The 144,179-nt window shown below is 39.9% G+C and overlaps 3 protein-coding genes and 1 long non-coding RNA gene across 7 annotated transcripts; 2 read left to right on the top strand and 2 right to left on the bottom strand.

The window, feature by feature from the left end:
• Window positions 1-35,098: 35,098 nt before the first annotated feature.
• Window positions 35,099-49,652, top strand: CLUL1 (clusterin like 1). Its single transcript, XM_063177771.1, has 8 exons — window positions 35,099-35,153; window positions 36,075-36,184; window positions 37,498-37,646; window positions 39,294-39,461; window positions 42,006-42,450; window positions 43,687-43,824; window positions 48,168-48,382; window positions 49,485-49,652. Exons 2-8 carry the CDS (start codon window positions 36,082-36,084, stop codon window positions 49,650-49,652), a joined length of 1,386 nt encoding a protein of 461 aa, XP_063033841.1. The 5' UTR covers window positions 35,099-35,153; window positions 36,075-36,081.
• LOC134430213 (uncharacterized) lies at window positions 35,352-71,734 on the bottom strand. 2 transcript variants are annotated; one of them, XR_010030770.1, is made up of 3 exons: window positions 71,579-71,734; window positions 69,520-69,561; window positions 35,352-36,335 (listed from the first exon to the last, which is right to left on the bottom strand). It is a non-coding gene; the product is annotated as an uncharacterized LOC134430213 (long non-coding RNA). The 2 variants fall into 2 exon arrangements; XR_010030771.1 differs by lacking the exon at window positions 35,352-36,335 and adding an exon at window positions 43,794-44,092.
• Window positions 53,761-62,230, top strand: TYMS (thymidylate synthetase). Its single transcript, XM_063177757.1, has 7 exons — window positions 53,761-53,947; window positions 54,240-54,313; window positions 55,569-55,743; window positions 57,868-57,969; window positions 59,189-59,364; window positions 60,714-60,785; window positions 61,671-62,230. The coding sequence occupies exons 1-7, from the start codon at window positions 53,776-53,778 to the stop codon at window positions 61,806-61,808; spliced, it is 909 nt and encodes a 302-aa protein (XP_063033827.1). The 5' UTR covers window positions 53,761-53,775; the 3' UTR covers window positions 61,809-62,230.
• A 10,953-nt stretch (window positions 71,735-82,687) lies between the features above and the next one.
• YES1 (YES proto-oncogene 1, Src family tyrosine kinase) lies at window positions 82,688-133,330 on the bottom strand. 3 transcript variants are annotated; one of them, XM_063167164.1, is made up of 13 exons: window positions 133,073-133,330; window positions 114,958-115,033; window positions 99,646-99,918; window positions 95,414-95,513; window positions 94,719-94,817; window positions 91,619-91,722; window positions 91,292-91,441; window positions 90,922-91,077; window positions 90,469-90,648; window positions 88,180-88,256; window positions 87,687-87,840; window positions 87,030-87,161; window positions 82,688-86,257 (listed from the first exon to the last, which is right to left on the bottom strand). In XM_063167164.1, the coding sequence occupies exons 3-13, from the start codon at window positions 99,908-99,910 to the stop codon at window positions 86,049-86,051; spliced, it is 1,626 nt and encodes a 541-aa protein (XP_063023234.1). In that variant the 5' UTR covers window positions 99,911-99,918; window positions 114,958-115,033; window positions 133,073-133,330; the 3' UTR covers window positions 82,688-86,048. The 3 variants fall into 3 exon arrangements, with proteins under 3 accessions (XP_063023234.1, XP_063023225.1, XP_063023242.1); XM_063167155.1 differs by lacking the exon at window positions 114,958-115,033; XM_063167172.1 differs by lacking the exons at window positions 114,958-115,033; window positions 133,073-133,330 and adding an exon at window positions 131,340-131,406.
• Window positions 133,331-144,179: the final 10,849 nt, after the last annotated feature.

Below are 144,179 nucleotides of genomic sequence, written 5' to 3'. Positions count from 1 at the left end.
AAAGCTCTGCACTATTCACCAGCTTTGTTGTTCCTGCAGGGGCACTTGGGATGGAGAGGAAAGAGTTCTGTCACACATTTATAAAATAACCCTTGAAGTGCAGAGTTTTCATGCTGTAACTTGTCATGCTGTTTTCTTCATGGAAAGAGACCAGACATGCCTGCTGACAGTCAAAATCTGTCAAAATCAGCATGAACTGCAGAACAATTATATACATACACCTGTTTGTTCAAACTGTTCCCCTAGGACCTGGAGATCTCTGGGGTTTCTTGGGCAATGGATGACTGCAAGGGCAGGGAGAGCTGTGAAGCATGGAGCAGCACTGTGTTCAGTCCATGTGCCACTTGCAATACAGGCAAAAAACATTTTCATGGGGAATGAAAATGGAGCAAGGCACCAGAGGCACCACCTGACCATTGTTCCTGGGGGATGTTCATAAGTTCAAGTAGGGAAGAGTTTGCTTCTTCTGTTACCATGTATTTTTCTGAGTTTTGGAGTGTTACTGGTTTTGCTTTGTATTAGATTTCAGAAAATAGACTTCAAAATTGGTAACAGGCAGCTAGTCTGCTCGTAATGTTCCTTTTTTTCCCCCCTTGAGATATTTGCCTGTGTAATAAATTCCTCCTTTTTTTAATTTATTAAATGAACATAGTTAAGGTACTTGCAAAGAAATGAATATCCAAATATATGCAGAAGTATCAGAGAACAAAATTCACTGGAATAGCAAAATTGCAACATGGAGTCATTTATACTGGAGGGAACCATGAGAAGGTGCCTGGTCCAGCCTCCTGTTCCAAGTAGGGTCAGCTGTGAGACCAGACCAGGTTGCTCAGTGCTTTTCCCCTTTGGATCTTGGAAGCTCCAAAGGCAGAGACTGCACAGCCTCTCTGGGCAGCCTGCACCCCTGCCTGGGTGGCACTGATCACTCAGGCTGAGCAAGTTTCTTCTTGTGTCTTGTCTGAACCTCCCTTGTGTCAATGCATGCTTGTCTCTCATCCTCCCAGCGTGGAGCGCTGTGTGGAGCCCAGCTCCATCTCGCCAGCCTCCCAGCAGGAAGCTGCTGTCACCTGCTGGGCTGCACCTCTGCTTCATGCTCAGCTTGCTGTCCTTCCTGTGGAGCTGCTCCCCATGCTCCCAGCTTTTCCCATTCCAGTAAGCTGGTCCATCCCAGGAGCAGAAAATTGAACTTGCTCTTCAATTCAAAACGTTTCTGTTGGCCCAGTCCTCCAGCCTGCCTAGATCCAGGCCTGCTTCCTAGCCCAGTGAATGCACTCCTCAATTTTGTTTCATCTGCAGATTTAATAAAGTGCACCCCATCCCCTCCTTCAAAGCAGGAATACAGGTATAAGACAGGACAGATCTCATTTGTAACTAGTCACCAGACAAGGTGGCAGGAATCATTAACCATTACTCTGACACCTCTGACTCCGTTCTTTTTTCCTTTTTTTTTTTTTTTAGTTTCTGTCTCCCTGACCATCGCTTCTAGGCAAAAAGCTCTGAGACACCTTGTTGCTGAAGACCAAGGCACAGAAGCCATTGCTCAGCCTTGCAGCTGCTGGTGCTGCTGCATTCACCAATGGAGAGTACAAGCTGCTCCTGGCAGTGGTCTTCTCTCCCTTGACCTTTCCAGACAAGTCCCAAGAAGAACCTGCTGGAGATATGGCCAGGAATGGGGTGTTTGTGGCAAGCAAGGATGCTTTGAGGCAGTTTGCTTTGGCCCAGCTTATAGGAGCAGTAGTGTATGTTGTCCTAAAGGCAGGACATCTGGAGCCACTTTCTGTCCACCCCTGCAAGCCTCCATAGACCCAACCAAGCAGCCTAACTTTATGTTATTATCTTTCATTTTACATACTGATAATATTTGTGCTTGCAATTAAAGAAACCTGAACTTGTAACCAATTTTCCTGTTCTTTTGGCCCAGATACTACTTTTTTCACAGAACTAAAATGCAGAGTGCAAAATTTTGCTGCTGGTTGATGCGGCCCCTCGGTCTCACAGGAAAAGGGAGGGAAAAGTTTTGAGTCATTCAGCAACAACCACAGGGAAATATAGTCCCATCCACATTCATTTCCAGAGAGGAATTTGAGGTTTGGATGACACAGAAGAGGAATTACTGTGGGGTAAGGACTTCTCAGGATTTGCTGGTAGAAGGACGTTCCAAAGCGCAGAGGATTTTTATAGTTTCTGTAATTCCTCTAACTCTGTGTTTCTCATTTTATGAGTGTGAGCTGTCTCCATTTCCCTGCCCTTTCCCGTTGGGCTCGTTCGCCTTTGTGCATCCCTGATTCAGCATCAGCAGCAGCTCGGTGCCTCGGGATGAGGGTGAGAACTGGCTGCCTTTGCTGGCTGCAGGAACAAGCATTACCTTGCCTCAGAGAGACTGGCTGAGCTGCTGCCAGAAACCAGACTCGGCTAGCAGAGCCTTGGCCGTGACTGCAGCCACCTCTCACTTCCCCCTCCTACAGGGAATGAGCTCCTTGTGACTAAGAGAGTTTTCTGGTAACTCTTCCTAACCTCTTTGCAGCCTTGGGGGTGAAGAAAAGGGATGTGAAAGTGCAGCCTCTAATTTCAGAAAAAGTGTTCAACATAGAGTTATAGAATCACAGAATGGTCTGGGTTGGAGGGGACATCAAAGATGATCCCATTCCAACCCTCCAGTCATGGGCAGGGACATCTTCCACTGGACCAGGCTGCCCAAAGCCCCATCCAACCTGGCCTTGAACACTTCCAGGGATGGGACATGCACAGCTTCTCTGGGCAAGCTGTTCCAGCACCTCACCACCCTCACAGTAAAGTATTTATTCCTAATATCTAATATAAACTTACCCTCTGTCAGTTTAAAAGCATTCCCTTTGTCCTATCACTACATGTGCATGTAGAAAGTCCCTCTCCATCTCTCCTGTAGCCCCCTTCAGGCACTGGAAGGCTGCCATAAGGTCTTCCCAGAGCCTTCTCTTCTCCAGGCTGAGCAACCCCAGCTCAGCTTGTCTTCATAGCAGAGGTGCTCCAGCTCTGTGGTCTTCCATATCACTCTCCTTTTGTGCCTGTGGTGAATTACTAGGGCTAAGATAAAGCACAAACAAGAATTTTACATAAGTTATTTGGGAAAATATGAAGTCTACAACCCTCATTATGTCTTCTCAAAATGTATTCCAGTCCCAATTCAACTTTGAATCCATGAAATATGAAAATCCTCCACTGATAGGAGGTACAATACATGGTCCTGTGTTAAATGGCATGGCCATGCTCAATCTTCTTTCATCCAGTTGGAAGCAGAGTGCTCCTGTGAGCCCTTCATTTGGAGCTTCTTCTCTGACTTTGGTAGTTGCCCCAGAAAAACAATTGCTGTAGAAGGTGATAAGGCAGGAGATTAATTCATCCACTGCCATAGCTATGTGGGAATCTTGTCACCAGAGAAGAAATCTTGAATTGCATTTCTTTTATGGTGGAGTTGAAATGTGAAGAATGAAAGCTTGGGACATGATCTGCTCTGCTAACTAAGTAGGCAGCAGCATTTTATACCACTGGAAGCTTTTTTCAGGGTGGTGGCAGTTGTTGTAATGGATTGCTCTTACCAAAACTTTGAATTTTAAAAGTCATGTGAAATAAGACTGCAACTAATAATTGCAAAGAATGAAGGGGAAAGCTGAAAGTTCATAACCTGTATGAGTCCAGGTGAGCCCTATTGAGTGGATTGTTTTGTCACATTTTCAACCCAGGGAATTGGTGGAATCTCCATCCCTGAAGGTATTCAAAAGTTGTGCTGATGTGGCTCTTGGGGACGTGGGTTAGTGGTGGACTTGGCAGTGCTGGGTTAATGGCTGGACTCGATGATCTTGGAGGTCTTTTCCAACCTAAGCGATTCTTTATAAAAGTAAAGTCTAAATTATACATTAGAGTCTCTGTTGCTTGTTTTATGGCAAGTTCATTCTGGTCAGGCAAAACACGGTTACAAAGATACATTCAGGTGTGGTCACTCAGTTGTAGACCCCTGTACCACCAAGTGTTGCAGGTGAAGAGCCTCGTGCATGGCCCGATGCTCTCAGCCTTCTGCAGGCATTAATTGTTCATGCAGAAAACACTTCTGTGAATGTTCTTTTCTTGGCAAGGATGAGCTGAAATGGTTTGAATATAATTGCACAGCTTTACTTGGACTTGTGCTTCCTGGTTATGCTGATGGGCAGCATTTTTGGCTAATAAGAAAACTATATATAATCTTACACTGTACGTGGTGATGATATATGGATTGATATTGGAACAATGACTGAATTCCTTTATGGTTTATGAATACCACTCCAAATTTAAACAGTTTTGATTAAATGCTCGCTCGGGCTCATGCTGTTCTATAACATGTGGCACTTTTTGGAAAGAGGAATTTTCTTTTAACTTGTCAGTCTAAGTATCAGTCCTGATCAAAACATGGGATGCATGTTCTCAGGAAATTTTGCTGTTGAAAATTTGTTTTCATTCTGAATTAAAGGAGAAATGACATTTGAACTTATTTTTCCTGCACTCCTCAGTGCAAAAAATTATTTTAACAAATTCTCTCTACTTAGAACACTGTAAATTAGGGGTTGGGTTTTGAAATTCTGGGTTAAAGAATTTTAAATGTTTGCTGTATTTATTTTTTTATGTTTTTACATTTTGATATTACTTTATGCCACTTTCATTGCTTTGAAATCAGTTTATGACTTCAGAACAGCTATATTTCATTATATTACTTTAAATAATTTTAAAGTCTGGCTTCTGTTTATTGCACATTAAAGCATTTTATCTTCTCGATGTAGCTGTCTCCAATTTCTGTTGTGTTGAAAGAATTTATCAGACTCTTTAGTTCCAAAACAAACAGGAAATACTTGGATAGGAGTGACATACCAGATCTTCGCAAAAAACAGGAGACACTGTGATCAAGGAAAGAAGTTTCATTCAGTGATAGAAAGCAGCACACAGTAATGATTTTAAAAGACAGTAAAACTCAGGAAGGGAATAAAATATTTCAGCTGTGATGATAGTTTTTATTGTATTGTGCTCTGTCATCTGCTAACTGCAATATTGTATAAATTGCCGTAAATTATAAAATTTATTTTAAAATTAACATAAGACAAATAGAAACATAATTTCAGAATGCTGAAATGAAGTTTCATAATGTATGCTGAAATCTACTTTCTTGAAATAGTGCTTTTCTTGAAACATTTGCACTGAAAGACTTTGGGGTGGAGTTGATTTGTATCAACATATTATAAAATTTTTCAAATTTTGATGAAGAGAGCACTACTGCATTGGCAAATATTTTGATGAAAAAGTCAGCCTGTGTTTTAGGTACTGTTCTAAGACAGGATGGTAGTTTATTAAAACCTGCATAGGAAGGAAATGAACACATTTGAAGGACATGTGCAGGCGTAGATGTAAATATTGCTGCTTGTTTCCTGAGGGATGGAGCAAGCTGACATTAACCTTAATGGGAAAGATGCTATTTACTTTTCATCTCATACAGAGATCTCATACATAGATTGTTTAGTTCTTTAAAAGCCATTAAATATCTGCTTGAACTTCAAATGATCATTGGATGTGCTCATTTTAGAGTAGTCCTACTGCTTTTGCTCTTTCTGATGGTGCTAGCTCTAGAGAGCCTGGTAAGGAGGAACCTTTACAGACGTCCTTTGCCTTCAGCTTTCACATTCAACAGCTTGGAAGACCAGAAGCCATCGCTGAAAACTTGGCCTTCCTGAAATCAACGGGATCCGTGCCACCGGCTTCAGCAGAGTCAGGATTTCACTGCATGTTGAGAAGATTACCATTTTAATTTATTTATTTTATTGGCAGAAAGGAAAGCTGTGCAAAACCAATCCAGTTAAACAAACTTCTGATGGGTTTGGATGTGTAACTCCTATTTTATGCTATTAGAGGCAAATTGTGCTAGAACCTGCCTGTGCTCTCACTGCAAGCAGGCAGCAGAACAATCGCTGATCATAACAACACACAAAGTTCTCTGAAAGCCAGAATTCCCCATACATCTGTAAGAAATAATGTTGCAACACTACACTACTTTGTTCTGTCAAAGATCACTTTAGAGAGGGGAAGGTATTTTATTGGTAAAATGGAGTAAATTTCATTCACACTCTTGTGCCCATATGCTGACAAGCACCAGGAGGGCTATATACCCAAATAAATGCATTCAGGCATCCAGATATGAGTACCCAGCCAGTCTGCCTGGGACTCCTTGGCAGGTAGGACAAGGGATGCCACCTGTAAAGTTCTCCCCACGTGTCCTGGTTTCTCCTTAGCTTGGTGGCAGTGATGTGGGTTTGTATGTGCCTTTCATACCATCTAGAAATCAGATCATCATTATCCAGCTTGGGCACCTCCGTGTCTCCCAGTCTGGGTGTCCTGGGAAGCTGCACGCTGTCCATGGGCTCTTCATGTGCCACCAATCCAGGTACTGTCAGCAGATATTGCACTCATAAACCTTCCCCTGCTGCTTCTTTGGGTGGATGCCCACCTTGGCTTTTCCACGCCTGCTCCACTCGTAACACTCCTAAGGTTTTTACTGCAGTTCTCTACATGTTGATGTAAAATTCAACAGACTTATTTTTTGTTTGCAATTTTCTCAAGGTCTGTACAAAACTGAACTTCTTGTGAACAGATACAACCCCCTTTCACTCATTTTACTTTGAAAGTGACTATGTTCTGATGCTAAGAATAACTTTCCCTTTCAGGGAAAAGATCCATCTTTTAATGGGTCGTTTGTCAAGATTGCAAAACCTCTCTGAATAATTCCTGTATTTATATATATTTTTTATATTACATCATATTGAGAGGTCTCAGCACGACATATTTTTGTGAGTTTATGCTAGAAAGAATCATCTCTCTGAGCCTAAATGCTTGGCTTTGTAATCAAGAGACACTCATTTGATGAGGCCCCTGGTGCTAAGCCCTCCAAGATGAGTAAAAGGCATTACTTTTAGTCAAACTGTAAACATCACATACTTTTAAAAAATATATTGGATAAAGAAACAAGACAGTAAAGAGGTATCCTATATCTGTTGCATGTGAAGAACTGTGTGAAGCTGACCAAATTAAAAACAAAACAGATAGCATTCTATTGCAGGAATGAATGAAGGCTTAAAAATGAAATATAAGAACAACCTTCCACCCACAGGACCCAGTCCAAAAGCAAGACTTTGATTTATTTGATTCTACACATATTTTTGTCATTAAGCTTTGTAGCATATTCTAAACTTTTGCCGTGCTGTTATGCATGCTAAAACACTGATTCCCACATGGTGAGCTAATGGCAAAGAAAACACTTGTGTCACCAGGAAAAAGAGAAAGTCTTCAGCATGGACACAGAAGATTTAAATACTCTCTCAGACACATTCTCCTATGTGAAGATGACACCACACAGGATTTCTGAACTCTTCTCCCCTGTCTTAGGACACCTAAATGAGCTCCTTTCCGTCATAACAGCAGAAAGGAGGACAGATTGTAATGAAACCACATTAAAAGAAGAAAGGAGGAAAAAAAAAAAAAGGAAAAGAAAGCTAAGATCTTTAATTTTAGATAGCTGGGCAGACTTAGCTGCACAGTTTTGCAATAAATGAGTCAAAACTACAGATGGGCATGAAGAAGAAGAAAAGCTGTTGATAGTATCAGCAGAGTTGCATTAGCTGAGCATGTGTGTGTGCATGCAAAGATCAGGACTTTGAGGAAGAGAGCCCATACCCTGCTGCAGAGCCCACTCACATCTGCTGGAGTCCCACCACTGCTGGTGCCTGCCCAAGCTCCTCTCTTGGAAGGCAAGAGGCTCCTTGGAATTCTTTTATTTTAGAAACAGAAAAAACATAATGCAATTTCCAATGAATATGCCAAACTTGTCATCTTTTGAGAGGCTCAAATGATAATTTTTGGGTGCTATATAAAAATTAGGAGTTAATTATATCAATATTTTATTTATTTATTTATTTATTTATTTATTTATTTATTTATTTATTTATTTATTTATTTATCTCACTTAAAGCTTGGCCATCCTATGGATTTGCTTACTCAGCTGTGCTTGTCCTGGGCCTGAAGAGGTGCAGAGATCAGGACAGCTGCCCTGCAGGAGCTCTTCTGAGTTTTCTTCTATCTGGCACCTGCAGATTCCGTCAGTGGTGGGAGAGGAGGGACAAAGGGATCTGCAGCAGCACAAGACCTTGGCCATTGCCCATATTTTCTGTGCCCCCAAGAGGGAGAGTTCCTTGTATAATATACCAGACAGGGACCAGCTTCTGGAGGAACAATCCAAGAGAGATGCAATTCCCTCTTAACTAAATAAGTTGCAGCAACAGAGACGTCCATCTTCATTTCCAAGCAGAGCTGTTTCATCAAATCTGTCCTACCTCCTTGTGGTGGAAGGGCCAGAGCTGTTGTGTTGGCCTATGGCTTTACAGAAAGGAGCATGAAAGTAAACGCTCCCAAACTGACAGGCTTGTCCATACAAACTCTGTGTCTATTGGTGAGGTTTTTACTGTGAAGTCCTTTTGTTTGTGTGAGCACAAACTCCATTCATTGGTGAAATTTGTGTCTTCACTAAAGGTGTTTGCCAGTGTTACCACTCCTCCTTACTGAAGTACCACCTAATGGGGTGGGGGGAGGAAAAAAATCCAAGGATCACCTTGCCAAGGTAGTTTTCATTATGGTCAAACACTAAGGCTAGACTCCATACAGGATTTTTACTTAGTTTTATATTTTTAGTTTTATTTTCTCCTGCTTTTCCTGCCTGCTTGTTTTAATCTGTGGAAATATGTGTGCGTGTGTGTTTTTTAATTTTTTTCGCAATCATTTCTCAGTGTCCCTTCTGATGTCTTGGAGACCACACATTAAGGAAGACTGGGTGTAGACTAATTGTAAGACTTTCCCAGTAGCATGAATCTAAGCTTGAAATCCCTTCTGCTCTTTTCTTTTTCTTCCCACAAGCAATATCAAAATGCCAACAAGCAGGGAGACATTTCTAATAGTTTCATTTTTCATATTTATCTTGCATCATCCAATACACTCACAAGCAAAAACCCATTATGGGACAAGCCAATGAGTTACTCTGAAGTGACTTAAGGGCTGAGTCCTGGTGATAACTGCAGTTGCCTTCTATTTTCCCTTTGTGTGGAGTAGTTAATCTGCAGTCCCAGCTGGACAAGCTGCCTTCTGCTGGGCTGCAAGGTAGGAGCCCACACCGAGTGGAACAGCAAGATCATGGCTTTGAGAATTTGTTTCTGATTTTTTAAGGTGCACCACAGTGGAGCCAAGATCACTGAAACACAGGCAAAGAAGTAATGAAATGTCACAGAAAAGAAAAAGGAAGATGTATGCTTGGTTTAATAAATGCATCTTTGTGTTGTGCTCCTTCAAAGTGCAGTAAATGAACACGGCACAGAAATAGTGCTTCTTGTTTCCTTTAGACGTGGGATATTTGTTAACATTGTTAGATGGACACAAAGCCCGATGGCTTCATTTTGAATTGTTATATGGTGTTCTTTTTCCACTGTGCCTAACAAAAAATCATTTATGAAGCAAAAGCAAAAAAAAAAAAATCCCTCCTTATATTACGTAACTGTTAATTCAGCCTCAAAAAGAAGAAAAGAAAAAAAAAAAAAAAAGAAGCCATTTGGGATCCCAGGGAAATATTATTGGATTGTTGCTGAAAATTTATTGCTTAAGACAAATATTGGATTAAATGACCACTGTTTTAATGGCACCTTCGTGGCCAGTACATGTATTCATGGGAAAGAGGTTAATATTCCCTACAAAGCTGCTGAACTTTTCAGAGAGACAAAAAAATGTACAGTTTTTTTTTTTTTTTTTTTTCCAGAGGCAGTCGATGTTTTCTGAAAATTCACACTGCTGTATGTGCCCAGGAGTCCTGTGAACATCTTCTGCTACCAGAGCTTCCCCAATGGTCCCCAGCACCAGGAGCCCAGAGTCCATCAGCCCAGAGTCCATCAGTACAGCACTGTTGTGTGGGAAATAATGAAAACAAAGCAGAGAGGAGCTGTGCATCATGTAATGTGATGGTGGCAGGGCCAGGAATAAACCTAGACCTCCTGGCTCCCTACCTTGTGATCTCCCTGCTAGACATCTTCCTGTTTTCCTTTGAAAATGTTGACAGCTTACTGGAGAGGAAAATCTACAAACATTACACATTCCACTGTCCAAAAGGGGCTTTGTTATTTGATATAGGAACTCTTTTAATTATTGAGGTAACTTCACAGCATGAGGTCACAAAGGGCAAATTTGTTGGCAGCATTTATGAGTGATCTGCCCATGAGCAGCACACAAGTCCAGAAGAACTGGCTTGACATGCTGGAGTTTTTTATGCAGTCCCATTCAAGAACATTTTAAGAACAAGTATCATAACTTCTTTGACTGGAAATAGTCAAATTGGTACTGATCCAGTAAGAAAACTGACCTGAATTCTCATGCACCACTTGAACCAACACCAAAAACTGTTCCAGCTCCTTATTCTTTGGATTTTAGTTTCAGACAGAAACAGATGCACACAAATCCAAAGAGACAGTTTTCCCTGTAGGAGCCAAAAATTTAAACAAAACTTTGTGCACTTCCATCATACTGACTACTTCAACATTTTAACTTTTCAGACAAATACAAACTTTTTATTAGCAGGACCTTTTAGACAACTGGATAGCTAATTTGAATGCTTTCATTAGTCACAGAACATTTTTGTTGCTTCTTATGAATATTTCTATTAAATTAGTTCACAATAAGCCAGTTTTGTCTCTTCATTATAATGGGAATATTGAAGGGGTTAGAACTAAAATATGTCACAGGCTAAAACTCTTCAATCCATATACACCAAACACACAGTAAAAAGAAAAAGTATTCAGCCATGTAAAAAATAGGATACGAAAAACTGATTGCTCTTGATCTGTCACCTTTTTGTCTCATAACACTTAATGGTACAAGGCACATTGAATTCAGCAGTGACAGACTGGGAGAACCTGGAAAGTGTTCTTCTTAAAAAAACCTCAAACATCAGCTTACACCTAACAAACCAAAGCGCACATCTTTGGGAATTCTGTGTCACGCTCAGAATTCGTTTGGGCCTCAATAAGGATCATGGGTTTAATGGGATATTGTGCTCTGGAATCACTGGAACTTGTAAGGAGCTCTGTACCCCTTTTCAAGCAGGTTAGACAGTGACTGTGATATTACAGTGGCTGTGCTAAAAAGGATGCATTTTTTCCATAGCTATATTAAACAAGAGCTACAATAAGCAGTGCTGATGCAAATGAAAATAGCAACTACAATGATGACATCATAAATATCAGCTCTTAAAGAATTCCACAAAGGGAGATTTAGATCTGTATCTTCATACTGGTGATGGAAAAGCCCCCAACACACCATGTGGCTTCTTATGCTCAGTCGAAGAATGAAAGATGGAAATTCAGTCCAGCATCCTTCCCATTTCTGGTCACAATATTCAATAGATGTGTGTGGGTATGTAATTCCTGGGGGTGATCCTGCACTTCAGATTCCCCTCATCATCTGCCTTGTCCTGGAAGTTTTTAGCTCTGGGCAAGGCTCTGAGCTGGCAGAGCAGGGGCTCCCGGGCACCTCAGGCCATGCATTCTGCTGTGCCCATGGTGCCGCTGTTGTGTCATCACCCAAGATCATGATGAGCTCTTCAGAGCTTGCTCATATGCCAGGTTGCCAGGTCCTGGCTTGTATGGATAGAGAAGGAGACTTGTGACATCTCAGCCAAGAAAACCCTTCTCTACAGGCACTTGTGGTAGTGCCACCACTACAGCTACCACTATGGCATTGCATTCGAGAGCAGTGGGGCATTGGTGCTCGAGTCCCTGTGCTATCCCAGCCTGCCCTGAAAGGGTCTCAGAAGAACAGTGGTGGGTTACACTCAAGCTGACCATTCCAGGCTTTTAGACTAGATTTCATGGCTTCATCTTCCCTTGAATACAGAGGATGCCAGGATTTGGCAGCCTCAGGTTGTAGGTGGTCCACAGGACTCGTGAGGCTCTTGAACTTTGACACCACAGTGGCACCAGCGTCCCCCTTTAGCCCTTCACAGCAGCTCTGAGCGTGGCCAGCATGTCCTTTCCTAGCAACATGATCTCTAAGGGTAGACCTTTAAAATCAACCTTAGACATTCCCCAAGAAGGTATGGGGGGCTGCACATGAGCCTAAGAGGCCGAGCTTGAAATACCTCACCCTTGTAAACTTTCACGGTGCTGGCGGATGTTTGTGCGAACACAATACTGCACCTTCAGGAGCAGGGCTTGTTTTCTGCCTTCACTGACCTGGACCTGTGAAATACTTTGGATCTTCTATATCATATAGCAGGGTCAAGCATTTTAATTTATAGAGGGTCACAGTTGCTACTCCCCTTAAACACCAATGGAATTTTTCAATATCCTTGAAGTAAATCCCTTTTGCAAAACAGTAAATGCTAGTATGTCAAACATGGATTTGTTCTGAGATTATTTACTTACAATTAGACAACTGTGCTGGCTCTCAGAGAGACTAGTCAGCAAAATCAACATTATTTGAAAGAGCAGCGGGATGGCCAGTGTTTTAGAATCCGAGGAATGTGGTTTTCATAAATTCCACAGCCTGGTGAGATGCCACAGAACCAGCTAATTTGTTCTTCAAAGTTTTTTTGGGGAGGCTTTTTTACACATATCTACATTTTAAAGGGTTTCCATTTTGTGAGTAAAAAAGCTCTCCATTTTAAACCTTGTGAGATGGATATTTTCCCGTTAAGAACAAAATATTTTTCATCCTTCTTTTTTTTCCTTTGAGATAAGTGTATGTATACACCCTCACAGCTCTTGGGCAGGGCAGGGAAGAACAGGGAATCAGCTGTAGCTGAAGCAGCTGCCAGGAGTTACTGAACATGAAGGGACAGTCTATTTGCAGCTCCAACCTGCTTCAGGTCTCCACCAGTAATTTTGCATCTCTCAGTTCAGACTCTTCTTTGAAACTGCTTTTTCTTAATAAGCATTCCTTGTAAATCCTAGCTGTGTGGTTTGTTCATTCCTGAGCTGAAAACAAAAAGGTAGAGCCTATAGTTACATGCAGGGAGGCAGCTTTCAAGCAGACATTCTTCCTGGTGTATGTTTTCAATAAAATTTTAATTATCTTCTTTGCTAAACTGGCATGTTTGTCTTTGTGGACACAGTGTAGTTCAGCACATACTTGTAAAGAAGGGCAGGGACAGCAGAGAAGCTGCATAACCCACTTGGGAGTTAAAAAATGGGTGTTTGGGCATCTTTTACACACACATTGAGGGGCTGGCTTTTGATTTAGCACAACCCAACAGAGCAAAGGCAAAGCAGACGTGGAGAGCTCTTTTCCAGGGCCAGGGAGAGCAGCAGACAGCAAATGGAGATCTACTGGGGCAGAGCATCTGCATGGGAAAATGACAGTGACCTGGGTGCCTCCCTTGCTTGGGTCACTGCTCAGGACACACAGACTCACTGCTGCTTCTGCTACAGCCACCAGAGCAGCAGTTTTGGCAGGGCCAACCCTCCCAGGGGTACCTGGCGAGACCTTTGTCCCTGCCCTCCTCTGCCCTGCTGTGCCCTTGCTCCCACAGCAGCCCTGCTTCTCCTGCCTCCTCTTTGAGACCATCCCTGGCCCCCGTTTTTTGTGGCCATCTTGCAAATCCCTCAGGGTCTCTGCTTATCTACCTATACCACTCTTTGATTTTCTCTGCAGAGTCAGGAGTCTGTATTTGTCTGTATGAGAGGCTCCATATATAAGCAATATTCTGGGCATTGCCACTGTTTTTCAGCTTCATTAAAAATACTCCTTGAAATTTCCCAAGATTAATTACAATATCCCAGTAAGTTTTACTTGGTCTTTTCAAAATGTGCCTGACATTTAAAATCTAACTTCAAGACAGCTTCAGTATTTCTCATTTACCTCTTAATGATGAATTCTGTGAGGAACCTTATTCCCTCCCTTTCTCTATCCATCACAATCAGTGAGGACTTGGCTCCAAATGGAGGACAGCAGATAAATGTATCAGAAAGCAATGTTTCACATCAGGTGTGTCAGGTAAGGAAGTACAAAAGGGAGAGGAAATCAGAATTTTTTCATGTATGTTACAAAGCTCTTTTCAAGTTGACCCTGAAGGGTAAAAGGGTGGGTGAAAAACACAGCAGATTTACTTACCCATTTACACATTTGTATTCACTTGATAAGCAAGGTACAGTCTTGCTGAAACATTAAAGACATTTTTTGCACTCTGTGTTCGCATAATGATGTAGAAATGCATGCCAGAAATAGTCTCAAGGGAGGAAAAAGAAACAGTGAACTAGGAAATCAGGCTCCTGTTAGGGCAGATAATTAGAATATCTGAAGAGTGACAAGATTCCAATGCCAAAACAGCTTCATTTCACATCATGGAGGAGGTTTCAGGAAGATGGACTATAATAAAAGCCTAAGACGTTTTCTCCTAGTTTCTAGCTTTTTGCAAAGAGCCCATGTGCCATGAACTTTGCTTCACCAGCATACTCCCTCCTTCCTAATCTTCCCCATTTGAGTGGTTGTGCCTCCACTACTTTATTGTCTATTCTTCAGAATTTGCAAGTAGACATTGTGTACCACCTTGAGCATGTGAAATTTCAGGTGCATGTACCAGAACCAAACCACACACAAGAACCAGACCCAGACCAGCACTAGAGCTGGCTGTAGATGAGAGGGGTTCAACACTGAGATCCATTCACACAAGCCAGCTCCATTTCACATGAGGAGATCCGGGGGTACAAAAACCATCAGGAGTTATTTTCCCTGCAGGAAAGGAGAATCCTGTTAGTGCAGATCTCTTCTTTACACTTGGTTGTGTGAGGGAAGGGGGAGAAGGAGCAGCAAGGATCTGAAAAGCAGGAAAGTACAGGGGATGTTCTTTGCTCTGCTCCATCAGATGGAGCAGACCAGCCCTGCCCTGGTCCATTTGTTGTGCAATTTAAAACTGCCTGTCAGCAACATTATTTATGGGACTGCACAGGCTGAGTCTCAGAATCAGGAAGCCAAATCCAGCTTCCCTGATATCATTCTCCACCCACGCTATTACATTGTTAGCCCTATTTCTTAAGAAAACGATTCCTACGTGACTTTTGCAGCCTGTTTGTACAAGAATCTGTGTGTCAACTCTCAAGACCAGTGTGTCATCTCTCCTTAGAACTTTGCCCTGCAATTCACCCATTTCAAAGATTTAGCTGAAAGACACGGGCTCAAAGTTGCTTGGCTCCCAAACTTTTGATTGAACCATTTGTCCACAAAGGAAAACAAGAGCCAGAGGAGCATCTGTTCCTGATGGGAATGCAGACAGAGCTCAGCCTTTGTTCAGGCTGGAAGTGGCCATCCAGCCCATGCCCATGTGCACATTAGGCTGGCCAGCTGGCATGCAGGCACGTCCCAGCCAGCCACAATTTCTGCTGCCCAGAAGATTTAGGGACACTGAAACACGCTGGAGGGGGTATCCATATTGCAGTGGTGGAAGTATGTGGGACGTGAGGGGAATGGAAACATCCTCTTCATGAAGACACAAAGAGGAATTGGGGTGATCCACCAAGAGGCATGGAGGCTATGGGGTGCAAATGTGAGTTGAGGCACTTCCAGAGTGTGCAGATCTGAGGTGAGGCTCCTGAGAGCACCTCAGTCATTCCATGGCTCCTGGGCTCAGCACGACCTGGCACACATCCAGCTCAAGTGTGAGACAAGTGGTGATCCCTCCAGAGCAGAACTGAGCACGTTTTTTGCTATTTTGTGCCAAAATGGCCTGGAAAGTGCACTGGAGATAAACCAGATGATGCACAAATTCACAGATCAAAGTTCAAGAAGATTTAGGAAACAGGACTTTTGATAAAACAAGGACCCAAAAGAACCTTCAGATTGGAAATAGTAATAGGAAGGGTCCAGAGACATGTTGATAGCAGTAAGGGCTGCATTCTTATAAAAAACCAAGGGGCTCTGATTTAATCTATGGAATGACCAGACACAAAAGGAATTCAAGAGAAATTTTCTGCCTGCAGAGCAGTGGACAGAGCATGCAGGAAAAACAGGGAAAGAAGAAAAAGGTGTAGTATGCAAGCATGGACTGAAAATGGTTGTGGAATTTATCTAGAGACTCAGAAAGGGGCACACTTAATTAGAAAGGACTCCTAGCTTCCTTCTGTCCCAAAACATCTCTCATTTGCCATTAGCAGCTCAGCAGGCGCTGCATGATACAATTACTCATTAAGTAAAGGAATTTCAAACCTTTGCCCTAAGAGGAGGCTAAACTTGTCACTCAAACTCAATCCTGCATCTTTTGATGAGCCTGAGGAATACTCAAACAAGCATCACAGAGTTGGGCTTTATTTTTGTTTTGCTGCAAGTGCTCAGGGATTGAAATGGAGAGTTTGCCCCTGGTAAGTCAGTGTTACTCTGCAGCTGTCCTGCACACACCATCCTCCTGCCTGCTCCGTGGGCTGAGACAGGCTACTCTTATCTGCCTAAACTCATTTCCCTCATGAAATGCATCAAATACAGCCTCCCCTTTCCTAACAAAATCATTAGCTCTGAGTATAGTAACCATATTTTATATTTGGGCAGAAGGGAGGATGTGGACAATGAGGTTACAGAGGTTTGTGGCCATGTCTGCATAAATGATTCATCTATTGTATTATCATACTGGTGTTGCTGTAACTTTTGTGGTTCAAGGGTACTGTTTTATTTTATAAGCCTGAAGGACCTTATTAGAAAAATGAGCAGAGGTTTTAGATTTCTCTCCCTTTTCTCCCACTCTGGCAGCTAGGCCAATAAAAGATACTTCCTCCCTCTACAAATCTAAGTTTTCTGATTAAATCTCTACAAGATAAATACTACACTGATTTACAGCACATTCAACATTATCCCTGTGTGCCACTCTTTTCATTCAATAACTAATAAATAAAAATACCAAGTTAATGTACAATCCAAGGCATTTAGAATAAAGTCTTGGGATTAAACAGGAACACATGTAGCTCGCATATCTTTATTTGAATAAAGTATATGGAAAAACTAACAAAGGTTACAATTTCAACGGATCTGTTTTCCTCAGGAAACTTTGCTGAGTAAGACACTGAAATGTTAAACTTTGTTTCTCTTTCCACTTCTGTTGCTTAAGGAATTTTCTACAATACTGTGGGGTGTGTGTGTGTTGGGAAAAAATGCTGCTTTAACATTTCTTTGTAAGTCACTCTGATTCTCTTTTGTTATGCCAGAGATTTACTGTTTCTTTTGACATCACAGTGGCTGTTTTTGCAAGGACTGCTTGGGACAGCAGCAAAGCAATCTTTCTCACTTCCATCCCCATGTACAGAACAAAAAGCTGAGAGACACCAAGTAGTTTTGACAATTGTTTGGTTGTTTGGTGAATAACGAGGAATTAGCAAAATTGTACAAAATTCTCAGGAAAGGATTAAAAAAAAAAAAAAAAAGAAGAAGAAGAAGCAAAGTTATCCAGGAAAAACACCATTTATTTTGTGACCAAACCTAAGAGCAGCATCTCAGGTTTCAGGTTTCTTTGGGAGGCCACTGCCTGGGATCAGGTGGTCCTACAGGATGTACTCTTCAAGCCAAGTTTTCTCCCCAAGGCTTGTCATTGGGACTGTTTGCTTTCCTCAGTGGAAATACCACCCAAATCATCCAAAGACAGACTGAACTTACCACATCCGATTTTTCCTAGGATCCCTTAGTGGGCAGAAGTACTATCTCCCCTAGCAAAGCAGGTTATCTGTCGGTAGGTGAGCCATCACTCTGCAAACACCTGCCCTTTTACAGCAGGGTTACTTTTGTGCAACTCCATGGTTTCAGACAAATCCCACAGAAATCTCCATCAGGAGATTCCCCAGACTCTGAACTAATAACGTTCATTGCTCAATATATTGAAATCCAAGCCTGAGCCTGGAGAATGGGTACTTCCCATCTCTAAATACTCCCTTTTGTACAACTGGTTACAGAGGATTAAAGTCCCTGAGACTTGCCTAAAAGACTGCAGCGTATAATGAGATATACGCTGAAAAGATGGAAAAGAAGATCCTAGTTTTTGGAAAAGCAGCCCAAAAGCTTTCAGAAAACATATATTAAACATATATTAAACATGATCTAAATAGATGGAAAGAAAGAACATTCAGAAAACATGATGAGGAAAGCAGTGAAGCAGGTGGCCTTAGACTTGGAGTTATGGAAAACGTAACAATGAGCAGAAATACCTTTATTTCTGGCATGTTAGGCAATGTAAATTTTCCTGTCCTGACTAACTAGGAAGAAGCTAATATTAGGTGTGATCTGGGTGTACCAAGCAGTTTTTGCTGTATTAGAGCCAATACCCCAGGGAAAGCACAGCAGGCCTACTCTCTGCAAATATCCTGGGTTACTTGAAGAAGAAATTAGAGAATACAGTGAATGGCTCTGTTCTTCTCCAGTTTAGGCTTGGTACATCATCAGATAGGAGGAGGCATTTACTTAGAACAGGCACTTGCAGGTGGGGTAAATTGCTCTAGTCCTTTCTCAGAATTGTTGTGCTAGGTGTTTTGATGGTGTGGGATTAAATAAAATTAAAATGCAAGATAATGCACCATATACCAAGTGCTCTCAAGGAATAAAAAGCACCTACCTTATTGTGATTGCATTGGTAATATGCAGATATTGACTGCAGTTTGCTATTATCAACACAAAAGAATTTAGAGACAGGATGGTGAACAAAACACACCGTTTTGTGAAAGAAACCTAAAGAGCTAGGCAAGAGGGATAGACTTACTTCTATGATGGCATGTGGTCAAAACTCTTTACTCTGCGTGAAAACAGAGTGCTCCTTCAGGGGTGGGAGCATGGCAGTGTCTCAGCAGTGGGTAATGTCACTATTGCAGCCCAATGCCATTCACTACCACGCTGCCCCCTTGACCCAAAGCATTCCAAAAGAGATAGAAAAGGTAGAAAATCCCATGAACACTTCTCCCAGCCCTAGGATTTCCCCAGGGAAGACTTCCTCCCTGGGCAGTTCCATCTTTGCCATACAGACAGGGCCAACACAGCTTCCTTTGGCATGGAGGGGTCAGCTGCAGGTCTTGGGGTGAATAATGCTGCGAGATGGTTTATAGAAAACATTTGTGAAAAGCTTTTGATTGGAGAGGCTCTGGGGATATCTTGGAAAACCTGGAGTGAAAAAAACAGCCACATAACTGGTTTCCTAATGTAAATGCCCTCAGCTGCATATGAAAATAGGGTTTTCATATAATCACAAAATGGGAGCTGTCTAGCGATAATTCTCTTTCATTTTACTTTCTTTCCTTTTACATTTAGTCAGTTTCTTGGCTACTTGGAACACAATTAATAAGAAATGGAAGAGCAAGACCTTGGAGGATCCAGTTACAAAGTAAAAAATAAAAAAATTATGTGCTAAGGATATAGACTTGGTATTTCTGACAAATGTCCTCATTTAAGTGGACTTTTCACATGATATGAATAAAAGTTGTGAGTTGTTGACAAAAGTAATTTTTTCTGTTCTATCCATGACATGAAAAATCCCTTTTCTATTTCCGCAGTAAGTCCAAACACCAAGGATTGCAGATGCTCTTTAAGCACAAAGAAACAATATAAACATTGAGTAAAGTATACTGCTTTGTTTGTTTGGGGTTTCTTTGTGCAAAGAGCAACTACCTTAAGTGCCCATAACAGAGTGAATACAACTCCTTGGTTGCTTCCACTTGGAAGACTGTTGCTATTTCTTTCTCTTTAATATTGACTAGTGCTGAAATAAGTAGATCCTAAGGCTTTTTTCTCTAAACTGCTTCCTGCTCTGACAACAGGTGTAAGTCAAGATGTATGAGGGATAAGAGAGCACTCTCCATGGCTATTTCAGTCCTTGATAATGTTTGCTGGATTGCCAGAAGAGGAGGCTTCTGATGAGGTTACACATGCGAAGATTCTTCCGGCAACCACTCATATTGGTTCCTCACAGCAGAAGTGAAAGCATTCCATTGAAAAAGTTTCAGCTGAATTGTACCTATACTCATGTCTCTGAACAAAAAAAGGAAATATCATGTTTCCTTCATGTTTCTGAAGCTAGAACAGGAAGGAAGCACATCCTTGAGCTGAAAGGAATGGAAAGAATACTTCCCCATGTGAAATTACAAGGAGGGAATAAAGACAGTAGCTATCAGCAAAACTAAGCACATATCGTTCATTTGCAAACCCACTTCCGTTCCTCAAGAAAACTGGAAGTGGGTTTTGGACACAATCTGACAATTAAAACAACCACTATTATCTATTGTTGCTGTGTCACAGAACAGGACTTTTTATCATCATTTCTTTGGAAACTGTTCCATTCTGAATTACATGGGAGTGTGTGCACTTCCCAAGTGATAAGAGGTCCTAAATCTGTTTGCATATGTGAGAACTGAAGCCTGACTTAGACACCACAATCCTTGTCATGTGTAGCAAGAACAGAGATTAGCTGTGATTGCAGCAGTGTAAGCCCTTTTTTAACACAATGACCTGTAAGAAAAGTAGGGACCCCTGCTACTTACATACATGAGAGCATCTTATTAATCTGCTGTGCCCTTTCACATGCAGCTCTTTTAACACACACATTTCAGGCAGATGGGGAGTTGCAGTGTATTTTTTTTCCCTCATTAATGCCCCCATAAATTATGGGACAGATCTAGTTTTCTCCAAGTCTCAAGCCAGGGCTATTTACACCTGTAAGAAACCATTGCAGTAGATTATACTTCTAACGAGAAAGTAGAGATGCCATGAGATGGCAAAAAAGGACTGTGGCAGCTCTATTAAATGATTTTATTGAAACAGTGAGATCTGACTGCTCTATAGCTCCATAGTATTATGACAATTGTGGAGGAAATATGGATCATTTGTCCATTTGCTGCTTCCACTTTCCTAACATGAGAAAAATTCTTCATTGATATTATTAATATTTCAGAGGTATGCAAGCTAAACCACAGGTTTTCCTTTTAGACCCTTGTACTCTGGGTGGCTCACACAGCTCTTATCTAAAATCCAGATACTTGGGACCTTGGGAATGCTTCTCTTAGTTGCTTATCTGTATGGTTCCAGCAGGATACAGATAGCAGCTTTCAGCTGCAGTTTGTTGCTTTGGCTGGTGGCTAAAAGCAATGTCTAAAATTAATGTTAGGTCTTTTCTCTTAGGTAAAGATTTTGTTGCATTTTTGTTTGTTGGGCTAAAAATTCAGAGATGGAAACAGTTTCTTAGGAGAGCTCGGAGGTTAAAACTTCTGCTAGGGAAGTTTTCATGAATAAGTGCCTGGATTTCTCAGTACTACTGACTATCACCAGGAGAAAATATATGCAGAAATATCTAAACTGACTCCCGCTTGGAGCCACTGATGCCTTGTCAAGGCTGACCTGGTACAGAGGCTAGATGGAGGTAAGGAATAAAGTAGGTATTTATTAGAAGGCCTCAATGGATACACCTTGGGCAGCACAAGAGCCCAGTCAGGGCTACACCCAAGGTGAACCCAAAGTGGTCACAAAATGGACAACCGGGCACAGGGTCTCTAGCTTTTATAAGTTCTGGCCCATTAGCATATTGGAGCTAATTGTCCAATTACAGCTTTAGCTTATGAAGTCCCATCCTTCTTATTTTTCTCTCTTCAGCCCACAATGTTTATGCTCTTTGGGCTGAAATTTGGGTCAGTTGTCCTTGGTCCCAAGCTAGAAAAGGAATTGTTTTGACTAGCTGCTCTGTGAAGAGAGCTTACTATCCCCTAATATGAAACTCAGAACTACACATTAAAGCAGCATAGAATTTGAAAAATATAAAAGCTGAAACTTCAGGCATCATCATAGACAAACATGCATTAGAGCTGAAGAGGAATCCATCACAGAAAAAGAAAATTAGATTCAAATGCTGTCAGTGGATGCCTTAAGTGGACTTAGCTTCTTTACACAAGGCACTGTAAGATTAAGAGACTCATGCTGTGGCTGTAGGAAATGGTGAATAATGGCAAAGTGTGAGCTCCCATCAGTCAGGGTTTGGATGAGGCTGATAAATTTGCATTTAGTTAACATATGTTAATGTAACACCTGATTGTACCTCTTTTGTAATTTTATATCCTACCACAGGACTGACAGAAATCAAAAATGCATCTGTGTTTCCCAGAAATCTTAATTGCATCAGATTGCATTTAATGTCTCCACTGGCAGAGAATTTAACTACATTTGTGGCCATATTCCATGAGAATGTCAACATCACTTCAAACTCCACCTAATCAATCCATAATGAAATTTTCTGAAAAAATCTCAATTTCATTGATCCTTACTTTTTTTAGCCAGGCACAATACTTCTTCCCAGACTGAAGAAATAGAGAGTAAATGACCATAACTGTATTTTCATTTTGGATAGATTAATCAGATTTAATATCTTCTGTATGGATATATGTACCTGCCCCCAATATTCCAGACAAAATTTAATGGAATAATGATGCCACCTTGGCTATTAATAGAATGAGTTCAGCTGATTAGTCAAGCTTAACCTACTTATTTTGACAAGGTCTTTGAGTTTACTTCTGTTTAAACAAGCATAGAAATCTTCTAACTGATGTTTATTAAGTATAAACCCATATTTTTTCTGTAATTGCTGTGAAAAGGAATAAATAGCTCAAAGGAGCAAAATAAACATTTTAAAGTATGCTTTGCAAAGCAGGTGACCCCTGTTTGGTTTGTTTCCTCAGATGTTGTGAAAATATTCAACACATTTAAGAACAGGAGACAATCCAGCATCAAATTCCTTTGTTGCAAGTGAGCAAGAAATACTATTTTATATATTTATAGGTAAAAGGATGGGGGTTATTTAGTCTTAAAAATGCAATTTAATGGAAGGAGCTGCATTTCTACTAGGAAACAATGAGTTACAACTCTATATAGTAAACTTAATTAAATTCTAGATTGATCTTGAAGAAACTGAAAGTCTAAATGTTAGCCCAGGTCAGACGCAGAGAAGACATTTAAGAGATTCAACTCTACTGAATTTACCTACTGAATTTACTTACTGAATTAAATGTGCTGGCTAGATACCTTGTTTTCCACCACTTTCCCTAGGACTGTTTCTCTGCTATATCCCCCTCCCTCGGACAGTGATGGCCAAGGGGACAATTAAGCCCTCAATGGAGGAATGTCACCGAGGCAGGAGAGTTCAGGAGCCCTTTTATTTGGTAATGCATAACAGTGGCTGGCAGAACAACAGTTCCCCTGGAGCTATGGCTCTTAAAAAGCTGCAGATGAGTTCCTGTACAGCTCCTACAGCTGTTCTTCATCTCTCTTGGTCTCATCACCCAATTAGTGAAAGATACATCGAGTCATGCTTCCCCTTGTGCGTTTGCACCTATGCCTGGATGCTCAGAGCCAGGACCGTGGCTGTGTAGGCTGAGTAGGTTGTGCAGGGTTGGGTGGACAGGGGAGATACCTGGCTGGTGCACATCAGTGCCTAACATCAATCTGGAAACAGAGCACAGCCTAGACACAGAATGTTTAAGTGAAGACAGCTCTGATGACTTACACATTGCCTAAGCATCCTCATCTACAATGAAACCATTAGTTATGAGTCTGAAAGACACACAGCTCCTTAATGATCCAGTTCTCTTCCAACCACAGCTCTGAACTGTCAGACTGAATCTTACCTGTCCTGGCTTATAGCGACAACCAGGCCTGTGAGGTGGCACAGAGGAGCAGGGGGTGGCACTGACCAGCTTTCAGGTCTGGTGGTACAGGGAGGAGGGCAGAGGAGGAGATGTCTGTGCAATCACCCACAGGCAGCCCAGCTCCTGGGAGAAGCTTGCTGGAGGCAGTTTCTAACATCTGGATCAAGAAACAGCTGCGATTTGCTGATCTACATAATTGAGATGTCTCCCTGGAACTCTCTCCAGAGGAAACTCAGCATCTAAGCAAGTAAGACAACCAGGAAGGATGTGGTATTGAGGTACATGGAAGTCAGGTCTCCCATCTCTGTCCATGTGCTAAACATCTTTCTCATCTTTCTTGGGTACTCTGCTTCTTCACAGGGGATTTATAGCAGGCAGTGTGAGTGCTGCAGCCTCGTGGTATCACCATGTGGAAGCTGCTCATGACCTGTCCTGTGTCTCTGGTTCTGGTGTTTGAGCTGATGGACATGCATCCATTTCTCTGTCAGTGCAGTGTTCTTGCCCAGGAGGCATTTCAGATTCGATGTCCAGTCTCTGTCTTCAAACACCAAGCTTGCCCTTTGGACTCTATTCCAGTCCAACAGTGTGAGGATATTATATTTAGGCTAATTTTTTTGTTATTTTGACCTCTTTTTGGTACCCCACACTGTTCTGTTCTCTCCTTGGCTCTCAGCCCCTATGGCGATGCTCCACAATTTCTCTCCACACTCCTGTATCAAATGCTCAATATCCCCTGCTGAGCCTGTTCTTGAAAAAACCTGTTCCCCCTTCCTCTAATCAATATCTATTTTCTGTGAAACTCCATGGGAATGCTTGTGAATTCCTGATAAATGTCTCTCCCCTCCCAAATATTACTTTGGGGGAAGGAGAGACAGAGGAGGCAGGGATAAGCAGAAAAATGAGAAATGATAATGGAAATATTTTACATTCCTCCAAATGCCTGAAGCTGTGCCTATCATTTCACAATTAAAAGTGAGATTCAGCTGTCTTTCCCCAGAGTGTTGTGAAATGACAGGCAGCATTTTTGTAGTTTAGAGAATTCTAAGACTTTTCTAAAATATACCATATAACAAAGGCAGCCTTCACTGGATTTTTTTTTTGCCAAGATAATTTTCATCTGTATGCGCCAAAGTCATAACTTTTCAGGAAAATGCAACAATTACAAATAATTGAATTGAAGACAAGTGCAAATAAAGCATAACTCACAAACAAGCAGAGGAAAAAAAATCCCTGTCTTATGAAAACAGGTTGTTTTATCAGCCACAAGTAAATTTTCCAGGTTAGTCATCTCTCTCAAATACACACAGTCCTGACCTGCTACCACATTTTTTGCTCACATGTACATAATTAGTGCTTCATGTTTTCTAATGCTTCTCTATCACACCCAGTGTCCAGGAATGTAGTCTCCTCTGCCTGACAGTGCTTGAGGCTGAGCCAGGCCTTGGGCTCTCACTTGTGCTCTGCAAGGGGTCTTTGTTATCATGCCTGGCTAACCATCTACCTCCCTAATTTAATATACCCACTTTGAGAAAACACACCCTAATCTTTATACTCTTTAAAATTTTTGGTCTCATGTGGGAATTTTGAATTGCCAAGTAGAACAGGGTTATGTCTCAAATTACCTTTGCCTCATAAAGTCCTGAGCTTTTATATTCCACAGATGGAAGGTGTAGAAGGCAAATCTACCCACAAAGAAACAAAGCTACCATACGCAAATCTCCCAAGCTACCATATGCAAATCTCCCTTACTGTGACTATACATAAAGATAATAAGAATGCCAAGCTGAAAAGGTGTGTTATTATAACTTGTACAAAGTGAAATATTCCTTATTACCCAACTAACATTCCTAAATATCTTATTTTATAAGTGAGGTTATTTTAATGGCACACAGATAACTGCTTTATAAACACCTCTCTTAAGACCATGATGACTTCCATTTATCTGCAAAGATGCATCTATCTCTCAATGGTATCCAAATATCACTGCATAAAGAAGAACAGGAAAATCACAGCTCAGTATTTAACAAAAAGCCCAACATTTAAACTGGGATCACCTCTCTGCCATGAGAGATGTAGGCATATTTAACTTTGGGATTTAGAGTAAAAGTGCACAGTTAATTTCTCCCAGCACTCTGCCATGTCTTAGGTCTAAAGCTAAGAGCTTTCACAGTGAAACCTGCAGAAACTCTGGCTTAAAACTGCAGAAAAATATTACTGCTATGAACTAGATCCTTAGGACTATACCAGATGTGCTTCTGGACTAAAGCATAAGTCTTTTCTCATTTAGAACACTTTAAATTATGTGGGCTGAAGTCGGTTTCATTTTGGGAAATGGACAAACAGTGGTGAAACAGCTTTTCTCCAGTGGCTGAATCCTGTAGGGTCCTATATTCCATCCTAAAGTTTTGCCCCATAAGTAACTATAAATACTTTTAACTTCAGCAGGCCTTTCATACAGAAAGCTGAGAGGACTATCTCCTGCTGATATCTGTAGCTAATTGAGCTTTCACACATTAAATTTCTGTGAGGATGCTGTTACTAGTCCTTTCTGAATAGCTCTGCTTGTGGTCATTTAGGTGTACGTATTTACTGCAAGCTGAGCCACATTCTTTTTGGACCCCTGTTGACTCAGGCATAGTCTGTACATTGAGTTGAAGTCTTGTTCATGCAGAGTGAAGTCAATACTAGTATTTCCAGGGGCTCAGATGGGCTTTGATGGGCTCTAGCCCAGGACAAGAGTTTACAGCATTTGGAGCCAGAAAAAACTGAGTGAGGTCATCTGGTCTGGTCTCTAGCTAACCACAGGATATGCAAGTTTAATCCAGATATGACAGTATTGAAATAACATTTTTTTTTGCCTTAGGAGATTAGAAAGCATGTGCCATGGAGCGGAGAAATGGAGGTGCCTCTGTCACAGTGTGGCACCTTGGCTGCTGGGACTTGCTCAGGAGAGAAGCTCCCAGATGACTCCAGCTCCATTGACAGCCACTGAGTCACACACAACTGTGCAGCACAGTACTCACTTCCTTCCCAAATCCTGAAGGAAGCCCAGAATTGTCAAACAGCACCAGGAGATTTAATCAATGCTGTTTCCTATCAAACTCATGAACAAAGGGGGGTAAGCACAATTCAGACTGACATACTATAGGGCTAGAAAAGACTGCAGATACCAGCCAGCTTAATCCTCTCATGATGTGTGTGTATGCACAGTGCAGTATTGAAAAGAAATATGGTTGTACTAGGTTAAATCAGAAATATGTCCAGCCAAGTAGTACTTCCAAAAGCAGCAGATGCTTGTAAGAGATACAAAAAGCAGAGCAATATAAAATCGTCTGTCTCATAATCAGTGGTTTAGGAATCTTTTGGGCTGGAGGCTGGATGTGGACCAGTATGCTGCAATAAACTGGTGGAGGTGTCTCTTCTCCAGGAACTGCGCAACTTAATTTTTTTTTTAGCTCCTTGAGTTTACTCTCAGAATCTGGATTAATCCCCTTCTTCTTTTAATATGTTTAACTCCACCGTAAAAACTCTATGTGAGGGTAAATCCATTCCCTTCTCATAAGCTGCCTCAATATTCTCCTCACAGCTACAAGGAAATGTCTTATTTCAAGGCTGGATTTTTCCAACTCTAACTTCCTAGTGCTAGATCTTATCATGCCTTTGTCAGGCATGAAAGTTGAAACTGAGGTTGGAAAAGAGATTTTTCTCCTTTCCTTCCTCTGTTGTACTGTATCCATTTTTAAGTAACAGCCATGCAGATTTTTAAAATCCCAATCTACTGGACCACTTAATCACATGATTTACTTAAGCACAGAAGTAATCCCATTGACTTCCATGGGACTGCTCTCATGGTTAAAAGTTAAATGCATGGTTAAGTGCTTTGCTTGAATAGTATTTAAGTTGTTTCTAATTTCTCCTTCACTTTCTTTCCTTGCTCATGATACTTGATCTGCACAGTGTTGGAAGCACAGTGTTTCCAGTAAATTATTCAGTATGGGATCACATAGGTTACAACACAGCAATTTCCATGGCAGCTTTTGTCTAGCACTGAAGGAATTCTGACTGATGGATACCAAGGGCTTCTCTTGATGTTATTTTCTCTGAGGATGTAATGCTCTTCATTCCTGCTAATTCCCTCTGCTGCCTAGTTTATTTGTTCAGCAGTGCCCTAAACAAGAAAGGTTTCCTTCAAACAATAGGCTGCTTTGCACTCTGCGTGTGTGTGGTTTACTGAATCCAGACCTACTGAAAATGGCACTGGTCTTCAGCTGGTATGAATCAGAGCTGTCTGCAGAGACAAGGGAGCTTTGCTTATTTACATCAGCTAACAATCTGACCTGTTGTCTACTGTTTTAATATATAAATGTGTCTATTTGTGCAGTTAAATATGCCCAGGCAGAGGAACAGGACTTCAAACATCTGCTCTTGGAATATGAGATACAATATTGGAGCACAAGGGCAAAGGCTGAAAGGAAAGTTTGTTTCTTCCTGAGGTCAGGTGTGGGAATGCATAATGTGGTATTGTCCCCCAGTACCAATAGCAAAATACTTCTGAATAATATTTGCAACATAACTATGCCTGTCCCATGGACATTTGAAAGTTTTCTAGCACCTAAGGTGTTTCAAATGCAACTGCATTATTGATGAATTTTTAGTAATAGTCACGACACACATTCTTGTGCCCTACATACACGTGACCAGGGGTTCTGTCTGCTTTTGCAAACATTGTGAAGCAGCCATTTCAGATCAGTCAGGCTTGGAAGGTAAGTATTACCCAGCTCATAGTTTCAATTATTTTCTGAAGATTTCTGTATCTGGTCTGTTGACGAGATTCAGGGCCAAACCCCTGCTACAATGTGAGAATACACAGTGAGATTACTCCTTAATATAGAGTACTACCCCAATACTCCAGATTTGCCTAGCCCAAATATCCTTCCAGCAGGTGAAATTTCATGGATTTCTTCATTTGGAGAGAACATTTTGTCCATTGTTCTAAATATTCACAATGAGCTTATCTTCTAGGATTTTTTAAAACATATTTTGCAGGAACAAAATAAAAACATAAGGAATAAGGAAGAAGGAATCCCTACAAACCACTGTCCACAAAATAGGATTTGTGATACTGCGCCGGACACTATAATGTACCTGACCCAAAACCTAAGTGAAAATCTAGCATGACTTTGAAGTGTTAAGAGCCTAAAGCTAAGTATATTACTGTGCTCTGCTGGAGTTTGCCTTCATCTTTTATGAGTTTAACACTTTGATTGAAGTTTTCAGAAAGATGATGATTTAAACGTGGTAGCTGCTGTCTCAGCCGACTGCAAGTTGTGCTAGAAAATTGCAGACTGGATTTTTTACAACTTGAAATAATTTCTGTATTTGTTGTGCCATAGGTATGAATGATCAGACCCTGCCAGCTTCCGTGCATGAGAGATGTTGCACAAATCCATATTCAGCAGGATATCCAAGTCTCCCATTGCGGCCTGTATCATACATGTCACAGAATCATATAATAACAGAATGGCTTGGGTTGGAAGGGACCCTAAAAAATCATCTAACTGAACCTCCCTGTCACAGGTAGGGGATATCTTCCTATAGATCAGGTTGCTTCCTACTAGCTGAGGTGCACACACTCACTGTGCACACACACATCTGGACTGGTGAATTCCACAATTCTTTCCTTGGTGTTTAGCATTTCACCGTACCTGAAAATGTACTGAAGTGTGGGCAAGTCCCCCCATCTTTCCCAGAACAGCTTCATACCAGAGCCAAAGGAAATATGAGGAGCAATAAAAGATTTCAAGAGTTATCTTGTTCTGCCACATGCATGTCTTCATGGGATTCCTACATTATTTTTGTGTGCAATAACGATTTGGCTGTTGGTAGAGGACATGGATATGAATTCATATACTTCCAATTGGAAGTATATTATTCTTGTCTGTCTCCCCTGATGTTTTGTACTTTGTAGTCTTTCCTATTTCATCTTCCTTTTCCTTTCTGCCTTTTTACTTCATTCATAATTCTCATTTGTTCTGAACTTAATTTTTCTTTTCTTTTTCTTTTTCTTTTTTTTTTTAAATTTTCCTCCCATTTCTCAGGTCTGTGTAACTATTGGGGTTTTTTTTCATAGTGCTTTAAAAAGCTTTGAGTATTGAGGCAGATGCACAGGGCAGGGTACTAGTTTATATAAAAGGACAGCTGTAAAAACATGTGCAACAGCAATTAAGCAAGAACTCTTAGAAGAATGAGGTCATTAATCGTAATTGCAATAAGAGTCTTCTTAGAAATTGTCCTTAATATTTGAAGTGGAGAAAATGTCAGCTTCAGGCAGCATTTCAGCTTTGCTGGAATCCACTTCTGTGCTACTGCAAGCAAGGGGACTGTGTGTGTCTGATTATCAACTACATGAGGAAGCTTTACATTCAGACATCCTTCTTTGGGCTTGCTGTCCCATAGGCACTGGAGCGTGGTCCACTTTAAATGCAGCAGAAAAAGCTACTAGGCAGAGGGTTATTCCCCAACAAAGCCATTTCCAGTTTCTTCATTGAATATTACCAAGGCCCTGTCCTGAGTGCCTCCAATCCCTTTCCAGCAGGTTAGGGCAGCCACCATCTTCAGGAGTTGTTCTGCACCTCACAAACTGGTAACTCAGTCCTCCCAATTTCAATAAATTCTGGAGTTGTTTTCAATAATCAGTCACTCTTTTAACTAGGTGATACAAGCTGAATGACAAAAATATGCTTAAGCAAACCAGATGAACACACAGAAGGAACCCTGTTCCTTTCAGTTGCAGGCTGAAAGCTGATATATTACATGTCTGCATGCAATAAAACCTTTTTGTTTTAATGTTCCTAGGGAAGCTTGAAACTAAACCCTTGCAAAACATCTGGTTCAAAACTTCAGAATTTTAATATTAAATGCTTCCTGAAATCTGTTTGTGTAACTGAGCTGTGCAGGTTTGCTTCATAGCTTTCTAATAAATTGTTTCTAGCTCATTTTGTTATCCTTGCACTGACTTTGATATCTCCTGCTGATAATATAACATCAGGAATGGTGCTTCTCCAAGTTTAATAGTTAGCTGACATCCTCAGCACAAATTCTGAAGACAACTGCAAAGTTTTTAGCTTTCACCTTCATATTGTCTTTCATTCAACCTAAGGTTTTAACTTTTTGCTTTGTAAAGTGAATTAAATTTTTGTTACAGTTTTGTCTTCCCACACATAGTCTCCAGTATCACCACAAATCCTTTCTGCAATGCCTCTGGACAAGGTGGGAAAAAACTTTGCATGGCCCTGTGAAACAACAGTTGTCATGTTACTGCTGGGATTGGTATTCAGAACTTTGTGTCAAAGCCCTGAAGGGCTTGGAAAACAAAAAATTTCAGCAGTGAAGTGGAAGATTTTTTTTTCCCCACCGAATTATCATCCTTATGATCCAAGGATAGGCAAGTGAAAGGAAATCAGAAAAGGCTCATGCACTTTAAAGCATGCTAAGCCTTGTGAAGTTGGTCTTGCTGACTCCAAAAGCTGTAGCTCAGTAATTCCAGCTAAAGCCACATTAACTCTCAGTGTGATGCTCCAAGTTTCACAGGCTGATTTCTGCCTTTTGCTGGTTTCACGTTTGTGCTGAGCACAGCGCAGCGTCCTGACCTGGCATTGCCTGACCCTGCTGCAGACAGGGTAACTGTGTCAGCCTGACTCTGAGCTTCAGGGCTCGGGAACTTTGGGATCCTGTCATGCTAACACAGCTGTGCTGCTCTGGGGGCCTGAGCTGGTATTTTTGCAGGATGTGTAGCTTAGACTGACTGTAGCTATTCAGTGTAATGCAGCCTCAGCTCCTCTGTCTGAAGCCTTCCAGCATGACTGAGAGCACCTCAGGAACGTGCCTCTCCCTCTGGGCTAAAGAGGGAGCCTTGGTTCCTAACTTCAGACAACCAGGTAGAGCTCAAAGACTGCATACAGAACCTCAGGAGGCCTTTGAGAGCCTTTGAAATACAGGAGAAAGCAGAAGCCACTCAGGGGCTCATGAAGCACTGGGAAGAATCAAAACAAAACAAAACAAAACAAAACAAACTTTTACAGCACAAAAGTTCGATTCTATACCCTTAAAACCCTTACCAACTTTTAGCAAAGCTTTGTGCATGCTTTAGATTAGCCATGTAATTACACCACAAACCCCCACAAGGATTTAATTTCAATTGAAAGCAGTAGAATTAATAGTGTGCTTACAAATAAAGCTAATTAAGATTTTGTAGAACTAGGGACTATTTCATGCAAATACCAAGAGATTTAATGTTAGTATATAGCACTTTCCATGACTCATAGAGTCTATAAATATGATCAGGTATTTTCAGCCTGATCATTATATGCCTGGCCTAGCTCAGAAAGAAATGCTTAGGAAATGTGTAGCATAGTAGGAAACAACTCTTACAAACAGAAAATAATTGTGTAAATATCTAACTGGAACATAATCCTATAGCTGATGTACAACACAGGAAATTCCATTTCAACATATTTCTTGATGCTTAATCCTGCCAGGTGGAATGGATCAACAAAAAGGGAGAAGTCACAGTGGTGAAAAAATGTTACACATTTGTGGAGGTCATCCAACGGGACCCAAGAAAAATCCACAAAGCAGCTACAACTCTCATTGCTCAAGTTCAGCTTGGTTCAAACTCAATGTCTATATATCTTGTTACAATTATTTACTTTTCAATTTATTAGTTTCTTGCAAAAAAAAATCTATTTTAACTGAAACTCCTTTTCAAGCTATTTGCCATTTCCTTTTCAATGGACAAATATTATTTCAATTAAAATAGAGTAGTAGTGGAATAACAGGGGTAGGAAGCTGGGGTAGGAAAAAAGACACTTTCTACAATTAGCTCCCAACAGCTTCTTCAGACTATCTCTAGTAGGATTCAATATTAGAAGAGTACCTTATTAATTTCAGCAGCATTGAATCATCTGCTTGTATAAGAGTGGAATAAATTGAAAAAGTCATCACAATGTCATGACATGACACACTATACTATAGCTGATCAAAGCACTCAAATTCAGAGGAAAATAAAATATTAAGAGGAAACTGTTGAACATGGCAGCTGAGATGAAAAATGGAGATCTCCATAATAGGTCACTGCAAATCAGATCTGGAAAGTTAAAAGAAAAGAGAATGGATGTTTCACATGAAACCTGAAGGTATTATTGATGAGATTTTTGTTTAATTAAATTCAAAACAGAAATGAGAGAGGAAAAACTTTCCAGAGTGAGCACAATTAAGAGCTGCCTTTCAAGAACAGGGCGCTGGTTTCTTAAGTGCACTTTTAAGGTTAAGTTTAAGCCTAAGATTAAATTTACCAGACATACTAGCTCCATCAATTTTGTCCTTGGGTTCCTTACACCTCCTCTTTCAGCCATTAGATATATATGAAATAACATGCGAGCAAAGACCTAGGATTTTGTGTTTTTGTAAAAAGATATACATAGATACAGTAGTGCCTATTTCCATGTGGTTACACAATGGTTGCAATAAAGTATGAGGAGTAGCACCTAAGATGATGCAAGACACTTTGCAATGTTCAAAATCAACTGAATTGAGAACAGGAGCTCAACATACACCAGGATTCTCTGTCTCAGCATCAGCTTGAGGACTGGCTTTGCAAGGTGCAAGTGTGTGCTTGACCAGAGACTCCCCAGGAGACCTTCAGAAAGCAGACAATTCTGGGAGTAAGCTTTTGATTTTATAGATGCATTTATAAATGCATTCTCCAGCCCCTTGCCCTGGGGCAGGAGTGCAGCTCTCCCTCCCCACAGGGCTGGGGCCGCCTGCTTTCTCACAAACTCCTGTGAACTATGAGTGATGTGTTGAAACCACCCTTTTTAATCTAGGCTGAGTGAAGCTTTCTCTATACAGAGTCAGACTGAGAAAGACCAGAAAATGAATGCTGCTAGTAAATTAATATTAGCAAAGAGAAACGTCAAAAATGACTGGAGAAACCCTTGCAGTGAAAGATTAAAGTCTTTGTTAGGATTCATTATACATGTAGGCTAGTAGCACGTGTTTCACAAGTGTCTGTAATAGATTGTCTTCCTTTGTGCCAATGTATTTTCCAGCTTCACTCTCTCCTGAGCTGAGTGTGAAGTTCAGAGGGGGAGAGAGATGGGAGAGAGCCCCTTCTGCTTCAGCCCAAGACCCAGGGATCCTTAACAATCAATCACCAGGGGATTGCAAGGTCTGCAGGGGTGCCTGCTTGGTTTTTCCACAGAAGAGAACTTGAAATGTTTTGGGTAGTGATGAGTCTTGGTCAAGGAGTAAGCAGAAACTCAATGAGACAGCAATTCATATAAATTACACCAAAATACACATCCCATTCCATCCATAATTTTCAGGGAAAAAAAGTGAAGTTGCCCTAATTTTTAATGCAAACTGGGGACTTGCAATTCCCATTAGAGCCAGTAGATTCTCCACTCTTTCTGATAATGTGTTTAAAGCTAAATCCCTGAAATCTCTTGCCCAAGCAGCATTAATCATGCTAGATCTTAGCCATCAATTGGCCTTTATGAATGATTAGGTAAACAAAATGGAACAGAATGTCTTAAAGTTGCTGTTACAGTCTGTGGGCTAAAAACACCCACTCTCCCCATCTCCTCTTTGGCTACAAGGGAGTAATATTGCTGAATATCACAAGGTGGGATATGACTGCTAACAGTACGTGTCCATATTTTATATTAAGCACCTGTTAGCATTTAAATATCTCATTTCAAAATATCCAAAAGTTTGTACGAGTCAGATCTCAGACATATTTCATAGACATGGAGAAACTGAAGGAAATAGCATTAAGTGGACAAACCCCCAAAACACTGGCAAATACAATGATGTATAAAATGCCAAAAAAATTGCTTATCTCGTTCCAGAATCTGCTCATATGCTAGCCTCCATCTGGGTTCCTGATTTTTTTTTCAACTCCCATACCTTCAGAAGGTGTACAAAGGAGGCCTTTACATAAGGAAGTGGTTTTTATAGCAAGCTAAAACCATGCTGAGGAGATTAAATGTTGAAAGCTATTTTTAGCCAAACTAATCAATTTCACTAATAACATAAGCTGCAGGTGTCTCCTAAAGTAAGAAGTAAGACCATGGAAGACCTAACGCGACAAAAGGCTACTGACTACAGAAAAATAGCGGTTCCAAATTACTTTAAATAAGGCAATTCTGCCCAACACTCCCCCTGGTGGTTTTGCCCACAGAGATGAGCATGAAGTGGCACGCATGCAAAATCCCCCAGTCTAGCGACTAAATGTCCCTTAATAGGATTAAGTCCCTTCTCATCAGATAAGTAGAACATGGCAAAATCCCTGGCACTCCCAGAAATAAGTCCAGAACGCAGCCCAGCCCCTTCCTGACACAAGGAGCAATTTTGCAGAAGAGGCACAAAATATTAATGGTAAATATACTTTTTTACTTTTCTTTGGTTGTGTGTTTGTATTTCTTTGCAGTTAATTGGTCTTTTGGTGTAAATGTGAAGGTGAAATATGCAAGTAACTGTAGAAGTAAATCTGAGCTATAAACAAATACAGGCTTTTAAGTTACATATGCTCTTGTGGCTGATAATTGCATCTCCAAGAAGGCTATATTGGCTAACTACAAGGCATCTGAATACTGTGTTCACTTAATCAGAAGAGAACCATAAAGTGAAGCTGCATGGTTTCTGAAAAATGAACCTTTTGGCTCTGCTCTTAGGAGGGAAATAAAGCAAATGGCATTTCTTTCCCTTGTTCAGGGATTTCTTTCATTTGCTGATCTGTTTGTTTACAAAATTGATCTAATTACTGATTTTTTGGCACACCTTTGTTGAGTCTCTTCTATTGAGTCTTATTCTGAAGGACACTGAAAGGAATTGCATGTTTACAAGAAAGGGAACAACATTCCAGAAACTTCCCTCTTTAAAACTGGCAATAATGTTTAGCATGAATGTATTTATAACATGAACTAAGGACACAATATGAGATCGGTAATTAGTGTGTTTCACAAAGAGGAAAAGGGACAGACTGAACAGCATAAGCTTCTGATTTTATATATACATGTCCTGATTCTGTTAACCACTGTGCAAACTCAGTGGAACTCATCTAATTAATCTAAATAGATAATTACAAAGGAGGTCAAGCTTCTTACTCATGTATTTTCACCAAGAGTAGCACCTAGGTGCATGCTATACGTATCAGAAACCATCGTCAGAGACAAAATTAACGGGATCTTGTAAGATTTGTAGTATTATAGTTAGCATTTATATTTACTTAGTATACCTAGACATCTGAGCTTCCTGCCAATGTTTACACGTAACTGCACCGAACTTTTCCTTGAACAGAAAGAACATGAGGTCCTCCTGGATATTTCTGATCCATGTGCTGTGTCTGAGTGGCCACCAGTGCGCACCGACGAAGCGGGAGGAGATGAATCTCCGGGACAACCTCAAGCGTACGTAAGCTTTTCCTGCCAGGGTGGGCTGGAAGCCCCTGGGCCCAGGTCTCCAGCTGGGCAGGGCATCTTGGCTTCCACACTCACTGCCATCAACAAGTGCCACTTGCATGTGTGGAGCTTAGAAAACATAACAAAGTCGATTTCATGCCTACACACACACAATAGGAAGATAAGAACAAGCAGGATGAGAAAGCAAAGGGATTAACAGATAAGCATCACCTGCCAAAAGAAAAAAGTACTTACAGGATTTTTATAGGTTATTTGGTTCCTTGTAGATCATCAGAATAGAAACCAAACCCAAAATGAGGTTCAACAGATTTTGAACAATTTTGTTTTTTCAAATAATCTTTGAAAATATTTCCTCTACACTTACATACTTCACTGAAAAAGGTGGCTTTTACAAACAACTGAAAAAAATTACTTAATTTAGAAAATACCAGCTATTCTGCACACACACACATACTTCTAAGCATGGATTTATTTTGTGGAGAGAAAGAGGATCAGCCATTAAACAATGCTGTGCTTCAGTCTATGTTGACAGGATTTTTGTAATAAACAAACAGAAAGTTAGAGATGAGGAAGAAAAACACAAAGGAAGAAGTGATCAATGTGTTTTTGGCAGTCTCAAGGTGAGATGGTTTTACTGTTTTCTAAAGTTTCAGTGATATTCGGGGTATTTCCACAAAGAAAACAAATGCAGATAAAGGATAGGCAATCATGCAGAGCTTCAAGGTGCAGTGCATGGGCCAGCCCAGGTTTTCACCAAAACTCTATGCTCATTACTTCACAGGAAGTCTACAAATTGTATTTTTATGAAAACAGGTTGAAGGCACTTGTAATCGACATTTTCAAAATGTAGAGGGAAGCTGTCACAGGCTTCTACCAGATCAAAGATAAATATAAAGGTTATGTCATTAGAAAACAGATGAGTGATCCTAGGAGATATTCAAAACCCAGGGTGATGATGTCCTGTGCAACCTGATGTAGTTGACCATGCTTTGAATGGAGGGGGCAGACTCAATGATCTCCAAAGGTACCAGCCCCAATTGCTCTGGGATTCAGTATTCAGCAGTGGGACAGCTGAATATATCTTTTGAGTAACATACAGCTGATCCTTGCAAAAGCTCTGGGCCAGATTCTTATCTGATGGAAATTGTCTTGGCTCAGTGTCATTCAGCGTTCGCTATCTCAGATTTGGCTCTGCCACTGTAGGGAAACACAGAGCTATTTCATTCTCCATCATCAGTGCATGACAATTTGCAATAGTGTTAAAATCTGATTAAGTCACTGGATAATTTGGCTTTTTTTAGAATTATCTGAAGTTGGAGAGAAGTATGTAGATGAAGAGGTAAAGAAAGCTTTGATTGGTATTAAGCAGATGAAAATTATGATGGAAAGAAACGAAGATAAGCACATAGATCTGATGAAAACCTTGAAGAAGAGCAGTGAAGAAAAACAGGTAACATAAATGCATCTGTGAGGGTTTTATGTTTATTCTGGGAAGAATGTAAACCAAACCAAAGCAGTGTACATATTTTCATGCAGTCATGGAATTGAGAGAAAACCTGCTTCTGGCCCTTTGTTTCACTAGCAGAGGAAAATTGCACATACTGCTTGTTTCTAAAAACCCCTGCCTCACTGAATTCACACCAAGGCAACTGCAGGCCACTGTAGAACAGTGTTCTGTGCAGAAGGTCCAGCAGCTCTGCCCTCCATGTCTCTATACTCCTGGGGCCACAAGATGTTCTCCAGCTTGCTTTGCAAACCTCAGACCTGCAGAACATCAAAGCCACAAATGATAATGTGCTCTAAAGAAAGTACAATGAATCAGGGAAATATCCAATGTCTTAGTGCAATGCCTAGGCTCAGAGCCATATGCTCAGATGAGCTGAAGAAACAGAGGTTTACTCTATATTTAAAAAAACGCAAATATGCTAACTTTGTTTCAACAAAGTTGAAGGAAAATTCCCTCCTGGCCCAACATCTGGTAGTGAGTTAAAACTAAAAAAGTACCTGATATCTTTCTAACATCTTAAGGAACACCAGTGCACTCCCACAGTCAACACTCTTGTTAGATCTTACTGGATGATTTCATTTACACAGGACTCACATCCACAGTGAGAGTTCATAAAACACTGAATAAATGTATTAGAAAGATCAGAAAATAACTGAGCACAGATTACGAAAACTGCAGTTACTGTCTCCACCAAGCACATTCTGACGGAAGTTTTCTTTTATGTGAGTCTCTTCCCTATCGGAATGCTGACAAAAAGGAATAAGCCCCATCAATTAAAAGGTTTCTGTCATACTTAGAGATAGCTTGGAACATTGTTTGGAAACAAAAACTATTGAAATATGTTGCAATTGGAGAGAGAAATTGATGATGTGTAACCTACTTCAATGGGAAGAACTTTCCTCTTTCCATTGTCAAGCCTATATCCAAAAATGCTGCTTCTTATCCACTCAGCTTTGTCCCCTAACTGATGAAGCAAATAGAAGCAGCGTTGTGAAATGCATCTTGTTACCCTTCAGTATGGAAGGAGTGCCTCACACTTCCACAAGAGCAGGAAAAATTCCCCTTTTGATTAGCATACTCACAAACAGCAGAGATGCTAAACTTTTATATATTTATGCATTAGACAGACTTTATGGCAAGGACCTACCCTCATGAAATATCAATCCCTTAAAGGTAGAGAAAGGCAACAGGAAAGGACTATTTGTGGGACAGATGAGTACTGTTCAGATGATATGGAGCAAAAATAACACGAGTTGAACACATGACCATGGGGGAGGCTGAATTCTTACACAGAGTGATGTGTGAGTTTTTTTCTTAACATCAAAAATCCTGGTAGTCTGTAGCAATCCATTTGTTTCTGTAGGCTGTGTCCCCCGAGAGAACAACATCAGAAAAATCCCATAAAGAAAAGGTTTTCAATTTTCAGTTCCTTCCATATGTAACTGCAGCTGAGAAGGCAACCTAGCCTAGTGGTTAGGGATTAGCAAAAAAAGGAGCCATAAATAGCCAAAATGAGTGATGAACACTGGGGTAAGTACTTAGAATGCTAATCTGAAAATTGCCCTCAACTGGATCTTCTTCCTTACTTAGCAAGCCTTGCGACTTATGGATGAAGTAAAGGCAAGACTGGAAGAAGAGGAAAGACAATGTCAAGTATCCTTGAAAAATCTATGGGATGAATGTGAATCTTGTTTAGAAAGTACCTGCATGAGATATTATACAACTTGCAAACGTGGTGTGTCAACCTTTAAGAGAAAGGTAGGAGGAAACTTTGCATCTGGAGAATACTCTTGAGTTCACCCAAAGAGACACACATCTTATTTCTCAATACCTAGGTCTGCCAGTTATATCAGCTTACTAAAATTAATGTCATTTGGAGAGTCTGGAAGTATGAAGTTATATGGTAGAGATTACATGTGATTATGGGTCATGGAATGCTGAGCCAAAATAAGTTCAGTTGCACCCTGGCAAGATTCCATGGAAACTGATGACTCCCCTAACTCCAACAGACTCATTCCAGATACAACATGTTTTCTCTCACAGTGGGACTTGCACTAAGATGCTTGAACACTGTTTGTGAAAAATACCACATATATTCTTTATGGTCTGTCTGAAAAATCAGCAAAGTTAAAAGCGTAGATGTAGTTAGCAAAATTACATGGCGTAAAAAAAAACCACCTAATTATTACACCATTCTTTCCTATATTTTTCTTAAATAAACTCTTTAAGTAACAAACAAAACTTTAAAATGCTTAACCTCTTGTAATAAAGGAACCTGTCAGCAAAGGAGATTCCCCTAATTCTACTAGAAAGAAAATATGGTTTCCTGTCCTATTATTACTACAAAATTTAACAATTGTAATCACATTTTTTGTTTGGGCATACACATTAGGCGCAACAAACTTCTGAAGCAGAACTGTAATTGCTGCTACTAAAATGTCAGCCAGATTCCCTATCTTTCACCCCTCCCGTGTACTGAAAAATACAATAACTTAAACATTAAATGTGGTGTTTCAGGCAGGGTTTACAGCAGAGGTGTTTAATATTTGTGCATATTCTTAAAATAATTCATGTTAAAATGTGGGAGATACTAAATTTAAAACTATTTGTGATATTTTTAGCTTTTTAGGTATCACTCATGGGTGGCTCATATAAATGTTTTGGGTTTTCAAGAGTCTGTAGATGCTGCAATTACTGCAGTAAAAGTTATACACTGCATTGTCCCCATCTTTGACCCTCTTGGACACATCCCTCATCAGTTATTTGGTTTACTTGAAGCATTCAAAGTAAGAGCTGTGTTATAACCAAAGTTATTAAAAAAAAAAAAAAAAAAAAAAAAAGAAAAGAAAAAATGATAGCTGTAGCTGAGGACACACAGACAGCAGGAGCAATACTTGCTTAGGCTGTTCCTGCAGTGCTGTTTCACACGTCACCTACCCTCTAAGCTGCACTAGTGGTCAGATCAAGCTGAAGATTTTTTTTTAGTTTTTTATTGCTGGAGTTCATAAAGTTAGAGGGTTTTTAGGAAATGGTTAAAAAAGAATAGGCCTCAGACAGAAGGTTTGATAGCATTGCAAATACAGCAAAAAAGTTTTCTAAACAGTAGAGCATACGTGACAAATAACAATAGGCCTCTGTAGAACTAGCTTAAGGATGGCAACAAGGTTATTTAATGTATATCTTTAGAAGGTTAGCATGAATAGAGCTCTGTTCTTTGTCTCTTATGAACCAGTCTTTGTTTAAACTACCATTACGTGTGTTTTATAAGATTGGATAGAATGCTTGTCAATATGTGTTGTTCTATGTATGATTGGCTGAAATCTAGGCTGAGATGGTTTTATGCTATGCTGTAATGCCCCACCTCCTTGGCATTCCCTGTGGATCAGCGAGCTGTTAACATCCTGTCTCTGTTGTTTAACAACGTCCTGAGACTGATGTGCTGAAAATAAAAAAAAGCTCATGTCCCTGGTCCAGTTTGTCCTGTGTTGTCCATAGCTGGATGTCGTTGCCACGGCCAATGGTTTCCTCGGTAAATGTGGGCATTTGACATAATTGGACACATTCCCACATTTATAATTAACATATTTAGATGTCTTTATGTATATCTGTCTATAGATATCTATCTATATCTATATATGTGTGTTTTAGCAAGGTGCTTCTTAACCCTTACCCATTTTCTAATGCCATGGAGTGTGGCTCAAAAAGCCACTCCATCGGCTCAGGCCAAAGTAGTGCCTCAGAGTGGGGAGCAGAGAATCAGTGGCTGAGAGCCAGGAGCTGGAACTCTGTGACAGCAGAATTGACACTTGGCCTCTTACACGATAAAACCATGGACTCACAGCCACTGCTTTATTGATTGTGCTGGTTTCCCTTCACACAAGGACATGAGGATTTGCCCAATGGTGAGAGAGGACAGGCTTTTTACAAATCAAGGTGAGAACCTTCTGCTCGCTACACTGCACATAAAGCAGACAGAAATGCATCTCACATCTTCATAACATAAAGCACAAGCTGTCTGTTGGAAGAAACCCAAATGCTGACAATAACTTTGAGCTCCCACAGATTAAAGGGTAACTGGCAGAAGTTTTACTCCAGATCTGATTTGAAATTATTGATTTAGATTGAATGCACTTCTCTTTGGGGTCTACTGTCTTAAATTATTTCAGAGAATATGCTGTGTTGGCAGTTATTAAGAGGGCATTGTTTCTTTGAGTATTTGAAAGAGAAAAATTAGAGACACTTATCTGAGAGATGAGAAACCAGTAACTTTTCTCTTCTGATCTATCTCTTTCTTACACACAGGTTGAAGATTTTTTGAGGAAAATACCTCCACTCATATTTACTTTTCATGAGGAGCAAGGAAGAGACATCCAATCTAATGAAAAGCCTGAGAAAGAGGACACCCAGCTAGTAAAGATGGAAGATTTATTTAGCCAGCTTTTATCGGATGTGGGCTCGATATTTGACAGAAGTTTCATTTTTTTCAAGCACATGCAAAAAGAATTTGACCAGTCTTTTCAGACTTATTTCATGTCTGACCTGGAGATGAGTGAGTCCCCCAGTATGCCAGCTTTACCTGAGGTCACCACCAGAATTGAAGGCTCCCAGAGAGGCTGGGGCATGCCTGGCTTCTTACAGACAGTTTTTGATTTCAGCAGGACAGTGTTCGAAGGTGTCAGCGAGGTGATCACTGATGTGTTTGATGAATACAGAGATTACAGAAGAGATGTGCCAGAACAAACCAAAGGCAAGTGTTAGAGGATGAAAATTGACTGCTCTGTCAATGACATCAACCCCTTTGGGTTGGCTAAACTACAGCAAATTACTCAGTTTCCAGTATGAGTGTGAGATACATAAGGAAACTCTGGAGGCTGTGGGTCAAGGGTAGCTATCAGTTAAATGAACAAATAGAAGTTGCCTAGAAATCTCAGAGAAATGTTGCAGGGGGGCTTAGGGGTCCTACACAGCCTGATTTTCATGGCAATTCTTTAAGTGCTCCTCAGGAGCACTTAAATTCAGGGTGGATGCAGTTTTTCATAAGGCTGACTGACAGATTTAATCTCAGCATTTGTCAGGATATGATTTTTATAATCTCTTACTGACATGGTCACCAATTCTAAAAAATTAGGGTAATGTTGTGAGATGTCAAGGCATATCCCTGCCCTTGCCAAATGATGCTAACTTCAGCTTGACAGCTGCAAGTGCTGTTTCAGGCTACAGCAGCAATGTAATCTGACAATCAAATACCAGCTAATCAAAGACCAGACATCAGGTTTTCCAGTGACCAGAAAATTCTGGGCATACCATTGGTGATGACACTCAGTGAAGGAAAATGACCATGGCTGACTTTTATAATACAAAAAAGCCTAATATTTGACTATTGCAAACAGGACAAATATATGCTGGTCCTTGTCTACAGGGAAATCACAGTGAGCACATGCCATAACTCTGAGTGGCAGGTGACATGAACATTACATGATCATCAGGAAATACAAAGTTAAGTGACTCTTGAACAGTGTTTTTAAATTTTTCTCTATATCATAAGCCCTGTTACCTCAGAAACAGACTTGGTACTGTGTTCTCATGTAACTGTATGGGATTATGAAACATCTTGACTTCTAAGGGTCAAAAAGATCTTACCAGAACTCACATGTTGTAGAAATAATGTGCAATAATATTAGCAATTTTTTGGTTATGTCTGGGGAATACACTCCTAAGTCTTTATAAAGGAATATACTACAGCAAGAATTCCTTGAAAGAAAATATTATTTGAATCTTCTCTTGACTTCTACTTTTTAATAATTTATTCCTTTTACTTTTTTGGAGTGGAGGGGAAGTGGAGAGGTAAGGAAGGGGATTTATGCAAAACACTTTGGATTAAGGACAAGAAATTATATTCTAGCACTCAGGCTCGGTAATGAATGCATACTTATAAAGACTCTAAGTTTAACAGCAGTCTAAAAATACTATGACTTCATTCTAGATCCTGAAAGAAGTGGCATGTTTTCAAAAATTGTGTCAGGGCGCCAGAGACTTCAGTGCAGGGAGCTCCGGGAGAACTCCTCCGGATGCCCGCAGTTCCATGAGAGATGCCAGAAATGTCAAGACAATCTCTTGCATGGTAAATAAATATTCTCCCTTTTTTTTTTTTTTTTTTCCTTTTTCTCTCTGTAATGAATTGATTACTGGTTTATAGATTTTGAGGTGTTAATTATCTACTGGAATTAACATTTAACACAGTCACTGAGTTTTTACTGTAACCACGGCTACAGTAACCATTCCTCCTCATTCCAGATGATTTCAATTAGCTTTCCCCGCTGTCTCCACAGAGTGTCAGTATAGCTCAGTTCTTAACACACCGCTGGCGCTCCAAAGAGACGTCCCACAGCCTGTAACAGAATATATAGGTGTTTTGTTAGAGCTGCAATCCTGCAGAGAAGCAAGATGTCAGGCAGCAGTCGATCCTGCCTGGGTGCAGCAGTGCTGAGCAGAAAGTGAGGAAAAGCTCAAACTCCCGACAGTCGCTTCTCCTGCTGACAAGCAGGTGTAACCTCAGGTATCATTCAGCTCCTTGCAATGAAAGCAAGCGCTGAAGAGCCTGTAATTACTTTTTGTTGAACCCTGTCTGCAGATAGAACTGACATGAAGGACAAAAAGGGGACTTCATGTCAGTAAATAAGGAGATGGCAGAACTCTGTCAGCACCGTCCATGGGCACCTGAAAAACCTTCAGACTGATCACCCAGAACTGCCAGTCAGGACTCCCACTGCAGCATAACATACCTGTCCTTCCAGAATTATTTTGATCTTAAAATCTAAGAGCATTTAAGCACTAAACCTAATGCTTAAATCTAAATGTCTTCAGAATATCTCCAGTGGGGCAAACATTAATGAACAATGAAACACTTTTAAAAGAATATCTGACCACTTATCTTTTTATCTACACCCATGTACTAAGGATAACAGTTTGTTACTGTACCATCAGCTGGAACCCCTTGATAATCCAATTTGACAGAATTACTCCTTGATAATCCAATTTGACAGAACAGAAAATTAATTTTTACAGAGAAATTATTGCATAGAAATTTTTCTTGCTTAAATCCATATTTTAGTAAAGAAAATACCAGCAATTTTCAGTTCTGAATTTGTGGCAGATGGTGCTAGTCTACAATAGCTAGTCTAGCTATTGTAAGATAAATATTAGGTCTTAACACTCAACAAGAATACAGGCTTTCTTGTTATAACCTCTGTCATAGAATCATATAATAATGTGGGGTTAAAGGGACCTTGGTCTAGACGACCAACCCCCTAGAAATCAGCAGGGACATCTTCATCTAGATCATGTTGCTCAGAGCCCCACACAATGTGACCTTGAATGTTTCCAGGGATCTACCTGCTCTCTGGGTGACTTGTTTCATTGTTTCACCACCCTTATTGAAAAAACTTCTTGCTTACATGTAATCTAAATCCACCCACTTTCAATTCAAAATCATTACCTCTTGTCCCCATCTTTCTTACAGGCACCCCTCAGTAGCTGATGGTCACAGATTATATTCAAAGGCCACAATAAGTGTCCCCAGGGTCTCCTCTTCTCCAGGCTGAATAACCCCAGCTCTCTCAGCCCATCCTAATAAATAGGAGAGGTGCTCCCAGCCTCTAACAGCTTTTGTGGCTCTCCTCTGGACTTGCTCCAACAGGTCCATGCATTCTGTGCTGAGAAGCTGCTGTGGTTTGACACTGGCCCAATGCCAGGCATCCATGAGAGTTGCTCGCTCACCCTCCCCTGCCACGGCTGGGCAAAGGAGGAAAAAGAAAAAAATTAATGAAGGCTTCATGAGTGAGATAAGGACTGGGAGAAAAAACTTCAAGGGCAAAAAAGGCTCAGATTTTGTTACAAAGTGAAATTCATTACCAACAGAACCAGAGGAGGGTAATGAGAAGTAAAATAAGCCCTTAAAACACCTTCTCCCCCCAGCCCCTCTTTCCTTCCCACCAACAGTGCAGGGCACGGGGGTTTGGTCAGTTCACCACCGGGATTTTCCTTCTTCTCTGGTAGAGAAGTCCTTCCCCTGTGAGGTTGTGAGGTCCCTCCCATGGCAGACAGTTTTTGGTGAACTTCTCTGGTGTGGGTCCACTCTCACAAGCAGCAGCCGTACTGCACCTGCTGCAACATGAACTCCCCTCATGAGCAGACAGTCCTCCCAAAACTTCATGGCTCTCTTCCCACGGGGTCCTCCAAGGACAGGCCGCTCCAGCCTCTCTCCACCGGATATCCCACTGGATCACAGCCTCCTCCAGGCATCCACCTGCTCTGCATGGGCACCTCCCCCACGAGCTGTGGGTGGATCTCTGCATCCCCCATGGATCCCCATGGGCTGAGGGTGGATCTCTGCATCCTCTGTGGATCCCCATGGGCTGTGGGTGGATCTCTGCATCCCCCATGGATCCCCATGGGCTGTGGGTGGATCTCTGCATCCCCCATGGATCCCCAGGGGCTGTGGGTGGATCTCTGCATCCCCCATGGATCCCCACGGGCTGTGGGTGGATCTCTGCATCCCCCATGGATCCCCAAGGGCTGTAGGAGCACAGCTGCCTCACCATGGTCTCACCACGGCCTGCAGAGGAATCTCAGCTCTGGTGCCTGGAGCAGCTCCTCCCCTCCTTCTCCATCCACATGATGTTTCCATGTTGTTTCCCTCATATATTCTCACCTCCTCCTCTTCTCTGACTAGAAGCAAAACCCCATGACTTTGTTTTTCTTCTTGAATATGTTATCACAGAGGTGTTAACAACCTCTCTCATTGGCCCAGTTTTGGCCATCTCCACAGCCATCAACTCTGGATCTGCCAGACCTGCTGGAAGCTTCCAGCAGCTTCCCACAGGAGCCATCTTTGTGGCCCCCCTGCTACCTAGTACCAGGATGTGCCAAACCAATACAGGGATCCACACCTGGATGAAGTACTTCAGAGGTCTTATGAGAGAAGAGTAGGGGGGCAAAATCACCTCCCTCCACCTGCTGGCCATGATTCTTTTGATGCAGCCCAGGATGTATTTGGCTTTCTGGGCTGTGAGCGCACATGGCCAGTTCATGTCCAGCTTCTCATCCACCAGCACCCCCAAGTCCTTCTTGGCAGGGCTGCTCTCAGTCTGTTCATCTTCCAGCCTGTGTTGATAGCAGGAGTTGCCACGACCCAGGTGCAGCGCCTTGCACTTGGCCTTGCTGAACCTCATGAGGTTCACCTGGGCCTACTTCATGAGCTTGTCCAGGTCCCTCTGCGTGGCATCCCATCCCATTCCCTGGGTGTGTCAACCACACCACTCAGCTTGGTGTCATCTGTGAACCTGCCAAGTTTGCAGGCTTCCCCTCGATCCCCCTGTCCCTGTCACTGATGAAGACCTTAAACAGTACTGGTCCCAGTAAGGGCTCCTAAGGGACACCAAACTGTCCATGATGTCTATCTGGGCATGAAGACATTGACCACCACCCTCTGGGTATGCCCATCCATATAATTCCTCATCCACCAAACATTCCACCCATCAAATCCTTATCTCTCCAGTTTAGGGAGAAAGAAGGATGTTGTGGGGGACTGTGTCAATGGCCTTACAGAAGTACAGATAAATGACTTTTCCAACCCTTTCCTTGTCCAGTGATGGAATCACTCCATCATAGGAGGCCACTGACTGGTCAGGCAGGACTTGCCCTTGGTGGAGCTCTGCTGGCTGTCCTGAATCACTTCCCTATCTTCCATGTGCCTAAGCAGAGCTTCTTGAAGGTCTTTTCCATGATTTTTCCAGGCATAGGCATGAGGCTGACAGAGTGGTAGTCCTTGGGGTCCTTCTTACAATCCTTTTTCAAAAAAATCAGTGAAATATTTCCATTTTCCTCATCACCAGAGACTCCCTTCTCTTCCATGACTTTTCAAATATCATGGAGAGTGGCTACATCAGCCAATTGCCTCTGAACTCATCAGGTGCCACAGACCTAGACAGGTTAAGGTTCCTCATGTGGATTTAAAACTTCTTTTACAGTGGAAGGAACTTGGCTTCCTCAGCCCCTGCCTTGGAGTCTATATACCTGGGATAGATTCATAATGGAATGTGAGCCAATAAAAGAACCCATAACCTATAAGAAGACTATGAAATTGCTATATGTAAAATTTACCAGATCTTATTTAGCATTAACAAAAAATCTATTGTCATGAAATATTATATAAACCTTATGTATTATATGATATAAACTTGCTAAATGACTTTGATACAATAAATGGCATAATGCCATTTCATTTAGTCATTGAATCTAAACTAAATCTACCATAATCAATAAGCAAAAATTATTATTCTCCTTTTTTTCAGCATTATTTAAAGACCCATCCAAACCATGCCCCCTTGCTAGGCTTTTTTACAGTTTTCATTTCTTCAGACAGAAAAGACAAAGAACAAGACATAACACTGTCTTTCCTAACAGATTGCCCAAACGTTCCAGAGCTGCACATAAAGTTTGATGAAGCCTTTAAGCTGGTTAATCTCTCAGGGGAGCAGTACGAGCAGATTCTCCAGGTCGTTCGGCATCACACGGAGGACACTTCCTACTTGCTGAACAAAATGAAAGAAAGGTTTGGGTGGGTGTCTGAGCTGTCCAACATGACCATTGGACCAGAAAACATTTTCAACGTAGTTAAGGTAAGGGTTGTCTTCTGAAGGGAGCTATTGCTGCCTTTAAATTGCCTTTTGCTCATGTTTACGTTCCTGAGGACTCTGGATGTTCATACATGTTTAATGTTTAGCTTTACAACATGACTTTCCTACTCATCTTGAATTTGTGTGTGCTTGGTAATCCCTCAATGAGCTGAAACTCCTGAGATTAGAAACTATTTTCCTCTAAATCCCTTTAGTGTGATGGATGGCTGACAGGCTAACCTGAATCACTGTCTGATAAGAGTAAATTGACACTAGCAGCTTTGACTGGCCTCAGATTACCTTCACAGATAAACTGCACTGCACCAGTCACTGACACATCCACATTAGATGGATGAACGTCTAGCTGTGTGTCTGTACCTACATAATCCAAAGTTCAAAGAAGGCAAATGTTATACAGATTTTTGCAGTGGAAGCTGCACATGATTGACAGCATTGGCCAATATTTCAGTAAATACATAATGATTAATTGTGTCTCACACACAAAGATACATCCAAGGTAAATTCAATCCATTTTCCTGGGCAAGGGACAAATCTTTTTCTCTCTTCTAACTCAGAAATCCACTTATATATAGTGAATTACTACTATTACTATCAGAACTTTATACAAAATAGTGGTACAATTCACCAAAAAAAGCACAAAATAGGAACAGGAGACAGGCACATTTTCCCAACTGAGTCTGAGATATCTGTTCTAGGAAAATAAAGCTACAGAACTAAGTCTGATTTAGAAAAACACACATGAATGAATAAATTCAATCACACAAATGTTGTATTGAACTTGGTGGGACAGCTCAGAAGTTTTCACTAGGAGAACAGAAGCTCTTTATAGATGTAGCTTATGATATAAATATTAACATGCCATTCTTTAATATGGTCTTGGCAGTGCCATGTCAGCTCTTTCCACCACCTACATGAATTCAGACACCCACTGTCTTTTGAGAAGAAAGCAATTTAAAGAAAGTAGGCAAGTCTAAAATATTCCCCTATTTAATTTTCCCCTGTTAAAGAGAGTGGGCACAACAGGTATAAACAAAACTGAAAGCACACAGCAGTTTGTGGTGTCTAAAGTACTGATCTCTTCTAGGTGGTACCTGGGGATCCCTCCAGTAAAGACGAAACTGTGGTAGATGTGAATGTTCTGACTTCACCTACTTTCACCATTAAAGTTCCTCCCAACTTAGATCCCAAGAGTCCTGAGTTCATCGAATACATAGCTGGGAAAGCACTCCAATTGTATAAGCAGAATTTTTAAGTGGTAAGTTCATTCTTTCTGCTTTCACAGAGAACACACTTCTTCGTAAGAGGTGTTTACATCGCAATAAACTTTAGTTGGAACAAGATTCATTCATGGTGTATACAAGACTGCCTTCTCAGAAAGGACACATTGAGAAAAACACAAGCATTATGGAAAACACAAACAAACACTCGATGTTCTTGCCTGCAAAACACAGACACGATGATATTAAATGATTTGACTTATATGTCTGTGAAACCCCCAATCTTTAAGTAACAGCTGGGATGAGGTAACGTGATAATAAATATTTCTTCACAAAAGAATTGCCTCACAACCACAGTCCAATGTCTTGGCATTGAAAACCATGTCTTTGTGCTCATTCATCATGAATGGACTGGAATTACCACTATTCATTATGTTTTTTGGATTTTTTTTTTTTTAATTTTCAGTAGTGTTTGAGAGCATGCTCATATTATTTTTGATGATAAAGGAGGGCAAAGTGAGAATCACCACCAGGACTTGGAAGAGCTGTCTTGCCATAATATTTCTGCATTAGCAGCACACTGCTCAGATTAAGTGTTTATTAATACAGGCTGCAGTTCATCTTGCAGGATCATGCACAGAAAGATCCTGCTCATGGGCTTCAACCATTTTTGTAAAAAGGACACACAAGAGGGCTCTCTTCTTGTTTATGACATTTCAAAAGAGGAAGAGGAAGGAAAAACCAGGCAGAGAGGCAGGGAGGACAAATGCTTCATATTCTCTAATCCCACAGGGAATTTCCCAAGAAAGAGGGGATGGTTTTAGGTTTTAGCATCACACTACTGTGAAACTTGTAAACCACCCTTCCCTGTGTTTCCCTTCCAAGGGGACTCTGGGATGCACAGCTTTAGTGGCCTCTGACTCTCAGAGTTGTCTCTTCTAGGTGAACAGAGCCACAAGACACATGAGACTTTCAGGCAAATCACTGTAGTGTCCCCAAATCTTCTGAGAAGGACCAGATTTGGACAGTTTCTCTTTAGGCCATAGCTGATTTCCTCAACTGAGCAACTGAAGCATGACCTGCACACAAGGAAAAGTCTCAGGAGGCAGGGAAAGAGCATTCAACGTTAACAAAGTAGATGTGGAAGATTTCAGCATTTTGTATTAAATCTGCTTATTCTTTTGAGGTCAGAGGCACACTTTTTGAGCAGATGAAAGCAATCACTCCCACCAGAGAGGCTGAGGTGGGCTGCAGAATTTACAGAATAAACCATGTACTTTGTTTAGGTAAATGTTGGTGAAATTACATGTTGATATTTATAAACATCTGGAATAAAATGCTCCAACACTTTCTCTACAATTTTTATTCAAAATTCTCTGTAATTTATATGCAGTTGTAAATATAAATGATAAATACTCTTTCAGATGATGGAATACTAATGTTCAGGGCCTGATGATGGCAATAATTATTTCTGTAATTTGATGATGATTTTTAGCCTGAATCTTAGTCTGATTTTCCTGTGGGCATATCTTGTATACCCATTTAATACCTGGGAAAAGTAAGCAGTGTTGATTTCAAAATCACACCACCATTCAGTTTGCCCAAGGCTTAGAGTACATGAAAATGTAATGGATAAAAAAAGAGTTAAAACTCTACAAGAAAACTGGGTAGATCTGTGAGAACAGAAAGGGAGAGAAAAAGAAAAGTTTCTGTCTGGTTTTTATGTTATGCATGTTTCTATAGCAGGACACTGCTACATTCCACATATACTTACTTTTCTAACATATTTTTCTCCATTCAAAACCAAAATGTATAATCTTTTTTTTTTTTTCTCCTAGGAAAGAAGTGTGAATTCTTTCTTCCTGAAATAAAGTATATGCTCCTTAGTTGAACTACCCCTATGCTCAACATAGCTAACTGTTAAATTTCTATGGTTAAAATAGTTGCATATAAATAAAATGTTGCTTAGTAAATACTGTGACATATAAGCTATCAACCAAAGACTGTAGAAATCTTTAAACTCAAACCCCAAACCAAATCCATTTCAGTATTGGTTTATTTAAATAAAATGTTATTTATGTTGTCAGTAAGGTAATCTTTGATAACAAGTCATGGCTCTGGTTATGCAAAGATTTAAGGACATAATCAGCTGTAAGCATAAAAGTAATTTCTGTTTGCATACTTACATTCAAGCACATTCTCAAGCCTTTTCAAGACTGATCCCTACAGATGTTGCACATTCAGCTAAGTCTGAATCAACCAGATTTCCATCTGCATGTAGCATATTATTTTGCAATGAAAATATTCAATTTTTCCTTCCAGTTGCTTTTGATGCTTATTGTGTACATTAAATGACTTATCTGAATATGCACTAATGAGTAAGTCTTCTGCCTTTGGCATTTCTTACAAACAGTAGTCTGCCTCTGGAGTTTATTTCTTAATTAATTAAAAGCCTTTATCAGTAAAGAAGCTTGTTTCTTCCTAAATTATACACATCAGCTTTCAATGGTATTTGTAAATTATAATAAAGTTCTAGAACTGATATATCTCTCAGCTAGAAGCAGAGCTCTAGGTGATTTGGTATCATTTGCCATGCAAAGCTTTTATAAGCGTGTTTTGCACACAGGTACACGCACCATTTCTAACTGTAGCTCTGCTAAATGAAGTATGCTAATTTCAAAGTGTACAAAAATATCTTTATCAGATATGAGCAGAGAAAAACATCCACACCCTACTTACACTTTATGTTTTCCTTTATTTCTTTACATACATGTTAAGTATAGAAATCTATACAAGAAAAAAGCTATTTCACTCTTTTAATTAGTGGAAAAGATTATTTTCTGCATGCTGCAAAGAAAAGTAGCATTTTCTAATCCACAGTCCTCTGTGGTCCTTAGCTTTCCTCATATAAACCTGTATTTCAGGCTCCTAATCATGAGAGATTATCAGTCATAACATAACATAAACATGTCACTTGTCAGAAAGCTGGGCTTTATCTCAGAGATAAGTGACTCTCAGGAAATTCTTGACTTCCAAGAGATACTAATGATTAAATATTCAGAGAAGAATCAGTATCTTCTGACTAGCAGAGATTATATGTAGAAAATTTTCAGAGGACACCATGTTGGGAACAGTTGCAATCAGACACGGGTTGGGATGCAAAATTACACTGGGACATGGGAGAAGCTGAGATGAACATGATGAGACACGATAAACCCAAGTGACGAGGACTACCCTTAGTGAGCAGCAAATGTACCAATAAAATGTGAAGCAGGAAGCTGATGGCATGGCATGGCATGGCATGAAAGGAACCTGCTTTTGGAAGCTCAGCTCAGGGTGACACTGCTGGATATGGAAGGTGAGCTGTGCAGGGGGCACGGCACTGCAGGGCCACCACAGCAGAGGAGACAAGGGAGGCTGCCACAGGGGCTTTTTTGGGATATCCCGGCTGGGGGGATGCAGTGCCAGATGTGTGCAGCCTGCCAGGCCCAGCTGAAGGCTTTGGTCTTGTTCAGCTCCGAAATGGGGTGCCTGAGGCTGCAGAGACAGGGAGAAAGATGACAAATGTCAACAGCACACTCCAGCATGGGATGAATCTTATGGCGCCACTAGAGCAGAACGAAGTCACAGAATCACACAGTCAATCAAGTACAAAAAGACTTAAGCTCCTCTGAGCTCACTGGGTGCAACCTTGGACGGAACACCACCCTGTCTGCTAGAACACGGCACTACATGCCACCACGTCTTTCCTCAAACACCTCCAGGGATGGTGGCTCCACCACCTCTCAGGGCAGCCCATTCTGATGTGAGATCAACCTTTCTGTGAAGAAACTCTTCCTAAAATCCAACCTAAAGGAGTCGGTATGGTTCGGGGCACTGCCTCGGGCCAGCCCTCCCTGAGGGGGAGCAGCTCCGTGCAGGCCCACAGTGGGCGGGCGGCTGCGGAAGCGGTGGCGCTGAGACCCCCGGGACTGGAAGAGGAAAGCGGGGGGAAAGGGAAGGGGCCGGGCAGGGGAGGAGGTGGCGGTGGTGCCGCTCCGCCCCGCCCGCCCCTCGGCACTGTTTGGCGGGAACTCCGGGCTTGCTTTGGCGGGAACTCGGCGCTTTGGCGGGCTCGGCAGAGGCGCGCAGCCGGAGCCCAGAAGCCGCTCGCCAGCCATGCCCGCCGACGGGGAGCTGCTGAGCGGCCCCGCCGCCTGCCCGGAGCCCGGCGAGCAGCAGTACCTGCAGCAGGTGCGGCACATCCTGCAGCACGGCCACCGGAGAGAGGATCGCACCGGCACCGGCACCATCTCCGTGTTCGGCATGCAGGCGCGGTACAGCCTCAGAGGTGGGCACCGCCGCGACCCCGGCCCCTGAGCTTGCTCCCTGTCCCTGCTCCTGCTCCTGCCCCTGCTCCCTGTCCCCGCCCTGAGCCGGGCTGAGTGTGGGGGTCTCACACCCCGGGCCTCGCTCCCTCCCACCCGAGGGGTCTGACCATGGGAGCTACACATCCTAACTCTTTGTTTCATATCCCACCCTCCCAATGTCAGGGGTGGCATTGCCCTCTGTGTGGGGAAAAGGCGAATCTGCTCACCCTGGCAATGGCTGGTCCCCGCTGACACTGTGGAACTCTTTTCCAGATCAGTTTCCGCTGCTGACAACGAAGAGGGTGTTCTGGAAGGGAGTGCTGGAGGAGCTGCTGTGGTTCATCAAGGTTCGGTATTTGGGTGCCCCTCTGGGTGGTGGGCCCAGAGTGGCATGAACAGAACCAACTGCTGGGCAGTGGATTAATGCATTTGGGTAACTGCAGATGCTGCTGTTCCTTTTACAGAAGAAATGCAACCCCCTAATACTGTGACCACACATGGAAGGTCGTTATCACCAAGACATTCTGCTGTTTAGTACAGACTATTGCTACCAGTGCAATCAGAACAGTTTCGCTTCTAGTTCTTCTTAAAGGAGAAAATTTGAAATAGTGAGGACTAATTTGAATATACTCCACAGCTACAACACCTAATGCAGTGTTTTTTCTATGTGTTTTAATCAGAAATAATAATATGAGACAGCTAGTAAGCATTTTAATGATCTGCTTTTTAATATTGAAGTAGCTTGACTTGAACAAACAAGCAGTGTGGAACCACGGGTGAAGTAAGACTGATGTAAATGCTAGACTTTTTAATAGCAAAAAAATGACATCTAATAGAGCAAATAGCTGTACCTAGTATAATAAAATTCAGCTATAGCTAGTTCGTTACAATGTAAGTGTTCCTTTCTATGTTGTGATATTGTGCAAGTGTGGGAGAATTTACATAAGCATTTGCTAGATAGCAGGACTCTAATACAAATTGATTTTTTGGTTTTGTTTTGGGTTTGGTTTTGGTTTTGCTTGTTTGTTTGTTTGGTTGGTTAGTTTTTGGTTTTTGTTTCTTTTTAATGGAAAAGACTAGACACTCCCCAAACCAGCATAATTTCTGTGTTGGATTTTTGAGTGTGCTGATTTGGACATCTTGCAGGATTCAGTGACATTTTTCTGGGTTATTTTCTCATTTTTTTCTCATTTTCACAAAAGGATTTTTAAGACCATAATTTTATTATAGGTAGCTTGGAAAAGACTGTGCCTAGGCCATACAGTTTTTGTTGGCCTATTTTCATCAATCTGTAAAGTAACATCTTGTTCTCTGCAAATACGAAATGATGTTCCACAGCTGACCTTGAGGCTGTTTGTGCATTCACAAAGTGTGAGAATCCTGAGCTAAACAGCAGCAGTGTGGCACTTCAAACTCCATCCCAATGTGTTGCTCACAAGTTTTGTTCCATCCGTGTGCAAGGACCTCATGCAGTACAATAATTACACTGTTCATCCTTTATGAGTAGAGAAATACTGTGGACTAGCAAAGCTTAATACAACTGTTCTAAATCATGCCCTCTGTGTTGGAATTAGGATGCAGACTTCTCACTGTGTTTTGTAGGGTTCTACAAATGCCAAAGAGCTCTCTGCAAAAGGTGTGAAGATTTGGGATGCCAATGGGTCCCGTGAGTTCCTGGATAAGCAGGGTTTCAGCACCAGAGAGGAGGGTGATTTGGGACCAGTGTATGGTTTCCAGTGGAGGCATTTTGGAGCAGAATACAAAGATATGCATACAGGTAATCACATCCAAATACAGTCTTGAGTGCTCAGTGAGACAGCTGTGACACATCACTTCCAGAAGCCTGTGTGGAATGGAATGTTCTTAACCATACAGAGCAAACTGATAGCCAGAATAAAGAGTGTTTGAGAGAGTTAATTGAACTTTCTTCCTTACTCAATCTTAATTATCCTGAAAGATGTAGCTTTGTATACTATAGTTCGGTATTTGTGGAACAGATGAGTCACAAGGCACACACTGTTACTCTGTTACCTAGGGCAGATGTGGCTGCTGATAGCTGGAAGGATGTGTGTGCTGAAGTCCAGAAACCTGAGCTAGCTCCATTTGGTAACAGAACACAGGCTGCCATCTCTGTATACCAGTGCAGGGTCCATGAAATTGTTGTGCTGGGAAGAACTGGCATCAGTACACTGCATTCACTGGAGGCAGTGAAGAGAAAGATTTTTCCATTCTCCATCTGAACAAAGTAGGGTGTTTCCACAGCTGATGATGCTGTGGGCAGAACAGCTGTGACAAGTTGTGATGTGATGCAGTACCTGTTGGTATTTTCAGTGGAACTGGTTTATTAAACTGACTCTCAAATGCATCGATTCCTCTTTTCCAAGTCTCTGCAGGAGAGGCTATAGGAAATGCTTAGAGGACTGCCATTAAGAAAAAGGTATCAAAAACCAGATTGTCACTATCTGGTGTGATTTTTTTTTTATGTGGATTAACAACATGGGTAATTATCTAGGTGAGGTTTCTTGGGTTTCTTTTTTTTGTGTGTGGTTTTTCATTTTGTTTTGTTTTATTTTCAGTACAGCCTCAAACTGCAGCTCACAATGAATTGCTGATATTACTCTTAGTATTGGCATGTTGGCCACTAGCAGAATACATTTTTATGGTAACACAAATGATGCAAATTGTGAACTGGCACATCTGAAAACTTACAGTTTCTCATCTTAAAAAGTCTTAAGGTACAGCATAGCATGAAGAAATGAACAAGATAAATTCCCATGGTTTTCCTTACAAACAGATTTCCTTAAGTTGCATTACTAATGGATGGGTAAGTAGCTTCAGGAACTAACATGACAAGGCTTCTGGCATGGTACTTCTGGTAAAGAGTTCCCTGAGATGCTAATTGTGTATTGCTACCTTGTTTTCCAGCTTGGGTCTCCCTGTAACTATAATTTGGTGTTGCTGCAAAAAGAGTTATTAGAAAAAAGTAGTTACCAGCCATGCTGATTGACTGGCATGAGTCAGAACAATGATTAACAACTAATGACTTTTTTATTCTGAAATCCATTCTATGGTCAGTTAATTTCAGAAAATTTCTTACACAACTGGTATTGAGCCTAAAATTCAGCCTGTGTCATTGGGTGAAATGTAATATCCTGTGCTTTCTGGAGCTAAATGCTATGTAAATTTAGTTTTCATACATGACCTTGAGAGTGCTGGATGGATGCATTTATTCATCTGTCAAAAACTCTTCTTTTGAGTGTGTAAAGAATGCTGGCACCTGGCACACTGGTCTGGGCATAATTTTTTTCTATATAAGAAGGAGCACTGTAGCATGCAAATTAAATGTTTAGAAAGGCATTTAATCCAGAAATGCAATAAGCAAATCAGTCTAAATACCATGACTGACTAGGTGATAATGTCTTGTCCATTTCAGTACAGCTCTTGTCCTATTTAGGTAACAAGTCATCATGAGTGATAAGATATCATGCTTTGTCCAGCTAGTTTTTTGTATTGCAACTTCTGTTTCTTGGGGTTTAGTGATTATACAGAATTTTAAGTTCGTCTTAAAATAAATCAAGTGGTTGAAAATGGAATAAATAGGAATGGTCATATTTCAGTGGGTGCTAAGGTACTCAAAGCACACAAAATATAGGGGGGGGGGCATACAGACATATCATCGTGAGAATTCTACAAGCTCTGGAGCATCCTAAGAAAGCATCCTAAGACCGAGAACAGCCTATGTTTGGATGGTGCCACCTTATAAATCAGTTTCAAAGTTGCAATAAAATTTTCAGAGGTTGTCATTTGGGTATCACTTTTCAGCGGGACATGGGCTGAGTGATAAAAAAATACCGTGACTTGAATCGTTCTGGTTTAGATCTTATTTGTTCTGTTTCTCCAGATTACTCCAACCAAGGAGTTGATCAGTTGCAAAAAGTGATTGAAACGATCAAAACCAATCCAGATGACAGAAGAATCATTATGTGTGCTTGGAATCCCAAAGGTATTGAACAGCTGGCATAAAGTGAATGGGGATGCACATTATATTGCTGTGTGCTAAATTACATTATATTGCTGTGTGCTAAATTATCTTCTGCTCCTGTGTCAACAGTCAATTCCATTAAGTGTCCTTGTTCATTCTTTATAAAACTACCAGGAGTGCAGTAAAACTGGTTAGTAGTTATAATCTTGATTCTCTTTCAACTTTATCCTCATGTTCAGACCTCAAAAATAATTTCTTCAAAGTTTTTCTCTCCAGGTTAAAATGAGGGATACACCAGTGTCTTTGACATACAGTCTATTCAAAGACAGTAGTTCTTATTCTAAAAAGGTAAAAAACCCAAACCATAAAAATTATATTAAAGCAATGTGTCTGGCTTTTAGCCATGTAATCTCTTGTAAACTTCACCCTTAAAACTAGAGAACAAAAATATTATTTGTGTTGTAATCTTCTCCTTGAACATGGGATCATATGATGAACCTGTATCACACAAATGATAGGGTCTATTTATACATAGATATCTATTCACTCTGTAGAGACTTCTAAACAAGAGCTACTACAAGTGAATGTTTAACTTTCACCAGTGATAGACTTGTGCTCCAAAAAAATCACACAGCATTTTCCACTGTTGTCTGAAAGGGTATGCCACATGCTATTGCTGTTATTTTCAAGGCTAAATATCCTCAGAAAATATCTGGTGAAAGTTTTCTTTGTCAAGCTGTAATTTTACTCTCTGCACTTTTTAAGCATAGAAAAACACACAGATCTTGTGGTTTCTGATTTTTTAAAAAAAATTATCATTACTTTTATATCTCAACAAACACATTGCAATTGGAAGAGAGTAAGATGAAGCAGTTGGAATTTGCTTTAGGGTATATACTTAATTTTAGTCTTAATGTCTTCCTTTAGGGAATTCAGCTGTCTCACCAAGGTGAGTAGAAAGAAACTGCTGTGCAGCATTATGGCATAAGTCTGTTCTGTGGAATATCTGTTTATGACTTTCTGGTCATACAGCCCAGGAGACAGCTTGTCATGACCTGGACTTAATTGCTTGGGCAGCAAGTGCTCATAAACAAGAGAAAAAGCAACAGAATGACAGTGCAGTTGGCTCTCTGCTGTATCTCATTACGTGCTTGTTTAAGTTTTGCATCTTCTACATTTATAACATACTAATGCTGTTACTGTTTTCTCCCCTCCCCACCTTCTGTATCTCAATTCCTAGATATCTCACTGATGGCTTTGCCTCCATGCCATGCCCTGTGCCAGTTCTATGTTCTAAATGGTGAATTGTCTTGCCAACTCTATCAGAGGTCTGGAGACATGGGACTAGGAGTGCCTTTTAATATTGCCAGCTATTCACTGCTCACGTACATGATTGCCCATGTCACAGGGCTGAAGGTAGGCTATTTAATAATTTCATTTACTCTTGTCTGAGAAAGGAGGGACTGAAAGATAAGGCTCTTCATGTCATGTCCAAGAAAAACTGGAATGAGCATACTGTTTGAAATCTTACTGATATATGTGTAAAAAAGGGCCCTGTGAATTTGATGTGAATTGCCTCTGGTTTGTATGGGCAGTTAGAATCAGCAAGGTAAGAATTTTAAAATTCAGTTTAAGCGGAAGATTCTTTCATGTCTTGAATCTGTCAAGACTGACCTGTTGTTCATTAGTCTTAGAAATCTGAACTGAGTGCTTGTCCTCATGAGGTAGTAATATACCAATGATGAGATTTTGTAGCATGTGTTTTTTACTTATTAGAAGTGAGCAATAGCTCAGCCGTTGCTGTCAGGGTTCTAATTTGGATAATCTGCCCATCTTAACTTCCAGCTATAATTTCAGCTGTGCATTTCTTTGATTTCTTACTGTAGATGCTTACATGTAGATGAGTGGTAGTATGTGCTCAAGTAGCTCCTGCCCTGACTACAGAGCCGTATTTTGTAATTCGGCAGAGAAACTTAAATGTGCGACAGTCTTGTACAAAGGAAGACCCCTTTTCTTTAGGGCATGTAAAAAATAATACTAGAAAGGCCTTCAGTGCCTAATCCTCCTGCCACCAGCAACATGAAGTGGAACTTCTTAAAACAGGGCAATACGGAAGAATCAGACTTGACAGCAACCACAGAAATTAGTCCAAGCTACTAAAAAAAGTGAAGTTTAACGTTGTGTCCAGCTGTTTCCTCTCAGCCACTTCCTCTCATGGCTTTGGTGGTTTTCAGTGTAACACATCTGGGGGCTGATCAACATTGGTCAGAGGCCAGTAAAAGAGCTGATGAAACTTCCCCAGGTGAAATTCCATTGCTCAGGGGCTGGTAAGTCACCGCCTGTAAGCTCTGGGCGCTTGCCTGTGCCTGGCACCTCCACTGCTGTTCAGTAGTGGCTGAGACAGCTGCTCTGAACCAGCTTTGGTGAGCTGTACTTACAAGAAGTGGAGTGCAAAAGCTGGATGTCACTGCTGCACCTGTTTCTCTGTCAGTGGGCAGATCAGTATTGCTCCATTCATTTACCAAAGCTACTGTCATAGCAGGATTTGAAAGATAAATTTTTTTGTAAGCTAGTGGAAATTTCATTATATTTCCCATTAATTATGCATTAGTCAGAGAAGATTGTGCCCTTCACAGCTTTCAGGGATACAATCCTGTACGGAAGTGGCAATTCCACACTAGCCAGATGCTGAGAATCAATACTGTAAGCATTGTAATGTTTTGCTTTCTTGGAACCTGACTACATGTATTCTTCATTCTTTTCAGCCTGGAGAGTTCATACACACCTTAGGAGATGCTCACATATATCTGAACCATGTGGAACCTCTAAAAGTCCAAGTAAGTACTCATTCTGTACTCTATCCTTTTGTCTTCCACAGTGCCTTGATTTAAAATATCAATTACCTTGATATTTTAAATATCCTTTTTGCAGATATTAATTTTTGTGGCTTTTTTTTCATTTCTATCCTAATAACTGTAATATCTTAACATCTGTTCAATTCAGGTTGCAAACAGAAATACAATACAAGCATGATTGAAATGTACACCTGTGTACTGCTCTAAAACCAAGTTAGAGAGCAGAATCTGCACTTTTAACTTCAAAAATTATTCCACCTAGTCCCAACAACACAAAATAAAATGTCTTTGTAATATATCAGAAAAGGATCACTTAAAATTCACAGAGTTAATCAGTAATACTGTTTGGCTGAGAAAGGCTACATTTTCTTCAGGAAGTAATTTGTTGCAATAGGATAAAATCAGTGTTTGATTTGATTAGACTAAGCTAATCAAATCAATTGGAATGAATGTCCTCATTATTAGTATGGTTCAAAACCATCCAGAGAAGTAGTTATCGCTTCAGACCCTAACGATGGGAAGTGAGAAGCTGTAGAATATTTGATGCATGTTTGGGTCAGATTTTCCAATTTAATTTCCCCTGGAAGGAATATAATCTGTAACCACCAGAACTGATTTGCCATCAGAAAGTACTTGCAGTGCATTTGGATGATCAGGGAATTCACCTGAAAATTATGCTACTACTCCCTGTGAAAATACTAAGGTAGATTCTATCTAGCAGCCTTGGGATTTTCTTCAATTTTGTTTTCTTATTGTAAGTCTTCTTGGTGGGAAAGGAAAGCCTACAGTGTAATCTGATTGAAGACTGAGAACAGAGTCTCTGCTTTCAAGTATTAGCTTTATACAGTAAGCTTGCTTTTATTTCAGCTTCAGAGGGAGCCAAGACCTTTCCCCAAACTTAGAATTCTTCATGAGATTAAAGACATCAGCGACTTCAAGGCAGAAGACTTCCAGATTGAAGATTATAATCCTCATCCACCTATTAAAATGGAGATGGCTGTCTGATGCTATAAACCAGAATTAAATATTAACCTGGAAATGTACCTAAGCTACTTAGATTCTCTGAAGTGGTGGGGCTTTTGTATACTTCAAAAGGTGTTTGCTTTATTGTTAAATAGTCACAGACCAGATTTGCTTCCAGTGCTGCTCCCTGTAGTTTTACAGGACAGGTGATTATTCCTGATATGCCATGCAGATGTTAACCCAGTTTTAAGTTGTTAGAGAGCTGCTTTTCTACATGTTGTTTCAGATGCCAGTGGCCATTTCTGTTACCATTCAGCTACTGTGTGTGAGTAGCACGGGTTTACATGCTTGATTTGGTGCTGAAAATAAGAATTTGTATGTGTGATTGAGGATTCCTTCAGGGTGGGAGAAATTGTTAAATATATTCTAAAGAGTGTATGTTTAATAAAGATTTTTTAAAAAAATCTTCTGGAAGGCATGATGCATATTTAATTCTGGTATGGTTTTTTAAAATAGTTAGCAGTAAAAAAGCGTTGGAAAGCAAAATGTCTTGGAGGGTAACATCTGGCCAGGAAAAACAAACTTCCCATAGCCTTCACAGATGAACCATCAGGAAGGCAAAAGATTTTAGTGGAACCTTGCTGGAACTGCAATCTCTACATCATGTCTCTGTAGCAGCAGTTTTTTTTTTTATTCCTCAACCCTACATAAATTACTAATTTGATATAAGTCAAAGATAGTTGCAGTTAAACAGAGGTTACCAGATAATATTAGTAATCAGCTGTCTGTCATCATTTAAAACAGATCCCACAAACATATGGACTAATTCTGCAGCCTGGAGCAGTAAAACCTAGAGATCATAGTATTTTTAGGAATGGAGTTCATGAATTAAATTCTAGCAGAATTCAGCTTTCAAGTCTCCTTATCCTTCTACCTTCTGCAGTAACACATTAAATTCCTCTTCAGCAATTTAATTGTGAGTAGATATGTGGTTAATATTCATAGGATTGGCAATACATATTTGAACGTGTAGGAAAATGCATAGTAATTTTTTTGAGTTAAATTTTAAAGTCAATAAACTGATAAATATTGGAAAAGTGTACAATTTCAGATAATTCTAAGAATTTAATAATCTGTGTGCTTTCATTCAGGGGCCTGCATAAGAGGACCATTGAACCTTTCTTAAACCAAACTCATTATAACTTTGAAAATTATACTTTTAATTAAAATTATTTGCATATGCCATTATACTCATTTTCCTTCTACTGATCACTGATACTGAGACCAATTTTTTTGTAGCACAAAAAGTGATTCTCATTTCCTGACATTTAGCCTAACACAAGAAGATTGCACAAAAAAAAAATCTTCCTGTTGTGAGCATACCAACTGTTAAAGAGACCACTGCTTATTGGAAAGGTTCTTAATATACAGTGTAGTGCATCATTTGTGAAGAGAGATGATCAGACTGAGCTCTTTCAGCTCAGATCCTGTGAGAAGCTTGGAATGGTCAAACCTCATCCTTTTCTGAGGCTGAATTGAATGCATGCTCAGTAGCCAACCTGCAGTAGAACACACACTTGGGTCTTCTCTTAAATTCCTGAACTCACAGGTAGTAGCAGCAGTTACCACACCTGAGAGCTTTGCCACATGCTCCTCCTAATAAACTTCATCTCAGCTCTACTAGTCTGATATTCTAAAGTCAGACTAGTCTGGACTTCTTCAGATGGTCCAGGTGTTACCTTTCCATTCATGCTATGTCCCAGCTGTAAGTTGTCAGCCACTTCTTACCATGTGCACACTTTTATAAATTAAAGATTCCTGAGTGTTCCTACAGCCCTCTAAAGTACAAGGAAACGGATTAAGCTGCACATTCACTTAGCAGTTCTGCCTACACTTAGCAAGTCAAGTTCCTTCTGCTGGAATTCGCTTTATGTAACACTGCAGATAAGGTGGATTCTGCAGGACATTTTAGCAAGTGTAGCCAGACAGGATGTGAAATAAAGCTGGCCTCAGGGCTTTACTAGTGGGAATTAGCAGTCTCAGTGGTTATCCAGGACAGGAATACCTAGGCAAGAGAAGAATTCAGAATGGGAATCATGTACTTCTCCTAATAAGTTACAGAGGAGTTAGGTGTATGGACATACATAGCCTACATAAGCAGAGCAGTCTCTATAGCTCTGGAAGAGTTTCTAGTTTTTAGTACAGGAATTAATTACAACTTCACTGTTTCCCATTATCAGCACAATTTACTACCAATAGCAGTTGGAGTGAAGCTTGTACCTTGAAGACCAAGAAGGTTTATGGTGCTCAAAAAATCAGAAAGATGTAAAAAACATCTCAACAGCACACTTTAATGTGAGTTAAAATAAAATTACATTTTAAAATTTGTAGGTATCAGAATTCTAGGGGCTTTCATGAAAAAATATGAATATTCAAATAATTTTAATATATAGAGCTAAACAGGAGGTACTCAAGGAATTTTGATTTGCAGAATATGGACACTGCTCATGCTGCAATGATGACTACTATGACCACAGGCCATATTCAGAGCAGTATTTTAGACAAAACATGGGACATTTCTTGATATTTTCAAGAGATGTATCCTTGTATCATTTCTCCACTTTCCAACGGCCATTCAACAACTCAGAGATAGCAATGAAATGTCTTACCACTTTGTTCAAATATCTACTGCATTCCACCTTCTTAGATGAGTTTTGTAACCCACTCTATTTCTGACATGTTATGTCAAAATTTGCCGTACAGCAGTACCACAAAGAATATTAGTTATCTGATTATGGTGGATGAAGGGTCAGAAAAGAAAGAACTGCTGAATTTATGAGACAAACATCCATCTGATCAGCCATCAAAAGCAAGTCTTCTAATGAGCCTGACTTGGTGAGTTTGTCACCATAGTGACTGGCACCTGTGAAGTGTCTGAATGTGGAATGCAGCCCAGGTTTCAAGTGCTTTTATTAAAACCACAAACAGTTCACATCCACCTGCTAGAAGTTTCACCCACCCTTCTAACTTCCCTTTGCAACCCAGAGGAAGGTGAGCTTGTGGGGTAACAACACCAATAAGTGCTGTGACCACCATGCAGCAAGATGTTTTTTAAGAAAAATATAAAAAGAGTGATCACCACAGTCAGCTGTTACTAGATTTTTTTATATAACTAACCTGTTTTCAAGCCTTTCAGGTACTTGGATATGATTAAATGTGATCAAGTGCTGGACTAATTGACAGAGGCCCCCAAATCCAAACTAGAGATGACTGCCACACTGAGACGTGCATAACATGATGCATAACATGAAACAACAAAAATTACAGCAGTGCACACAAGCTTATGCTCAGAAATCACAGTCATGACAGCTGAAGAAACTAATCAGACTGCTTTGAAGGATAGGGAGAGAAAGATTTTCTCATTGCTGCTGCATTTTGCAGAGCCTTTCTCTGGAACTTTTTGGCCATCAGCAGCACAGACAAGCTTTCATTCACACTTCCCAGCCTGCAGCTGTCAATTTGGAGACAACTCAAGGCCCTGGCTTGTAGAAGATATTTAAATATCACTCTGTTGTGGCGGTGGAAGGGAGAAAATGGAAAGTTAAGACCTGGAGACTCCCAAATTAACATATTATAAAAGCTGCTGGCAACTCATACAAAAGCATTTGTACAGTGTCCCTCCTGTGTGTGTCTCTATAAATCCAAATAATTTAAATTTAAATGAGAGATCACATGATAATTTGAATGAGCCTGAAGGATGTTGTCAGTATTAAAAATCAGCTTGTACTCGCAATGTCAAAAACACTACACTTGACACAATGAACTGAGGTACACTGAATAAAAATCAGTGTGTGCCAAAGGGCACAGTTGTACTGGACAGAGTTTGGAAATTACTGCCACTTAACTGGATGTTGAATCGTGTAAGTGAAAATGAAGTGAAAATGCCAAGTGAAAATGGCTGCTCCATTCCAGGCCATGGACATGGCACAAAGGCACACGGAGTTTGTAGTGAGACAAATACATTGTCTCAAATATTATGTAATGCTCACACAAACTGATTGGGCAGCTCTCCCAGATAATTGCTTCACACATTCCCTTAAAATCTTTTTAGCATTTAGGCTCCTTTGGGAGCCAACTCACACCCCTCTGGTCACCTAACTGTGTGCACAGGCAGGAACTAGGGGCACTCTGGGGACAGGATTCAGCATGCCTGGGACTGCACAGCTTTGGGATGTGCTTGCCTATGTGAATGAGCAGCTATTCCCACTTTGAGGCAGCTAAAGGGAAAACAGCAGTGATTCTGCTGTAGGAAATCATTCTTCCTCCTGGAGACCAGTCCAGCCAGATGAGCGATGGCCTTGTAGCTGAGATACACTTGGATAAGAGTCAGGATTCAATTTCTAGCTGTGTACAGATTTCCTGTCTGTAGCTGGACTAAGTTTTTATGTCATTTCAGGCCTCATATTAATTTCCCGTGTTTCTAGTACAGATAATTGCATTCCCCTTATTCACATGGGAATTCTCTGGATAAACACATTAAATGCTTATGTGGTTCTCAGATGTTATGGTGAAAAGAAGAGAAAGGCCATAGAAAACATCCAGTAAAGCCAAAATTCAGGACTGGCCTTTAATTTGTAAAGCAGGGCTATACTAATGGGTAATTCAAACTCATCCTACTAGATATTCATTATAAAACACCCCCCTCTGCAAACGAAGTGTCCTATCTACTGGTAGACAACAGCTGAGACTGAGAAGTAAGATTAAATATTTTTATAGCAGGGCTTGGCATGAGAAACTGGCAGCAGAGAAATTATGCTAATGTCATCACTGTTGTTTCCAGTTGCTGCAGAGAACCAAGAATTTGTTAATTCACATTGTTTGGCTCTGTAGATTTAGTGTCAATACTTGGCAAAAAGATGGGTGCAATAAAAAACAATTTACTTTAATCTGGAGACTGGTATTCTGAAAGGTATCAGCCTGCCTGCTGGCACCTTGCTATTTATGACATATCTGGCAGTTTGTTCTGGTCTTTGGACTCATTAAAAATATTTCATGCAAAAAGTATTTAAATATAGCCGACAGCAGTGACTTACCTCTAATGCTAGCAATGAGTTTCCTTGGGGGAAAGGACAGGTTTCACCTTTTAGCTATAAATGTACCAGACAAATTCCTCCTAAGGGCAGACAGGGCCCTGAGTGCACTGACTGACCTCACTGTGACCAGTCTCACCTGGGCTCACGCCTTCTGCCCATGTGCCTTAGCTTCTACCTGGGTGGCATGGCAGATGTACCTGCCTCCAGCTGTGCTACAGCTGTGGACATGTCTGGCTTTGGAACTACACCCCATCCTGGCTGGACACACCCTGGGCCGTGTCTGACCATGGTTCTCCTCGCTCCTGGCCTCTGCTCATCCCCATCCCCAGGGAGAGGAGGCTGGGGCCACCTCATTGTGCCCTGCCACCCCTGGAGGTGGGACAAGCTTGGCTGGGAGGACTCTGCCCTGCTGCCCCCATGGGGCTCCTGACAGCTCCCAGTCCTTGGGAGCAGCTGGCCCCTGTGGCATTCTGCCTGCCAGGCATCTCAGGCTGCCCCAAGCCCTAAGCCAGCAGTGCAGAGCCAGGCCTGCAGCTGCACAAGAGCTGGCCCTACAAACCTGGCCTGACTCTGGGCTCTGACCCTCTCTTGGGGTTTAACCCCAGCCGGCAACCCAGCCCCAAGCAGCCAATGGCTCATTCCCCACCATCAGGGCCAGGGTTGGGATTGGAGGGAAAAAGATGGAAAATTCATGGTTTGAGATATAGACAGTTTAATGGGGAAAGCAAAAGTTGTGCACACAAACAAAGCAAAACAAGGAATGAATGAATTCACTGCTTCCCATGGGCTGGCAGGTGTTCAGCCATCTCCAGGAGAGCAGGGCCCCATTGCACATAATGATTTCTTGGAAAGACAATCACCACCACTCCAAATATTCCCCTTCCTCCTTCTTCCACCCCTTTATACACTGGGCATGACACCACATGGTCTGGAATATCCCTTTGGCCAGTCTGGGTCATCAGTCCCAGCTGTGTCTCCTCCCAAACTCCCAGGTACGCCCAACTCCCTTGCCAGCATGGCAGTATGAAAAGCAAAAAAGACCTTGGCTTTGCACAAGCCCTGCTCAGCAATAACAAAAACATTGCTATATTATCAACCCTGTGTTCAGCACAAATCCAAAACACATCCCTTCCCTAGCCACTGTGAACAAATGAACTCTAGCCCAGCCAAAACCAGCACACCCTCCCAGCACAGGCCTTGCCCAAACACTCAGTCTGACTGACCCCCTCACAAGGGGGACTTGATGATCTTCAGGGGCCATCTGAGGATCTCCACTTTGATCCCCACTCATAAGTCTGCCAAGGCTCTGGGGCTATAGTCTGCCTGAGCCCTCCACTTGGCTCCAACAATCCTTGTCCCTTTCCCATTTTCATGTCCCTGCCCTGGCTTTGTGTCCCCTACACCCCACAGCAACTGAATTCCCCTTCAGAGGAATCCCATCAGAGCCCCCTTACTTCTCTGTTGGGTGAGAGGATACATCTGTCTGGGAGGGAGCTCCAGGCAGGAGCCGCCCTGCTGCCCTGCCCAGCCTCACTAAAAGCCATCCCCCACCAACCCTGCCCTCAGACCCATCTCAGCTCAGGACATGGCCCCACATAGTCCCTGCCTGAGCTACCCCAGCTGTGATGGCAGCTGTGCAGAGCCATGGGCCTCACTGCTCTGGGCCCTGAGCCACAGGCTGAGCCCTGCCTGAGCTGGGCCTGACCTCATCACCATGGACAGGCTGGCAGTCCCTGGGCTCTGTCTGACCCTGGTCCCTGTCACTGGGACAGAGCTTGCCCTCAGAGCTGTCTTGGCAGCATAGCCTTGTCTGGTAACCTTCCCAGTTCTGACTGTTCCCTCAGACCTGCCCTGCCCTGCCAGCCATGCTCCTGGCTCCCCAGCCCTCCTGCACCCCTGGCAGTGCCTCTGGTACCACCGAGAGTACGACAGCATGATTTCCTGGAATGCTGATATTTACAGCTGAATTAGGGCAGCACAAATAGAGCTGGTGCAGTTAGAGGAGCCTGGAACCTCCCCCCTCTAAACCCCGCTCTTTCATATAGTCACTGCAGAGTCGTGTCTACACATGTGCTGCTGTGCAGTGTTTTGCTTCAGCCAAACACTGGCTGCAGCACCAAAGCCACAGAGCTAAATGAAAATGGGAGCTGGGTAATCATCCTTGTGCTACAGGGGATATCAGCTTCATCAGCTCTACAGACCACACTGTCCAGCCTGCATTGCTCTGCACAGGTGTTATCCAGACTGTCTCATGGACCTGCAGTTTGCTCCACAGAGCAGCATGGACTTCATCTTTGTACCTTGCTTCTCTACCCTTCATATGGGCAATCATAATCACAGGATGTATTCCTTCATATTTCTCACTGATGTAGGAATATAAAATTTTAGCAATTACTTTCATAATAATAATGAAAAGCCCCCCCCCCCCCCCCCAGTTATTTCCAGGTTGTTCACAGAAATTGTGTGAGAAGAATGAACCAGGGAGATAAGGTGAAGACAATCTTGGTAGGAAATAGCTGAAATAGAGACCAAGTAATTTTCAGCTTTAGTGTTTAACTTCACACAAAGGAGTTTTGGCACCTACTCCAATAGTTATGCAGTAGATTCATTAAGCAAACAGTAATTAGGAAAAAGCCCAAAGCACTTACACATATACTCACATGTTCTCTGGTTGCTGCACCACTTCCTAGCACTGTTAATGCCTGCAAGGAAATAAACATTCAAGACTTGCTTCTGGTTTTCTGAATTTCCAGTGGAGTTGCTCAGTAGCACAAAGGATGGAATATCAGCACACTGTTTTCTATGTGTTTTATAGAAAATGCAATACATGTTATAAAACTTTTTATTGATTTTTTTTCTGCTTTCTCTTTTCCACAAGCAATGTTAAGAATTATATAACAGGGTGTGTGCAGCAGTAAAGAAATACACATACAGTAGATCTGGGGTTTTAACAGCGTTGCTAAGTATAGCATGTTGGGAACAAAAATTTTGAATCAAACTTCCAATTTCACTGGAAACCACACATTAAAAAAAAAAAGTCCATTCCCATTTCATACTAAATGTTGGCTGCCTTCCTTATGCGAGCATTGCAGTCCTTCAACATTTTTTTTAGAAAGGAGATATTTATTTAAACTTAAGGGAATACAGGTGCAGAATATGTATTAAGATCCTGTAGGAAACACAGTATTCTGAATCACTAGTTCAAAATGAACTCTGAATATGTGAAGGAACAGTATCAACATTACATCAGTACTGGAGTCACTGTATTATTATTGAAATAAAATATTAAACCTCGAGGCTTTGAAACAGTTGCATGTCCTATCTGGATATGTATATCCTCATTTGGAAAAGTTGGCTTCTTAATACATGAGGGTTTAAACCCAGCTGGTTCAGTGACCCACTGTATTGCTTCCTTTATTTCCCTGTTTTGCTTTGCATTCAGCATCTGGGATAAGAAAAATAATAATCAAATACAGTGAGGGTTTCTAGAGAGTTATTTTTTCCTGACAAACTGCAAAATTTTTATGAAGTGGTAGAAATTCAGGAAATAGAAAGCAAATGAAAAGTTGGAATTGCTGTTCTGTCTGTATTGTAGTTTTGGCTATACTTATGCAGTGTTGCAATGACTATGTCAGTATCCAGACTAGGTTCAAACTAAGCAGATCAGGACCTGTAGGAAGTCGAGCAGTCTTCTGTGGGAATGAGTATATCTTTGGCAGCATATATTTAAGAAAAGCACTCTAAAACATGGTCATGGCTGCCTGAAATTTTCAGCAGAAAAGCTTCCTGACAAAAAAAAAAAAAAAAAGTGCAATAGTTTAAATAAGATGAGTTTTTGAAGCAGCATTTCTCTCCCACACAAGGGAAATTTTTTTTCTATAAAAAATGAATCATCTGAAAATTACATCATAATTCCTCTGCCGGCTCTTCAGGTCCTTGCCATTCTATATTGACAGAGTTCGTGGTTCAGCATTCCATGATTTATGGCATCCCATGAAAGCTTTGTGCTGCACTGCAGCACCCAGAGTAGGTCAGCAGCTGTAGTGTCTCAGTGAACATATGGGGCAAAGAATCTGACCCACAGCAGTCAGCAAAGTAACCTTTCAAAGTAAAAATGAGTGACTTCCATCTACTTTTTCATTTTCACTCAAATATTTTAGTTTGAATAACTTCTTTTTCAGCTTATTTTTGGCCAAATATTCGTTAAAAATTATTAACAGGCTTTACTCTGGTAGCCTCTCTGGATATAAAAGCCACTTTACATATTTTAGAAGACAATCCTGATAGTGGGGCTCCCCCACAGACTCAAATTTCTGGCACAAAAATACAGGTTAAAATAGTAATACATCTATTTCAGTCATATCCAATATTGCTGTTCGTTGAAATATATCAACATTTGTTGATACCATTATTCAGGATTTGAAGAAGGAAAAACTCAATATTTGTCAATAAATGCATATAAGAGCTATTTAATTTAAAGGTTTTAAATAGAAAATAACATAGTATAGTAGCAAAAAGTGATATTCACAGTTTTTATTCTGGCCAATCATTTCTTGCATAGATCTCAATCTGTAAATATTGTCCTGTAATAATCACCCACTTTTACTTTGAACGTATACGCATACTTGGAACATGAAATAGATCACTCCTGAATGATTAATGGGGCCATAAACTGGAACCCATAAAGTAGATTTTACAATTATAGCATGAGTGTCTTACAGAAAGAACTTCCTGGTTACTTCGCCTCCCTTGTGAGTGAGCTTCATCCTGCTCTGGCCATAAAGCGCCGATGGTGTTTTGTAAGTCAGCGGGAGCGCGTTAATCTCCACTGGTGATCAGCCCTCAGCTTTCCCAAAAGCACCACTCCTGTTTTCCTGCAATGCAGCATTATGCAGCAGTGGAAGGGGGGAGTGTCTGGGAGAGATACAGAAGCAAAGTCATCACTGCCCATATCACAGACCTGCAAGAGTTAGACTAAGCCCAGTTTGTCCTTCCAAAGCATAAAACACAGAAGGAGAATACCCAATTCCAGCATTTACTGTATGTTATCCAGCCTTCTCTCAAGGCCTGTGTGTGCAACTGCAAGCAAAGTTAGGTCACTTGATTATGCATCTCCAAATAACTCCACCGCACTGCATCTAGAATAATATTAATTTACATGTAATTAGAATAAGCTTTTTATTTCTTCCTCACAAGTAGCTAGAAGAAACCATCAGAAAATTAGATCAGATATATCAGTAACATACAGCTGAACCAAACTCCTCATCCCAGCTAACTATAACAAATAATACATTTTTCTAATCCATAACTTGGCAACAGTATTTCTAGGTATACCAAGGTGTATATTTTATGAAGGAAAAATGCCCACTGTATTAACTTGATCTGACACCAATGAACTGAGACAGGGAGTCAAGCACATGCAGCTCTCTCTGGCAATAGGCATGCTGTTTATGAAGGAAGCCAAGGGAAGCCAAGGGCCCTCTGCTGCTGACAGTTCCAAAGTATCCCTCAAAGAGATGGCAACCAGAATTTCTAGATTGAACCAGCATTTATCAAATTTTGAGGTTCATGTTGATTCTGAAGAAGATATCCTCATTTCTCATCCATGAAGTTACTGTGCTTCTCAATGTATCCATCCAAGCACGGATTTTATATACTTTCATTAACAGTCCTAATGATCATACTTTTGTAGCACTCCCCTGAGAATCCCTATGTACACAAGCCCCTTGCATGAAGCAACAACAGCTGTAGCCATGCAAACTCACTGTTACACACAATATACCAACAAAGAAATGTCCATTTCTGTGTTAGTTCTGTGGATATATCTTCATTCATAAACACTCTGCCTAACTGGGAAAATCACTGAAATGCTATTAAGCCTACTTTTTTACCTCCCCAAATGGTAATGATAGATTTTCAGTCAGTCCAGCAAAACTTGTAAGTGTTTAGGAGCAAGCAGTGAGAATTGATCGTCATCTGTTAGCATTTCCCACTTCACATACTATTTAAAACCTTATGGCTGTAAAATTGAACATTCAAGCCTGTTTTAACTGCTGATCTGGTTCTAGCCAGGAATAGGATCCTGAATAAGACAGATATCCGTACTTTAACATTTTCTGGTCTGAAGCAGATAAGAATAATTATAAGTCAGGCTGTATTTTAGTCAACAGCATATTATTTTGTTAAATAATGCATCAAAGAACGTTATTTGTGAAAACTGAAGGATTGGAGATGTTTTTACTTCTTTATTTTTTCCCAAAACCTGGCATTTTAATCAAATAGATCATTTTGGCCAAATGAGCCCTTCCCTCTTCTCCCTAGCTATTTTATTGCAAAAGCACTGCAAAGCAGATAAATCCTTGGAAGAAGCTGAGATCAGCACAAGCTCCTTGCTAACCCAATGCAAAGAGTCACATGGCAAAACATCACCACTGTGGCACAAACCTGGTGTTTGACATTGCACTCCTGGGAAACACAAGAAGATGCCAGCAAACAACAGGCTTTGTCTCACACAGTCCCTTCCCACTCTCTGAGAGATGCAAAGAAACTGTTTCCATCAGGTACAGATGTATTTAAGATCATACCTTTCTTTTTTTTCCCAAGCAAACCATTTTGGAGTATTTCTGTAGGGGAACAAGAATGAATATCAAATTACACATTTGATCAAATTCTCCTCACACTCCAGCTTTCATCATTGCCATTGTTCCTCCAGCTTGTCAGTCTCACAGGCCGATGGTGTGTTCCTGACAGAGGTACTCCCATCAAAACTGATGAGACAAGTCCAAGACTGGGAAAATGGAGGGCACCAAAACTCCAGCTTTGAAGGAAAGATGACTTACCACAGGCTTCCTCCTCTGGTACCACACCAGTAATCTATCTGTGTTCCATGCAGAATAGCAAATGCTGGCAGCCTCCTTCAAGCATGACATATAAAATTTAAAAAAAGCCCATAGCATGATAAAACAGTATGATGAAGAAAAGATTGAGTAATGCTAGTCAGTTGGGTATTAGTTGTCAATCTTTCCCCCATTTTTCTGAAGCAAGCAGGGAGTGAAACAGCAGATATTCTAAACCTTCACACCCCCCTCCCTCATCAGCTTGTGTTGCACTGCCAAATGTGAGTTTGCCTAATTTCATGGCTGTGAGTAGTTGATAAAAAGCCCTTTTCAGCTTCTTTTTAAACTATATCGAAGCAGGAATAAAAGATTAAACAGGAAAGCCAAGTCACACTATTTTAGCTGTCAAATTAAAACAGAGAAGCACCCCCATTCTCATATACCTCCTGCTCTCAGAAAAGGAAATACCTAGTTATTTTAGAACAGGATCTTTTTGATCTTAATACTGAAGGGAGTTCCCCCTCAAAATGACAGTGATCACTTCAGCACTTCACAATGATCACTTCAGCAAACAGATCAACACATGAAGGCCAAGCGTTTACTAGCAGACCATGGTAGCACAGGCAATTAAATTACCAAGTTTGTAGTTTTCAGTGCGAAGTTGTTTTTGTGAAAAAGCGCCCAGCCGTTAAAAAAACGAAAACAAACTCCCAATTATCCAGACTGAGAAAAAAGCAGCTTCTCGTCCAAACCCTAAACGAGGACCTACAGATTAAAGCACATTCTTTAAGTACTCAGCTTCCTTTAGCTGCAGACATCTGTCCTCACTGGCTGCGACGCAAGAGAGGGCAAAGACAGGCTGTAGAGTCTCCCCAAGAGAGGGGCTGGTTTGCATCTCTGCTCGAGATCAGACACTGGAAGAGGGAATGTTGGGAGGGAAGGACTTCCCTGTGCAGAAAGCAGCACTCCCTGCCAGTGACACAGCTTCTGTAAGACCATTTTAGTTTGGGTGTCAGGTGAAACATGTACTCTTCTAAAGGGGCCCAGTTCCTTTAGACTTTCTCACCATGTCAACCTCCAACTTTCACATAAACTAGAAAACAAAACAAATTAATAACTGGAGCGACAGTGATGCCATAACACACAGAGGCCTTTTTCTTCATGATGAAATGTCACAAAATGCAAGTAACATTTACATTTGGCATGCAAAGTTAATTCCTGACACCAAAGCAAATCGGTTCTCAACACCAAGCAAGAACATTTGACACTTTCTCCTGAAAATCATTAAGGATTCAGTATCCTTCTTAACCTGGTTTCATTATGGAAGCAGTATTGAGAGAGTGATTATTAAAAAAGGTGTGGAGAGATAATGACTGTAAGTTTGTGGGAATCTGTAATTCATGAGGACATGAAAGCTTTGCCCACTAAATTTCTTTCCTTTATTACAGATTACCACAAATATGACAAATATTGCGACTAGAAAACATATCTATGGTTAATAAAATGAATGAATATATATCAAATTATTACAAATTTATATCTGCCATCAATAACACATATGATCAAACAAGAGCATGGTATCAATTAATAATTACATAAATTGGTACTGTGGTACAACCAATGACAGCAGCAGCCAATATTATCTATTATATATGATATATAGTACATTATATATACTATTTTAGATTACTGTTTATCACAAATGAAGCAAATTTATCAATGATACAACAGCAGAAATTTTTATGATTACCTATATTAATATTTATGCTATTGATATGAAGTGAATGAGCCAGAGTTCAAAAGCAGCAAAACCATCTCAAAAGGTGGGAACAACCTGGGGGACCAATCCTTCCTGAAAGAGAGGAGGACAGACCTAGACAGTAAGAGAACTGGTAAAGTCCCATTTTCAAAATGATCCATTTCACAGACTCGTTTTCAGCCAGCTGTCCCTGGGGAGAGCCCAAATGCTTATAGGAAGGTTGTGTGGGATTCAACCAAGAAGTTCTGAGGCTCAATTTTGGATAAACATAAGGTGTTTTAATAGCACATAGTCATAAAAAGGAGTGGGACATTGATCAGCCAACAGATCCTGTTTAATTTCTATTTTTCACAGACAGTTAGGGATCCTGTTATCTGTTCCTTCAGAGCTATTATTTTTTTCAGACTGTTTTCCACCTTCATGTGACAAATTCTTGTTACAGTCTCATTGTTTGGTGCTTATCAGTGGTATCGGTGGATGTTTCTGGTTTCTAGGTACCTCAGCTGCACTTCAAAGAGGCCAGCTGCCCTTTTCAAGGGTGTTTTTCACTAGTTCACAGGGCTGGTCCCCAGGCTCACAATTCCAGGGAGCTCTTTCTATGTCAGTCTTTTTTTGAGCAGACATATATCTTTTGTTCACTAATTTGCCTTTCTAACCAGGCTGTCTTTATGGCACATCTCTACCTTAAAAGGCTATTTTTAATAAATAGTAACATGTTAAGTATGCAAGATTTGGTTCCCAGATCCACAGTATATTCAGCAGAGAAGGGCCTAAAAGGTGAAAATCTCAAATTAAAATATGTGAGGAAGAAAGATGAAATCAAGAGAGGGATATACAAAGAAACAGGACTTAGCAAAAATATTTTCTTCCAGAAATGCCAGAGCTCTACAAAATTACTCTGTAATGTTCCAACCAATTCCACCACTAAGCACTGTGCAGTGGCCTCAATTTTCCATCCTGCAAAAATGAAGCATCGGTAGAGTCTCCAAGAACTCAGCAATGATTGTATTTTATTTGATATTTTAATGCCAATCGTATGTACAGATTATTTAAAGATCAAGACCACGTGCAAATGTGGGCAACCAGGATCTCTCTGAGTTAATGAGCATTCTTACATTGAGGTCCCATGGACATCACCTTTCCCTCTTGTTTGGCCCAGAGAACTTTCAGAACAGCAGCTATAGCCAGGTGAACAGTGCCCTTCTCTGGTCCAATCTACTGAACAAAAAGATGCAGAGCCATCAGTGTCCTCCACAGTGGTTTGATACTCAGCTTCTGTTAAATGATATTTTGTTCTCCACGGTTTGAAAGATTGCATTGTTGATAACACAGCAAGGGAAAAAGTCACTGATACTGGGAAAAAAACCCCCAAACAATTCACATTGTTTAAAAATTACAAAAAAAGAAAAGGTGCAGAAATGTGCAACTTGTATAAAATACCTCCCTAGAATTCTGCCTGGTCACTTTCACACTGGCTTGTCTGAGAATCACGTGTTCCCAATTTCTAAGAATGCAAATGGAATTATTTTGTGAAAATTCACAACTTACATGTTTGTTACAATCCTTTTCACAACTGCACCCTAAAATGTGTCTTACAGCAGTTGCCTGTTGCTGGTTAGCTCTCTGGAGAAGCCTTCAAAGTTGTTGACAATTTCTCCCGTGTCTCTATTGACCACATGAATAAAGAAAGCCTTGACAGCACATATGACTGCTAAACATAGCCGAATTTACTGCCTCATTACATCCAAATGCCTATAACAGAAGGACTGTGGGCCCTTTCCTCAGCTGGTACTTTGAGAATTAACCTTTTCAGACAGTCTCTGAATTTGAAGTATCAGCATGGAGCCATTCATTTTGTGCCCAGACCTGGGTGGCCACTGTCAATTCAGTTGAGTGGCCATGTTTCATCTCATGCTTCCTGTTTCCAGATGCTTACCCCTTCCTCAAAAAAAAAAAAAAAATAATAGTCACAAAGGGCTTTCAAGATGAAAGTTATTTTGTATCACCTCCCACTCCACAGAGGAAGAAAACAGCCACCCTGGACTGGCAGTCCAAAACACTGTTAAGGGGACAGAGGCCACCAGATCCCCTTATCCTGTGAGGAAAACAGCTTTTCTTCAAATTATGCACCCTTTACATACCGTCTCTTTCCAGCCACTGCTGCATGTCCCTGAGTTGTTTTGGCACTTGCAGTCACATTTAAGTTCCCATTTCCTCGTAAGGCATTCTGTTTCTGGCAGTGAGGTAATGGCAGTTGTGCTCCAGCTGTTTCAAGTCCCCAAGACTCAGGGCTATACCAGAATTGTTTCTTTCCAGTCCCACATACTACCTCTCAATGTCAACATTTATTCCGAGCAAAGGGTTTTGCCAGGGTAAACCACATGCCAATCTTCTTCAGCAAACTGCAGAGTGTCAGAGAAAGAACAGACAGAGCATAAGCCTTGTGCCAGCCATCATTTCCTTCAGCAGCGTGGAATAAATAGTCTTGAGAGTTAAGAGACAGTGACTCCAGCTCTGTGACTTCTCCCCTGCTTAGGGTATTTGCTTGAGGTACGAGTAACCGATGTCTAAAACAGTTTTGTGAGAACTCCTTTGCGTGATTCTGGCAAAGACATTTTCCTTGCCTCTGTCTCAGTTCCTCTGCTGTTCCCACCTTCATTGTGGGAACAGCATCCCATTCCACTTCTCTTGGATGTGATGAATCATGTACTCCGGTGCCTGAGGTCATTTATGTATGTAGGCAGGTTGTACTACGCACTTTTCACCCATGACGACGGGGAGGGATTTCGGCATCTTATAACAAACCAGGTGAAACACAGGCTCCAGTCTTAGGCTGACTAGAGATAATGGTTTGTTCCTGAAGAAGCTTAAAATAACTGAGTACATACTTGCTAGATCCTAAGTGAATAAAAAAGCCAAACAACAAATGAGACATTCCTGTGAGAAATTATTGCTGTGAGAAATAATTGCAGAGGTAGATTGAAGGAGGAAAAGGCATGATATCACAAAGTCAGAGGCTTTGTGGGTGTTCAGCTGAGTGCTTAGAGGGTTTTAACATATTTGAAGTGTTAGTGAAACAGACTGGAATGGCAAAGGAGGAAGTGCTCATTCTATGGGCTAGGGCTGAAAGGGCACTGCTGCAAACCAGTGATGTCTTGAATCTACACCAAGGTGCAAGAAGGAAGCAATGAGAACTGTAGGGGAATTCGTGAACGTGCTCACTGTGCAGTGCTTGTGGAACAGTGACAGAAGCTGTGTCCTGTCCAAACTGCCTAACAAAAGCCTCCTGCCCCCTGGCCGTGTATCTGAGATGTGGAAGCTCAGAGACCTGGGAAGGCAGATCCCACTAATGCATTGTCACTGCCTTTCTCAGAGGCCAAGGTCCAGCACTCACCCACATGTGGGCTGTCTGAAAGGTGGCTAGCTGCATCCCAGAACCACTGGGCAAGCCTCAGGCTAGAGATGCACACTCGACGTATTGGTACACTGGATTTGTGGCAGCCAAACTGCTGTGCAGGACTGGGCCAACAGGTTTTATGCAAGTTTCTCTCTCTCTTGTTGGATTTTTTTTTTAGTAGCTCAGGAGTCCATTGTGAACAATAATGGGAAATTACTGCAGCTTTTCTTCTCCACCAGGGGTCAAAGTTGGTGGGTGATGCTAAAAGTTGCCCATCTGAAAGGAAATGTTCAATCAGCCAAATGCTAGATTCTGGCTGCTGCTTGATCATGGCCTTCAACTTGACCCTGGATGAGTCAAAACACCCCTTTTCCCCTTGCTGAAGGTTAATGACAGAGATAATGACACTGATCTCATTTGTTTGAGAGTGTGTGAGAAATGCTATGTATGAGGCAATAAGGGTTGTTGGCCAAAATGGTAACTGTCTCTGAAGCCCTTGGGAGAGATGCTGCCCCTCAGTAGATTTCTGTTTATTGCCTGGCATAACAGTGTCTGTCTTGGAACAAAGAACAAATGAAGCCCAAGCTATTTTGTCAATAGATCAAGAGCATTTCCACAAGACAGGCTGACCTTTCATAGTGGATGTGTATCCCACTATCCTCCTGACTGCTCTTTGTCATTACCAGGTTGCAAAAAGGGTCATTCCTTCCTACTTTACTGATCAATTGAAATCAGGGGCATATCTATTGCTAAGTGTATACACACTTGCTCTTCAGAACACTTAGTAGCAGTCTGAACAGGCTGGGGCCATTCTAATGACAGTGGCGCCAGAGCTCATATTTAGCCTACTTGTAATCTGCTCATTATAACCCTTAACTCACTGAGGCAATTGATTGAACTTCACTTCCATGTGGGAAAAAAAAATCCTCTCCTTGCAAATGGCAGTTCTTTGATAAAGATGTCAAGAAAATTCAATGGACAGATTTTGATGCACTTTAACAAGTGACACTGGACTAAAATGTAAATATGGAAATGGTTTCTATTGTACTTCTAGTCTTTTAGCACAATGGAAACAATATACATTTGTGGTAGTCATAAGCCACTTTGAAAAACAGAGTCATTCCAGAAATGAAGAGGGTAATATAGAACAAAATCAAAACTCCAGTGAAAGGGGTACAGATCTAACCTTGCTCTTATAAAGCTGTTTAATTTGCCAGGCACCCTTCTCTTAAAAATGAGAAAACAACAACTGTGAATTCTCATATATGTTCATGCTATTACTGCACCACCATGATGGAGAAATAAAAGCTGATTGGTTGTAAACACCCTGGCTGGAACTGAGAGGAGAGGAAGGTGGATAGAGGCATTTAAGGAGCCCAAGTCATCTAGTCACCAGCTTTCACTCTCAGAAATGTGAACCAACACTTGCCTTTTCCTGGGAACTCTCTGGAAGGACAGAATCACTGACTTGGCCCCTTGGCAGGACTGAACAGGGGCCGCAATTTAGCACGGTCATTCCCTTTTCCACAGCACACCATGAGCTGCCCTGAGTGGCATTTTCTACCTTTGCTGGAGAAGCAGGGAAAAGTCCTCACTGTTCTCATGAAGCAGCAGTCAAATGATTAGATGCTTTCTTCACGTGTGGTACTTATATCATAGGAGTCATACTGAACTGAGATTTATCATATTCTGGTTTTGAAAGAGCAGAAATACTTCCTTGCCCTTCCTTATTTCAGCAAATACACCCCTGGCACTGCCAAACACTGAAGCCAAGAGAAGGATCAACAGTCATTTAGCCCCTGGAAGACTGCCCCAAATGTGAATAAATGTGTTTAATAAATGTGTGGGGAGAGGTATTGAAAGAATGGTGAATCCAGCAGCTGGCACCTGTGGAGGTGCAGGAAAAAAGGTGCAAGTTAGCACGCCTGGGATGGATTTTCAGGAGCAAAGGAAAAAAGCCCAGATTTATCCTTTTCCCAGTATGTACTTACCAGCATCCTCAACTAGAGACTCAATAAGCTAGCAGCAGGGCACAAAGGAAGTGCTCCTACTGGCAGTAGCTTTTTGATTAAAGAAAGGAATGCTTTCACAGCAGTCAGCTTTCCAGTTCGTACATGACTAATTCATCAAGACTGCTTGTATTCAGGTTTGCCTTTTAGATTTCCAGTCTGTTTCCAGACCCTGCTGAGTTTAACTGGGTATCTGTCCTGTCTTTAAGAACAAAACAAAAACAACACAATGGCCAACACCTTTCTCCTTGCCTACAGTAAATTCTAAGAGAAGATGGACAGTGTTCTGTAAAAATACACAAAAAAGAAATACTTTATACCCCAACAACAGTGGTTGTTACAATTTGACAAAACCTATGCCTTTAAAGAGTACGTTAAAAAAATATTATCAATGTACTACCTACAGAAAGCACGTTTGCATGCAGAACTAACAAAGAAAATAAGCTCAAAGAGCAGGACCAGAGAAGAATATGAGTCCCATGGGTAAAGTCTGAACTCTGTAAAGTTCCTAGGCAAACCATATGGAGAGGAGACATGGAGAGGAGGGAAACCTGACAGAAAATCCTACATCCACATATACATTCACTAGGAAAGGAATGCTAAGCTACCTTCCAGAGTTTGATATGCTGTCTGTTTGGGATCCAGGGGCCCGTAACTCTCTTGTCAGGCTCTCAGAATCTTTTTTTTTTTTTTTTTTTTTTTTTTTTTTTTTAATTTGCTAAGAGCTGATCAAGGTTCATTCTTAGAAATTTCTGAGAGCAAAACAATGCTTGGGACTCCCCAACTAATATGAAGCTGATCTGCTAGAAACCAGTCAGGGTGAGCTGCCCAGAGTTACCAGAGAGAACAGTAGCAGCACTTGGCATTAGCCTTGCTCCATTTCCACTGTGCACAAGGGAACAGATGCTCTTCAGTTCCCCTGCATTTCTACCTCCTTTTCAAAATATGACAGAGACAAGAACATATGACATCTGCCATGCCACACCCCTCAGCCTGCTTCCCTCTGCCCAGTGATGAAGTGTGGTACTTCAGCTGCTTGTCTCCATCCTTCCATCCCACTCACCCCTTTTCCTCCCCTGTGCTAAGGGAGAAAGAAGCAGGGAAGCTGTTGCTGTTTCTGTAGCTAACACTCGCTCTGTGTCACTAGGAAAAGGTGCTGAAAAAATAATCTGGTCCTTGAGGAAATGCTAAAGTCTGCAGCTGAGGGCGAAGTTCCTCTGTGGGTTCTGCTTCCAACTCTCAACACCCTCATAACAGTCTCTCACAGCTGACACCCAGCTAGCCAGGATTCTTGATCAGAACCCAGGTTTTACACTCCAGGCTGTTACATCAAAAATAGATACAACCACCTCACTTCCGTCTCCTGACTCTTCCCAGCCTATCTTGGAGAGGTGTCTGTCAGAGATGTATAGCTGGGGGGATGCTCCCAGCCCCACGCTGACAGTCACTCTGTCACTCTCCTGCAGTGCCTGGAAGGTCAAAGGCAGTTTTGTTCCTGTACTACAATGAGGTTGAAGTGGGAGCAAGATGTGTGTCTATGAAGGAACCTGCACTTTCAGACATTTGCACAAGGCAATAGTTATTGGGTGAATCACAGTTCTGGATTGAGGCACTTATCCACCCAGACCTGCTTCTGGTGCCCAGATCAGCTGTTCCAATCTAGCCCTAAATTCCTTAAGCCAGGTGTAAGGATTTGAGTCTCCTGCTTGCAATGTACTGCTTAGCTTACATTGAGTGCTCCTGTGGTTTAAACCCAACCTGACTGTGTAGCTCTAAGCAAAGTCGTGTCAGGGGAATGTAGCCACAAATACAAACATCTACAGCATCTCCATGGAAAACTTAAAAACTTAGAAGTTTATTGAACAGTTGAAAATAAATAACAAAAGCGGGGGCTCTAAGTTTACTTCTTTATACTCACTCCAGCTGCAGAAAACGTGTTTTAGAACAAACATTAGTATTGTAGATGAGTGTGGGTAAGGCAGCATTCTGCCTTGTTTCTGCCCATCAGCAAATTCTAGAAGTCTTTCTTTAAACAAAACAAAAAAACCCAACCAACCAAAATAACCCAGCAAACCCAACAAAAACCCCTCCAATCCTTTCCAAGGCTACTTTTCACTTTTAAGGCCTTCTCACAAGCCTAGTGAAATGACAATTCAGTGGTTGCAAGGATAAGAACACATAAGGTTCTTTTCATAATGCTTTATACTGAAGTAGGAATGTACTTTATCTAAATAGGAGGCTCATACACATGTTTATGTTTGGAAGTTTACTCAAAAATACTATGAAAATATTCTTAAAATACTACAGCCTGAAACAATGCATGACAGAAACAGTCTGCAGGCCTAGCATGCAGAATGGGAATCACAAGGTTTGGATGGACAACAGGGAGGAGTACAGATTACCAGAAATTACATGATTGTTCTCATTAAAAATAGTAAAACATACATTACATTACAGGAAATACTAAAAATACAGTAAACTTTGCAGTTTGTAGGTTCTGTAAGAAGAATGGTTTTAGTGCTGTGTTAGTTATTACTGAAACTCAAACAGTACTAGCTCCTTGACCTACAGTGGCACTGTAGATACATGCCAGGATCTGCACTTTGAGTGTACTGGTCACTGAGACAGGTAACATTCAATGAGGTTGAGATAAAACATTGGCTGTCACAAGAACAAACGTATAAAATTCCCTGAAAAATTAGACAGAAGTGAACAGTGGCTGTTAATCCCAGAGAAAGCAAGAGGGAGGATATGTGCTTGCCTTACAGCATGACAGTGACTGTCAGCTGAGAGTTGACGTTGGACTTGCTCTCACCAGAATCCCAAGTCTGTCTGTCTGTCCAACAGAGGGGTTTGTTTTATGCCCAGGCAGAATTGTTCTAACCCATTCCTGCCAAGGACCTGTGAACTGGTCTAGAAAATGTCTGTTTTAACAGCAATAATGCACAATGAACTCACAATCCTGCACGGAAGTACAGTTTACACGGGATAAAAAGAACCTCATGAATGTTTTATTCCCGTCCTTCTCCCCTCAATTTGAAGGCTACTCTGCTTTTGTCCCCCTCCCACCTTCTCCCCCCCACCTCAAATAAGCAGATGCAATCAAGGTGAAATTTATTTTGAACCAATTCTGCAAAACAGTTCAACAATGCCATACTTTATAAAAATACTTAGTTACATAATTAAACTTATTACTATTTATATAAAAAGTGTGAATGTGAATTTTAAACTCTGTTAGGGTAAGAACCACATCAAGGTCTTCAGGTGAAACAAATAAATTTTCATAAACATACAAACTCTTTTGGAGAAGTTTTATAATACACAACCATTTACAATGAACACGTTCATTAAGTTAGTGTTTTATTCCTTTACTATACAAGTGTTATTACAATGAACTGTTCCATTCAGTAATTAAAAATCCATACAATGCCAGTGTCATTGTTGGCATTTTTTGTTATGACTATTAATACATAAACTCATTTGATTGTGTTATTATTTTAAAATATTTAGAAAAATTAAAATTTCATCATCTTTTTTGGGTTTTTTGTGTATGTGTTTTTTGTTTTGTTTTTGTTTTTCTTACAGAAAGCCCTTTTAAAATTTGATAACCACAGATGTACAGTTGATGAGCAATGATGAGAGAAAATGAAAAATGATGGCACTGTTCCTACACAGATCTGTTTGGTAGTTGGATTCAATGTAGTGTAAACCCATGAATGTTAAGTTTAGTACCAGAACTATATTACCAGCTCTTCTGAATTCATTTGTTGGATAGCTTTACAATGATAATATGAATTCCAAGCCAGTAACTAAGTAAGAGTGTTTAAAAATTAAAGTACATAAGCTTGATCAGAAATTCAAGAACCTCATGCAAATTGTTGAGTAAAAGACATGACGTTATTGCTTGATATGTCAGTAGCCAAAGAAAATAAATCTAGATGTAGTGTCAGCTGGGCTGAACACCAGCAAATTTCATTACTTGGACAATATTAAATATATTTTATCCCTTTTCTTTTTAAACTTTCACATTTTCTTTCGCTTATTTTTAGTTAAATAATTCTGTAGGAAGGGCAGAAGTGGGAAGAGCAATGGTGTGTGTGTCTTAATAGCCAAGAAAAGCAAAAGTGCAATCAAATCCCTGAACTAGTGACAGATAGCACTTGTGGCACCCACCCTGGATAACACTTGCAAGCCACATACAACAGTACCAAACCTGTCTCTGAAAAAGGACTAAAAGGTGGCCATTTACCAGCTTCAGTCCTGCTTTCCTGGTGAACTTTGTAACTTTGTTCAGGTAGTCTTCCCATACAAAAGCTCGCTGTTCCACTGGAGCTTAAAAGCTTAAAGGCTTTTCCCCTGTGATTGTATTACATAGCTTCAAGTTCAAATATCATCATACTTTATCAACACAATTTTATAAAATATTACCTCATCTTCTAGTTACCTTCATTATTCTTAATTAGCTATGCAGAAAGAAAAAAGGAAAAATCTCTCATGCTACTTTCCAGTTATATTAACACAAGTATTAACACAGTGCATTATGCTCTCTAATCTCACTATTGAGGTCTACCGTTTAGATCAGGTTTCTCATTCACTGTTCCAATTTCTCTTTTTACCTGCCTACTCTAATTAAGTCCATGAAAGTGGAAGCTTAAAGATTGAGACTATGAATCAAATACAGTGAATCAAATCTTTTGTTTTGCGGGGGTGGGGGCACACACATGTAGTTTTAAACACAGGGAGTTTTACTGAACTGGAATAGAATTGCTTGGTCCCACAAAGTTCTTCTGCTTTAAAAAGGCCTTACCCCAAGATCACAAATTCCAGACAATTCCCTCAATAGTACAATGATTAGCAAATACTGGGAAAATAAAGGATTTGAAACATTGGTTTTTCTGCTATTGTTCACACCAACACTCATTTTTTCTGCCCCACATTTTCAGTAAGCTTCCTTTGGACCCTGAAAATAAGTTGGGAAAGAGGAAAAAATAAAAAAAATGTCATTGGTAAATCAGAGTATAACACTTTAAAAGTGGTTTTGTGCAACTGCATTATGAAATTCCAGTTTGCCATTAAGAGCATGCAAAGTAGCGAAGATTTTCTTTCCTGTGATTCCTTAGAGACTTCAGGAATTCTTTGCAAGTCTTTTACATTTGGCAGATTTGTGCATGTTATATAGACTGTTGGCTTATAAATTGTCTCCAGGCTGGTACTGTGGTTCTGTAGCAGTAAAGTAGTCCTCCAAGAAAGACTGTATATACTCAAATGTTGGTCTCTCATCAGGGTCCTTCTTCCAACACAGTTTCATTAACTCATGAAGAGACTCTGGGCAGCCTTGCGGACAAGGCATCCTATACCCACGTTCCACTTGTTCCAGAACTTCTCGATTCACCATTCCTAAAAGGAAGGCATATTAGCTCTGAATGACATTATGCAAAGAACAGTTTCCCAAAGTTTTTCAAGAACCTCTGCAGCTGCAATGCATGTGGTTCTACCAGAACAGAACCTTCAATGAACACACTTTCTAGGGAATGAAATTTTCACATTTTGCATTAAATATATTTTCTGAAAATTACTTCAATACACTGGTAATTTCTCAACACACAGTCCTTTTCCCTTTCTCCCTTTCCCATTGCTTTGGACCTGTCCTTTCATAGAGGAGACTCAAGTCCAAATAGCTTTTCCCTGCCTTAGGTTCTGCTCAAGGACAACTTAATCTGAAATCAGGCCAAGAAAAAGGCTTTATATATCCCTAACAGAAATGCCTTACACATTCCAGATCCAGCAAAATATCTGCTGAAAAATGTTTAGTTTCAAAAACTGGTTTAGTAGGTTCAGTGTAGTGGTGCTCTCTGTAGTCTGGGAAAATGTCAAAAGTAGAAACATCAGGAACAGACAGAGAGAAAACATAAGGATACCCACTAATCTGAAATAAACTGTCAGTCACATTTAGAAGTGCTATTATCTTAAAACATTTTAAAATATGCAAGATTTAACCTGAACATAAACCAAAGTATCTTTGCGAACAAAGGAACCAGTAAAGTGTGACTAAGTTTTTGTCTCTGCTTGTCAACTGTGGGCTCTGAATGAAGAGAAAAAGTACAAAAGGTAACTTCAGAGGCTAAGAATACAACAAAGAAAAGAAAAATCTATTAAATCTTCCTGTTACCTGGATATGGCACTCTCCCCTTAGTTACCAGCTCTGTCAGTAAAATTCCAAATGACCACACATCCGACTTGATTGTAAACCGACCATACAACGCTGCTTCTGGAGCGGTCCATTTAATTGGAAATTTAGCTCCTACAAACATTGGAAAGACAGATGCTCAATTTTCTCTTGCTAATCCACAACTTCAAAATATTTTGAAAAGAATAATGCACTAAAAATATTTTTACACTTTATGATAAAATTCAAGGTGGAATAGTATTTTAATGTTTCTCAAACTAGGACAGCAATTATTGGCTACATATCTGGAAGGACTAAAAGACATTTGAGAATCTTACTTAAATATGTTTCAAAAAGTGAAACTGATGAACAACTTCTCTGCAATCTCATCTCTCTTCAAGCTGTAGCATGTTTGATCCCCCCAAAATAATTAAAAGTACTTTTTGAAAACACAAACAAACTGCCACATAACTTGGAACAAAGGAAGTTTACTAGGATTACACTTAGGCAAGGGGGTCACCTAAACAGAGCTGTGAAAGCACACTTCCATGCATGATCTTTATCCATGAACACAAAACACAAAGGCATGTTCTGCTACATGTAATAGTTCTAAGCAATTGAAAGGCAACCAGTCTTATTAAATAAATTAACTGGCCTTACCTTGTCTTGCAGTATACTCATTGTCCTCTATTAACCTTGCTAAACCAAAATCTGCTATTTTACACACAAGATTGTCTCCTACAAGAATGTTAGCTGCCCGCAGGTCCCTGTGGATGTAGTTCATTCTTTCAATGTAAGCCATGCCATCTGCAATCTTAAAAAGAAAAGTGTTATAAAAGGTTATTTTTCATGGCTATATACATTTCTCCCAAACATTAAGCTGCACCCCCTTATTTTAGCTCAATTCCCATTGTATAAGTATAGGAATTACATTATAGCAACCAAAAGCTTGGCACTGATTAGTGTGTCTGGCTGTGCAGTATCTGCTAATTGCAAACCAGACTGTTTCCTTTCTGACAAATTACAAACCCACAATAGAAGGTGTAAGAGAGCAGCACACAACAGCCAGAGCATCTGATATTTATGTTTAGTTGCTATGTGATACCTCTTCTCTAGGCACAAAATATACAAGTTTACTAAGTTTTTTTGGTACCTGAGCAGCCATGTCAACCAGCTGTGGGAGTTTTAAGTATTTCCCTTCCCCTTCTTTAAGGAAGTCTAGTAAGCTGCCTGCAAAACATAACACATTTTCAGGAAAAAAAAAAAAAAAAGGAAAAAACAAAAACATTAACTTGACCTGAAAACACAAATGAGATTTTCTTCTTAGACATTATGATTGACACATTTATCTCATGAAATCTGTATCTGAAAATCCATCATTTACTAGAATATGTGACCCAATGATCATGTCCATAGTTACCTCTGCACTGGTAACTAGTTAGTGCAAATCTATCCAAGTGGTTTGGAATCCACTTCAATAATGCAAATAACTAAATAATAACAAAACAGACTGCTGTTTCTGGCAATACAATGGAATTTTTCCAGTGTTGTTGGTATCAGTGCTCCTCCTAGCTGGACTTTCTTCTGCTGAGGGATTTATAATTGCAAAACAAAAAAACTCTATCCCTTACTTGCATTTTCTGCCAGCCCCAATCATATACTAGAGAAATTATTCTGAAATTAATGCTTTTTATTCTTACAGGGAAAACTATCTTCCATTCTTCACAATACCTTATTTTCTCCCATTTATACAATTTATGCAATTGTACCCAGAACATTACATGAGCAGTATCTGAAACCAGTTCCAAGGAGCAGTGCTTCTGTTAACACTCCAACCTCTACTTGTGCAGTAAAGCTTTGTCTCTACATAACAGTTTTCCCTACAGGTGGCATTATGTCACACGAGGTAAGACATAGGACCTCTTTCCTAAGAAACTGGTAAGACTGGTAACTAATCACTCTTGTCACTGTCCAAATTACAGTAACAAAATTACAAGTGTGGCCAAGGTGGGGAAATAAATTACTTGACTGCATATTCTGAAGTGGATTCAGAGCTGTTCATAGCAGTGACTCTGAATTATATTTCTTCAACATAACTTTAGTGACTTGCTGTATTTTTGCACAGTGAAAGTAAAAATGTGTCAGGTCAGACCTACACTGCTGCTGCTGTTTGCTCTGTGTGTTTGCACAGACTTTTTCTGACCTTGGTTCATGAGATCAAAGAACTGAGGAGGAGCAAAGATTTCACACTGATCTCTAGTAACCTGTCCACACTGCAAAAAAGAGTCGGATACTTTTCAGTTTGTACCTGCTTCTCTTCCTTGTGAAAGGGGAAATAAAAATAAATTGTTCTAGTAGCTTAGAACAAGGAAATTCTGTGGGTTTTGTAAAATTTGAGAATTTTGTCAAAGGAAAGCTATAAAGAGAAGCTTCCAACAACATTTTGAATCCATAATTTAGACAAGTTACAATTGTTCTGCTTTAAGGTAACCAAGTTCTGGTAGTAAACTTTGCTATTCTTTAGGCAGTTATAAATATTTTTTCCTTACTGCCTTGCTGAAATCTGATTTCTGAACAATGAAAACTGACTTTGCATAGCTAGTATTATTTAGGAACAAAAATGCAGAAGGAAGTTTTTACATTTTCTGTTCATTTTTACCTTTTTGATCTTATACAACCCTTTAAAAACCCATCTAAACAGGAAAAAGTAAACCCATACATTTGTAGTGCACTACTGAACACAACTAGCCACTCCCTTGCTTCTGCAGCTTATGAGGATAGCAAAATTACTCTCTGAGTTGAACAGAAGTCTCCATTTTATAAAAAATGGAATAATTGACTTGGAAATCTGCTGCTTCTTAACAGTCATATGCTTATGATGTTTATTTCTACATTCTGCCTAAATCTCTAAATCTGTTTCAGCAGCAGGGGGAGGGGGAAATGACACAGAGCAAAGGAAGAAGGATCAAAGACTGAAAACAAGGGGATAAAGGAGACAGTCTGGGAAAAAAAACACTCAACCTTTTTAAAATTTACTATTACACTGCTGGGAAAGAAACACTAAAAAAACCAAAGCACAACATGTTTTGTAGTTAGCATGACCTGTCTACAGGCAGGCATAATCTCACAATAATAGTCCCAGCTATGCTGTTCCATTTAAATGTGATGGACAGTACACACTAAAAATGAGGAGGAAAAACCCCCCAATCTTGTACTTGGAAGATTAGAAAGGGTGACACAGATGTGCAAAAGAATCATGCCTCTGCCCATAATCTAAATCAGGACTGCTCCAAGTAGGTCAAGCATTGCTCATTTTAGTTTAATCAAAATTAGCACTTATACTCCATTTAGCTTATACCTAACATTAATTAAACATTTGATTTGTTGCTGAGGTCTTAAATAACCTTTTAAAGGTAGTATTTGTAACTATTGTGCCCCACACCTTTTGTCATGAATTCAGTGACGATGTAGATTGGTTCCTCAGAAACGACCGCGTACAGCGGGACAAGCTTGTCGTGTCGTAGCTTCTTCATGATCTGAGCCTCCTGCAGGAAAGCTTCTGGCATCATTGTACCAGGCTTTAGTGTCTTGATTGCTACTTTTGTGGTTCCGTTCCATGTTCCTAGAGAAAGAGATCAGGTTTTATTCCCCATTGTAATACTGAAGAGATTTTCTGCTGAAATTTTTTTTGGCTTCTGTTTTCTTAGCTTAGATATAATCATAAACGAGAACTATATTGAATATTAACTTTACCATTACATGCATGATCGTAACTGGTATTTTTTCCCTTCATTTCTCTATGATATTATATTTTCAGATCCCAATACCAGATTTACTTAAAATACTATTAGAACATTCACAGGAACAACTGAAATGTGTCACATTAAGCTCTTACCCATCCACACTTCACCAAAACATCCTTGGCCCAACTTAACTTCCAGCCTCAAAGATTCTCTAGGAATTTCCCAAGCATCTTTTGCTAGTCCCTGTGTCTGTGGTTTCACAGTGGGACACACAGTTGTTAGCTTATGACACAGCCCATCTGCATGTTCTGGAAAACAGAAAAAATAGACAACAGCTTCACAGTTAAGCAAGGGTAAGACTGTAACAAAAGTAACATCTTACTGTTGATAAAAAACAATTAGTCCATTTCCTTTCTGTTGAAATCAGAAAGAAATCTTATAGTTGTGAATTTTAAGAATAAGCAGTCCTTCTTCCTCACAGTAGGCACAGGGTAACATTGGGACACTGGAACTTGGGCTTACCTCTGTAGTGTTTCACCAACTTCTGTAGAGATTCAAATTGTGCTCTGGTTGTGATATAGTATCCACCATTGTCAAGTTTCCTGATTTTGTAGTGTTTTACATTATCACCTCTGACCTCATCCCAGTCACGTATAGAAAGGGAATAAGCACCTAGGAAAAAAAAATCACATCTGGTTCTTCACCAAAATATAAAAAGGTATTCAATGTTATTCCCCCAAATGTCATGGCACACATACATGGTGTGCACATTCATGTGTATCATGGGAAGGGCAGAAAAATGTTCACCTTGGTGCTGGGGAGAGCAGGGATACACAGACACATACATACCTTTAGTGGTTTCACTCTCTCTTACTAAAAAAATACCACGCTGGTTCCCAGGATTTAAAAGCAGCCTTTCTGCATCCTTCCTGCCCATCTTACCAAAATACCACCTAGAAAATTTAAAAGGAAATGTGTAAATAAAAGCTTCCTATGATTTGATACTCGTATAAGCAAAAGATTTACAAATCTCGAGCACTGACAGGAATACTAATATTCCCAAACAGTTGCTGGGCTAGAAGTATCCCAAAGCAGATAGAGATCAACAAAAGCAATGACATCCATATAGACAAAAGATTAAGATGACCTATTTCTGTTATTTACAAAATACATGTAAAGAGGCCTGTATCTGCAGACACTATGGTTTTCTGCTGGTTTAACAACAGACATCAACTGTTCTTAACATTGAAAGGAACACCCTCCTCAGGCTAAGTTTTCAGGCCAAGATGAATCAGATGACACACTTTGGTAGCACATTCAAAACTGCAGCAACTGAAATACCTTCCTTAAAAAGTTTGAGTTTTATGTTAGAAAACAATATTTAATGCAAAGTGAGTGTGCATAAATATCACTGGATGGCAGGTTTATTCAGGTTGGAAGGACTCTTGGAGTTCTCTAGTGCAGCCTCCTGCTGCAGGCAGGGTCAGCAGTGACATCACACCTAGTTGCTCAGGATGTAGTCCACTTCGGGCTTGAAAACCCTGAAGGACAGATCACCAACCTGGGCAACCTGTACCTCTTCCTGGCTGTCCTCAGGATAAAAATGTTTCTTCTATTCAGCTGGAAACTCTCCTGTTTCAATTTCTGTTGCCTCCCATCTTTCTCTACCTCAGTAGAGAGAGCCCTTTTTTCTACTGATCATGTCGCAACAACCCTATGGTAGATCTCATTTACTTTTTTGTGAGTAACATTACAAATTGCTGAATTATTCTGATACCAAAAAGAACACAGATGTTTTAGAAGACTTGCATTTTTTCTTGCCTTCAGCTCTTTCACATAAGGAGTTTTTTGTTCTATACTCCCACAGCGTGCCCATCCTGATGAACATCCTGCACACAGTGCTGTCTTGAGCCAGTGATAATTTTCAGGTCCATCTTCCCAGAAGTCCTCAGACTTTGGATGTGTTTATATGTATTTCTAACTATATCTGTTTTTATTAAATGCCTCAGAAGTTACAAATAATGTAAAGTGTAAATTTCAAACATTTTTGTCTGTCACTATCTTATCGTCAAGCTAATTTGGCTTCATGAGTGATGGGAAAAGTAGTACTGGAAACTGCTGCAAAACAATGGCTTTGTGGGTGAAATATTTTCTGGGGAAAAAATGTAGATAAAGAGGGATCACTTTGTTGGCCATGAACAGAACGGCCTGTGCAATCACAGGGGAATTTGAAACTTATTCTTACATTTTGTTGTATGTGCAGTTTGAGTGTTGAAGGAGATGTGCAAAGTTAAAAATGGATATGACGGTATACACACTGGAGACAATTTGGATGTAACCTAAAATCTTACAGAAGCAAACTTGAACCTAGTTCGTAACTTCACATAAAAATGCCTCTTCCTCAGACTACAACAATTTACAAACTATATTGTAAAGTGCTGTTTTATTTCACTGCCTATAAAATAATAGCTGGGTTTAATTGTTTTCTTTTTAGAGACAATTAAACATTTATATTATAGTGTCATAAAAAAAAAGCACACAAATAATATGGATCCTGTCAAAAGCAGTTTCTGCTATAAATACCTCCAGGCTCAGAAAAGGCCACAGACAAACTCTTAGCAACTTGGGGCTCTGTATGACATTTGCACTTTTATCTCTAATTGCAGTCACTGCACAAAATCTACAAACTATATCAAAGCACAGCGCTAACAAACTCTAAAGCAAATGAGCGGTATTCCAAATGCTGTGGGGATATTTCATAAAATTAGCACTGGTTTTTAGAAATATACAGTTTTTAGAAGGTTCCTCATTTATCACCCTTTACTCTCACCTCTAGTCATCACATAAACCTATGACAAATCCCACCACTTTGTTCTGGCCAGTGTTTAGGAGCTATGCTTTCTTTGTAAAAGGCTATCATTTCCATTTTACCACCACTGCTGTAGTTGTAATAGCCTAAGCTTTTACTGCATAGTTCTAAAAAAAAGAAATCTTTGACTTTTTTTCCCCCAAAAAAGAAACAAAAGTTAATAATTTTAAAACCAGATGAAACTCAAGAGTGTAAAATAACAGAGCATCTTTGATGCAATCATTTTTTAATAGTACAGAGCTAAGTGAGAGCAGCAGCAACATGCTGAAGTCTCAGCTTGAGATTTAGCAAACATCTTGAAAATCAGGCACTATTCCCAGACATGCAGTAACAAACAGAGAAGTGCACAGATCACATATCAGTGAACTGCTGATTGGCAGTATCACTGAAACAAGAGCTGTGCAGCTTTATATTTCTAGTACAACAAATACAATCCCTTGGAACAAGGATAACCTAAAACTCTACTCCAACCTACAGGATCCACAGTCATTTTATGTGATTGTCTAACCACTCCAGGATGTTAGTAAATAAATGTAGGAAGTACTGGTACACAAACAAGTATAATTTTCCAAATTCATAGCAGTCCTTAGCATATCAAACAATTCTGTCACCAAAAAGTTATTACAGATTAATAGATTAACAATAATTGTGCACACAAATGCTTTTTTAGAATGTAAGGTTAGGTAATACCAAGTATATAGCTGACCTTGACTCAGGGTTTGGCAAGCAAAAATAGTGATAAAAACCTAGAATTGATCGTGTGTGAACTCTTTAGCTAAAACCCAAAAATTTTTGCTTTATATGATACACAAGGCATGCCCTCAAATTTTTATCATTATTGAATTCTCCCATCCTTTCCCCTTTAGCCCTGCATGTAGCAAGCAGTCAGAAAACATCTGCGTGAGTGTCCGCCCCATGCTTACTAATAATTACACATTTGACATAATCTAAGTAGCACTGCTATCCTTTCATTAACAGTATTCTCCTACTTTACCCTTACATGTTACATATAATGACTTTAAAAATCAGTATCACCACAGGGTAGGAAGTGTATAAAATTGACAGGATACAGTGTCTTACTCTTCTGCTTGAATGGAGTCTGCAGGAGCTACATAATTGCTTGGGATGTAGCCTGTCTTTCCCGTAGCAATGGATCTTGCTTCCCACCAGTCTCCTTCCCTGCAATGAAACATCATTACTTCTTCCACATATAAACACAACACATAATCCCATAGCACATAGAAAGACAGGTAGATTTAGGTAACGTGTTATTTTAATTATGAGGGCATCTCAAATAGTTTGTGCTGCACCTACATACATCTTGTGTTGTGAGCAACCCAAATGCCCCTTAGCAGAATTTAATATTTTAAAGATTTGGGGCTTTTCTTTTTAATGTAAAACCAGAATGCTTTATGGCAGAGATGTGTAAGTAAATTTCTGAGTTATCTAGTCTTCATTTGCCTCTCCAGATCAGAGAGTAACTCCAGGTGCAGAGCCTGGGATGGAGCAGTGCCTGTCCCCACCTTTGCTGCCCCAAAGGGGGTAGCTGTGCCTTGCTGCTACCATTCTACACCTGCACCCAAACCCTGATCTCAACCTGAAAAGTTATGGTATTAGCAGTATTATATATTTTAACCCCATGCTTGTTGAATATTGAACGTATTTAAAAAAAAAAAAATTATCCTTTGTTGAAATAGGATACGTGGATTTGCAAAAGAACTAAGGATCTAATTATTTCAAACAACCCAGTGAGGTCTGTGAATGAGAACACTTACGTGTTATTTATTATCTGGAACCGTTCACCTTTCTTAAATGAAAGGTCATCTGTAGTTCTAGCTTCATAATCATATAAGGCCACAAATACAGTAACACCACCTTAGGAAAAAGAAAAAAAATCCTGTATAATATAGCAGTAATGTTGCAACACTTGATTTAAGGAATGTCCATGAAACAATAAATCAGTTTTGATTTGGAAGCAACTGAACACTCTGGGTTGCATCTCATTCTGGAAGACAGATCAATAACCTGCTAACTTCTTAGGAGAGAGCTATGCCTATAAACAGACATTCTGAAAATATGCTTCCACACCACAAAATGCCACTAGACACATCACTGGAACCACATTAATAATTACAGCACTTATATACAGAAACCTGCATGACGCATCATCAGTAAAAAAACCCAAACCCTTGGCTTCTTTATTAAGCTTTCTTCTTGTTGAGAAATGCAATTCTGGAAGAACCTACACCACCACAATAGTGAACCATCAGCCACGAATTTTCACAGAGTTGAAAATTCCTGCTGCACTTAGCTATAAATAATTGATGCATTCCCAACTTTTTGACATTACACATCAAGACCTACCCAAGGAACTGAACCAGAAATTAAAGTATTCTCTTGGGGACAAAGACATTCCTCTGCTTTAGCACTGAGGATTTTTTGATGCCACCAAGTCTCTTGACTTGTGAAGCAGACCCTTGCTGTGGATGATCCATCAGTGCATTACTCCAGAGAACAAGGACCAAGACAGGTCACATGAGGAACAGCTACACTCCACCAACCCTAAGGAATCTGCTTTCTCATCCCACTACTGGTATAGTGCAGCCTGTTGAACATGTCCCCTAAACAAGACAGATGTAAGAGAGGTGGATGGTAGGAAGGCTTCTACACTTAGCAACAGAAAACATTTTTCTATACTTCAAAGACTTAATCTATAAAACTGGGAAGACAGCGAAGAGGAAGAGGGAAAGGAGGAAAGGCTGTTTGAGATGTACAAGCTACTAGCAAAAATAAAGAACCATGAGAAAGTTAAAATACAAAACTGCAAATAGACAATTCAGAAAGACTTTTTAAGCCCTAGAAATGCTATTTCTTAGTCTAATTAACATTTAGGAAGCCTAATGATTGTCCAACCAGTAACATATTTTTAAACATATAATACTACATCTCTAATGTGCACATGCACATATCAGGATATACATGAAAGCCCACCAAGAGAAACATGTTGCCTCTAATTTAGGTCTTAAAATTAGCATGATCATGATCAGAAAGGAAGAATACATAATGCAATGGGAAGTGTCTATATGCAATATTCTTTTGCAATGTGTACTTTCTGACATAAGAGCGCCTAATCACCTAAAACAGTTTGATTTGGAGTCTTCCTGTGGTTACAGTCTCTCAGCAGGCCTCAGCTGGAAATGAATTTACAGTTCCGCTAGGAAAAACAGAACAAAATCCCCACAGGAGGTTAGAGTAATTGATGTTTTTTTTTTAAAGTGTGATTTATGAACTCAAAATGAATGAAAACATTCCTTAGAAGTTAGCAGCTCCTAATTTACGTTAAAAATCAAAACAATTATACCAATTTTTCTCTATATTACTACATTATTTTGATGACACAAACTGATAGGTGGAGCAAGAAAATAGGATACAAACAGTATTCACACAAACAGAAAGCAAGAGTTATGGAAATAAACCATCCCCAGAAAGTTCTTCACAAGATGAACACAATCAATACCCTCAAGTCACAATATCACAAAAGTTTTTAACTGCATATAAAGAAACTTGAAAAACTTCAGCTACTATAAAACTTCTTTTTATTCTCAGTCACAAATGTTATTTTTTCATAGCAAAGAATAAAAAAATAATTGAAGACAACATCATCAGCACAGACTGATTTAAACAAAGATACTGTCAAATGATATTTCAAATCTCTTGCAGCTGTTTTCTTTGTGAACCACTGTGAGGTGATCTAGTTTTGTTGCTCAAACTATCTGTAGCCACAAGACTTCCCTTAAAGATTTTCCTTTTATTAGGTCAGTATGCCATCCTCTTATCTATGACTGGTTTTGGAGAGAAGACTTTACCTTCTTGTTCAGCAAGGGGATTACAGAGCACTAGCACAGCTTCATGGAAGACAGGAACAGTAATCCATTTTTCTATTTTGATTTTCAGCAATATTCTATGAATTCAGAGTATCTGAAGACAGACAGCGTGTAATACAGGAGCAGTGTGACTAACTCAGATTTCTTCTTCTTTTCTGCTCTAGAGGAATAAAAGATGGCTCAACTTTTCAGCCTCACTACAGGCCATGATGACAACCATATCATCCTCTTGTCACTCATCACTGATCAACTGGATAAGTACTACTGACATTTACATCCTGTTTGACAAGCCCATCTATTCTCCTCTCTTGTGAAACAAAGGGTGACAGAATGTGATCCAGTGTTTTATTGGTCACAAATACAAAAAGCTTACAGCAGATGAAGGCTATCTCATTTGCTCACAAAACCACCCAATTTTGATTGATTTGAAAGGCAGTACTGAATGTACCAAATAACTGTTAGTGCAATTCTGTTTATGAATGTATGCATTTATGTATGTATGTTTTTGTGGATGGGCTGGTTTTACAGAACAAGGAGGAATAATTTCATATGCAGTATCATTTTGCCTAATTGCAAAACAATGGAAGCGTTCACACAAATCAGCCTGCCTGCTGATAACTGATTTCACACTGATGAGATATCAGACTCTCTTTTCATGAGAAAGCTCTCTTGTTGACTCTGGTTCAAGATATAACATGCTTAACAACCAGCAGGAACAGGAACAGTCAAGAGAACATCCCTTCTGGTATATGCAGCAAAGGATTTGTGGTACCCAGTGGGGGGCTACATCCCTGATGTCTGGTTATGCCCAAGAGTGCCTGCATGCACTGCTGGAAATTCCTACATGACCAAAGAACCAGACCTAGTAAGAAGAAATATTCCAAGATTCTTGGGGGAAATGAAATACAATAAACTTTCCTCAGCAGAGCTATTGAAAATAAATAAATGCTGCCCTTATTTAATTTCTGCATATGTTCAGCCAAAAGAGGGATTCACAGTTGACTCATAAATGATACAGGCTAGATGTTCATTTTAATTATTTGGTTTTTAATGTACTCTCAAGAAAAGGACCATGAGGTGATCATTACCTGACAATTCATACTTGGTTTCCTGAATTGCTTAATGCCAAGGTCAGAATGTGTTTTCATGGATCTCAGATTTCTTGTGTTTTTAAAAGACTTTAAACGCCATTAGAACAATGCAAACAGTTCAGCACTGTAATTGTGCCAGCATTAGAGGTTTGTGGGAAAACTAGAAATAGACTATTAAGGAATTATTTACTGTTTTCTGAAGTGTCTGTACAGAGCTTCTAGAATAAATCAGTCTGCCTTTTTAGTGTCTCTCAAAAAAAAAAAAAAGCACAGCTTCCTCTCAAAAATATCCAACAAAACGATGAAATTAGTTACATGGACAGAATCAGTATTTTTGTAATTTTTAAGATTTTAATATTAAGTGGCTTTATAACATCAAATATGCATATTGCTTTAAAATGCTGTATGTGCTGTACCTCAGCCAAAAAGGTGTCTGTGTACTACAAATTCTATCTTTACATTTTCCATTCTGGTTTTCATATGACCACCAAAAATGAGAATTCCACTCTTTCATTTCACACATATTGTTCCCACAGTAAAGTACATAGAATATAATGCAAATCCAGTTTAGCTTTATAAACTCATTCAATGTTGTAATAATGTAACTTAAAAGTAATCAGACTTAAAACCAGTTTAAAAAACCAATTTCCTGAATCTGAAGTGTTTTTTCATTTGTACATCTCTCCAAGTTTAAAGCCATTATCCTATACACATCCTTTCAACAGCTTACAACTTCCATTGTAAATTTATCAACTATTCCCATTATTGTCTTTAGTAACTCTTAAATTCCTCTGTTTTGTGATCTTAACTGTCTCCACAAAAATAAAAGCCATAACACCCAACCTTCATGCCCCAGTCACTAGTGAATACAGGCTGAATTTTTACATGAGCAGTAAAGATACTGAAAATCAGGAATCTCTAAAAGGCAATTTATTTTAAATTTGCAATTTATTTCTGTGTGGCAAGGTGTCACAGTATTTTTTTGTGCGTATAATACCAAATAATAATAGAATCATTTTATGTAACACTCACCTGTTAAAGTACTAGGATATGTACTTGGCACAGCTGAAAATGAAGATGATGCTCCTCCAAAAGGTGTCATTCCTGAAGGCCCTCCAAAAGGAGTCATGGAATGACTATTAAAATTAACTGCTGATCCCTTTATTGACGGTGACTGTGTTGCTTGGCTGGAATCTGATCCATAATGACTGACATGGGAAATAACAGGTTCTGGAGCATTTTCAGTTCTGTATTTCATGGCTGGGCCTTTACCTTCTTTGCTTTTAATGCACCCCATCGTTGCTTCTGTGAGGATGAAAGGGAAAAAAAGAAAAGGAGTTCACCTTCATGTGGTCTTAGGATAGCTAACACAGGATATTCCCAAAAAGTTATTCCAAATGTGAATTGATTACTTTTGAACCCCATGCAGAGTGTAAACTCTGATGAAAAAGTGTTCTGCAATAAAACCTAAACTATTACCAGGGAAGCCTTAATTATTTTCCCCTACAACTTCACATAATAACAGCACATTTGGATTATTCTTCATCCTGGTTACTTGACAGACTGTAAATGGCAACAAAGAAAAAAGGGGGAATCAGGCAACAGATGAGGAAAAGACACTGGAGTCTTCTACAGCAGGGTGGAGGGGGAAACAGATGTGACAAATCCAGACTCAATTATAGGAAGCAAATCCAAGCAATTCTACAAAGAAAATGCATGGGGCATTCCTGCTTTCTTTTTTAAGCATCTGCCAATGAAGTCTTGACCAACTGCTGACATCTTTATAGACATAGAGAAGTTTTCATCCATTGCCAGCCCCCCAAATACATCTCACAAACAAACCTCAGATATTCACAGCCAGAAGACAGGGTTAAGCTCTAGAGTAACTAAAATTGCAAAAAAAACCCAAAGTAATTACAATATCCTAAGGGACTTAGAACCAGAACTGTGCCTGGCCAGGTGACAACTGATGGCCCAGGAGTGCCAGCAGCTCCCACTACAGGCAGACAGTGCCTGAGCTCTTCACCGTGGGGGCACCTATTACCTGCTGCTGAAGGGAATCAGAGAGGAGACCTGTCACCAGCAATTAACACCGACTGAGCCTTAAGAAGTCACCACCTGCCATTTATCAGGTAGTGTGACAACTGGTAGCAGGCATTTTCTGGCTTACCCCAGTTAGGAAACAAATCAGGAAGAAAACAGCAGTGTCTATTAGATGCAGCACTAGTCTGGCATTAAAATCCCCGTGTTATTTGCAGGAGGGGGTTTAAAAATCTACTTTAACTACAAAAGTAAAACCTCTACAGACACAGGAAATCAACTGCTCGACATTCTCTAATGAATCAATTAAAAAAAATAAACAGCAGGAGACTGAAAGCATGAAAACCACATATTTTGAAAAGTACAAAAACAATTTCATGGACTCTAACTAACAATTAGGGAAACAAAATATACCTCCCAATGTGCCTAATTCTTTTTTCCTTCTCAATCCCTTCTTACCTTGTTAACTATTAGATACAGAAATATGGAACAAAGTAAATTTTACTAAACAAATACTGCTGTAATCCAGTCACACTGAGAGAAAATAACACCCTCCGTATAACTAACCGTTACAATAATAAAGATACTGTAATTTCCTCAAGAACCATGAATCAGAGTTCCTGGAAGGAACAAGGTCCACAGACAGTGAAACACCCTATATAATTTAATGCTCAAAAACATAATATTCACCCTGTCATTTCAGCCCCTAATATGCAATGTAATACAATTACTGATGCAGAAACAAGCAGCAACAAAGTCAAATAACTGCCCTTTTACAAATCACATTTAAGGTTTTCCACAGAATAATGAATCATCACAAAGCACACCTTTTCAATTATTTTTACTTCTTACACTATTATTGCCAACTTATTAATTATGAGCAAATGTTAACAGAGCAAGGCTCAAATATGTGAATAAGAATGCAATGTGCCTAAATACTTTACAAAAACCACATTACTATACACAGTACAAAAGCAGTTATAAATTCACAATAGAAGTCAAACACCCAGAATCACATCCTTTTAATTTCTCTACTGCTGCAAACAGACACCATAATCCCAAATATTTTCTTTTGGCCATGTGGCTGCCTATTGTGAATTCCTGTCTTCCTCTGAGGCCTACTTGACTATTTTTAAAAAAACTTGAATTCTGTTTTCTGCTAGCATTGAATAAAAATCCTATCACCTTTACAAAAATGTCTTTTCTAATAGCACTGATTCCTTGCCTTTGGCTGGAAGTTGAGCACACAATTCAAAAGTCCAGCACACTACTAATGTTAATCAAGTAGATTAAAAGGGAAGCACACGGACATCTGTTCAAATGTCCATCACAAATGTATTTCTGTCCTTGTGCCATTTGCCTAACTTGTAGCAGGCTGATAAGACCTCAAGATTAAAAAAAAAAAGTTAATAAAAAAATAGATAGTAAACAATTTACCAAGTCCAGTAAAACTGCTGGATCCTGCCCAAGGAATTGCTGATTTGATCAAATGGCTGGTAACTACTATCACCCGTGTGTCACAAAGAAAAGCCCTTACTGAAGACCTGAATTCATTTGAGAAAAACAGAATCAGCTTCTCCCTTGCTTCTCCCCTCCCCAGCCACTTCACTGTTAAGGTAATCTTCTTTCAGGGGTTAAAGAGATTAACAGTAGAGATTCAATCAGCACTTCAAAGAGAAAGACACTCAGAAATAAGCAGACAAAAATGTAAACACTTTTATAACTGTATACCCACAAAAGAAAATTGAGCAAACTCCCAAGCTTTCAAAAGCAAAAAAATATAGGTGCAAACTGCAGTAAAATTCTGCATATGCATTTGTGAAGACAAGTTAGAAGCATGAGGGAAGATGATATAAACCAAGAGCAAGTAGTAAAAAATCCCTGACTGCCCATCCTGTGGGGGAAAACCCCCAACGACTTAGTACTGTTCAGTCTTATAATAAATTGCTGGATAAAGAACAAAAAATCCCTAAGCAGCTGGTGTGCGATGCTGGATTTTATTATTCTGGTACTACATTTGTTTTCAAAAATGTATGTAAGTGAAATAACTTTACACCTATTTTTACCAACCTTTGCCTGGCCAGCAAAAACATATTAAGGAATACATTTTTGTCATAAAAAGCTAACAGCTCTCTATCCGATGCACTGAACTCTTTAAAACAGATTCAGATGGGAAATTCCTATTTTCACTGCAGAAGTCAATCTATTTAAAGCAATGCTGGCCCAAGGTATCTTATTCACAAGTCTCTGACTTCCCACTAATTAGATCATTGTTTCATGCCAGACTGGTGTCTGAGGCAATTTATTTGAGTAACTTCAGCACCTTGTTCTTTCTATTGATTCTGATCACTGTGCCCACACATTTTGGGTGGGAGAGGGTGGCAGTCAGCTTGCTGGAGGTCTATCAGGAAACCATGTTCAGAAAGGCATGGATTATAAGTCCAGCCGTCTTGTTCTGCCTTCTAGATGAAAACAAACCTATGTTAGAATGCTCTCAAGTAGAAACAGAAACTAAAATTATCACTGTTAAGGACAGTTGAAGCTTAACAGGATGCCTGGAGAAATCAACAGCAGAATGAGAGTACCCCAGGAACTTGGAATCAAATGAAATTTTAGTAGCATCTCACTGGATTTGTGCTTTTTGGAGAAGTATATAAAGAGCAACAGGATAATTGTCATTCAATACCCTACAAACACCTCACACAATGAAGAAGACCTTTAATAAACACTCTGACAAGATGAGAGCTCCAAGAAAGTCAATGCTGCCCTCTTACCTTCCCAACTCCTTTTTACAGCAGAGTGCCAGATGAGAGGAAAGCTTTGTTCAACAACAATTGAAAAGTGTGGCCAGTAAAGTCTTTGTGTTGGCATTTTTCTGCTTTCCTTTAAGGGTGAGCTACCAGACCAAGAAAAACAAGTTCTTCTTCTAAAGCCATTGTATCTTAGCATACTGACAAATTCCCTCAGGGTGTCTGCAGCCTTGTCCATCCAGCCCAGAGAGGTGGGTGTCATAAAGAACCTACTCTTGATCTAATGTGTCATTGCTCCTTCCAGTTGATAGTTACAGAAGTTACTCCTTGGTTCCTTGGGACACAGGACTGCCAGGAGTGCTTCAATGAAGGTCTCCTACTGGCATGAAGGAAGATTAGATAAAGTTTTCATTGAAAGAAGGGATTTCAACTCGGGTGGATAAACTGACTGTGTTCCAGCCACATGCCTTAGAGCAAAGCAGCCTGCAAATGCCGCTAAACCCTGCACTGCCTTTCCCCCACACTCAACCCATCAGCACAGAGTTTTTCAGGGCTGGGTGTTAGCATCCAAAACCATGAACCAAAGGGCTGCAAGAGGCTCATGTTTGTTTCACTTGCTGTAATGCATTTGATAAGAAGAGCCATCACTATTAAAAAAACTCCAAAAAACCAAAACAACCAAACCAAAACAAAAGACACCAAAAAAAAAAAACCAAACTGGTGTTTCCTTTTGGGGCCAACTGAATACCTCTCTGATTTTGCTCTTGTGTTACAATGCAGCATGTCCCAGTTGCCTTCTGGAGACTTCATCTTGAGTAAGGCCAGGAGTGACAGTCACATGTAGCAGTTTCAAGGCACCACAAAGGGAAAGATGCTCTAGGGACTTCCTCTCTTTTTAACCTCTCATATAAACCAGGTACTGTACCATAACTAAGAGGAATAGCAAAAGAAAACCACTAAGGGAAGGGCAGGTTGCAACATTTTGATTATATTACTTCTGATTACTGAAAGTGTCCATACGGCTAAAAAAGAGCATAGAAGTGATTTTTCACTACAAAGAGTAAGTTAGAACAAGCAAATCAAGTCTCTTTCCAGAAGGATAAGGCAAGACTGCAAATATTTTCCCACCTAAAATATACAGAAAAATCATCTAACTAAAAAGTAACTCCCCATGCTACCTAATACAGAAAAATAATTTGAGATTCACAAATGGCTAATAAAAACATGAAAAAAACATTGAAGATTTCCACTGCTACTGTAGCTTCACTTCTCAGTGTTAGCATAAAAAAGAAATTGTTTCTGTCAAAAAAAGACATGCCTTCACTTCTGTGAAACAAATGCCTTACAAAAAGGTCTTCCAAAAAGGTCTTAACTTTCAACTAAAGTAATGATTAAAAGTTATTAAAATTTCATGCAGTGATAAAGACAGGATATTCTGTGGGAAGTTTGCTAATGGATCCATTAGCTGGCAGCTGTCTATTTGCTCAAACAAGTGTAGAGCTGATTCCACATGTCAACAGAGACACAGAACCTATACTGGCTTTTTGTACACTGGACAAACAGCATAGAGCATCTGCCAAACAGCTGGCTTCAGCTGGTGGTATTGAAAAATCATTTATTAGATGTGACACAGACTGAAAAAACTGAAAACCACTAGTAAAGAGGCTAAGATGTCTTTAGCCCCTACAATAATATCCAGCTAATTCAGTCCATTTTTAACAGGTCACTGTTTTGGTATGAAAACAAGAGTGGGCTCTCTTGCCTACAAAACAACCTGCTTTGTTTATAAAGGACAGTGTACTAAAGAATTACCCTGTGTTCTTTGCAGAGTCTATACACTTTTTAAAAATCACACTGTTTTTATCATGGGATATAATTTATCTTTTATGAGCTGTCATAAATTGCAGGGTTTGCTTATTTTACCATGAACAATCCATGACATTTCAAAGAATGATGTTCTACTGTATTCAGTTCTATAATTAGCAGCAACATTAGTGTAATGAGGCCTTAGAGAGTCTGCATCATTATGCATTTAAAGTGCAACTGACGTGACCTTGCAATTAACGATCGAATAAGGAACAAAAAGTGAAGATAAAGGAAGAAACATTAAAAAAAAAACCCCACTGAAGCAAGCATTCATGTTACTTGAATTTCAATGTTTACCATACATCTTTGTGGAGTTCTACACCAAAAAACAACTACAAATCAGTACTATTAGATCTCATCTTGCCCATACACTAAAACAGATATTTAAAACCATCCTCTTTATTACTAAGGCAATCTGAAGTTTTGAATCCTAATGGTTGTACAGACCTAGTGCTTCTTTGATCGTGACTACAGAAATATATTAAACAAAAAAATCTGGGGCTGCTGTGATAATGATTTTGATTTCACAGCAACAGAAGAGACTCCAGATTGTTTTCTAATAAAGCTACAGCTAGCAAACCCATTGTAGCAAACAGGATTCTGTATAGAGAAAAAACTGAGTACAAAAATACTTTTTAGGTGAACATTTTGCATTTCAGATTCAAAAGATATCGGAAATATTACATATTGCTATTCTGATTTGTGTTTTTTACAGGACTCAGAATTTTGAATTTGCTTTAAATTAATGATTGATACTGATCCTTCTAATGGAGGAACCAGTTAACTGGCTTACAAGATCACAAAGGAATACTGAAGTAACTAGAGATTTCAAAATGCTACCTGAAAAACAAGTAAAAGCAGAAATTGCTAAAAGAAGAAGGACCTTCAATCCTTCACATCTTTCCCTGATTTCCTGACTTTTTTTTTCCAATGGAAGAAGTTCAATGGAAGTTTGTTTCCTCTGAGGTTTGAATGGCTTAGAGATGGGAGATTTACCCAGATGTATCAGACTTTGAACATTGTACCTCTGCAGGAGTCTAAGGATTTGCAGTCCTCCAATTTGGATTGTCCCACACAAAGGCTTCTCTATTGAAGAAACACTTATTGTCCTTGTTGGATCTAACAGGTAGGAGATGGAACTGCTCCAGCAGGCAATACAATCCTCACAACAGCGCACAACAGGCCCTAGCAATCCATCTGCAAGGTCCCATAGGATGCTAGGTTGCAAAGTTGAAGGAAAAATTGACTATGGCAAAGAAAAGTACTAAAAACAAAAGTGGAATTAAGGGTTATCAGTAAGGCAAAGTAAGGAGAGATGTGAACACTCTCTTATTTTTTATCTGTTACATTCTTCCTTTTATTTGGGTCAAACACATGCAGGATCTCCTCCCACTTCCATGTACCTGGACAGCTGAATCTGTAGATACAGATTTGTGTACCTCTAAAGTGCCTTTCAATTTAGAGACAGGCAAAGGCTTCAAGAGCATACTGGAGACAATGACCATGTCATGGATGATACCCAGCTGGCTCTGCAAAACACACTTTTCATAAATTCGTGCTTATTTATAGTCAGAGTTTCACCTACACTATTTAGGCTAGTAGGTTTTCTTTGACTAGATGTTATATATAAGAAAAGGTGGTGCTTCCAATCAGACTAGGAAGTGGGCAAGAATGACAGACTAGAGGTAGAGGAAAGCAAGCCTACTGTGATTTTTAACACACTTCTAGTCGAAGAAGACCTAGCTTGTTTATTCTGCCTCCAATAGTGGCCTTTGCCTCTAATCAGGAGTTCTACCCTTTACTGTGGGTCTGGACTCTGACATAAAATAAGGCTTTTCTTTTTTTAGAGAGAGTCATCAGCAGGGGATGCCTTGGAACACGAGACATGCAGGATGAGGGCAGACTGCTCTGACCTCCACCAACCTGTAGCTCAGAAATTCCACTCAAAGACTAAGGACTCAGCTACCTGAAGAAAACTCCAACAGCTATGTCCCAACTTATGAATTTAAACTAACGTAATTATGTTGATACACCATCTGCACAGGATTTGCATTCTAGTATGTCTTCACTTGAATTGTTTTATGATTACTGGTTAAAGTCAGAATAATCTTATCCAAGAAAACAGAAGTAGTTATTACTATACTGATGCTGACTTAAACATCAGAAACATTCTGATCTAGACAAGGCTCAGGAAAACCCACAGGGGGTGAGTGTCACTGCCAGGGCCAGGACAAAGATCTTGCAAGAGCAACTGTGGCAGCCTGACTTTTAGTCTGATACATCAGCGCAAGGCTGCCTCATCCAAAATGCTCAACACTAGAAGAAGCACATTCCCACCATCAACCTCCTTGTCTTCCAGCTGCCCAAAGAAGCAATCTCCACTTCAGCTGAAAGCTGCCTACCTTGTGTGCAAGACAATGGAAAGCAAAAAGAAAGAAGTTACTGGATGGGAAAAAGCCCCAAGCAAACAGAAAAGTACCTAAAACCCCAAACCCAGCTGCAGCAGGCACAGAGCCTAGCTGGGGTACCTGACTCACATCAAAAGGGAGCCGTTTCTAACTTCCAAAGCAGAGCAGAGAAAATATGGCAAAGTTAAATAGTTAATTTTTAAAACCCCTACCAACTGCCAAATAGAGCTTCTACATAAAGAAAGTTTGTTTTTGAGATGTATACTGAATTTTGAGTGAAGTCAACATATTTTTCACTTTCAAAAAGGGTGAAAAGGCAGACGATGCAAAATACCTAACACTGGTGGATTAATTTTCTTTATTCCAACAATCAAGATCACAAGGGAGAGACTAACTAAAGTGTCAGAATTGCAAAAGCAGTTTTATGTGATGAAATACATAATACATATACATGAGACCATTTCTAAAATTTAGAGTTACAACGTCTAGCCATACAACTTCAAGCCCTTACCACACAAAGACATTTTCTCTGACAACAGATGATACTAGAGACAAAACAACCAATATATTGTCTAGACAATATTACTGCTGCAGTATTGTCTTGAACATTTAAGTAGATAGTCAATAAATAAATGCAGAAAAGAACAATTCTGCTGGGTTTTTTTTTTTATAGTGCAATGGCTATTTTTATTGACATGCAAATAATTACAAGTATCTTAAAAGCTAAAAGTTGGGTATGTTTAAAAAGCCTGGTCAAAAGATTGTTTCAGATTTTAAGGCACATCATACCTTGTCAAAGTTATCCAGGATATTTTAGACAGGACGCTGGAATCAATTTGTAAATAGAAATATTTTGTTTTCATTGAATTTTATTTGGAAAACAACAAACCTATGCTTGGTATCATAGACCATTTTCAATCAGTTTTCAGACATTCCATTTAAAGAAAGTATCCAAAAGTTATTTAAAAAGCAACGTTTAAATTCTGTTTATCAAATTAAACTAACATTGGCTTTCTGAGTCTCACAGCATGAAGCATGCAAAACATGTTCCCAAGGGACATCTGCCTTACAGAAAAACCAGCATAAAACTTACATGGTAGAAGAACAAATTGCACTTTTGTTCTCAAAAGATAATTTAAGAAGCAATTTCTTTCAAAGTTCAACTATGAACTACATATGAAAAAGGGATGACAACATTTGCAAGCTCCCAGAATCTCAGAGCCACTGAAATTCTTATGAATAATTTTCATCTTGTCAGATGGGCATACTTTAAGATGACAGAGGAATTCAATATCAGCAAGAATCCTCTTGCAACTTCATTAGTCAACTTAGAAATATAAAGGAAAAGAACAGTTGCAGCAACTTAAAGTGATAAATCAATGAAAGACCCTATGATGTCATATCCATTCAAATTATAGCACATGGTCACTGATAAGAAACCTGATGGAACTTAGGACATTATTTATTTGCTGTGTGTTTGATACACTGTACTTTATACTTGCACATTCCTGCTTTGCAGACATGAATTTCCCATCTGCTCTTTGCCAAACATCACCCTAAGCTGAATGCAGATTCTCCTTTATTCTCAATGCTGTTTTATCCTAATATGCTTGATATGATTACCATGTTAAGAAAAATCAGTAAATAAAGTGTTTAAGTCCAATTATTAAGTCAAATTACTGACAAAATGTTGCAGCTCATTTATTCAAGGGCCATATACCCAGACCTCCTTCAATTAGCTCTCTTCTGAACAACAGCAAAGATTCCAAGAAGGCAGCTGGAAAATATCAACCTTTGAACTAAAACAAAAAGTTAAAGTATGTATAAACAATTACAAACACATATGTACATTGTTCTTCATTAATCAATAGCTTTAATCAATAGTGTTTTTCCTTTGTACATTAAAAAAGTGAAAAGTACAATTAAATTGTAAAGATATTCAAAAATAAACAAACAAAAAAGATGACATCTGCTAAATAACACCCTTATGAAAAGAGCTGGGTGATTTTTAAACAAGAATTATTACCCTAATAGCTATCATTAGTGCTGTTCTATTGTTTCTCTACTGACAGCTATAATAGCGTTCATAGGCAAGAAGACCAGGAGAAATTATCTTAATTAGCTAGTCAGGCATCTTGCACAATAGAGGCCACAGGGCTGCCCTACATTAATTTTTCCTTTTATGGTCCTGAATGTACACACATGCCCAAACTCATTTGAAATGACTGTTATGGAAAGCTCACCCACAGTCTGGGCAAGTCCTTCATTTTGAGCACAGTAACCACTAAAAGTACATGCCTCACATCCCACCTGAATTTAATGGCAACATCCAGAAAACACCTTTGCCTTGGAGCCCTACCTTGTCCCTGTTTCCAGTGTAATAAAGATCACAGTTTGCTTAAACCTTCTCTTTGACAAGACTCATGCAGTCCCACTAGGCTCCAGTCTATCAAGTGGCTCTTCAGTCACTCGATCACCTCATCAAATCCCCTCCAAGATCCCTCAGTTTTTTCAGAAACTCCCATTAACAGTGATCATTAGGAACAGACATGGCATTCAAGGTAGTGGATATTCCTTAATCCTTCTTACATATAATCACAGAATGTTTTGGATTGGGAAGGATCTTCTAAGATCATCTAGTTCCAGCCCACGAGCCTGAGCAGGGATATCTTTCACATTGAGCAGGACCCCATGCAACCTGGCTGGGGATGGGGCATCTACAACAACTCTGAGTGATTTGCTACAGTGTCTCATCACCCTCATCCTGAAATATTTCTCACTTGCATGGGATACCAAGTTATGGTCTTTCAGTTTAAAACTGCTAACCCTTGATCTGTCACTACAGGCCCTGGTAAAAGTCCCTCTCTGTGCTTTTTATATACTCAAAGTCCACAATAACTCTTCCTGGAGCCACTTTCTCTCCAGACTGAACAATCCAAACCCTGTCAGCCTGTCCTCATGCCCCAGCCCTCTGCTCATCTTTGTGGTTTCCTCTGGACTGGCTCTAACACTTCTACATTGTCCTTATGGTCAGGGCCCCAGAGCAGGACACAGCACCCCAAGAGGGGTCTCACCAGAGCAGAGGGGCAGAATCACCTCCCTTGACCTACTAGCCACACTTTTGACGCTGCCCAGGACACGGTCACCTCATGCCCAATTTTTCATCCACCAACATAGATCTTTTTCTTTGCAAGGCTGCTTTCAATTATTTCCTCCTCCAGTCTGTATTGCTACTGGGGATTTTCCTGATCCAGGAGCAGGACTTTGCACTTCGTGGAAAATCATGATCCTCCCTGGGCCCATTTGAGATCTTTAGTATTTATTTTGACAGCAGCATTATGATTCTTAGGTCTTTTTCAGCAGTGCTCTTGAACAGAATTTTCCATACTCTGAAAGCATGGTGCACATCCTTCTTGCTGAAAGTAAATAATAATTTTTCTGTATTAAACAGACACGACTCTCAGTTAATCCAGGTAACTCTAATCCTGAAGCTGCAGGACAAATTTGAAAAAAAAAAAAAAAATCAAAATTCTATCACTCATCTGAAAGCAGAGACAAAAGGACACAGTAAGAGTCTCACCACTACTCTATACAGAGTTTCTTATGCTTATCTCCAAGACTGCATTGCCTTGTTCATCATCTGCCCTGCAAGCACCTGGCACCGTGTTTTGCATTGTGCATGGAGCTCAGCTATGCAGCACTTCTACCTTCCAAGTTCATCTGCTTCTGCAGGATGAAGACATAGCTGCTGCACCTACCACAAGCACACCACCACAGGAAAGCACTCACATTCTTCCTGTCTTTGTAAGCAAGACTGGCTTATTTGTAGGTTACAGCCACTTGTCCTAAACAAGGGCTGGTTCCTGCAAGTAGGTGTATCCTGTGTCTCCAGCAGAAAAGTTTTGCTCCAATGCAGTCACTTCAACTAGTGATTTCATTAACTTGCTTGAAAAAAAAAAATCAATCTTTGCTTTCTAAAACTAGGATACTACCTTCCCTTACATTCATGTTGTTTCATTTGCTTTAGGGATCAAAATATTCAACCCTTTCCAGCTCCAGTCTAGCAATCAGAGAGACTTGTACCAAGCCTGCAATGACGGCATGTAACATGGAACAACATAGTGTTTGCTTCCTGTTTGCTTTTGTTTCAACTCATCTTCTGCTGATTGTCACTCTACCACTTAAAACCACTGAAAGGGCTTTAAACACAGTTCATAAAAGTGTTTCTGCAGAAGATGTCAAAGACTAGCTTTTCCTGAGGATGTTCTATTTGATGGAGTGAAACAGGGGGAAACCATCTTAGTATTTCCTGTGATGCAGAGCTTTATCAACATACAGCTCAAAAACAATGTTGAAGTTTTGTAATGATATTTTAGAGATGACATCAGTTTTGTTTCCCTTTTTAAAAAATTTTCCATATTAGTCAATGGGCCTTCCCTCTGACATAGTTCCCTCTAATATATGTTCCAAGCATGGACTGGCCAACAACACCTAACACACATCACCAGTCACTACTCCCTGAACACGAGCAAAGTGAACAAAACAGATAACTTTGGTAAGTTTTAGCCATGGTACAGGATATCAAATAAAACAGTAATACAGAAGGGTGAGTAAAGGAGGGAAGAGATGCTGGAAGAATTAGAGGGCTGAAAGTTATCTTTAAAAGAGAAACAAGCTACTAATAATCAAAGAGCAATAGGAAATAGTTTTGACTTATTTCATGTAAGTAAATACTGTTAACTTCCAAAAGGGTACATCACAGCACAAAGATACCCTTCAGTTTTTATTGACCAGTTCAGGCAATGTTTTTCTAAATAGGTAAATAAAGCCTTGGCCATTTTGTATTTTCAATCACTCTGGTACCTTGTTTTCAGAAGTAAACAAAGTATGTTAAAGAATTCTCTTTAGGCTAATTAACTGCTGTTTAGTAACAAATTTTCTTGTTCATAACCAGTAAGCAGGGCTTTTAGCAATATTCTTTTGACTCTAGAAGTACTGCCAGAAGGAAGGACAATTTCCATTTCAATTAAATGTTAAATTGAAGGGTGGAAGGAAGTTGTTAGGGATTTAGCAGAAGCATGCACGCCAAACAACTTACTCCTCAGTAACCTGCATGAGTTTTTAAAATTTTGGTCACAGGTCAGAATGATCTCAGTCATGAGTAACAAGGAAACAACAAATTTACACTATTCAAAAAGAACTAATGTTGCCTGATAGAGATATTTCAATGACAGAACTGCTGATCTTCAAAAATAAGCAGCATGATTAAAACAGCTTAAATGAAAACCACTTTGCTGCAGATTCGAATGTCTGACTGAAAATTTCAATAAACCCAAGAATTTATTGAAAACAAAATAAAAATATAAGCATTTAAAATAACTTATACAATAATTTTATCATGTCACCATAAAACAAGAAAAAGGAAGAAGTCTTCCCATTGTTCTATGTTTCTTCTGGAATGTGGGGGAGACATATTTTATGTAGCTTTCTTACTTATTCCAGTGTTTTAATTCTTATTATACTGATGGTTTACAGATGTGTAAAAACTTGCATTTGTCACTTCTCCTAAGTTGAAGAAAAAAGATGTATCTGAGAGAAAGTTATCTGTCATCCCTATCCAGCAGAAATGGGATTTCCTTGCTAAGCTCCTAAACTTCCAAAATTCCTTAAATCCTTACCAGCTTTATAAACTTAATACTTCTAAACGTCATCTTTCTAGCAGGAAGCAATGCAATACTATCATTCCACAGGTTAGCCTTAAGAATTAATTTTGCATATTTTTGAACACTGTCTTTTGGACTAAACACAAAATGGATCTGCTGAAAAATGGGTCCAGCTGTTTGGCACAATCTGTGGAGTGTTGGCCAGAATCCACTGGCCAGCAGTCCACAGATTCTATTCACAAAGAGTAGTACTAAGAGGGATAACTCTGAGCCTGAACAGAATTAGAGGTAAATGCCTGGACCTGCAGCCACCAAAGGAGTGACACAGTTCATTGGTGACTGGTCTAAGGTAAGATAGACACAATACAACACTAAACCCCAACTACACAGTAAGAAGAAAGGAGAAATACACGGAAGGAAGTAACTCCTTTGCAGCTGTCTACAGGGGAGCAGTAGGTAGCACTTCATATTTCTACCAAGTACAGGTAGAAGCACTCAACAGGAAGAAGGGATATTGTCCCCAAGCAAAGTCCTATTCAACATCCAATGGAGAGCTCAGCAATTGCTCCTTATCACACAAACAGGTTTGCATTATCTGCTCATACAACACCCAGCATTAAACTGCCAGGCTAGGAAAAGGAAGAATTACCCAGCCACTCCCAACTGGGAGAGACTAATGGGCTTTTTTATGTCCCAGCTTAGAGGGGATATTGTTTTCTAAAAGTGTCTAGCAATCTCTATTTGATAAATTCTCTGCTAGTGCTAAGGGCTGGTGATTTGTTTTACCTGCCCTCATATCTTTCCATAGCTTGACATAGCTACTACTGACTTTTGCTATTTTTGTTCAGAGAGTTGAGAACTGCTTTACATACTTGTCAGTACAAGTAAGGAGCCCAAACAATATCTGTACAACATCCATTCTCCCAGTTAGGAACATCAATAACCTTTTGGGTCCAAGTTCCCAGCCTCTGATTTCCTCTAAGCTCTGAGTGAGGAACTCTCACCACCATGGTTGTACCTGGTGGAGTAAGATGCTCAAAGGATAAATTTTTCTATTATATACATAACCTCAAATGCTCTTGTGATTTTTTAACCCCAATCTACTTTTCTAGAACCTTCAGGCTGATGTAGGAACTAAAAAATTTCAAAGAAAAAAAAAACTCATTTCAATGCAAAAAAAATCCCCAAACCCAACAGACCTGACAGAACTCTACCATCCTTGATATATAACTGGACATAAGAATAGTAAATGGTATAGGAAAATAAAAGTGGTACAATAGCAATGGGATTGTAATAATTCTTTATATTTGATTCAAGTATTAGGATAGGATCTGAAGGCAGGACTTGATCAGTGTGATCAGACGAGGAAAAAGTTGCCACAAATCATGACACAAAAAGCAGTGTTTCCAAAAGGGAAAAAAAAAAGGACTAGGAGATTGCCCATGACAGGAAAGGGATCAAGATGTGTAAACAGGAAAAATGAATGGGGGGAGGGGGGTGATAGAATTCTGTGTGTGTAAGCATGGCACAGCATGAAAAGTATTTTAAAAGAATACCAGTCATACCAAGTGTCTGTTCCAGACAAACAGAAACAAAAAAGGTATTTGCACTGCCTACCTTTTCTTCCTGATAATTTGAAGGCTGGATCACCTCATACAAACTTAGACTACAACCACTGTAGAGACACAGGGTCCTGTAGAGGAACAATGATTTTAAGGACACTGGATTTTTTTTTCTTAAATTCCTAACATTTAGCAGAAAGTTACAAGCAGAAAGACATCTTTCTGACAACAGGGACTAGCATGATGAGAAGAGCAGGGCACATAACCCTGTTGTCATCTCCTTACACCAGCAATCATATCAGTTGTCAGGAAGAGTCAGACAGCCTGGGAGAGTTAGATACTTAGAAATTAAGGAATGTGAATATATCTGACTTGTAACTTTCAAATCTGCTGTAAAGGCAGAGCATCTCCAAACAACACAAAATATGAAAGAGGCTTCAGAGTGCTGATTTTAAACCTTTGAAACACAATTCATGTAAGAAAAAAAGACTTCTACTCAATTGTTGTGTCAGTCAAGCTAGTGCCCTTTAAAAATAATTCCCTAGTTTAAACTAATGACATTTATATTCAGTAATGGACTTCAGGTGGAATTCATCTTCCAAATTTAGACATCCATCTGGGGGTGAGATGAATCATGCAGTGAAAGTGCTTATTTCTCTCCACTGACTATAACGGGAGCCTACAGAACCAGCTCATGTACAGGCAGCCAAAGCTGGTGTTAACCAACCTGTCTCCTGACAGCTAATGCACAAGTTTAGGTGGCATGGCATGCCTAATGGTCATCTCCTTCCACAGTCTCAAAAAATTAGGCTAGAAAAGTTGTCCTTCAACAGGGTGAGAAGCAGCACTGCCACAAATAAACTAATTCCAGTAGCTAAAGTCATGTGTAAATATTAGCACCCATTATTTTCCCCCTGCATCGCAGACAGGAGTTTGTTCATGGAAAAATAATCACACCTTTCAAATAAAATCACACATGCTTCTGACATCTTTGTACAAATCTTAATATTTGCTGAATATAAAATAATTATTTTAAAATAAGGAAACTATACAAGGAAAGCTATCAGGAAATCCATATATTCAGATAATGATGTGTAACTGGATGAAAATATTTCACAAAGTCTACTAATTCCTTAACCTCAGCCTAAAATTCAAAAATGTTTCTACAGAAAGCAGAAACTAAATAAGCAGCTACATAGTAAAGTATACTATTAAATCAAAATAATCCATTATGATTGAACCAAACAGTTATAACCAGTTATTTGCAGAGCTGCCACCTTCACAAAAAGAACAGGGCAGCTGCACTAAATAGCAGTCTCTTGTTTCAAATAGTGTGAAGATTCTCAGATGGAATATTGCCATCCAACACAGTATTACTTCTTTATTTACAAGTAGCAAGATTTCTTGATTATTTCAATAGTCATGAGAGACACAGAGAAGTATATTTTTACCAATAAGCATGTCTGGAGGAGGAAGTGCAATACAAAATCACTGCAACAGAGTCAGAAGGGAGAGCAGAAATAATCTGCCTACAGTCAGCCCAGGCCATGCATTTGTTCGACCTATACACACACAAAACCACCTCTTCATTAGAACACCCATTATATGACCAGAATGTTCTATGCACCAGTAAGAGGATAAAGTCTTATGAAATTAAGCCATTGACTGACACGTACCTGCAGTCCTATCCCTGGTCTGAACACGATCAGATTTTATATTTTGGAGATTTTATATTTTGGTTGCACGCACAAGGTCTCATAAAGAAAAGAATATGTAACCAGTGGCCTTAAAACCCTCCTTTAATATCTCAGCACCCCACCGTGGGCTAAAGTTTGAGAACTACTGTTAGAAAGGATTCTGGAAAACTAATAACAGAAATAAAAATAAAAAAGGGGCAGGCTTTGAAACAAAGTGATGGCTATACTAAGTAAGATCCAGAGGTCCATGTCCATTCAAATAGCCTCTCACTAATGGAAGCCAACAGTGGAGCATGCAAGAATACAGTAATTGCACAGCAGTGTTTCCCAAGAATATTCTTTGATCCCCCAATGGTTTGTAGCAGCAGGATTTCCTAAACAAGAATAGGTAGGTAATTGATGATTCTTCCACGAAACAGCAGCTTCCCTCTACAGTGATGTAATGTTTAGACTCCTTAAATTCCTGAGGCAAGAAATTCTATAGCCTAATTACACGTTCTGTTGGGAACACCTCCTTTTGTCTGTTTTCAATTCCTAGCTGCTATTTTCATTAGATTCCTCTTAGCGTGTGTGTGCTAAAAAAAGACATTGAATAAACACACCCTATTTTTGTCTCATTAGTTGCTGAACATTTAACAGGATGCTGTCACACCAGTTTTGGTCACCTTTTCCACCTTAAAAAATTCATGCTGCTCCTCTTACAGAAACTGTCCCATATTTCAGAATTTCTCTTCCTTGAAACTTCAACTATGTTCTTTTTACAGCAATGACACGGATAGGTGTAAGCAGGGGAAAACTGCGTAAGATGATTAAATTTCTTAGAAGTTATAATCATTATTCTCCTTTTCCTTCCTAACCATTTCTAGTGGCAATAGTCAGCTTTGAAGTCATCTTTTTAGACGAGAAGACAAGCTTGTTCTTCCCCACCTCCAAATAGAACACACGAAGTAATTTATGAGAAATTTCATCTCCCATTTTAATGTCTGGTTGCTGAGCAATGTCAGGTCCCTGTGTAATGCTAGGGTCTGCCTTTGCATCTGCTACCCATCAGTGAAGTCTGTGAGCTCAGTTTTCTTCTATACACCTTATTAACTTGAACATGCTCCATTAACATAACCATGGAGAATTATTACCCGAGGCCCCTCTCTACTCTATTTACTCCAACCCTTCTCTTATATTTTAGTCATTAATTTAACTGCATAAAATCCTTTCCCCCTATCCTGTGCCCGCTTGTTTCTTCAAAAATTCTTTGGTGGTGGCCCTTGTCAAATGCTTGTTGAACATCCAAGGGAACCACTTCTGTCAGATCCTGCTTATCAAAAAACCTCCAGCGAGTTTGCAAAACATGACATCCCTTCACAGCAGGCTTCTAATTCTTCCTCAATATATCATGTTTATCCATGTTAGTTTCATTATTATTATTTTCACTGATATACTTGGAGCAGATGTCAGGCTTAGTAATCTGTACTTGCCCAGATCCATCCTGAAGCCTTTTTTAAAAATAGTGTCACATACAGATGAGGACACTATAGATCACACACACACAGATTTAGATCTCAGCTAGGTGTTATATTTGTTGCTTACTGTCTACAGTACAATGAAGCTTGCTTGCTTGCTGTTTGGAAAGCTGTACTTCTAAAGTGCAAAGCAGGCACTGTTCTTAAATATACGAAAGTGGTTTTCATTTTTTCAATAGAAAGTTTAAGCATTATCTTTAGGAAGAGCAGTACATTTACTGTAACAGTAACACTACAAATATTTAATTGCATCAAAAAGTCACTCTCATCTTTACAGTCTGTAAATATATGTTCCATAAATATATGCTCCTATGCAGCAGTGGCCATTCAACTACGTAATAGCTGTCCCAATTACCAGAAAATACAAATGAGCTTGTGAAGACACACTTACTCATTTGCAAATGAGACAGCATTTAAAGAGAAGTAAAACTTTTAACATCTTTCTGGATCTGAGAACTTCTGTGGAAATTACAACCAACAAGCAGGCAACTCAAAATAAGGACTAAAAAGCATAGACAAGTGTTCTTAGGCTCAGTGATTTTGTGTGAAGTTGAAGTTTTACAACACAAAGTTTTTAAGCGCCATTTAAGTTTCAGGTTTTCATTCACACAAATTTTCTTCAACATAGTGCCAACTTTCATCTCTTTTAACTCACATATCCAAAGACAGAGTTGAAAATTAGTCTTACAAACAAATTAAGTGCTTTCTGTGGTGCAAGATCAAATGCTAGGTTCATTGTGACTACATTTCTACTGACAGGATGTTACAGATACACATAACAGAGTGTTTAAATCCATATGCAACTGCTTCATCTCCTTCTTCACCTCTATATTTTGCATCAGTCTAACAGAAGCTTGTAGCTCTAATACCAACAGAAGAGCAGCATGGGTGAATCAATTCAGTATGTTTAAATCAAATGTAAGGAGAAAATAAAATTAGAAAACACCATAAAAATTGGTAAAAAGACCATTGGAGAAAGCATAGTGTTCACATCCTATGTTTTTACATTATGAAGAAGAAAAAAAAATTACCCTAATTACAGATGTTGAGAAAACATCTTTCCAGATATGAGATGAAAACTCTTCCTTGTCTTAAAGCCTCTGGTGGTGCACAGTGTTCTGGGCAGCAGGAAAGCTAACAGTAGCCTCACTGCTGCTGCTGCAGGAGTGAGAGGACACAGCTGACAATAAAGCCATACACAGCCTTGGTATTAATAGCAGAAAGCTAAGACACCCAACAGAACAACACAGTTGCAAAGAGTTCTCTCCCCTCTTCCCAAGCTGTCGAAAAAAAGCTGGGAAGAACAAACAAACAAACAATCTTGTCTGTGAATACAAAGAAAAATATTCTGCCTTTCAACACCTGTATTTAGTTTCATTTCAACTGCCACACTTATTGGTTTGGCCCTCTTAAATAATTTACTGAAAACCACAGAACAGCTGAAACTGCAAGGGACATCTGGAGGATGCCTACCCCAACCCCCTTGCCCAAAGCATGTCAATGACAGCAACTTGCTCAGGGCTGTGTCCAGCTGGGTTTTGAGTTATTGCCAAGGATGGAGAATCCAAAACATTTTTTGGACCACCTGTTCCAGCAATCTATCACCCTTAACATAAAAAACCTCTCTTTTTTTCTGATGTTTAAATGGAATTTCCTGTATTACATTTGTGCCCATTACTTCATCCACTATCAGTGGAAACTAGGGAGAGCAGCCTGACTCTATCCTCTTTATTCCACCCCATTAGGTTATTTACACACATAGGGTGCCCCTGAGCATTCTTTTCTCCAGGCTGAGTAATCCTAGCTTTCTCAGCTTCTCCTCATAAGAGAAATTCTCCAGACCCTTAGTCATCTTAGTGGCCTTTTGTTGGAGTCTCTCCAGCATATCCATGTTTCCGTTGTACAGGGAAGCCCAGAAGCACACAGCACGTGAAGCATGGTCTAACTTCTCCTAATGTATCCAGAACACTTCTGGCCTTCTTCGTTGCAAGTGCACATTGATGGCTGACACAAATCTTTCCCACCAGGACCTCTGGGTCCTTTTCTGCACTTTCTTCTCAGCTGATTGGATCCTACCACATACTGGAGCCTGGAGTTGTTCCTCCCCAGGATCACTGAATTTTCCTTTACTGAATTTCTGGAGGCTCCTATCAGACAATTCCTCTGTCAATGTCCCTTTGGATATCAGCACAACCCTTTTTGGTCTATCAGTTCCTCCTGCAAGCTTGGTGAGGTTGCACCTCTGTGGGACCCCCAGGTCAGTAGCAAAGGTGTTAAACAGAATTGTCCCTGGTACTGGGCCCCAGGGTACACTGCTAGTGACTGGCTGTCCTGGTTGAGGCAGGACACTGGCCACCAGCTTTTGAGCCACTTGTGACATTGTGCCACTGATGCCAACCCTCTGAGCCCATCAGATCAGACAGTTTCCAGTTGCTTTCACAGTTCACCCACCTGGCATGAACTTTATCAGTTTGTTTAAAAGGATGCTACAGGAGACATCGATGACAGCCTCACTGAAGACAAGATAAACAATGTTCACTGGTCTTCTCTCATCTACCCAGCCAATCTGATCACACAAGGTGGTTAAACATGGTCTCTTCTCCATGCTATGCTGACAGATCCAAACCAACATCTTGTCTTTCATATTTGAAAATTATTCTAGCTCCTGTTCTTCATCTTCTCCAATCTAAGCTTTTGTTTTGGTTTTTTTCTTTTGATGTCTACAATACACTTACTAACAGTTGCACATCTACTAATGGAGATGTCCCTAAAACAACTAACAATCTCTGCTTAACAAACTGTCCCTAAAACAGCTAACAGCACTGCTTAACAAACTATTATTCCAGCCAGGCACTGAAACAACAATGCTTCTTTTTTCTCCACAAATGTATGTCAGCTAGTAGCAATGTTGTTGCAGCTGTAATGGCCTAATGACCTCAGAGAAGCAAGGAAAACACCCTCCTCCCTGCCCCCAAATATACTCACTACTCGCTGCCATGCCCCTAAGAAATTTTCTCTCCTTTAAACTGAGTATTTTATTAACAGCATCCTTTCTACACGTTTAGGATAATAACGACATTTTGTCAGGCTCTTGACAGAAATAACTTATTTTCTCAGATTTCCTGGCCTCCCTGAAAAAGAAACATGAGGAATTTCAGGAAGCATCTTCTCCACCCATTTTTTTCTTAATTTTTTCACCCTCTCTCTTCCCCTCCAAAGTGCAGTGAAGAAATATCAGGACCCAAATTATGCTTAGGAAAAGTCGATCCTTACACTATCAAGCACAGCACTAAACCCTCTGCACTCAAGTGATGGTGTACCTAGAATGTATGCATCATTTCAACCTGCACTAAAACTAAAAATGTATAAAAAAATTTTAGTCACCAAAGCAGCGATGCAATTTTCATAAATTCTGTCCATTTTCACACAATTCCAGGTAATGGATAATCCAAGTAGCTGGCTTGGCTAAATAGCAGCTCAGCTCTGTAGGCACTACAGTAATGACAGGCTACAGTTGTGGTTTTACACTGTATTATACACCCAACTAAGTGTTTCAAACACACGCTGTGGCATTAAATGGAACTGGAAGAGCAGATTACAACATAAATCCTGTATTCTTTCACCAATTTAGTGATGTACTGCCAAAAAGGAGTCCATTTTAAAAGCTGTATTGTACATTCAGCCAGGACACATCTGCTACAAGTTCTGACAGGCCAGGGTAACTGTCTGACAACCACTTCTGGGGTACTAATGCTCTCTGCAGCCTAATGATTGACTAAAATATTTTGAACAAATTTTGATGTGAAATCAGATTATAACAATTATCACAATTTTCAAGCAACTAGTGCTCTGGGCCAATGCTAGTTGACAGCACCCATTTAAAAACTCTTTCACACCCATACCAAGTTAAATCAACTTGGCACTCTCTCTCTGGTAGACAATTGTCTCCTTAAAGTATGAGCACTATTCATCCAAGTGAATTGCTGCATTAAGGGGGCAGTTGGCTGGCATGGGGAGGACTGGACTGATTGACAATGCATCTCAGTCACAAAGAAGTTGCAGCAAGAGTTTCTAAAAACCAAAAAGCAGTCAGGACCATGAATAGATGAGGCATGCTGAAGACACAAAAGTACAGGATGTATCCAGGAAGATGCCGGTGCTTCAATAAGCTTCCTAACTATGACTAATCTTAAAACAGTTCTCGTGTCTTGTTTTGTAAATTTAGCATTTCAAGTGTTTCAGAGAGTTTAAGTTTACTACTTAACCCCTTAAAACCAGCCAAATATTGCAGCAACAGTTATTTGAGGAGGATTTTTTTTCAGAGCTATGTGTGCTAAACAGCAAAGAGCCCTGTGAAGCTTCCTAGGGAGCGGATTTTATTAACCTCTGAAATGTTAATAAAGAAATGCGGGGCAGCATTTAAGGGCCCATTCTCAAATTATTCTAAGGAGATTACAATACTTCCATCCCCCTTCCCCTTGTGAAATTTCAAAGAGGAATTACAAGAAACCCATACAGAAATTGCTCAGGTCATAATTACCACAAACAGTCAAATTAATTCCTGATTCCAACAGATACCAAAAGCACCAGAAGAAAAACCTGATGCGCAAGAGTGCAAATGATACATTTTATGAGAAGCATAAAAATTATTACATACGTAATCACTACATTTGAGTTCATTTGTCAAATATTATTTCTTCACCATTAGGGTAGACAAAGCAGATACTGTTGTGTAAAGCATTAGTGGAAGATGCCAAAGGCACTACTGTCTTCTGTGGAACTCAATGGGATTACTCCAAACACCACCAGTAAACACAGGAGATAACATCCAGTTCAATTTTCGGTGTGAATGAATTATCCACTTCTCACTTCAGCAAGACTACATAAAGACACTCAAGACGCCAGCCTGAGGCTGAAAATACAAACAAGGCTCCCCAAACCTCACACAAGTTGTCATATAAAGCCTAAATTTAAACAGCAATTCAAACAGATTCCTTTCATCTACTTAAGGATAAACTCCTCAAAAGTTTGCTTAACATTTACCAAGCAATAATTCTTACACCACAAAAAAAGGTTCATAAAGAGATTCTAGTTTCTGTAAAATATTTGTAGTCAAGATTAAGTGACATATGTTATTCACTGCTCAGTGCAGTGAAGTATTATAACTACAATCTAATTGAAAAAGGGCTAAAATCTTTGATTCAACTGCTAAATTAACCTAGCTGTTTGAGCTAACAGATCCAATTTCACTGCCTGTTAAGGCAGGCAACATTTTTTTGTCTTCATTTTATACTCTAATGAAGTCTACTTCAATAGAGTTGCCTCCACTTATCCCAGAGGATGATTTAGTTCTTTTGTGTACAGCTAATCCAGCTCTCCCTGAAGTCAAGGGGAATTTTGCACTTGACTTCAGTGTGAAAAAGGATCACATCCTAGAATAGCAACGCTAAAACATTTGTGAATAAAAGCAGGTTCAGATTTTCCAGTTCCTAATTAGCAAAAAAATGTCCCAGACAAACAAACAAACTATTCTAAAACAAACCTTTTAAAAAATAAAAAAAAAAATCTAATTTCCATTTCAATTTAGAGCATGTAAGAAGTTATTTTATATGGCAATGTTTTTAAAGAGAATGATCCCATTCAGATATTCTGACTGTAAAACTGTATTATCTGCATCTGCTTTGGCTTTCAGTTTCAGGGGAACTCGAGGGAAAAGTAAAAATCCATCAAATCTAGGAATTTTAAGAGAAGCAACAGTTTAATGGCATGGTTTCCAAGCTGCAGAAATCCTGCAGCAGTAACACTAACAAAATTTTCAATTTTCCATTAGAGCAATCAGGGTTTCCTCAAGAACTTCTTACATTGTGATAAATCAACAGGCTCAGAAGTTTTTGCAGGTTACTCTTTGTTGACCTATATATGATTTGATTCCATCACATAAATTATCTGGTTACCTGGCTACACTGTATTGCACATAATGTAGCAAACAATGTTTACTTCTATTTGTATAACAGCAAAAATAGAGTACAACAGACATATGGAGCCAAATTAAGTCATACACAGACTGACTACACGTCATATATAAGTATAATACTAAGTAAGTTACCCTTCTGATGGCATTTTTTTAATATTTAATGCGGAGGAAAAAAAATTTAACTGAAATTTCTAGAAAGACACAGGTTTACTCTTAGGAAAACCTATACTGAGTTTTAAAACAAACTATGTTGCTAGCCACCAAAACTTTAAACAAATTTAAATCACCAAACTGGCACAGCTAATACATAACCACCTGAAATCAGAATCTGAATACCCAAATATATAAAGCAACATAAAGCTGTTGCGAGTGTAAAGAATATTCCACCCCTCAATGTTATCTAGATACTGGTTCACTAGAATCTTAGACATATTTAGGGAAGACAAGTTGAACTGACAGAGGAGAGATTTGTTTCTACTTTCGAAGAAAATAAAAACTTGAAAGTATGGGATCTACCTATTCTAATGCCTTAGAGGTTGTAGTGACCAAAAATTATTCACAAACTAAAGTTAATATTCTCTTTTGTAAATAAATCTAGCAGATTTAAAGAAAAATGTGGTTTGCACTAGAATTACTACCCTCTATATCCTTATCTAGGAAGCAACACATTAATCTGTACTTTAAAATGTAACACTGGTTATTTATATGAGTTTCAATCAGAACTTCCATTCAAATGCCACTGAACACACACTAGGAAGAAATAAAAATGTCTTGCATGGAAATTGCAGTGTCATTGCTTAAATAATTATGGATATACTTAAGAGAATTATTAAGACACTTTACTATTACATTAAATATACACACAGAGAATCCATGCCCCTGGCAAAAAGCTAACAGGATTAGTGTAAACCTAATATGGAGAGTCAATAGAGTTTACTGACTAGTAAGGCTCAACCTCTTTCTTTGGGAAAAGAATGAAGAAGCCCGAGTGTAAATCTGAGGTAAAATAGTAATTCAAAATAGCCATATAAAACAAAGGTGTCATGCTTGTTAATATAAGTCACATATTATTTGGCTGTGACTTCACCATGTATGCACCAGATTTAAATAGTACTCTGATGATATGTCAGACCTAAGCAAAAGGGAAGGGGAGGTAATCAAAGAGCCCTAGATTTCATAACCAATGCAAATGAATTCCAGAATATTTAAATACACCTACTATGCATGAACAAGTCAAACGTTTCCAGGGAAATAATTTTTCATCTATAAACTAACACTTGTCTCATTTTACGTACATCATGATAGCCTGAATCAATCAGTTCTACGAGTTCTCCAGCGTACAAGATAAGAAATAATTCCTAAAATGAAAAAGATTTATATCTTTAGCAAATTACATAATGTGCAATTATTCAGCAAGATATTTTGAAAGCTTATCACTTTAAATAGCCTCAATCACTATGATTTATGAATTGTGTTTTAAGTGTGTAGCTGTGCTTAAAATACAGTACAGAATTGTACTTGAAAGTAAAAAAAAGGTACCCATATTACTATTGCTTCCTAGCCATATACAGTTAGCATTTAATTTTTGTGTGATCTGAAGCTGAAAATTTTGTACTTGCATTTTGCTCTCTCACTCAGAACCACAGAAAAACAGCAAAAAAAAAAGCCAAAAAACACCTCTTAAACCCCACCAAATAATTACATATAACTCTTTTTTTTCCACCAACTACAGAATGTTAATACAATGCCTACTTCTCAGGCTTGAGAAAATAAATATTACTCAAGAAAATTTCCCCAATCGACTAGTAGTAACATCTCAGGAATTACCCTTGTTTTCTCTTCTCTTTTCTTCATGGATAATTGTTTTCCAAAGTAACAGTATTTTGCTCTATGCTCTAAGTGTTCCTGAACAGAATAACTTTACTACGAAAAAAGAATTAAACATGGCTGTCTACAGTGAAACTAATATACCCTTTTCCTCTTACCAGTGAATGTTTTTCAGTTAGGTATGGACAAGCTGATGAGGCCAATGCTATTATAACCTTTAATCATCCACTAAACAAATATTTAACACCAGCATCAGCTAAACGAGCCCATCCTCTCTTTGCTTTAAGGGTTTTGTCATTCTATAATGCAACTTATACTCAAAAATATATGACAGGGAGAATCCCAAAAAAATAAAACCAAAGAAAATACTTTGGCAAAAATCTCACATATCAATGCCTCAGAAGTCAGAGAGCAGAGTCATATTTTAAAACACTGCTGTTGGAAAAAACCTGAATACTCTTTATTTTGAACAGGCAGAATAAGAAGTACCATCTGTTGCTCAAAGAACCCATTCTGAAAATTAGCCTCTAACTAAACTTCCAAGAACTTCCAGTTGAGACATTAAGAATTTATCCGGAATGAAGTGGATTGAAAAAAAGACAGCAGATATTTGCCTAGATAGACTTCTGGTCTGATTTACATCAACTCCTCTTTCAGTGGGCTTCAGCTGAAGAACATGTGCATCAAAGAGAAGCTTTGTTCAGATTCAGGATAAAAATCCTCAAACAATCAAGAAAACTAAAAGTCTTCCATCCCCGTCCAGTAAGGGAGAGTCTCCTTTTTAGAATGTACACAACTCACCTGGGCTAGTCTTCACACAGAGCAGAGAATGGTCTTTGCCTTGCAAAACTTATTTAAGCCTTGCATAAATTTGCATTAGGAGAAAAGAAGACAAAAATCTGTATTTTCACATTCACCTGTCAGTGAAGTATTGCAGGATTTTCTATTAGGAGAGATTACCTATGAGCCCTTAAGATGCATCACTAAGTATGTTCACAGCCTCATCAGAGCATCATTACAAGTTCACACCTCTAAGGAAACGTGAAGTGTTTCAACTGAACTACTGCAATTGGAGCTGGTCACAAACATTAAATACCAGGGATCAACAAAACACCACAAGTCGCAAAATGCTCCACTGGCATGGTCTGTTTTCAGCTCAAGGTACAGGAAGGACACAAACCACTTGGTTTTATTACCATAAGCTTTCCTCCCATTTCATCTCACCCTTACTTAGTCTTCACATGAATATAAATGCCGTGACTCTACAGATTTTTAAAATTTGAACTTTGCTACTAGGTTTGGTGCAGATCTGTAATTTTTAAAGATGTTTGGACTCTCCTGTTTTATACAAATTTCAGACACAAATGTCACATTAAACTCTGTGTTTCGCACAGACTAAGTCTGATCAACTTCTAACTGAAGCACTACATATTTTTTCTGTTAATATTCTTCTGAAGATGTCAGTTTGGGAATCAGTAATATAAGGTTTTCATCTCAAACTGCAGACCTCCAGAAAAACAGATCAAAATCAAGGCAAAGAAAGGAGGTACAAGAGCACTAAAAAGATGTATGACTAATTGTGGTGATTTGCTTTTAACACTTTACAATGAAATACAGAACTTTCGTATATATTTTTACATTTCCTCCCTCAATCTCAGTTCTGATAATGTTTTCTAAGTTTGGCAAACAAATGCTAGTTTCATATAAATGTGCACTTTGAAAACAAGAATATTTTCTAGATGTTAATTCTATATTCATTTTTCAGTGAAGAATACTTTAAGAACCTTAAAAGCATTGTTCATCTGTGAGGCACATGTTAAGTTAAGCCTATTGAAAGGCCAGTTTTTATAAATTAGACCAGAAGCCCAACAAGCCCAAAGACCTCTGAGTCAGACCAGAAGTTCCCCATGGGCCCCAACCATCTGAAATGCTGGGCAATACTGGATGCTCAGGAAGGGAGCCTGAGAATTAGGAAAGCCTGTGGTCATGGAGTCCTTGGTGCAGCCTTTTAGCTTCTGGACTTGGGGTACTATTACTGGCAAAATAAAGTATTTATGTTGAACAGGCTGAGCTGGTAAAAATCAACGAGAAACAGGAAGAGTACGTAAAGAAAGAGAAGGACTTTGGAGGGTTTTACTTTTACTCTTCTGTGGTTACAAGTGTCAGTAATGATATTAGTTTCCAGTTAAATGTTCTTGAAAAGCAAGAAGATACACATAACAACTGAGACCTGTTTTTTCTTTGTCACACTTCAAGCATAAATATTAATGTTGTTATCTAACCATACTTAAAATAACTTATTAAAACTGGATTGTTCACTATTAATTTGTTTTAAGTCTCCCTTTCCTGGCTGACTGCCAAAACAGTTATAATGCTATACAATTGCAATACACAAGAGATCCATAGCACCCTCTAATTACTCTTTAAATACCTCACACAAGCACTGCCTTCTCTTACAATTGTGAGGCCATTAGGTAGGGTGGAAATTTCAAAATCTTTAGCCCAGATACTTTATTTCTGAAGTTTGCATGCAATATGAAAATGTTTGCCTGAACTATGGGCAAACATTTGGAACATGAACACCATCTTCCACTCCAACCCTTCTTTTCTACAGGGGCTGTCAGTCCTGGGAAGCATACCTGAGGCCTGACTGCATTTATACTCCATAATTCACATCATGAATAAAACACTACTACTGTCTCAGTTTTGCAACACTACAGAGTACTTTGGGCATGTGCAAAGGAACTTAACCCTACTAAATCAAACCCCTCCAATATAAAGACTGAGTTTAAATGTGTGATTAATGCCACAAAATTCTCCTGAAAGTTTCTCTAAAACAAAGTTAAAGGCCCTGATCTACAAAGATTTACTTATGTGGATGTGTTTACTCAACTTCAGTGTCAATGGAATTAAACAAAGTTATTCATTCTTGTAAGCTTGGTCTAGATAACTCTAAAATTTCAACTAAAAGGGCTCATCACTTCTGAAGAATCATTTATTTTTCCCAGACTTCTCTAGACCTCTGGTGTGAAGAAAACCACAGAAACATTTTAAGCCATATAAGTTTTTCATCTACCTGAAGTTCAGACAAGTTGAAAGACAAATTATTTGATGTTCAGTATCACCATCAGAATTCAAAATTTACATAAACATTTAAGACATAGGTGCAGTCAATATCGTTACTTACTGAAGTCTCATGTAACATTACTATAAAAGCATTTGCCTTCCAAAAATACAAAGATAAAACACAGCCAGGTTAACAAAAAAAGTTATCCAATTCCCTACTCAACAACTAACAGTGTTCAAAAAGGTAAAATACAAATTATTTTGTATTAAGCTGAGGTTTTACTTCCTCAGCATTCTCCAACCATGCCCTATAACATTACCTAATACTACAGTAAAGAAAAATCGAAACAAAACCCCAGTCTTGGCCACAACAGTCAACACAGCCTTAAATGCAGTTAGTGATGATCTGAACAGCAGTAGCCCACTGAGCTGTGGGGCTGGGATACAAGCCAGGGCTAGCCAGAAGTCCAGCTTGAGGGCTTGATTTCAGCTGTGCATGGCTGTGGTGCACTGACTTAGGGGACACAGCATGAAACCCAGTGCTCTATGCAGTCCCTATCCAAAATGACAATAGAGAGCGTTTTCTATCCTTTTTCCAGCCACCCTTTACATTTTCAAAGAATATGTGTTTAAAAGGAACAAAACTCATGCATAAGTAATAGTGTTTACTTACTCAATTTCTAGCATTAAAGCTACTATCATCTTGATCTCTGATCCTGCAATCAGCCATGTGTGTTAACTTTACCTAAGGGTGCAGTCCCACTCATTTCAATTACTTTGGTGCCAGTTTCTGTTTTGATGCACAGGCACCATCAAGGATAAACCCCCATAAATGCAAAAGGCAGTAAGAATGACCGCTTATAAGCTAAAATTAAACTTGTCCTACAGTTAGTTGACAGCATCTTTTCAGTATTATATTTTCTCTACTAAACTAAGCATACACATGGGAAGTTATCCAGGTTTACCTTCAAAACCTGGCAATTGGTGGTACAATCTGGAACCCTACAGCTCTAATCATTGGTGTGAATGCAGCCAGGGACTGTACTGATTGAAAGAAGTTCCCATATGGCAATTGTAAAGCAGCTAGTATTTAAAAAAAAACATAAAAAATAGTGATTATCACATAATAAAATCCATCACTATAAAACAGCCTCCTACTGGCACTCTCAAGGAGAACAGAAATGAAATAAATCCTTTGACTAGAGTTACCTACTTGTATTTGGAGGTGGCTCCTCCAAGACAAAAACTAATCCATTCTGTTACAGTAGGTAGAGAAACTGCAGTTCTCCCTCATGGATCAATCTGTTCCAGCCACAGGCACAGGACTCTCAGCACCACAAGCCTGAAACCTTTCAGGAGGACTTCACAGAAGCCACAGGCTGTGTACATACGCACAGAACGTGTCCTACCTGAAAAAGGCTGCTTGATGCGACACAGCAGAGTAAGGACGCATTCCTAAAGTCATTTTTGTGTTAGTACTGACACCAATTTTTAAATTAACATCAAGGTACCTTACTCAAACTGTGATCAAACTACACAGCAAAACAGCTGGATGCAAGTAGGGAATATGAATGAAATAACGTATTTCTTTTAACTAATGTCTTGAACACAAGGAATTATCTGTTGAAAATGTACAGCTTTTGTCCACAGGTAGCACATATGGAAAAGTAGAACCATGTAGCCAGTTTGTTCATAAAGTAAACTTTGACCACATAATCTGATATGTGCCACACTGCAGACTTTTGCATCGCTGTCACATGACAGCCATGATTTATCAGACTGAACAGAGTGACAATTTCATTCTTCAGGAGATGCAGAAGTGCACAAAGTACAAAATAAAGAGCATTTCTTTGGAGCACAAGAATAGTTCTCTGCTCTGCTGCGTGAATATTGATAAGGATCCCTATAATGTGAAGTTTTTCAATAATTCTATTACAGTAGAATTATTACAGTATGCAGCACACCAAAAATGTATTAGAGTATTTTTCCAGCTATTTCAAAATAATACAGCAATTTAAGTATACTTTCAGTTCCACTCATATGTTTTGTACCCTAAGAACTGTCGTTGAGTAACAAGAATTTCCTTGAAAATCTCTCATGGTAATACAAAATATAGATTAAAGCTACCTTGGGCTCACCAGCCTCATTCCAGATAGAATGGTACAGGGGTTCAGTTATTAAATAACTATTGAAAACTGGACCAGTAGCTCTGCAAGCAGCAAAACCAGGGAGGCCCCATTTCCTGCAGCAATTTCCAGCTTGAGGTAAGTGTTGCTGTGAACTCTCTAGCGTGCAGGTTAAATGCACCGTTCTACCTGGCTTCCTTACTTCCAGAAATTTTGTAGAAACTGCTCACCTGGGAGACCTCTGCTGCCAAATTTATTTGAAATCTTCTAACAGCCAAAAGAGTTATTGGAGAGACTGAGACAGAGATTATAGCTCTATTTGAGCTGCACCTGTTAAAGAAATAAAGCTAATAAAGCACGTGGAATAATTAATTACTGGCAATTGCTGTTACTAACTACTGTCACACCTGGTACCAGAGGATCTTTTTCTTTGAAATTCAGCGGAAGCACAGTGCCCATGCTGCTGTCCCTGTTGCCATCACAGATGCTACCTTGTCCCAAAATTAACCACAACACCCTGGCTCTGCAGAACACACACAGAGTCTCCACTCTATGCTTATGCTCAGTAGGAACCTGCTATAACTAAATTTACAGATACACATCAGAAATAAGAGTGGAAGTGCGAGGTTTTGTTGTTTGGAAAGGAAATGTTCTTACTTCTATGAAGCCAACAAAAACATGGCTATGGGTGAACTATACCTACAAACAGAGGTACTGCAAAGGTAACTTACAAGGCAATTCTATCCCTCTTCAATGCTTACTTTCCAAAAAGGAAAGAAAAAGACTCTAAAGTAAATTTTCGTATCTGGCTCCCGCGGATCAATTTCATTTGCAAAATCTGCCTGAAAAATCATTCAGCTATCTATGAGTTATATTAATTGAAAACCATTACACTTTCCGTGTGAACGCACTCCAACCTTCAAAACTGGTTTTGGAACATTCTGCCACTTAAAATAAATCCAAACACCTAATTTTTGATTAATGACTGGCCTCTGCCTAGGGTTAAATCCAGCAGGTACATCTGAATATACCTTTACAACATGAGCTTCAGAAATATTTCTGTCCTAGTTTTCCCAGTGCCAAGACGATCATAATCACATGCATACACGACACGTAGTAGCCCATATATTAATATAATAAATAACCATATCATAAACTTCACATATTTGTAGTACTGAGAAGTCACACTAGCCTTGGTCTGAGCACACAACTTTAAGCACATCAAGCCTGCGGGTCCACAGAGAGCAGAAAGTTATGTGCAGCCTCCGTAGGAACAGGGGCCTGTGTGTGTCCAACACATTTTTTTTCTAATTGTAAGGAAGACAAGGAGCCTTGATGAAGTGTGATGATTGAACATTTAAATTAATGACTCAGAAACGTACAGCGGTCATGTTTCAGGCTCGATAATAGGATATAAACCAGAACAGTGGGGCGGGGGGAAGAAAAACTAATAGAATATAAAACCACGCAGGCCAAGCTACAGGCGACTCCTGAATTTTGCCCTTTTACATCCTCCGTCCCCGCGCCCGGGAGCGGCTCACGCCGAGCACCAGCCCGGGCGGCGAACGCCGCCTCCGCCGGGGGACGAGCAGCCGGCCCGCAGCGCCCGCGGCAGCGCGGCGGGCAGGGGCCGGGAGGGGCCCGGGCCGAGCAGGGGTCACAGGGCCCTCCCCCACAAACTTACTGCCCGCAGCCCGCCCCACGCAGCCCGCCCAGCCCAGCGCGGCTCCCGCCCGCCCGACCCCTCGGCCCCGCGGGCAGGAGCTCGGGCCCGGGAGAAAGTTGCCGAGAAAGTTTCTGCGGAGGAGAAGGGGCCGGGGGTGCGGGAAGCCCCCCGCCCCCGGGGCGCGGCGGCGGGGCGAGGCCGGGGGCGGGCGGCCGGGGCCTAGCGCCTCCATCGCCGCCGCCATCGCGGCCGCCGCTCCCGTGGGGCGGCGGAGCGGGGACGCGGCCGGGGCCTCACCTGCCTCTCCTCGGCGTGGCGGGTGGGAGAAGGAGGGGGGGAGGAAAGGAAGCGGGGGCCCCCCCGCTCCTCCCGGAGCCGCGGCGACCCGGGGAGGGAAGCGGGGAGGAGGGGAAGGGAGGAGGGACGAGGAGGAGGGAGCCGAGCGCTCCGGTGCGTGCGGGGAACTGGAGCCTCGCTGCGGGAGGAGGAGGAGGAGGAGGAGACTCCCCGCCCCTATGGCCGGGATCTCCGGTGGGCACCGCGGCCCCTCCTCCGCACCGCGTTTCCCTCCATGCGCTCCGGGTCGGGATCGCCGCGCCTGCCGGCCGGGGCAGCGCCTCCGCGCTCGAACCGGAGGCCGCGGGGAGGAGCCGGGCGGCCCCCGCGGAGCCGGGCTGGCGGCTGCGGTCCCTCCTCCGCGCCGCTGCGCACCGAGACAACATGGTGGGGGCGGCGCGGGGGCGGCGGGGAGGGAGCCGGGGCTTGCCCTGCCCCGCGGCTCGCCCGAGGGCGGCCGCCTACTCCCGGCCTTGGGTGGCGGGGACCCCGGTCGGGGTAGGTCCTCCCGCCGTGCCGTGCCGGGCTGGTGAGCTCGGTGAGGCTCTCTTGCCAGAGAAGCTGAACGTGAAAGATTCCGGCAGCGGAGCCCTTCGGCGTCGTGCGTGAAAAGCGAACAAAAATAACTTTTAAAACTCCTCGCCTGGGTGTCTTCAGGTGGGCCACGGCTTAGGCTCGGTGCATTTGATTTCCTGTGGGTCAGACAGGAGCAAGATGGCCCTCCGGCAGTGCGGGTGCAGCGCCGGCAGCTCGGGAGTGCCCAGGGCGGAACAGACCTGCCGCCGAACACCGAGCAATGAACCAGCCTGTAAATTACGCATCAGGAACTCCGGGGAATTCTACGTTACGGGTTTCCCACTCGTCGCAGTTCCATTAGTCAGTGTTTGGTATTTTAAGAAATAAAAAATTAGGTTTCTGTCAAGGTGGGCTTCATGGGAAAAGGTGGTTCAAATGCATCTAGCCTTCAGAGCTGCAGGCTCCCGGAAGAAGTGGAAGAACATTTAAAAAATGAACCTTAAAGACCCGAAGTTTATATGGGCAAATCGGCAGTCCTCATTCAGCATTATTTTTTATTTTTCTCAGCTCTCTAATAATCAACTTTACATCTCCCCCCGTTTTATTTTCTTTAAAGGCTGACCAGATAACAGTAGTTGTGTTGGTCACTAATGATAACTTCATATAGTTTGTTCTTAAGAAAAATAATTGAGTCAGGATGTCCAGTTTATTTTGCAGGCAATGCTGTAGAGTAAAGCCATTTGTGTTTTTTAATTTCAGATAAAGAAAATACATGTATTTGCTCTTAGAGGACCATAGATACACTTAAACAGTTAACAAAATACAAAAAAAAAAAAGTGTTCTAGATTTGGAGACTCAATACCATAAATTCTTCGCATGTAACCTTCTTTGAGTGGTGGAATTCATCATATCCTGTTCAGTCAGAAATCTAACTCACATTATACAGAATTGATTTTTAATTTAAACAGCAATTGTAAGTTTTACAAATTGACCTTAGTTGGCAATGAATTACTTAACAGTTTGCAGCCTGGTTGAAGCTCTGGGTCAGCCACGGCTTCGCAACTCCAACTGGGTCTTGAGTGAGAGCGAAGTTTGAATTCCAGTATAATTTGTGGTGTTTTGTATACACAGGCAAGTGTTGCTGATTGGTTCGTTTTACAGCACAATGGTAAAATTTGCATACCTGAAAACCACGAGACTTAATTGTGTTGTCATCTTCATGACGTTTCAGAATGACTCACATAAGAAATTTTGTGGCATTGGGCTAAAGCTTCGTAGTTAGAGACATCCTGGCTCTTGCCAGCTGTCGCTGTAATTTGATGTCTGGGTTTCGGGTTCGGTGTTCAGGGGTGGGATTATATGGTAGTCCTTTCTCACGGCACCTGGCGATGCCCGTGTGGTACCGAAAGGTTTGTTGGGATTCTCAGTTCATCACACCTCTCCTGTTGCTTTCTCTCCTAAAGACCAGCGTAAGGAATGATTTGGTGAGTTTCTGAAAGGCTGGGTGACTAACTGTCCTCTGCTGTCTGTCTTACGTGTATGTGTGCTATTGGCTGCCACAGACAGTACTGGGGCTGCACCAGTGATTGACTCGATCGGTAGTGGAGAGACTGTCACGCTTAATTTCAAGCACAGTGTGATTAAAATAGCAGAGCAGTTGGGGAGAAGGCAAGCTGACCAGTCCCATAGCTGAGAGCAGGCTCAGACTCACACCATATGGGTGTGAAAGAATAGATGAGGGTCTGAGTCGGGAGTCTTGGAGGCTAGACATGCTTTCATTGCAGTGGAAAAATTGGCTGCTTCTTAAATTGTCTTGCACTTGTCACTGATAGTCTGAGTGTTCCTCACAGTGTTCCTTTTATCAGGAAATGTTGAGCAGGTGACTTAAAATGATGAAACTGTTGGTAGTTCAGCCTGATTAATCCTGCACAGGATGGGACTCAAAGTGTCATTGCCACCTTTTGCCTGCCAGTCAGGCAGCCTGCAAAATGTCTGCCACACGATACCTGGGTAAAGCTCCCTTTCCATGGCCATTCCTGAGTGGGCTCTGTGATGTGTTGCACTGCAGGTGGACTGACGCTGCTTGGTATTCGCTCAGGAGACTGAGCGGATCAGCCAAAACTACCAGTCTCACCTACTAGTCAGGCAAGGCCAGTGCCAGCTTCTAGGAATTTCCCCTCTCTTTCATTCTTTTGTTTTAAATTAATATTTTTGACCTTGTGAGGGAAGGAGGAGGGAGGAGCTGCCCTTGAATGCTTTAGCATGGCTGGAATATAGTGTAAGAACTACTAATGCAGGGATTCATTGCTGCCATTTGCTGAACACAGTTTCCCAAATAGCCCTTCACAGCATTCACTAACTCCTCATCTGTGTGTTATTAATTTAATCTTGAAGATTTATGCAAATAGCCTATGTTTAGGCAAGCATTCTCCATGCACTATCCTTGAAAATTCTCATATATTTGAATTACTTTCTAAAGTGATCACTTATACAATCCTTAATGTGTTTGAGTAATTTGAAAAACCCAAAAATATATGATAGGATCAAATACATATTATGCCAAATAAAGTATTTTTAGGGTGATGTGGGGGAATACAGGTGTAAGAGCAGGAAGAAGGAGGAACAGAGGAATAGAGATGGAGACAGGCAGACTAAAATATTTCAAACACTGATGTGGGTTCAGTGGTTTGTAATTGGGGCATACAGGACTTGCATCCTGAGATATTGAAGGAGATGGACAGATTGATTCCCTGAAGAGCTTTGTCAGTACATGCCAAAAGTTAATCTATGGTACACATGGTAGTAACCTGAAAACATCAACACATTATTGAAAACACTTGGTGGGATTCTGCAATTCAGAGTAAGTAAAAAAAACCAAACCATTACAGTGGTTCATGGATAAACAATTTTTTTCTTTTGAAAGGAAAAAAATATTTCTGGACCTAAATGAATTTCCTCTTTATGAGAAATAACTGAGGTAGTCAAGGCCTCATTGTAGCTATTGCTCTTTGAAAGTGTAGAAAACAATGGTATTTTATAGCAGCACCTCCTAAAATTCATGTCCAAATTTCCCACTGCTCATTGTATTGTGTGATCATATTACAAAAAAGCAGTTCATCTTGGAAATAGTATTAGTTGCTCACTTTGAAGCTCTTGGATCACTATTTTAAGAACATGGTGTTTAGCAAAACATAGGTTTTTCTTTTTAATCCCAAATACATTTCTTTTGAATAGTCTAAGCATTAGTTGAATAAGTGGGTAGTTTTTGTCATGTTAATTTCTATTTAATATTCCAGAAGCTATTAATAAAATCATTGATGTTTAAAAGTGAAAGATCTTCCTTAGATATAATGCAAATTACATACCAGTATAGTAGTTCAGTAAGGAAATGGAGTGCTAAGTCACTGTGTGGTTGGTCTGTAATTATTTCCTATTCTGAAGCAAGTTTCCTATTTAAGCCTCATGTTAAACTTGTCCCATTTTGCCTTAAAATGCACCTGCATCTCCAAATGGCCAGGATCTTTGTGTTTGTTGCCTGCATCTATTTGTGAGGTTAAATGTTCCGTTCTTTCTCAAATAGCACTTCTGTTTGATCTTGCATAACATCTCTAATTATTTATGCAAATTTTACTTCTAGCAAGTATGCGGAGGGTTCTTTTTGAAAAACATTTTTTCAAAGATTGTTTTTGAACTTACTAAAAGTTGTGCTTAAAAGCTTGTTAGACTTTGAAAACCCCGTATTCCCAAACCTGTTGCTATTTACATTTGTGTCACATCCAGTTACATCAGACACACTGGATTACATTGTATAATGAAAGCCGTATTGCTGTACTCTAATCTTTATCTCTTTATATCCGATCTCCTTTGAATTGCACATGAGTATTGCTTATGGTTACTTAAAATAACTACTGCTTTTGTTTCAAGGGCAGTGCTATATATGATGAACACTTAACACTCAACCCTGCTTTGGGAGTGACTTCACACCCCGTGTCTTCGGTTCTTGCATGATTTGATTGGGAAGCTTGCGCACATTCTTTTTTTATTTTTCATTTAAATTTCATAGTTGAAAAATCTGAAACCTGTGAAATCATACATGTTCAGAAAAAATTAATATATTTACCTGTGCCACTGTGCTCTTCTGAGAGATTTGGAATGTATGCCTTCCTCTTCACAAAGCAGGTTGTGTACTCTTAGGGAGAGTGGAAAAGGACAAAGAGTAGGAGGAAAAGAAGTTTGTGCAGTAAAGCTGACCTGAAGTGGGGTTGGTTTTGACATCACTGCCAGAGTAATTCATAGCCTGTAAGAGATTTCTGACCTCATTTGATAGCCAGTAAAAAGAAGCAATTTCTGCTGACTTTGGGAGACTTGCACACGTACATACTGGTTATATGTATTTTGTTTTTCTTGAAGTGACTACCTAAGACATTATTGTGTGAGTAATGTTTAATAATGTTAGTAGCTGCAGAATCCAAGTTAAAATGGCATTTAGGGGGCACTGGAAGGGGATTCTGCATCTAAATTTCCTCTTTTCCAGGGCATCCTGAATTTTTACTGTTGAACACACATGCTGTTGTGATGCTTTTATGTATGACTTCATGCAACAAAGCCAAGTGGAATAGAATGGAAAAAGAAAAAGAAATCTTACTCTCCTGTCATCAGTAGTTAAACCTTACTTGGAACTCTGTATGGTTTTTCCTCTCAGCTACCACCTCGCTTAAAGATGAGCAAATTCCTCAGGCTGTGTGTGTGCCCTTCATTATACTTTGATGCTTAACAGATCTTTTGAATTTTCTGTGACAGGTTGTTTTTCCTGCCCTAATGTTTTGAGGATAATTGTTGGTCAGAACTTTGAGGATAAGAAAGCCTTCCTTCTTAATTTAGAGATTAATGTGATGAAATTTATTACTTTGGGAATAGTTCCAGGAGCAAAATCATCCCCTCAATCTGTGATGTCACACAAATCCTTAGAATGGAGCTTGGATCAGGATGGGGCTGTTCACCATTAGAGGTTGACATAATTGCTGTCCACCATTTAGAGATCTGAGAAAACTGGACATCTCTCAGATATGTGGGCTTGTTTTCCCAGCATGCCCTCTATTTCTATTGTTTTCCTCAGGACTTTAATGTTCTCATCACCATTCCTTCAGGTGGAAGTTACAGTTCCCTCAGGTCTGCTGGTGTATAGGTTTTCCTATAGTTTTATAGTTTTTCAGCTCTGCCAACATGATCTTAGTTTACATCTCCTAACAGTTTTCTACAAGCCAAGAACATGTTGAGGCAATTTTGCTAGGGATATACACATTGTTGTGCTCACTGGCATGAGGAAAGAGGCAATAACATAGGGACACCACTGACTTCTTATCCCACCTAGAACCAGAACAGTCTCAATTTTCTGAAATTTTGGAATTTAGGAAAATCCAGTGTGATTGTATTAATAGATGAAGAGAGAGCAGTGGTGGTAGGGAATAGGGAAGATTATAGGGCTCTGTTTTCCTGATGTTTAACTGTTCCATGGTTCTGCATGGATGTTTTTCAGTTCCCACCTCACTTTAGGTAAATGTCCTTTGGTTTGCTTATCACTATCTGCTCTGTTCCCTTGAAGCAACCACAGTGTCTTCCATTCTCCCTGAGAATCTCTGTTGGGGCTGAATGAGTGAGTCATGGAGCCAGCCAAGGTAACAGCTACTCAAGAGGCTGCACCTGTAGAAAGTTTGATTCTTAACATCTGAAGAAGACATGAAGAAATGGAAGAAGACTGGGTTTATTAAAAGCAGAGCTTGTATCATTTCCTTGTTGTTAATTGTTATTGAGTGTAAGAGTTTTCAGTTGCCTATATCTGCCCATCTTCCACTTTTTCTAGGCAAAGATTGTTCTTGGCAATTGCCTGCCTCACTGCTCGGACACTTTCAAAGTGAAAGTCTGCTGCTTTCTCATGTTAGAAGGAAGCAACTTTGCCAGCTAAGTTGCAGAGCAACACCTCTGCTTCCAAACTGGACACAGCCCTGTGTAATGTCCCGAGTCTCCCACGCAGATGGCAGGGATGTGCATTTTGCAGTAGGTGTTAATAGTACATCCATACCTGACCCAAAGGCAATTAAGCCTCTGGACAGTCTCACTGCTCATGTAGAGGCTTGGTAGATCTAAGGTGAGTTCTCCAAATCTCTATCTGCATTTCCTCTCACAAGCCAAGGAGGTTGGAGATGCTCTGTTCAAAGGCTTCCAAGGCTAAGCTAGCATTTCTTTGCAATTAGGTAGGAGCACAGAGCTGGAACAGACCTCCCACCATGCAACAGCTATTGTGGGAAAATGTTAGCAGCTTTAACCTTCTCCACCTCTAGCTCAAAAAGAAAAAAATATATAGGAATTAATAAAGAAGGAAAATACTTTTGAGTTACTCTTCTCTTTTTTCTGCAGGCTCCTGATTTGTCCTGATGTTTTATCACTGTGCTTTTTGGGCATCTGGCTTTCAGGAGAAAAAAAGGACCAGAACACAACCAAACCTGAGCCTGCCTTCATGAGTGCTGAAGCTGGTGATGGTATGTCACAGCCACCCAGAAACTTTTTGTTCATATTCTTCAAAAGAAAAAAGAAAACACTGCTATAAATGTTCAGAAGAACTAACTATATGCCATGAATTCAGAACTGCAAGCTACAAAAATGACAAATTTATTTAGAAAGGAGAGGTTTTACCAACATATATTTATACAAATTTTGAGTTATTCTAAGAAAGGCAGCTGGCAAATAGTCCTTTCCCCTCATCTGCTTCTTTGAATATGCAAGTAATTGATCCTGTTGTTTGAGATAACTGTAAAACTTTGGAGGGAATGTGAAAATATGTGGTTTTTTTTTTTTTTTTCCAAAGTAACATCATATTCAGCTATTTAATTCTGTTATACATTTCATTAAACAGTTTGTTGTAGCCAGATACCATTGCATGTTGGTATTTAATTTCTCATGGAATAAGTTGTAAACGATGGGACAAAAAGATACATTTATAATTCTCATAATGGACAATGCTAGTTAACAGTATGCAGAAAAATGTAGCTAAATGAAAGAAGAAAAAATACCAGCTAAACAAAGATATATGACATTAAGGATTACATTAATATGGGTCACATGCTTCTTCCTTCTGCCTATTTTTTCTTTCAGTTTTGGTTAAAGTGGGATTTTCTAAAGCACAAGAATTTCCTACTCCTCTTTCCATCAAAATGGAGCCTATTGAAAATCAGACAGTGTGTTCAAAACTGTCCCACATTTTTGCTTTTGTTTTCTAATTGGGAAGAAAAACAAAACACAGAACTTTCCAAAGTATTTTGGTTTTAAAATGTGGGCTTGGACATCTTTGATGCATCATCATAACAGCTAGAAGGGACATTATTGTTCTTGATGGAAAATGCAATCCATGCAGGAACCCCAGATGATGGGGGGAAATGAGGAACCTAAACCATGACAAACTCATGATAAGTAATGACAAACCATCCTGAAGCCAAACATTTAGATTTGCTTGGACAGTTCAAAACATTTTGGATTCTTTTTTTATTTTCCCAAAGGGACATGACATTGTTTTGACACAACCAACTTTTTCCTGTGGAAAAAATATTACAGAAAACACTTTTCTATTAAAAACCATGAATAGAAAATTCTGGAGCAGCAATAGAGGGAAATAGTCAAGCCAAAACCAAGTGCATTTGAAAATGTCCTCTCAGGAGAATCTTATGACTGCTCCAACCTAGCAATAAGGATTTCATTTGAAGGTAAGTTTATTTCCTAGATAACAAACATAACCTCATGAAATCCATGTAATATTTGGTGTGTTCAACACATTTGAAATATGATGTTTCTCAGAGTTGCTTGAGAACTGTGAAAATTTGAAAGAGCTCTGGTGGAAGGCTTGGGCCTTTGACATGAAAAATCACATCTGAGGTTTCACAACTGTTTTCCTAGGCCTGGGCATTTTTTAAAAACTGAACACAGCTTTTTAAAAAAGAAAGTCTCAGTCTACCAAGCAAAAATTTGTATGTTTAAAAACATAGTTTTAGCTTTAAAAACATGTAGGTAAATTCATAATTTTTTAATGTTCAGAGGCATACTCCTTAATTTGTTTTTAAAAAATGGGCACAAACCTCTTTTTAATGACAGTGAAGTATTTTCAGGAAATATAAGGGTTGCCATACTTATACTGAATTTTTAGGATACAGGTAGTTAGGATAACCTGCCAGGACATTTTGTATCCTTGTAAAAGTGGCCATAAGTCACTGACTTGCTAGAACTGATGACTATCTCAATGCTTATTTGTCAAGGGAATCTGTGCTTTAAATGTGACAAACTGTGTGCTGGCTTCTATGTCAGGGCAAGCTCCATCTTGTCAAGAGTGGGTGGGAGACAGAGCCTGTGATTCCCTATTACCCAAGCTAATCACATGCTTTTCTGAGCATAAACAGGTGATTCACCAAGTTTGAGAACAGAAGTGACCAACAGACAGCCAGTGTCAAGCACTCGGAGTATCTATTCACAGAGTTCACAGAATTCAGAACTCTGAATATCTATCACCACTTCTCAAATTTCACCCACACTTGGATCCTATTTCTTGTGCCAGGCTGAAGTGTCCCATAAGGATAGAAGACTTTTAGAGATGGGGATTGCAGAGTTTTGGGTAGAACAGGCTTAAGGGACCAACAAGCAAGGAGAGAAGAGCAACAAATAAAGCCAATGGTTGTTGGCATCATGCCTGTTGGCACATGCATCATTTGATCAGTGAAATTACGTGAACTTTCACCTGGTTCTTGCAGGAATATAAAATTTTTTTTATGTTCTTTGTGAGTAAGTTTTCACAGTCAGATGCTGGTCCTTACAGCAGGTCTGTTAGAGGTCTTCATAACAAAAGATATAGTAATAAACAACCTTTGCTAGTCCAATATGCAAAATGGCCACTGACAACAGCGTAGTGGTGTGGAATTGAGGGTGAGCTATTGAAGGGCCCAGGATCCTGGTAAAATCAGTAAATGCTCTATTTGCTTCATGATGGGAATGTCTAAGAAGTCACATTAAAATGGAGGAGTGGATTTTATAGCTGGGGGCTTCCCCTTGGAATGCTCATGGCACTAGCTCAAAGAAAACAAATTACAAATGGATCCCACAGAGTTGTGAAGGGCCAAGTTTTTTATTCAGCATCACCTGACAGTGCTGTTTATTAATAAATTCAGTGTGTTTCAATATAATTTTTCTCATCTTTCACCACATTTGATGTTTTTATATCTATAATTGTTTCATTAGTCATTTCTGTAGGCAGCCTGGCAGCTGTTGCTGCAATCCGTTTATTAACTGTGGTTGGTTCCGGATTTAACAAAATGCAACTGCACCCTCTTGTGGAAGCTGCTGAGTAGATTATTTTGGTTTCCTGGTACCACCTGGTTAATTTTTTTTTCTGAACTAGTCAAAAGAAAACAAATAGCAGAAGTGTCCTAAGGCCACACAGCAACAAAGCTTCCTGGAGAACTTCAAAAGAATAAGCTGAAACTTTGGAATGCCTGAACTCAGAAAACCTTTGAAGACATACTTCTGTGGGGAAGACCTTCAAAGGCACCCTGGGAGACTGTCCTGCCCGTGGCTTTTGTGGGAATCTCTGTCATAATATATTTTGCAAGAGAAACAGTTGGTATGGCTATATGCATAGAAATGGTACATTTACAAGTCTAAGGACAATAATTAAATATAAGTATCCAGCATGGACCTGAAAAATAGTTTATATTCTTTTTCTGTTTGTACAAATCCATGAATACAGATGTCAATCTGTATGTACTAATGGAAATAGTGTGTGGTTTTGAAGACAAATACACTTGTGAAGGGAGCGGGTTAGGTTGCACAAAGAAGGTTTAAGTTTGAACTCCTGTAAATCTCAATAGGCATTTTTTTCATGCAACAGCTGTGGACACTTTGCATAAAAGAAGTGCCTTTAAACTCATGAATGCATTTGTACTCTGCTCTTTGAGGAATAGGGGCAGGGGAAGCCAGAACTCCTTTAACTGCTGAAGCAGCTATATAGGAATATCCACCTCCTACTCTGCATTATGTGGGTTTGCACACAGTATCATACAATATTTACCTTAGTTTAAAAAAAGAAAAATGGATTACAGGAAATAAGTTTTCCTGAACAAAAAGCCTCAAACTTTTTTTTTGTTTTTCACTGTTAGTGTGGACACAAGGATTTTCTGATTAAAATAAAACTAAGGAAAAACGGAAAAACTAAGGTTAAAAAATGTCCTTCGTAAGCAGAGACACTCACTGACAAAAGAGTAAAAATGCTCCAAAAGTAACAATGTATTTGTGAAATCATCACTTTCCATGAGTAATTTTTAAAGAAATTACACTGAATTTTTTTTATATTGTTTCTAATTCACAAGGTTTTCAAATGCATTAAAGTCCGACGTAAGCAGCACTGGTTTTTAGGGACCACAGCACAGCTACTCTTTCTCAGAGCAAAGAATTTAGCTATAATCTGCCTTGGTGTCAATTAGAAAGATGGAAGCATTTGTCTTGCTCTCTGCAATTGGCC

This window comes from Melospiza melodia, chromosome 1, assembly GCF_035770615.1.
Source record: "Melospiza melodia melodia isolate bMelMel2 chromosome 1, bMelMel2.pri, whole genome shotgun sequence".
NCBI classification, from domain to species: Eukaryota; Metazoa; Chordata; class Aves; order Passeriformes; family Passerellidae; genus Melospiza; species Melospiza melodia.
Note: the sequence above shows the minus strand (reverse complement) of the source record. Positions and strands in the feature narration are given on the sequence as shown.

Bases quoted from the DNA above. Each gene is read 5' to 3' on its own strand.
- TYMS (XM_063177757.1), top strand. From the start codon at position 53,776: ATGCCCGCCGACGGGGAGCTGCTGAGCGGCCCCGCCGCCTGCCCGGAG. The intron at 53,948-54,239 runs GTGGGCACCGCC...ACTCTTTTCCAG, and splicing joins GGCGCGGTACAGCCTCAGAG to ATCAGTTTCCGCTGCTGACA. The intron at 60,786-61,670 runs GTAAGTACTCAT...CTTTTATTTCAG, and splicing joins TGGAACCTCTAAAAGTCCAA to CTTCAGAGGGAGCCAAGACC.
- CLUL1 (XM_063177771.1), top strand. From the start codon at position 36,082: ATGAGGTCCTCCTGGATATTTCTGATCCATGTGCTGTGTCTGAGTGGC. The intron at 36,185-37,497 runs GTACGTAAGCTT...GGCTTTTTTTAG, and splicing joins TCTCCGGGACAACCTCAAGC to AATTATCTGAAGTTGGAGAG. The intron at 39,462-42,005 runs GTAGGAGGAAAC...TCTTACACACAG, and splicing joins TGTCAACCTTTAAGAGAAAG to GTTGAAGATTTTTTGAGGAA.
- YES1 (XM_063167164.1), bottom strand. From the start codon at position 99,910: ATGGGGTGCATTAAAAGCAAAGAAGGTAAAGGCCCAGCCATGAAATAC. The intron at 95,514-99,645 runs GTGAGTGTTACA...CTTTTTCCTAAG, and splicing joins ATATCCTAGTACTTTAACAG to GTGGTGTTACTGTATTTGTG. The intron at 91,442-91,618 runs GTATGTATGTGT...TTTTTTTCCTAG, and splicing joins AGAGAGTGAAACCACTAAAG to GTGCTTATTCCCTTTCTATA.